Source organism: Vipera ursinii (assembly GCF_947247035.1).
Source record: "Vipera ursinii genome assembly, chromosome: 1".
Taxonomy (NCBI): Eukaryota; Metazoa; Chordata; class Lepidosauria; order Squamata; family Viperidae; genus Vipera; species Vipera ursinii.
Window position 1 is genome coordinate 186,051,199 of NC_139512.1, and position 144,179 is coordinate 186,195,377.

Here is a 144,179-nt window from a genome sequence, read left to right on the forward strand (position 1 = left end):
ATCGTGGAAAACAGCCTTTATATCGTTGATTCCAAAGGAAGATCAAGATGCTACTCAAGCCAAAAGCTATAGGCCAATATCACTTTTAAACACTGATTACAAGATATTTGCAAAAATTTTAGCAAATAGATTAATGAAGGTAATGCAGCAAATGATTCATAGTGACCAAACTGGATTTATAAGTGGTAGACAAATGAAGAATAATGTGGGACATATTGTAGACATTGGAATTTTTGAACAGAAATAACCAGGTTCCTGCAGCGCTGATCTTTTTGGATGCTGAAAAAGCCTTTGATCAATTGGATTGGCAATTTTTGTTTAAGGCATTGGAGAAAATGGAGTTTGGTGAAAAATTTTTACAATCTATTAGAGCAATATACCAGAAGCAAACAGCTCAAATAATAGTTAATGATAGTTTGACAGAAATATGTAATATTGAAAAGGGTACAAGACAGGGGTGTCTGTTGTCACCTTTGCTGTTTGTTTTAACATTGGAAATATTATTGATTAAAATACGAGATTCAAATAAAATTAAGGGAATTAAAATAAGAGATCAAGATTATAGATTGAGAGCGTTTGCGGATGACCTCGTTATTACAGTAAGTCAACCAACTTATTCAGTTGTAGAGTTGATGGAGATAATAACCTCATATGGGAAAGTCTCTGGATTTAAGATAAATACGCAAAAAACTAAAATATTGTCTAAAAATATGACTATAGAACAAAAGGCTGTCTTAGAAAAGTTAACGGGATTTGGAATAGTTAAAAAGATTAAATATTTGGGGGTATATCTTTCAGCTTCAAATGTGAAATTATATAAAAATAATTATGAATTCTTATGGTCAAAATACAAAAATTTGATTATTAGATTTAAAATAGTTGGAAAATAGTAAAAAAATAAGGGATTAATCTGTCTAATATTGAGGTTTTAGATTTACAAGAGAAATGTAAACTAACTATTAGGAAATAGGTTTCAATTATTGATTAGCCCAGATAATATAGATGATGGATTTGAACTAATAAATGATACTGTATTATTAAGGTGGTGATGTGTTAGGATGAGAAATAGAAAATGTTTATGAAATAGAATAAGAATATATTTAAGTAATATGTGTATTTTAGACATAACTTTTATGAAGTGAGATAAAGGAAATTTGGGTTACCTGAAAGTTAAATACTATGGATATTAAAGGTCAAATTGGAATACTGTAATTAAAAATTAGGTAAAACTTAATAATAGGACATGGATTGTTTATTGAGATTTATTAAGATATGTATAAGCAAAAATGTATTTATAAATGAGATAATGAAGTTTTTACTGAGTTTGATACAATTAGAAATTTACTAGCTTAAATATGAAATAGCAAATGTTAAGGGAAACAGAAGGGACGCGGTGGCTCAGTGGGTTAGGACGCTGAGCTTGTCGATCAGATGGTCGGCTGTTTAGCGGGTGAAATCCCGAGTGCTATATAACAGAGTGAGCTTCTGCCAACCTAGCAGTTCGAAAGCACGTAAAAATGCAAGTAGAAAAATAGGGACCACTAAAGTGGGAAGGTAACAGTGTTCCGTGCACCTTTGGAGTCTAGTCATGCTGGCCACATGATGACAGAGACATCCTCGGACAAATGCTGGCTCTTCGGCTTTGAAACAGAGATGAGCACCGGCCCCTAGAGTCGGAAACGACTAGCACGCATGTGCGGGGGAACATTTACCTTTACCTTTACTTTAAGGGAAACAGAGAAGAAATATTTGATGATGTAACCTGAGATACCTACTAAAGATTTTGTTATTGAACTATTGATTAACCTAATCACCACATTGTTTTCTAAATACTCAAATGTAAAACTGGAAAACTAATAAAATATTATATTATAAAAAAAGACCAATACCAGCAGTAAGAAAGAAACCTGCCCAGCAACTGGGGTTTTTATTTTAGGGATAATTTAATCTTTTTAAATTGTTTTTAACTTTTGTATTGGTTTGGTTTTAAATACCCTGTAAACCGCCCTGAGTCCTTCGGGAAAGGGCGGTATATAAATCTAATAAAAATAAAAAATAAAATAAAATAAAACTGATGAGAGGGAAATCCAACTGGATCACACAGGGACTCATTGCTCAAGTCATATCCCCCACACAGGGGGACGTCAGGACTTAGGCTGGCTCTGCCCCCACTCTACCCTCTTTCGACAGTGACCATGAAGGAGAGAACAACCCAATGGTGAGTTGACACATCCCACCTTTTTCACTACCTGCCAAACTCATAACCCCTAAGTTGGGGGCACAGGTAGATTTATTATTTATTTATTTATTTATTTATTTATTTATTTATTTATTTATTTATTTATTTATTTATTTGATTTGATTTGATTTGATTTGATTTGATTTGTATACCGCCCTTCTCCCTAAGGACTCAGGGCGGTGAACAGTGACATAAATAACAGAATGCACAAATAGTTATCTTAAGACAATAATTAAAACAGAACCCGTCAGACCAGACTGGATTGCTTAAACAGATATGTTTTTAGGTCGCGTCGGAAGGAGCGAAGGTCGGGAGCCATCCGGAGCTCAACCGGTAAACGGTTCCATAGGTCACAGAGAACGCCCTCCCTCTGGGAGCTACCAGACGGCATTCTCCGAACGGCGGCACCCTTAGGAGGCCCTCTCTGTCGGAGCGCACTTGATGGAGGGACGTTGACCCTGGCAGCAGGTGATTCCTAAGGTACTCTGGACCCATGCCATGTAGGGCTTTGAAAACCATTACCAGCACCTTGAATCTTACCCGGAGGACAACTGGGAGCCAATGCAGTTCACGGAGTAGAGGTGTAACATGGGAGTATCGGGAGACTCCCAACACAACTCTCGCGGCTGCATTCTGTACCAGTTGGAGCCTCCGAGTGGTCCTCAAGGGCAGCCCCATGTAAAGAGCATTGTAGTAGTCTAAACGAGAGGTCATGAGTGCATGAGTGACCGTACATAGGGCATCTCGGTCTAGATAGGGCCGTAATTGGCGAACCAGGCGAACCTGGGCAAAGGCTCCCCTAGTCACAGCTGTTATGTGGTCTTCCAAGGAAAGCTGTGAATCTAAGAGGACTCCCAAGTTGCGAGACCTATCTGTGGGGGGTAATAACTTACCCCCTATAGAAAGAGATGGAATGTTCTGAATATCTCGAGATGCCGGTACATAAAGCCACTCAGTCTTGTCGGGGTTGAGTTGAAGCCTGTTCTTCCCCATCCAGACCCGAACTGCTTCTAGGCAACGGGACATCACATCAAGGGCATCACTGAGGTGGTTTGGGGTCGAAATAAAAAGCTGGGTATCATCAGCATACTGGTGATACCCGACTCCAAAACCACGAATGATCTCACCCAGCGGCTTCATGTAGATGTTGAACAGGAGAGGCGAGAGGACCGACCCCTGAGGGACTCCACAAGTGAGAGGCCTCGATCTCAATCTCTGCCCTCCTGTTAATACCGACTGCGAGCGTCCCATGAGATAGGAGGAGAACCACTGGAGAACTGTGCCTCCCATTCCCAATCCCCTGAGACGCTGCAGTAAGATACCATGGTCGATGGTATCAAAAGCCGCTGAGAGGTCTAGGAGAACTAGGACAGAGGAACAGCCTCTGTCCCGAGCTCTCCAGAGATCATTTATTAGTGCGACCAATGCCGTCTCTGTGCTGTGTCCGGGCCTGAAACCCGATTGGTATGGGTCCAGATAGTCAGTTTCCTCCAGAACTGAAGGGAGCTGATATGCCACCACACTCTCAACAACCTTAGCAAGAAAGCGAAGGTTGGAGACCGGACGAAAGTTGTTTAATATAGTTTAAAGATACTAGTTGATTCTGGACGCTCCTGATGTGTTATTAGCTTGCATTTTGCCATGAAGTTGGTCATATGAGCAAAACTGCTCTCCAAACCTGTGATGTTTGAGCAAGCCAATGGCTCCCTGATGGGAGGGACTTTAGTCACGCAATTAATGGAGTCCCTACGCCTAGAAATAGGTGAGCACTGGGAGTTTATTCGCTTCCTGGTGGTTCTAAAAATAACTGAGGCTGTGATCCTAGGATTAGCCTGGTTGGACAAATGGAAGCCATTTATCTGGTGGGAGAAAGGAATGAGAACTGTGAAGCTACCTATAGGCCCCAAGCCACCCACTGATTTAACAAACATTACAAGAAACTTTAGCTCACCCAATGAGTGAGCGCACATGGTGGCCTCACCAGCACCAGGCAAGATGCTCATCCCCAGAGAGTACCGGGACCTAGCAGAGGCATTTAGCGAGAAAGAATGTAGTACCCTACCTCCTCACTGACTCAATGATTGCTCTATCTAACTGTTGCTGGGAGCCAAATTCCCACGACCAAGATTGGAGGAGATGGAGGAGATGCAGTGATATGTGGATAAAAATATAGCAAGGGGATTCAATGAATGGGCCAATTCTGCGGTGGGGGCCCCTGTGTTGTTTAAAGAAAAAAAAGATGGGTCTATTCGTCTCTGCATAGACTATAAGGGTTTCAATGCTGTGAGTGTGGAAAATAAATACCCCCTCCCCCTCCTGAAGGACTGGCTAAGGGGAGTCTCTTCACTAAATTAGACCTGAGAGAGGCATATTGCTGGGTGAGAATAAAGGAGGGAGACAAGTGGAAAACTGCCTTCAACTGCCCCATGGGGAGCTATCAGTTAAAAGTCATGCCATTTAGACTACAGGGGGGCCCAGCCCTATTCATGCAGTTGATTAATGAGGTCCTACATAATCATTTATATAAAGAGGTTCTGGTGTATCTTGATGACATCCTGATATACAGCAAAAATATGACTGATCATATAAAGCTGGTGAGAGAAGTATTAAAGAAACTATTGAATGCCAAGCTTTATGTCAAACTGTCAAAATGAGAATTTCACCATTGGCTATAGAATTTCCAATGAGGGCATTGAAATGGACCCAGCCAAAGTGAAAGCTATAATTGAATGGCAGCCCCTAAAGACTTGTAAACAGCTCCAGAGCTTTCTAGGTTTTTCCAACTTCTGTTGTCAATTCATCCCCTCATTTGCTGAGATTGCCCTACCTCTTACAAAACTGCACAAAACAGGCAAAGGAGGAGGGGAACCATGACTGGGCCAACCACTAGCATGGTCTAGGAGCTGTCAAACAGCTTTTGAGAATTTAAAATGACTATTTGCTGCTGAAACAGTCCTAAAGCACCTATGCCCTTTGTAATTCAAGCTGACACCAGCAATGTGGCAGTCGGAGCTGTATTACTACAAAAGAATAAAAGTGGGATCCTGCAACCCTGCTCCTACACATCTAAAAAAATACTGAAAGTGAAAGGAGATGGGCAATCTGTGAGAAGGAGGCTTTCACAATTAGGTGGGGGCTTTTAAACTGGTAACACTATGTAGAAGGGAGTAAGGTGCCTTTTGAAGTATGGACAGGTCACAAAAATCTAGAGGCAGTGAAAACTCCCTGCAAATTGTCCCCAAAGCAAGTGCGGTGGGCACAGTACTTTAACCATTTCAACTTCACTCTAAAGTACACACTGGGAGGAAAAGACCTCCTAGCTGATTCACTATCGTGATTGCCCCAGTACAAAAGTGAACATGAAGGTTAACGAGGCAATTATCTCCAGTCCACAAACTGCTGCTCAATTCATGCCAAGGGCCCCTAATCCTGATGACCCTGGGGCCAAGAAAATAAAACAAGAGCTTCTCACCAATCAATGGTTCAAAGACAATCAAACCTCCCTAACATGTAGGGATGGTTTGGCTTACAAGGGGGGAAATTGTATTTGCCTGAAGCCCTCCATTTCAAGGCTCTCAAACACAGCCATGACATAAAACAGGCTGGACACTTTGGATATCTAAAAACTCTACATCTCATCTGCCAGCAATTTTGGTGGCCGGGGCTAAAACGGGGTGTGGAAAACTATGTCAGGAGTTGTGCCGTATGTGCCACCATGAAAAGAATCCCAGAGTAATCCCCTGGGTTACTGTAGCTGGTGGCAGACCCGTCTCAACCATGGGAAGAAATAGCTATGGACTTTAGCTATGAAAGTAGAGGAAATATTGTCATCTGGACTGTAATAGAACTGTTCTTGAAGCAGGCTCATTTCATCACCTGCTGTTCTGTTCCAGCCTACTACGTCCTTGTTTCTTCACAAAGCAACCCCTAATTTAGCAATAGACTGGATAAATAAACCCCTTTTATTGAAGTTACAGATCTTGTCCACAAACAAAACAGAGCACGAGCCAACAGGAAATAACTCATTGGTAACATAAATAGACATCATCTCTGGACACAGATGTTCTTTGCAAACAGTTGCCCCCAGCAACCAGCCTTGCCCACACATTCCCTTTTTGTTATGCAGCCCCGAAGGCATGGCTTCTCACTGCTTTCTCCTTCTCCCCTGGAGTCGCCCTATTACTTCCCTCTGATTTACTCATGTGACCTGTCTACATTTCTGAGTGTCTCCTCCTCCTCTGATTCCCCAGGCTCAGCTGCTGGGATCACAGGCTGGCACGGAATCACAACACCTGCAAAGGACTCTAATCAGCCCAACAACTGACTAAATTGTTTCTGAAACATATCTGTTGGCTGCATGGCATCCCTAAGTGAATAATTTCAGATAGAGGGGTGCAGTTCACAGCAAAGTTTTGGAGAAGCTTTCTTAAATTAATTGGATCATCTCAAGACCTATCATCTGCTTTCTATCCAGCTACCAATGGGGCCATGGAATCTGCTAACAAGATGGTGGAGCAATATCTAAGATGTTATGTTTCATACCAACAAACAAACTGGACCAACCTCCTCCCTATTGCAGAGGTGGCTTACAGTAATTCTGTTGACAGCAGCACTGGCTACATGCCTTTCAGAGTAGCCACAGGAAAAGAGTTCAGCCCAACACCTGAATACCCTCAGGTGCTTCCCAGACACTTGATCAATGGGTGAGGAGGTGGGAAGAAGTTTGGAGAAACACAAAAACTGCTTTAAAAAAGACTTCCGAGACCTATAAAAAGCAAGCTGATAAGAAGAGGGCTCCCCAAAGAACATTCCAAGTTGGGGAAAAGAAAACAGTGAGGGTCGGGTCTGCTTTGTCCACCTCCCTGAAGCTTTGCATCGGCACGCCACAGGGCTGTGTGCTTAGCCCCTACCTGTACTCTTTTTCTTTTATTAAAGAGTTTTACAAAAACAAAATTTTACAATATATCCCCAAATCCCTCCCACCCCAAACCCGCCCACTTCCCCCCCACTTCCCAAAGCTAAATACAGGATTATAGTTACAATAATCATATTCTAAATAAAAATTATGCATAATATACAATTAACCAAATTCACAATGTGCTTTAACTCCCCTTTAACATAACTACAAACAACGTACCAATAACAATATCCCACTAAAATCTACTCATAAGCTAAATGGAACTTTTTAGTCCCATATTTGTTCTGAATATAATTTATCCATCTCCTCCAAACTGAAATATATCTTTCCTGTGAATGATCTTTCAAATAAGCAGAAATCTTAGACATTTCTGCAAGATTCGAAACTTTAAACACCCATTCTTCTATAGTGGCAAACTATCCTTCTTCCAATATTGTCCCACCAGTAACCATGCTGCTGTTATCATGTTCAACATCAAGTTAGTTTCTTTAACATCACAATCTACAACAATACCCAATAAAAACAATTGCGTAGAAAACTTTATCTTTCTCTTAAAAATCTTTTGAATGTTCCACTAAATTTTGATCCAAAAAGCTTTTATATTTCTACAAGTCCACCACATGTGAAAATAGGTAGTTTCTAAACTACCACATCTCCAACATTTAGACTGTAAATTAGGATACATGTTGGACAACTTCTTGGGATCCAGATGCCATCTATAAAACATTTTATAAAAATTTTCTCTTAAATTTTGAGCCTGAGTAAATTTAACATTTCTGACCCAAATTATCTCCCAGGTGTCCAACGAAATTGATTCCTGAATATTTTGTGCCCACTTTATCATACAGTCTTTAACCAGTTCCGTTTCTGAATCCAATTCAATTAAAGCATTATATATCCTCTTTATATGTACAGAATTTAAATCTCTAATTTGTTTTACTAAATTTTGATCTGTAATTGTGATGCCCCTACCTGTACTCTTTATACACATATGATTGTGTATCATCTGACCCATCCACTGCGATAATCAAGTTCGCAGATGATACAACTGTGGTGGGTCTTATTACAGGTGGGGATGAGACAGCATACAGGGTGGAGGTACAAAAACTATCCATATGGTGTAGTAACAACTTGCACCTAAACATCAGCAAGATGAAAGAGATGGTGTTAGACTTCCGGAGAAAAAAGGAGGAACCTGCCCCACTTTACATCGGGGAGGACTGTGTGGAGAGAGTTTCCTCCTTTAAAATTCTGGGAGTCTACCTCTGTGAAGATCTGACCTGGAAAGTTAACACAACCCAGGTGGCTAGAAAGGCCCAACAGAGGCTTCACTTTCTTAAGGTTTTGTGGAAGAACAGGGTAGAACAATGGCTTATGACCCTCTTTTACCGGTCTACTATAGAGAACGTCCTCTCGTATGGTATTGTGGTTTGGTATGCTGGTCTGACAGCCGCGGACAGGAAAGTATTACAGAGGGTAGTGAGCACAGCACAAGACATTGTGGGCTGTCCCCTGACACCACTGGATGACATCACCAGGGCTCGTTGCCTTGGAAGAGTGAGGAAAATTCTCAGGGTTGACTCACCCTGGACGGTATCTCTTTACTCTCCTACCATCGGGTAGATGTAGGAGTATAGCCAGCCGTACCAACAGGCTGAAAAACAGCTTTTATCCGTGGGCTGTTAGGCTTTTGAATGGGATATAATCTCTGTGAACTTATGCAGAATTGACTTGGGAGGCCGGTGTGTGGTGTAGTTGGTTCACATGGTGTGGTAGGATGGAGGGTTTGTTGTCACTGTGTGTTGGGGGGAGGGAGCACGGGGGGAGGCTCAGCTAATCTCAATGTACATGTGTTGTACTTTGACAATAAAGGTTTATTATTATCTGTCAATTAAATATTTACGCCTCAAATTACCCAGTAAAAAACTAGGACCGAAATTCTTGGGCCCTTTCCCAAGTAGAATTGAAACTCCCTAGGCTTTTAGGGAGAGTTCACCCTGTCTTCCGTTGCAGCTTGCTGAAACCTTTTTGGGGCTCCACTGTAAGACCTCCCCCTAAGAAGGTGCCCAGGGCCCTTGTAGTGGCAGGTCAGACTCACTATGAAGTGAAATGCATTCTTGACTCTAGAAGTTTTAAAGTGAAATTGCAGTACCTAGTACAATGGAAAGGGTACTCATTGTCTGAAGCCACTTGGGTGAAATCTAGCGATGTGAAAGCCAACAGACTCATCAAAAAGTTTTATAAGAAACACCCTAACAAACTGATATCCCCTAACATATGCTTTGGTTTACACTACAGGGTCTGTCTTTTTTGTAAGGATGTCAGTGCTGCTAACATCAGATGTTCTTGCTTTAACAACATAGGGAGATGTAGCCTTTTTCTTTCTATGCTCTACTCTTAGAATTAGATGATATTCAAAGAAGAGGAAGAATGTGATGGGAGTTAATTAGACATAACAATTCTGAAGCTTTTGAAATAAGAGGTGATAAGAAATGGAGGGTTGGAAAGCTTGCATTTCAAACTAATTGGAGAATGTGATTTATGACTGCAAATTAGAGGTGGAAATTGTGTTTAGTGGAGGGGAATTCAGGATCCGGCTTTCCCCACCCAGGGTGGCCTTTTGCCTGCTGGCCCTAGGTGTGCTCTACCACCTCTGTTCGGGGCTTTCTAGCTGATTGCTTTGCCTCCTTCATGCTAGGCGGGCCTGCAGCCTTGGGCGACTGCTTAATGGACCAGGATGAGTAGCTGGCGACTGTGGCTGTAGCAGGTACCGAGGTGCATGAAGGGAATGCACTCCAGCCATGGACCATGGACAAGACCCACAAGGAGGTTGAAGAGATGACCAGTGGTGACCTGCTCTCCAACCAAAAAGAGATGAGACGGAGAAGGCATGTCTGGCAGTCTGCATCACGTGCAGCCAACCCCGACTCCATGTGCTGCCGGTTCCACTGCAGTGCTGCTGCTGGAGGGCCAGCCCAATATTCACAACAGGCTATGTAGCCCTTGCTGCTGGATGCCATTGGCCCCCACACACTCATCACCTGTGCACGTGTCTTGGGGGCTGGCGAGCTGGCCAGGGCCAGGGCGATGAGGGCCAGTCTCTCGCCATCTCTGGGGCATCCCTGGGGCCAAATATTGGTCAATTGTGGGCCAGATCCGGCCCATGGGCCTTGTGTTCGACATGTCTGGTGTATATAGTACCTCTCTGTTTCTCCAACAATTTTAAAGCTTGATTTAATGCATGCAATTCACAAGTCTGTGCAGACCAACTTAAAGGCAACTTTCCTGCTTCTACCAAAACTTCTTCTCTTCCTTTTACTATTGCATATCCATTCCTTCGCTTCCTTTCTACCACTCTGGAGGCCCCATCTATACACAAATTAGCTCCATTTCCCAAAAAAAATCTGTTAAGTCAACACTTCAGCATAATAATGTTTAAAATCCAATCGTCCTTCTAAGTGTCCTCTTAGAAATTGAACTGGATTTAAGCTAACATCAATAGTCAATACTAACCAGCAAAAGAGAAGACAGGAAAAATGTTTAAAAGACTATACAGAAACCTCACCCTTTTCCAGCATTCTTTTAACAAAATAAACTTCTTTCCCACATCCTCCATGAGACCTTTCTCATTTCTTTTTCTCATTTCCTTGCAAACACTTGTTTGTTTTTTTATAAATATTTTATTAATTTTCTATTTTTATAATTAAGTGCCTAATAGGCAATGTGATGGCTGAGTCCGTTAGTAATTCCATGGTACATGTAAGCTTCTTCAAACTAAATCCAATATTACACCCTCCAGTACATCCTCTCTTCTTCTGGTAATAGACATTTTCCCACACTAAGCAAATACTATTTTATTATTGTTATTAATAAATATACAATTGCCTATCAATATTTGTTACATTTTTCTAATATTATCAATAATATCAGTTTAGAATATCTTTTCTAACCAAAGCATATCTGAATTGCATTTGCACTCAATATCCATTTATTCAATCCATATCCTATTTTTGCTTTTTTTCAATTTTAATTTCCCATTCATGTTCAAATTATCACAATCATTTACAAGTTATATTTGGACAACCAAAAGCGTCCTTTATTCAAAGTTCTTAGCATAATTATTTCCCTTTTCACACCAAGATATGATATTCTTATTACAAATCCTATCCATCTATTTATAATAATACTTCTATTTGTAGCAATCTATTCTTAATCATATTCAAACATCTAATTGGTATTGTAACTTCCCCTCTAATAGGTCAAAGCTTCTGTTTCCTTCATTCTTACTTTAGCTTTCTTTCTATGCCAACTAACTTTCCAAGTCAATACATTTGGATCATCAAATAATTCTTCTATTTTTATGTATATTATTTGAAACAAGAGAAACAATTTAGTTAAAGTAGTTTTTAGAAGAACTAGCCCATTGATCATTAAACAGCCTGCCTCTAGTTCCCCACAGTTCTGTTAATGGCTTTATCTTCCATTCCATCAGATCTCCTTCCTTATCCTCCAGGTTTTACAAACCTTGGTTTGTAAAATATCTTTTCCATTTCCAATATTATCATTGTATCTTTTAAGTCTTCATTTATTTGTGTCTGGTCATTAGTTTCTTCCTTTAGTTCCTCAATGTTTGTATCAGCATTCTTTGGTTTCCCTGCTGTTTTTTGGGTTGCTGGTTCCTTCTCTGTAGTTATTTTCTGAGTTTGTAGATTTAAATTAGAAAATTGTTCTTTTATCTCCTTTGTGTTATTTTTAATCTCATCATGAGCTAAAGCAATTATTAATTTCAACATGGAGAGAATTTCTTTCTGTGATTCATCAGTATTTTCTTGGTAATATGGCAAACTGAGGCTTCTGGAGACAAATGGTAAGGATGGTTTTTTACCATTTAGAGCTAAGTATGGAACCTCCATGCTGGGAAAGGTTGAGGGCAAGAGAAGAAGGGAACAACAGAGAATGAGGTGGCTGGATGGAGTCACTGAAGCAGTAGGTGTGAGCTTAAATGGACTCCAGAAGATGGTAGAGGACAGGAAGGCCTGGAGGAACATTGTCCATGGGGTTACGATGCATCAGACATGACTTCGCAACTAACAACAATAAAATGGAACCTCCATTTTTTTTGTAAGTAGCTTTTATAAATTTATCCAACCAACTAGCCACTCTTAAACCTCCCCTAGGCAAATATAAGTAAAATTCAATTTTTTTCTGTCCAATGAGAAATAAATAAATAAATATTCCAAATTAGTCATGTAGATTTCTCCTTTCTCCCCAAGTAATTAATTTGCCACTTTTCTTTTCCTGAGGGGGGAGTGCTTTGGGCAGATTTTCAGGAAGAGGTCTTAAAGTCATAAAGAGGGGCTCAGGTCTCACCCAGTTTTATTCATGTTGCTGAAAGATTGCTTGATAGTGCTTGTCTTCCGTTGACAGCAGCTTTTGACTGGCAATGCAAATTATTTATTATGTAGCCAGTCTTTCCCCTGCCAGTTTGGAGGGCTTCCTCAGATCAAATGGGAAGGCTGCCACCCTCCCTCCCATGATCAAGCGAGGGTCCCTTCTTGCTTGCTGCCTCTATGGGGTGACTTTTGACCCTTTCCAGGGTCCCCAGTAGGATGAAATCAAATGCGAAAGACGGAGCCCCAACTTCCTGTGTCTGTTTTGCTGCGATATCAAAACTGGAAGCCTCCTTGCAAATATTATTGCCCTTCCACTTACTTCACAACAAAAAGAAATCTGCAGCTTAAACATCAGCATACTCACATATTTATCCTCCAATCAAACTGTTTGTATAAACAATTTCACATACAAAAATTCATTTCATGCTTTCTCCAGGCAAACCAATCATCTTTGTTGTTATTTCCGGGAACTTTTCACAAACCAATGAGCTCCATTTTCCAAATCTTTTTGAATAACCTTTGTATATTGTTATTAGAAAGTCTCAGCCTCCCTCCCAGTCTTGAAAATGACATTCATACCATTAAAGTAACATTTCAAGATCAAGGAAGGTTCTTTTTCTTTCCTTGGGCAACCTGTGCTTGCTCTCCAAGAAGTGGGAAAACTCAAGGAGTGATTCCAATAAAAAATGTGATTGGGGGCCCTAACCACTGCCTACTGTTTCCCACTGCTTTAAGCCCAGGTTGAGAAGCCTACTTAATTTTCTGGCTGGCCAAACATGTTCTACTTTATTTTAAGCTGCAGCAGCCCAATATGCACAGGTAGAGGATCTGCAAATCTGGATATAATTCCTCCCTTATTTCTCTACTAGGTCCATCCACTGGGGCTCCCTGGGCATCATAGACTGTCTAAGGGGTCACACTGGACTTTCATACAATCCTCCTCCTCTTTCTTTTCTTTAACTACAAATATCCTGCATGACATGCAAAAGGCATGTGACTTCTTGGCCACTCAAAATAACAATACCAAATCATCCTGGTTTTATATTATAGTCCCAAACAACAATACTTAATCATGGTACCTTTACTCTTTTCCCAGGTGTATTTTCCCCAAATAGGTCCATCCCATCCTGCTAGCATTTTTCGCAATGGGCTTTCCAGGGGAATCTGAATACTCCCCTTACTCACAGGTTTACTTTTCCTGTTTCCCATGACTGTTTTTTCCCTGTATATGAGGCCTCCATTCACTCTAAGTTAACCAAACCGTTTTGCTTCACCCATCTCTGACCAGTCTCCTCATGGATGAAATTTTTATTTTATTTTTTATTTTAATTCCATTTATATCCCGCCCTTCTCCGAAGACTCAGGGCGGCTTACAAGCTTAGCAGTAGCCTTCATTCTATGTATATGCCTGCTTATTAGGGCTTTCACACACCCCCAAGCGGCATTATTACAAAGTCAGCTTAATTGCCCCCAACAATCTGGGTCCTCATTTTACCTACCTCAGAAGGATGGAAGGCTGAGTCAACCTTGAGCCTGGTGGGATGCGAACCTGCACTAAGTGCAGGCAGCTGGTGTTACTTAAGGAGGCATTAGCCCACTGCTCCACCAAGGCAGATCAGGACTCCAGCACTCACTATGAATTTCCAGGGTACTAATGACCCCTAATTTGTCTACACATCCCATCAACCAGGTCCCATATACATACAAGTCCTACCTGATCTCCCAAGTAATACTTCCCCAATTATTTGTTGGGTTTTCTTACCTGGGTCCATGCACAAAGTTACCTGATTGTGATTGATAGCTTATTTTCCTATTCCTTTTCTCCTGATTTTGTTACCTTTCCAACGTATTTCGTTTGAATAGATGTCAGGCCCCCAGGTTGCTCAGATCTCCTGGCTGCTGAAATCAGTAGGCATGCCCCCTGAACCATAGCCAACTAGGGGATTCCTATGAGTTACTCAAGCCCCATGTTGGGTGCCAATTGTGAGAAACAAGGCTCACACTCAAATTGTTGGAAATAAGTGATTTATTAGAGCTTTTGGAAAAGCTGGTGGATCTCTAAGCATACAAACAAAAGAGAGAGGCCATACCCGGTTACAGATCTCAGCATATTTTATACATTTCTATCACCAGCTGCTTGTCCATCCTTCCGAGGCCCAATGGATAGGCCCAGGTCAGTCACACGCTAACAGTCCACCTATAATTTGCCAGTTAAGCCCTTATTGTCATCCAAACTTGCTAAGCATTCAGCCCCTTCAGCTCTTAGCTCTTTGGTACTCCCTTATCAGTTCTCTTGTTTATCTGTACAGTGCAGTACCTGGTACATATCTCAAGCCAGAAGCTGTGTATGTCATCGCTCAGCAGAGTTCATGCATCGGGTAAACATGGTTGTGCTTTGGATATGTAGCAGTGTGTGTCTATACCTCAGAATACTAATTCTAGGTAGTTTGAACAAAGAATAAACCTACAAAGAATAAACCTACATTATGGAAAATTACAACTTATTATATTTCAAATATTCAATGCTTGTATGGAGTGGGACACTTGCTGGTTAAAGGGTGCTCAACATTCACTTTAATGGACCTGCTTTCAACTCTTAGCTATGCCTTGGACTAAGTCCAGAGACAAGGACCAGATCCTGAAATCATGTGGTTTTCCGGATTCCCCAAAGGCCATGTTGAATATGTGCCTCTTTTTCCAATTTGACAATTGTCTGGAGTGGGATACTTACTGGCTAAAGGGAGTTTAGTGAAGCTTAATTGCACAACTGGAGTTTAGTATTTGCTTTTAATTGGTCTTTAGCAATTGTAACATGTCTTGGATTAACTCCTCAGAGAAAGGCCAGACAGGTAAAATGATTGGTTTTCCTGCTTCTCCAAGCCAGGGATAACATAGTTATGTCCGTTTTTATCACTTCATGTCTGTTTCAAAATGAAGCATAGTTGGTGAATTAGAGATTGGCATTCACTTATGATGGCCCCCACCATCATAAGATTGGTGTTCACTTATGATGGCCCCTACCATATCTATGTCTTGGACTTAATCTTCAGAGAAAACCTGGACTTGGAAAATGTTTGGATTTCTTGAGTCTCTAAGCCAGGGAGAACATGAATAAGGATTCGTTTTTAAAATTCAATGTCTTTTGGAAAAGCGAAGCTTACTTGCACAATTGGAGTTTGGTATTTGCTTATAATTGGCCTTTAGCAGTATAATATGCCTTGGATTAATCTCATTGAAAAGCCAGACAAATAAAACAATTGCTTTTCCTGCTTCTCCAGGCAAGGGAGAATATGATTATGTCTGTCTTTAACATTTCACGTGTGTCTAAAGTGAAGCGTACTTCTTGAAGTTTGGCATTCACTGTCATAGGCCACGTAGCAAATAAAAGTTATCCCTTGGATTAATTTCTCAAAGAAAAGCCAGACAGGTACACTAAAACTATTGATTTTCCTGCTTCTCCAAGCTCGGGATAACTTGTACGTTTTTAAAATTCCATGTCTATTTCAAAAGTGATTTGTTGAATTCAGCTTTGGCATTTGCTATAATAGGCCTCCTAACAAGGTGAAGTTCTTCCTTCTTACAGAAAGATCAGACCTGGAAAAATATTGCTTTTCCTGATTCTCCAAAGCCAATTATGTTCATTTTTAACATTTCACGTCTGTCTAAAGTGAAGCGTATTTGTTGAATTGAGGTTCAGCATTTGCTATCATGGGCCTCAGAGGAAGTAGGCAATGTCCTCAACTAACTCCACCAAACCCGACTCAGAAAACAATTAGTTTTCTTGGTTCTCCAAGCCAGGGACAACACAATTATGTCCCTTTTAAACATTTAATGTCTGTCTCAAAATTGAAGCATACTTGCTGAACTGGATATAGACATTCACTTATAATGCTCCCACCTAGCAAGTGAAAGATATGTCTTGGACTAAATCTTCAAGAAAAGCCAGACAGATAAAATGATTGGTTTTCCAGTTTCCAAGTTAAGGAGAACAGGATTATGTGTCTGTTTTTTAAAATTCCATGTCTGTCTCAAAAGTGATGTGTATTTGCTGAATTGAGGATTGGCATTCGCTATCATTGACCTTCTAGCAAGTAGAAATTGTGCATTGGACTCATTTCTCAGAGAAAGTCTAGGACTGGAAAAATATTGTTTTTCCTGCTTCCTATCTCCTCAGAGAAAGGTCAGATGGATAAAACAATTGGTTTTCCTTCATCAAAGCTAGGGAGAACATAATTATGTCCTTTTTCACATTTCATATCTGTCCAAAGTGAAACATTCTTGTTCAACTGACATTCAGCATTCACTATCATGGGTCTCCTAGCAACATAACATCCTTGACTAATTCCACAAAGAACTGACCTGAAAAACAATTGGTTTTCCTGTTTTCTCAAAGACAGGGAGAACACAATTATGTGTCCATTTCTAAAATTCCATGTGTGTCTGAAAAGTGAAGATTACTTGCACAATTGGAGTTTGGCATTTGCTTTTAATTGTTCCCAAAGCAGTTATAAAGTGCCTTGGACTAGCTTTCCAAAGGGCAGACAGGAAAAACAATTGGTTTTCCTGCTTGTCCCAGTCAGGGAGAACATGATTATGTGTCCGTTTTAAAAATTCTATTTCTGCTCAAAAGTGAAGCTTTCTTGCTGAACTGGAGTTCTGCATTTATGTATGATAGGCCTTTTAGCAGTTATAAAATGCCTCCAAGAAAGGCCAGAAAGGTAAAACAATTGGTTTTCCTGTTCCTCCAAGCCAGGGACAACATGATTACATCTCCTTTTAACATTTCAAGCTTCCATAAAATAAGGTGAAACAAAGTTGTGTTAAAATATATTTTAATTGTATAGTTTTTGACATATTTAAAAATACAGTGAAATATTTGTAGAGTGCATACTTATTTGATTGAACAAATACATCAACTCTGTTCTAAGTGTACTTTAATGAAAATCAGAAAAAATATCAACAGATCAGTCTTTTGTAGTTTCAAAAGGTCTCAGAGTGCAATTCACTAGGGAAACTGTATTATAACATTATTGTACAAGATCTGAAGTAATTTCACAAAAATTGCAAAAAATGCATTCATAAAAACCACTTATGCATTAATTTAAAATTCTATTAATTGCTTTGACTCTGTTTTTACAAATGCCACTACTCCATATTTTGGTAGGAAAGAGATACAGAAAACTTTCCTGGTTGCTGTCTAGCATTTGTATGGATTTCTGCAGCTCAGATCTGAGAACACAGTTCTTGCAAATTCCATGTCTGCCAATCAACAGAGCCATGATGATCCAGAGGAAAAATAGGGCTGCTCCTTTAAGTACACAGGAACACCAGTTTGATATTTGTCAATGCCACCAGAACATTCATACCCATGTATGAGCCTGGATTATCATCTATTTATAAGCCTAGAGTATCATACATCACTGTGTATAAGATGTTTCTTTTAAGTGCATATAGAGATACAAAACATTCCTTGCCTTATCTTCAGTCGAAGTAACAGTGTAAAACAAAGCTCTTACTGAATCTGAATGAGATTGTGTTTATTCTGTTCCTATAGCACGTCTAGTTCTCGCTCTTTTTATGCCACACAATATGCAAAGTTGTCCATTAGTATCACAAATGTATTTACTATCTCATGTGAATCAATTTTGACTAGAACAAATGTTCCACTGCATGAACTTTCACAGGTCACAATCCAATTCAGCACATGCATGAAAGAGTTTTTCCTTATTGAAATAATGGATTTAAAGATGTGTAAGACAGCATTGACAGATGATCAATAAAAGACAGTATGTAGTTGGATGTAATTCATTTTTTACACAGTTCAGCTTGTTATAAAGGAAGATTGTTAAATAGCATTTAATTTTATTGCTGAAATCCAGCTCACCAGCTTATAACAAATCTATGAAGCTTTTTTGTGATAAACCTGCCACACGATAGTTGTTGGTTTTAAAATAGGAACTCTGCAAAATAATTAAAACACATAATATGGAAGTTTGAAAAGACATATTTCTGTTCCTTATGAATTTCGCGCATGCCCAAGATGGCGGACGTGCTCGGCTGAGCTCCGCGAGCTCCAGCTGTTAGGCGTCCCTTGGGAGCCCCTCACAAGCCCTGAGGCTTTCTGAGATGGGGATTGGGGGTTTGTGGTAAGTGGCAGAGAGGCAACTTGGAGGCTGACGAAGCCGGCAGTGACCTGTTTGGACTCTGTTTTTCGAACTACCGGCTGCTGGCTACTGGCTGCTGGCCCTGCTGCCGTCCGGCTGTTTTTTCTCGCCGTTTTACCTCTTCCGGATTGTCCGTGGCTGCTCGTGTCCGGCGTCGGCGTTCCCTGCTGTTTCGGGCCGTCTGGGCCGCTTTGGCATTCTCGGGCTGGCTCGGGTTGACGAGGAGGACGCCCGTCGGCGAGGAGGATGCCCATGAGGCTGTCCGGGTGGCGGCGATGATGGCGGCGACGCCGTGGGCGTCGGCTTCAGCGCGGGTTGTGGCCCGCGCGATGGTCTTTTGGGCCGCGCTTGGCGGCGGCGGCGGCGGACCGAGTCTGGCGGCGACGGTGATGGCGGCATGCTCTGGATGCTCCTGGAATTTAACAGCTGACGGGTCGTTTCTGGGGCCTGCTTTTGGGCCATTCCATCTGCACCGGCGTTTCTGGGACTGTTGCCCCGTCTGCGGGGGCCGGCTGCTGGCTTTGGTGCTTTTTGGGCTTTTGGCCCCTTTCGCCGGCGGTGGGACTCCCATGTTGCCCCAGGCTGCCTTGGGCCGCTTTCGGCGGTGGTGTCGCCCTCGGGCCGTTTTGGCGGCGGAGAGGGTGACTATTATTCATCTCGGCGGCGATGGTGGTCTCTATCCTTGCTTCGGGCCGCCTTCTGCGGCGACGGTGTCTTCGGGCCGCTTTGGTGGTGAAGAAGACGACCGTGGGTCATCTTACTGGAGCAAGGACGACATGGGGCTCCTGCATCGCCTTTGGACTGCTTCTGCAGCGACGACGGCGACTTTAGACCATCCCTACTATCCTGGCCTGCCTACCATTTTTGCCTTGGACATATATACTTATCATCTGCCTGCCTACCCTCCCCCCTCTCCCCTTGGATTTTGGACACACCTGGGTACCGGCCACTGTGGGAGAGTGGCTTGACTTTTCCATTTGCAGCCCCATAGAGGTGGGAGCTCTATGGGGTTTGCCTACCCAGAGGATATCTGGTCCACCCCCAGGAACAGAGTCGCAACCCGTCGTGAGAGGGCGGGGGGCGGCCCGTCTCTGGGGGCACCCAACTGAGTGGCAGTGAAGTTGGGTGGGGACCCAGATATCTGTCTCCATGTTCAATCCTCCCATGGACAACTAATGGGATGCCTATCCTGGACTTCCTAGACTCATGCGACAATACACCAGCACGGACTTGTACGCCCTCAGGGGTGCCCCCCTCTCCTGGGTGCGACCCGCCTCCTTAAACACTCTTAACCTCGATGACGGGCCCGAGTTTTGGGACCCTGAGAGATGGCTGGGCAGGGGCAGGGGCCGTCAATACAAATTTAATAGATGGCCTCTGATTACTTTTTTATCGAAATTTTTTATGGGGTTAGGGAGAGGGGTGGGAGATAGGGGTTGTCTGGCTATGGGGGGTGGCCAATCAACCATGGCTCAGGCCAGACTTGGGTCCGACCGCTCGGGGGGAGAGCAGGGTGTGGTTGTCTCCAGGGCTCATGAGCGGGTCGTGGGATTACCGATTCCCACGACGGGGAATGGCAGCAGGTGGATAGACAGAGGGCCATATCGTTACCGGGAGGGTCATCTCTGCTATTTGCCAGCGGTGAGGCGCTCCGACCCTCTGCTTCTTCCCCAAGGATGTGCAGCCTCCTGAGCTCCGGCTGGTGTACCTGAATGCCAGGTCCGTGGTTAACAAAGCTCCCCTCGTTAGGGATTTAGTTGAGAGTGAGCACACGGACCTGGCTTGCATCACGGAGACTTGGTTGGGCCCAGAGGGTGGGGTCCCTTTGGTTGACCTCTGCCCACCAGGCTTCCGGGTGCTACATCGGCCATGAGCTCATGGTAGGGGTGGGGGTGTGGCAGTGACTATTAGGGAGACCTTATGTCCGCAGGAGACCACCGTTCCTTAGATAGTCGGGTGTGAGTCTCTCTTTGTGAGATTTGGTTCTGGGGCGCAGTTGGGCTTGCTGCTGGTGTACATTTCGCCTAGTCGCGCAGCGGCAGCCCTGCCCGAGCTGCTCGATATCCTCTCGGGGTTGGTGGTTGAGTTTCCCAAACTTATAGTTTTGGGAGACTTCAATCTACCACCCCTGGGAGGTTCATCTGAGCTAGCTCGGGAGTTCATGGCTTCCATGACGGCCATGGACCTGACGCAAGTAATTTCTGAACCAACTCATGAGGGAGGCCACACCCTTGACCTGATTTTTTTATCTGGACGGTGGTTGGATGATCTTGGTGGGGGCTCTCCATTTATTATGCCCCTGTCATGGACCGATCATCACCTCCTGCGGATCGTCTTCCGTTTTGCCACCCCCCGCCGTGGGGGTACGGAGCCAATCAGATGGTTCCGCCCCAGACGCTTAATGGATCCTGATAGATTCCAAGCAGCGCTGGGGTCCCCACCTGCCTCCATTGCTCACAACTCGGCGGATGCCTTAGTGGAAGCCTGGGAAAGGGCAGCCACTGAGGCACTTGACCGGGTTGTACCCTTGCGGCCCCTGACCCGGTGCAGATCCCAGCGAGCTCCATGGTTCTCTGCGGAGCTCCGGGAGATGAAGCGTCGGAAACGGGGCCTAGAGAGCTGCTGGAGGTCTAGCCGATCTGAATCCGACCGGTTGCGGTTAAGAACCCATATTAGGTCTTATCTCGCAGCGATGAGGGTGGCAAGGTGTAATTACTTCTCCACCCTCATCGCGTCCACAGATAATCGCCCGGCCGCCCTGTTTAGGGTGACTCGCTCCCTTCTTAATCAGGAGGTGAGGGAGGATCCCTTGCAGGGTCGTGCCGAGGAATTTAGTCAACATCTGTCGGATAAAATTGCTCGGATTCGGACCGGTTTGGACTCCAGCTGGGCAGAGTCTGGTGATCAGGACACGGGCGGTCTTGTCAATGTTATCTGGGAGGAGTTTGATTCTGTGACCCCTGATGAAGTGGACAGGATTATGGGGAGGCTGAGCTCCACCACATGTTTATTGGATCCGTGCCCTTCCTGGCTGGTTTATGCAGCTAGGGAGAGGACACGAGGCTGGCTCCAGGCGGTCATATCTGCTTCTTTGAGTGAGGGTTATTTCCCCACCGTCTTGAAGGAGGCGGTGGTGAGACCTCTCCTCAAGAAGCCTGCCTTGGACCCAGCTGTATTGAACAACTTTCGTCCAGTCTCCAACCTTCGCTTTCCTGCGAAGGTTGTTGAGAGTGTGGTGGCGCATCAGCTCCCTCTGGTCCTGGAGGAAGCGGATTATCTGGACCCTTACCAATCGGGTTTCAGGCCCGGGTACAGCACGCAGACGGCATTGGTCGCTCTGGTGAATGATCTCTGGAGGGCTCGGGATAGGGGATATTCCTCTGTCCTAGTCCTATTAGACCTCTCGGCGGCTTTCGATACCATCGACCATGGTATCTTGCTGTGGCGTCTCAGGGGATTGGGAGTGGGAGGCACAGTTCTTCAGTGGTTCTCCTCCTATCTCCTGGGACGCTCGCAGTCGGTGTTGGCAGGGGGGCAGAGATCGGCCCCTAGGTCTCTCGTTTGTGGAGTTCCTCAGGGGTCGGTTCTCTCGCCTCTCCTGTTCAACATCTACATGAAACCGCTGGGTGAGATCATTCGTGGTTTTGGAGTTGGGTATCATCAATATGCTGATGATACCCAACTTTTTATTTCGACCCCAAACCACCCCAGTGATGCCCTCGCTGTGATGTCCCGTTGCCTGGAGGCGGTTCGGGTCTGGATGGGGAGGAACAGTCTTCAACTCAACCCTGACAAGACTGAGTGGCTGTACATTCCGGCATCCCGGGACATTCAAAATGTTCCATCCCTTTCTATGGGGGGTGAGCTCTTACCCCCCGTGGATAGGGCTCGCAACTTGGGAGTCCTCCTAGATTCACGACTTACCCTGGAAGATCATGTAGTAGCCGTGACTAGGGGGGCTTTTGCCCAGGTACACCTGGTGCGCCAGTTGCGGCCCTATCTGGACCGGGATGCCCTGTGTACTCATGTGCTCGTGACCTCTCGCCTAGACTACTGTAATGCTCTCTACATGGGGCTTCCCTTGAAGACCACTTGGAGGCTCCAACGCAGCCGCGAGAGTTGTCTTGGGAGTTTCCCGGTACTCCCATGTTACACCTTTGCTCCACGAGCTGCATTGGTTACCAGTTGTCTTCTGGGTGAGGTTCAAGGTCTTGGTTATGATCTTTAAGTCCTTACATGGCATGGGTCCGGGATACCTCGAGGACCACCTGCTGCCGGCGTCAACTCCCCTCCGCCCTGTGCGTGCCCACAGAGAGGGCCTCCTCAGGGTGCCTCCAGTCAGGGAATGTCGACTGGTGGCCCCCAGGGGGAGGGCCTTCTCTGTGGGTGCCCCGGCACTATGGAACCAACTGCCGGTTGAGCTCCGGATGGCATCGGACTTCCGATCCTTCCGTCGCGGGTTGAAGACCCACTTGTTCGAGTTAGCTGGTCTGGCCTGAAGGGGTATTTGGGTTTTTAAATTGGTTTTATTATTTCACTATTGTTATATTTTAATTTGGGCATGGTTTAATTTTCTTTTAATTTTTGTATACCTATTTATATATGCCCTGTGAACCGCCCTGAGTCCCTAGGGAGAAGGGCAGTATAGAAATCCAATAATAAAATAAATAAATAAATAAAATAAATTTAGTTTTCATTAGAGAGAGCTTAAACAGAATGAATAGAAAATTGGATTTTTAAAAGTATTCTTCTATTAAACTTGAATAAAAACCTCTTTTCTAGCAAACTACTTTTTGATTTAATGAAACTTTGAACTTCCAAAGAGAAAAAGCTGTTTTAAATAATCAGAGTTGGTTGAAAGGCAAAATATTTCAAGCAGTAAAATAGTTGGCCAATTGTTCTTCCAATTTTAATTAGGTCTAATACTTAGTAAATCTATGTTTTAGCTTACACTACTTCAAAAACTGCATGTGGAATACACATAAATGACCTTTTTTCTTTTAAAAGAGACCCCATCTAGCTATCTAGATAACAAAAACAGTTCAAATTTAGAATTTTCTCAAGCCTGCTAATTTTTATATTTATTTTTTACAGCAACATTTAATAAGGTGATATGTCTTCAGATTTTCAATTGATGCAGTCCCAAAACAGGGAAAAACAATATTCCATATTTTAAATATAGCTGGATATTGTAAATTTCTAAGATCTAATCTGCTATTAGAGATGACAAGTATACATAATTGTTAGATAACCTGTGTGATAATGTAGGAAGGCAGTACTTCCATCCATAAATGGCATCAAGATTTATTTATTTTTAATAAAAGTTGTTTAGGGCTTTTGCTTTCTTTCGCTTTTTTGCCCTTAGATCTAAAGCATACAAAAGTGAAATAAATCTTTTACATGAACACTAATTTGCAGTGCTAAATTGTGGTGTAAGAAACATCAGCTAAGTTGAAAAAAGTATGCCCATCTTTTCTTACAAAAATGGTTTACATAAAATGAAATCATACAGAACTGTTTCATTATTGACAAGATCACAGAAATGCTGGAGTAAGAACTGAAAGGCAATTCTCACAAGAACACATTAAAATCCAAATCCTACAAGGAAACATATTTGTGCTTCTCTATATCAATAATTCAAAGTGTTAATATAAAAAGAAGGAAACTGTTTTCCATGTTATGTAAAAATGACAAAGTCTTTATCAAAATGATTTGAGCTTTCAGTCTAGTACTGCCAAATGTTTTTTAAAAAGTTGAAAGTTGTCCAGTACAGAATATATAGAAGACTAAGATTTTGGAATCTTCTGCAAAGAGGAAAAGAAAATTAATTTTTTTAGCTCAGGAATCATGCTCCAAACTTTGGCTATTCAAAAGCTCTTTTTCTTAAACTAATAACAAATACGAGACTACATGAGACTAAACTCTCCATCAGAGGGCATAATCATCATATTCTTCTTGTGGGCTAAAAGCAGCTGCTCGTAATATTTCCAAAGAATTTACTAAAATTAGGGTTCCAGTCAGATGTTTCCAACGTTTTGTAATAGGATTCTTCATTTTATCAAGACCAATGTGCAGCTCTTGGGTAACATCACGGTAACTGTCTCCCATCTGATTACTCCATGTTAGCATGAAATCGTAGGCTGGTTTCCACATTGCCTGTCAGACAGAAACCAACATTAACAAAGACTGTTTATTACTAATTCTTATATAGTGGTAAAAAATCAGAAAGCATCTGGTAGCAATTCTCAATTAACAAATGTTATTAAAAGGTGCTACCAGACTCCTATTCACTAACACAGCTCTCTTTAACAGCAATTTTATATAAAGATATTTTTTATATTTTATCTATTTTTATTGTGGAATATGGAAGTCTAAGTGGCATAGCCTAGTCTCAGGTTTCCTTCAGTGAAAATTGGAAGAAAAATATTCTAGAAATAATATAATTTCTAAGTACCATTATAATAAGTTAGCTAAATTTATTTGTACTGGGATGTTTCTCATGATATCTGCATTCGGAAAGGATAAAAAATAATGAAAATATCTCAGTTATGGTGCATATACTAATACCATCTCAGACAGGTGATTGTCTAATCTCTTCTTAAAAATCTCCAGTGATGATTTCTGGGGGCAACTTCTGTTCCACTGGTTGATTGTCCTCACTGTCAGGAAGTTTCTTCTTAATTCCAGGTTGCTTCTCTCTTGCATCAGTTTCTAACCATTGTTTCTTATCCTGCCCTCTGGTGCTTTGGTAAACAACCTGTCCCTCTCTGCCTTGTGGCAGCCCCTCAAATATTGGAATACTGCTATCATGTCTCCCCTATTTCTTTTTTTCATTAGACTAGCCAAACCCTAGTCCCGCAGCCATTCTTCGTATGTTTTAGTCTCCAGGCCTTTGATCAACTTAGTTGCTCTTCTCTGAATTTTTTCCAAACTCTCAACATCTTTTTTGTGATATGGTGACCAAAATTAGCTGCAGTATTCCAGTTGTGTTCTTACTAGGGCTTTGTAAAGCGGTAAAATTATTCGTGTGATCTTGATTCTATCCCTCTGTTTATACAACCCAGGATTGTATTACCGTATATACTTGAGTATAAGCCGACTCGAGCATAAGCCGAGACCCCCCATTTTCACCCCCAAAAACTGGAAAAAGTTCGTGACTCGAGTATAAGCCGATCCGCCGTTCTGCAAGCCTCCGCCGCCAGCAGAGGCTCGATCCGCCATTTTGCAAGCCTGAATACACAGGAACACCCTGTGTGGCCGTGGCTCTCGGGGAAGCCCTGGCTGTCCGCTTCCTCGCTCCACGCTGCCATTCGGGCCCGCGCGTTCCCCGGGCAAATTGCGGCGCCCAGCAGGCGAGGAAACACGCCCGCTCCAGTCGCCCCCCCTTCCCTCAGGAGACGCGAAGCAAGTGACCGCCCGGAGCTTACCGAGGACTTGCGCGCGGCCGAGGCTTCGGTGCTTCCAGGATCACGCGCACCTCTCCCAAGCCGCCGCCGTCCGGAGACCTGCCGAAGTTTGGGGAGATTTGGGGAGGTGCACGTGCACCTCCCCAAACCTCCCCAAACCTCAGCAGGTCTCCGGATCTCCGTGCCCTGCCTGCCTGCTTCTTTCCGCAGCGGAAAGAAGCAGGCAGGCAAGGCACGGAGATCCGGAGACCTGCCGACGTTTGGGGAGGTTTGGGGAGGTGCCCAAACCTCCCCAAACGTCAGCAGGTCTCCGGATCTCCTCCCCAAACCTCCCCAAACGTCAGCAGGTCTCCGGATCTCCGTGACCTGCCTGCCTGCTTCTTTCCGCAGCGGAAAGAAGCAGGCAGGCAAGGCACGGAGATCCGGAGACCTGCCAACGTTTGGGGAGGTGCCCAAACCTCCCCAAACGTCAGCAGGTCTCCGGATCTCCTCCCCAAACCTCCCCAAACGTCAGCAGGTCTCCGGATCTCCGTGACCTGCCTGCCTGCTTCTTTCCGCTGCGGAAAGAAGCAGGCAGGCAGGTCACGGAGATCCGGAGACCTGCTGACGTTTGGGGAGGTTTGGGGAGGTGCCCAAACCTCCCCAAACGTCAGCAGGTCTCCGGATCTCCGTGACCTGCCTGCCTGCTTCTTTCCGCAGCGGAAAGAAGCAGGCAGGCAAGGCACGGAGATCCGGAGACCTGCCGACGTTTGGGGAGGTTTGGGGAGGTGCCCAAACCTCCCCAAACGTCAGCAGGTCTCCGGATCTCCTCCCCAAACCTCCCCAAATGTCAGCAGGTCTCCGGATCTCCGTGACCTGCCTGCCTGCTTCTTTCCGCAGCGGAAAGAAGCAGGCAGGCAAGGCACGGAGATCCGGAGACCTGCCGAGGTTTGGGGAGGTGCGCGCGCACCTCCCCAAACCTCCCCAAACTTTGGCAGGTCTCCGGATGGCGGTGGCTTGGGAGAGGTGCGCGCAATCCCGGAAGCACCAAAGCCTCGGCCGCGCACAAGTCCTCGGTAAGTTTTTTTTGTTGACTGGAGTATAAGCCGAAGTGGAATTTTTCAGCCCAAAAAGTGGGCTGAAAAATTCGGCTTATACTCAAGTATATACGGTAGCTTTTCTGGTTGGGAAGAATTAGACTGGTGAAAGGAAATCAGGTCGCCAAAGAAGACAGTGGCTGGACACCCTTGAAGCTGACACCGGCCAGAGCAGAGAAAAGCTTAAAGAAGCCGTGAAAGACTGGAAGAGGTGGAGAGATCCCCTGGCCCAGGGAATCACCAAGAGTGAGACACAACTGAATGGATAACACCGTCATCATCATCACGGTCATACAGGACGTTACATGTTGTCTCCATGACTGCTTTCCTTTGTTACCTATTCTTACCTATTGTTAACTATTCTCCAAAGCACCTGATGGAAAATAACCAAAGAGAGAAGCAACCTGGAACTAAGGAGAAATTTCCTGATTGTTGGAACAATTAATCAATGGAACAGCTTGCCACCAGAAGTTGTGAATGCTCCAACACTGTAAGTTTTTAAGAGGAGACTGGACAGCCATTTGTCTGAAATGGTATAGCGTTTCCTGCCTGAGCAGGAGGTGGGATTAGATGACCTCCAAAGTCTGTTCCAATTATTATTATTATTATTATTATTATTATTATTATTATTATTATTATTATTATTATTATTATTATTATTATTATTATTCCTTCTGGGATGAGGCTTGTGTGGTATCTGAAGCAGAATGACTAGATTCTGTAATAGCTTTGTACCATATAGGATCAACCTGCTTTAACTCTCAGGACTCTGTTTTCTGCTGTGTATTCTAGATGGACTGTGATTAATATATATATAAAAATCAGTGGTGGGTTTCAAATATGTGAACAACTGATTCTCTGTGTGGATGCCACTTCTGGCTTCGGGTGTGGGTGTGTCAAGTGAGGGGCTTGTGATGGGTCAGGTGTGAGTCTTGTGATGGGGAGGTTATACCAGGTGAGGGTCATCGGGAGGTGAACTGCTGGTGTCCCGCCTTCAGGGTCTTTGGAGAACAGGTTGACCCCCTCCTCTTCTTTGTGGCAACCCCTCAAATATTAGAAGATGCCATCATGTCACCCCTCGTCCTTCTCTTCATTATAAAAAAATAGCTGAAAAATAGCTTTTATCCATGGGCTCTTAGGCTTTTAAATGGGACATAATCTTATGCAGAATTGACTTGGGAGGCCGGTGTGTGGTATAGTTGGTTCACATGGTGTGGTAGGATTGAGGGTTTGTTGTCACTGTGTGTTGAGGGGAGAGAGCACGGGGGGGGGGGAGGTTCAGCTAATCTCAATGTACACATGTTGTACTTTGACAATAAAGGTTTATTATTATTAAACATATAAGGAATGGTTGTTGGAATTGGGTAAGTTCATGTCCTTGGCTGCGCTGCTCTGTGCGGGCCATGCCTCGGGGCAACTCTCCTCTGTGGGGGCTGCTGGCAAGGAGGGGGCCATGGGGGCATGTGCCAGCAGAAAGGGCTCTAAGTGCCCCTCTGGCATGTGGGACATAGGTTCGCCACCACTGTACTAAATCAAGACATAGCCAGTTTACTTTATATCTTGCAAATTATATTTAAATTCAAGCATTTAGGATTGGACTGGATGCATTTCCTTCTTGGCTAGTTAACACAACTAAACATGTAAATGGGAAAGATCACATCTTTGAGAGAGGCGTCTTTTGCTCTGACAATTAAGAAGCCTTAAGAAATCATTCTGATTATTTGGATAAGAACTTTCCAATGTCAAACCTTTCTTATTCAGGAAAACATGTGGAGAGGATAAAAAGAACACAATTAAAGAGGCTTGTGGAGGAAATGGATGATGTATTCTAGATCCCTATCAGAATTCACCCTGACTATGGGAGTGAAACTGCAGTTTGCCTTGTTTGATAACTTTTTGCAAGACTAGGGTGGGGGAGTGTAACCTTCCCAGTATTATTAGATATATCTCCACCTTCAATACCGGCTTTCTAAGATGGCGGACGTGTTGAGCTGAGCTGAGCTCCGTGAGCTCCGTGAGTTTGGCGTGGATTGGTGGTCTTGGGGGGCGCCCTTGGGAGTGCATAATGCCTCCATGTTAGGGCTGGGTGATCAGACTGCCTTGCCATCCCTGCTTCTTGGGGCGTTGGTGCCCTCCATATCAGTGAGAGGCGACTGGAGGTCTTGCTGGGAGATCATGGCTCTGGCTCCATTTGAAATGCCGCGGCTTGAAACGCCTGATCAGCTGTTTTTCGGGGCGGATAGAGCCGCGGCTTGAAATGATCAGAAACGGCTTGTAATGACTGTAGGAACTGCAACAGGAGTGAATGCTCCAGCCTGGAACGCTTGGAATGGCTGGAGAAGCTGGAGGAGAAGCCGGAGGAACTGCGGCAAGAGTGATTGCTGCTGGAGGAGCCGGAGGAGCTGTGGCTTGAAACGTCCCAGTCAGCTGGTTTTCGGGGCAGATAGAGCCATGGCTCCGAATGGCCAGAACAACCAGAGGAACTACTCCTCGCTTGCTCCTATTTGCTACCTGCCGCTATTTACTCCCCGCTTGTTAAAGCAGCCATTGGAGACCATCGAGGAGAAGAGTAGGACGCCTCTGGTCTCCTATGTTAATGGGTGGGTAATGCTGCGGGTTGCCCAGCGCAGAATCCTGCATGGCGGCCCTTCCACAACGGTTCTTGCTGCGGACTACCAGGCGACAGAGACCAGTTTTGGGGCAGATAGAGACACGGCTCCGAATGGCTGGATTATCCGGAGAAACTTCGGCATGGGTGAATGCTGCTGGAGGAGCTGGGATATTTTTATTGATTCCTCACTTGCTCCTATCTGCTACCTGCTGCTATCTACCCCCCACTGGTTTAAGAGCTACTGCCTTAAGAGATCTGAGGCAGCTTTTAATCATGGCCTGGAGTTACAACTTCCAAGTTGGGCTGGGCTTGGCTATCACCCATATGGAGTTGGACTCTTGTATGCTGTTTCTCCTGTCCCCCATAGACTCAGGAGGACCCGGGGTGAAGAGTCGCTGTGAGAGGGCGGCTCAGTTTCTTTTCATCTACAACCCTCCGGATGTGAGAGATCCGTGAGGGTATGTTCTTTCTCCCTGGATGGGGTCTCCATCTACCTCCCAGATCAGCCTCGAGGTCGGGGTGAGAGATCGACTGCTGTCTGTTTCTGGGGTACCCAGCACAAGTGAGAGTTGTGCTGGTCTGGTGGTTTTGGACTCATATACTCCTCCTGATATGACATCATCTTTCAACATCTGACTGCCACTTCCCGAACTCACATGGCCAGTCATGGCATGCTTACGTTATTCTGACACGGACTTATACGCCCTCAGGGGTATTCCCCCCTCCTGGGTGCGTCCCACCTTCTTTGTTACCTTTCCTCTTGATGACGGGCCCAATTGTTGGGACCCTGAGAGATGGTCAGGTATGGATTGGTGAGGCGCTCCGACCCTCTGTTTTTGCCCCGAGGTCCCGGGAGCGAGGATGTGCAGCCACCTGAGCTCCGGCTGGTGTACTTGAACGCCAGGTCCGTTGTTAATAAGGCTCCTCTTGTCCGGGAACTGGTTGAGGGTGAGCATGCGGACCTGGCTTGCATCACAGAGACTTGGTTGGGCCCAGAGGGTGGTATTCCTCTGGTTGATCTTTGCCCACCAGGTTTCCGGGTGCTACACCGGCCTCGGGCTCAGGGTAGGGGCGGGGGAGTGGCGGTAGTTACGAGGGAGACCTTGTGTCCGTGGGAGGCCACCGTTCCCCAGATAGTCGGGTGTGAGTCTCTCTTTTTGAGATGTGGTCCTGGGGCGCAGTTGGGCTTGCTACTGGTGTACCTTTCGCCTAGTCACGCAGCAGCAGCCCTGCCTGAGCTTCTCGACATCCTCTCAGGGTTGGTGACTGAGTTCCCCAAACTTTTGGGTGACTTCAATCTACCATCCCTGGGAGGATCATCTGAGTTAGCTCGGAAGTTCATGGCGTCCATGATGGTCATGGACCTGACGCAAGTAATTGATGGACCGACTCATGTGAGAGGCCACACCCTTGACTTGGTTTTCTTATCTGGACGGTGGTTAGATGATCTTGGTGGGGGCTCCCCAATTGTTATACCCCTGTCATGGACCGATCATCATCTCCTGCGGCTGGTCTTCCATTTTGCCACTCCCCGCCGTGGGTGTGTGGAGCCAATTAGATGGTACCGCCCCAGGTGCTTAATAGACCCTGATAGGTTCCAGGCAGCGCTGGGGTCCCCACCTGCCTCTGTTGCTCACAACTCAGCAAATGCCTTAGTGGAAGCCTGGGAAAGGGCAGCCACGGAGGCACTTGACCGAGTTGCACCCTTGCGGCCCCTGACTCGGTGCAGATCCCAGCAAGCTCCATGGTTCTCCGTGCAGCTTCGGGAGATGAAGCGTCGGAGATGGGGCCTAGAGAGCTGTTGGAGGTCCAGCCGATCCGAATCTGACCGATTGCGACTAAGAACCTATATGAGGTCTTATCTCGCAACGATAAGGGCGGCGAGGTCTAACCACTTCGCTACCCTTATCGCGTCCGCAGATAACTGCCCGGCCGCCCTGTTTAGGGTGACCTGCTCCCTCCTTAATCAGGAGGTGAGGGAGGAACCCTTGCAGGGTTGTGCCGAGTTTAGTCAACATCTGTCGGACAAAATCGCTCAGATTCGGACCGGTTTGGGCAGAGTCTGACGATCAGGACACAGGTGGTCTTGTCGATATTATCTGGGAGGAGTTTGATTCTGTGACTCCGGAGGAAGTGGACAGGATCATGGGGAGGTTGAGCTCCACCACATATTTATTGGACCCGTGCCCTTCCTGGCTGGTTTATGTGGCTTGGGAGGGGACACGAGGCTGGTTCCAGGCGGTTATATCTGCCTCTTTGAGTGAGGGCAGTTTCCCCGCCATCTTGAAGGAGGTGGTGGTGACACCTCTCCTCAAGAAGCCTGCCTTGGACCCAGCTGTGTTAAATAACTTTCGTCCGGTCTCCAACCTTCACTTTCTTGCGAAGGTTGTTGAGAGTGTGGTGGCGCATCAGCTCCCTCTGTTCCTGGATGAAGTGGATTATCTAACCCGTACCAATCGGGTTTCAGGCCCGGGTACAGCACGCAGACGGCATTGGTCGCTCTGGTGAATGATCTCTGGAGGGCTCGGGACAGGGGACATTCCTCTGTCCTAGTCCTATTAGACCTCTCAGCGGCGTTCGATACCATCGACCATGGTATCCTGCTGCGGCGTCTCAGGGGATTGGGAGGCACGGTTTTGCAGTGGTTCTCCTCCTATCTCCTGGGACGTTTGCAGTCGGTGTTGGCAGGGGCGCAGAGGTCGACCTCGAGGCCTCTCGCTTGTGGAGTTCCTCAGGGGTTGGTCCTCTTGCCTCTCCTGTTCAACATCTACATGAAACCGCTGGGTGAGATCATTTGTGGTTTTGGAGTTGGGTATCATCAGTACGCTGATGATACCCAGCTTTTTATTTTGACCCCAAACCACCCCAGTGATGCCCTTGATGTGATGTCCCGTTGCCTGGAAGCGGTTCGGGTCTGGATGGGGAGGAACAGATTTCAACTCAACCCCGACAAGACTGAGTGGCTGTGCATACCGGCATACCGGGATATTCAGAATATCCCATCTCTTTCTATGGGGGGTGAGCTATTACCCCCCGTAGATAGGGCTCGCAACTTGGGAGTCCTCCTAGATTCACGGCTTACTTTGGAAGATCACATAGTGGCTATGACTAGGGGGGCCTTCGCCCAGGTTCACCTGGTGCGCCAGTTGCGGCCCTATCTAGACCGGGATGCCCTGCGTACGGTCACTCATGCGCTCGTGACCTCTCGTTTACACTACTGCAACGCTCTCTACATGGGGCTGCCCTTGAAGACCACTCGGAGGCTCCAACTTGTACAGAATGCAGCCGCGAGAGTTGTGTTGGGAGTCTCCCGATACTACCATGTTACACCTCTGCTCCGTGAGCTGCATTGGCTCCCAGTTGTCTTCCGGGTGAGGTTCAAGGTGCTGGTATTGACCTACAAAGCCCTACATGGCATGGGTCCGGAATACCTTGGGGAGCACCTGCGGCCGGCATCAACTCCCCTCCGCCCAATACGCTCCCAGAGAGGGTCTCCTCAGGGTGCCACCGGTCAAAGAATGCCGACTGGTGGCCCCCAGGGGGAGGGCGTTCTCTGTGGGCGCGCCGGATTTATGGAATCGTCTTCCGGTTGAGCTCCGGATGGCGCCCGACCTTTGCTCCTTCCGGCACGATCTAAAGACGTATCTCTTTGAACAAGCTGGCCTGGCCTGATGGGATGGGCTTGGGTTTTTATTACTTTTAAATGTGTTTTAACTTATTTAAGAATTCTGGGCACTTTGTTTAATCTTTTTTAATTTTTGTATTCTGTCTTTTTAATCATGTATTGCCCTGTTCACCGCCCTGAGTCCTTCGGGAGAAGGGCGGTATACAAATAAAATTAATAATAATAATCAACCTACTGGACCAGCTGGAAGAGCTGAAAATGTGGGATGCTATTATACTGTGGTTTTTCTCCTTCCCAAGCATTCTCAAATTGGTAGTAGTGATTGAGAGCTTGGGGCTGGGTGTTGTTATGTGATGCTACAGATTTAATCCTTTCCTCCTTATAGTTAATATCTATATCAGGGGTGTCAAACTCGCAATGTCACGTGATGTGTTGTGACATATTGTGACTTTTTTTCCATTGCCGGCAATGGGATGGACACGGTTTCGGCATCACACATCTGGCCCATGGGCCGGCAGTTTTAGTTTCAGTTTTCAAGAAGGGAAAAAAATAGATCCAGGAAACTACAGACCAGTTAGATTGACATCAATACCTGGGAAAAATCTGGAAAAGATAATCAAGCTCATTTGTGAGCACCTAGAAATAAACAAAGCAATTGCTAGAAACTAGCATGGATTTGTTAAAAACAGATCCTTCCAGACAAACCATTTTTGATAAACTCACTAAATTAGTGGATCAGGGAAATGCTCAGTATATAGTTTACTTGGACTTCAGTAAGACATTTGACAAAGTTAACCACAACCTACTTCTTGGGTAGTGCGTTGGATACTAGAAGAGCTCCAAGGTCTGTTCCAGGCCTATGATTCTAAGATTCAAGAAATCAACATGTTGAACCAATATATTACACTTAGGTCTGAATGGGGAAGAACAGAATTAGGCTGAACTCTAAGACCAAGTGGCTGTGGATAAGAAGTTTAACAGAGATAGTTGATTTATAATTCTGAATGATAGTCCCCCATATTGAGCTAGTTTGCAGTCTGGGAGGTCTCCTGGACTTGTGGCTCCTGCTTGAGCATAAAACAGTGGTCAGGACAGCCTTTGCACAATTATATCTTATATATCATCTGTGTTCCAGTAATTAAGGGGTGCCACAAAGAAGAGGGGATCAAATTATTCTCCAAAGCACCCGAGGGCAGGACAAGAAACAGTGGTTGGAAACTGATCAAAAAGAGAAGCAACCTGGAATTAAGGAGAAACTTCCTAACAGTGAGGACAATTAATCAGTGGAACAGCTTGCCTTCAGAAATCGTGGGCACTCCATCACTGGAGGTTTTTAAGAAGAGATTGAACAGTCACTTGTCTGAGATGGTATAGGTTCTCCTGCTTGAGCAGGGGGCTAGACTAGAATACCTCCAAGGTCCCTTCGAACTCTATTCTATTTCCTGGAGTAGCAGTGGTTGTGCACACACATTCCTGTCATGCAATTGGATTATTATTACCTGTGCTAAATGGGATTGTCATTTAAGACTATCCAGAAACCTAAGCAGCAATCTGGTAGTGATTGTGACACCTACATTTGCACCCAGCTGCTGCTCAGCTTCCAAGTGCACTGCAAGGTGCTGGTTATTGGCTTTTAAAGCCCTATGTGGTCTGGCTATCTCCAAGATTTTCTGCTCTGAAATGCATCTGCCCCTCCTATATGATTAAGAGAGTGAAGACTTGAGGATTTTGTCACAAGGGAATTCCACCTGCAATAGTCTTGCTTTCTCATTTATGGATCTCCTCTTGTGGAATAGCTGGCTTTCAACTATACAGACCAGTAGCTCCCCAATGCAGGAATGCAAAAAATTTAGCTCTTGGAAAGAGCATTTGGGAGATATTAAATATGGGCCTGCTCCTATAAGTTTGTTTTTGATCTTTGTTTATGTTATATGTGGAGCCACAGGAAAGAAGCATGTAAAAAAATAAACCCTAGTCTTGCAAATAGACTTTTTCAGGTCACATTGTTGTTCTTTTAGTATTATGTGTTGTAATCATAGTCTAATGATGAATTATTCCTGCTAAATATGAATGTGTTAAATTGATCCATTCTATGTGCATGCCATATATATGATCAAAAAAGGATCTCACAATTATTATTATATCTGTGCTGATCTTGGAAAAATGACAATTTTTTCACTGCAGTGGCTGTACAACACAGATTGCTTCCTTTTCTTAGTGGGCTGTCTTTATTTAAGAGGAGAAAAAATATGTTGAACATAGTTACCGAGTTAATTCAGTCTTCCAGGATGACATGAACATAATGTACTTTTTACCTCACTATCAACTGTACCATTCTTATCCTGATGGGGCGCTTCATAGGCATCCATCTGTTGCTTAGAAACTTTAACCAATTTCTCAGCAAGTTCTCTCCAGCGCTGAGACACTTCTACAGCTGTAGTCAGAAGAACAAAATCCTGAATTAGCTTGACAACCAACCCTTGACAGTCCATTTTCAATAATGCCTGAGAAAAGAGAAAAAAACAACTAGATTAGTCATTGAAGTTTTGGAGAATTAACTGTGATTTGGTAATTGGCAAGATACACCCATACACACCTGTTTTGTTTATATACCTTCCTACACAAATGTACTTTTCTTAAATTTATGATTACATGAATAGCAGAAATATGCACAGTTCTAGGAATGGAAGTCATGCATTATTGAAAAATAATTTACCAGCAATACTTTAGAAAAGACAGCTGACTGATGCAAACATTAGTAAACCAAGCCTACATAATGTAGTTTGAAAAAGCCAAAGTTGGGTAGAATTGTTTGTAGTTGTTCCAGACGAGAAAACAGGAAACAGTGGATTTAAAGCACAAGGAAGTAGAATTTGGATAGATGTCAGAGAATATTTTCTAATGGTAGTAGTTGTTGAACTATCTCAGGAAGTGGTGCATTTTTACTGGAAGTCTTGAAACAGCAGCTAGTCAGCCAAGTGTTGGCCTAATAGTGGAATCATACCCTGGTCCTTAGAATCAGGTGAGGTCCATGCAACATGTATAAACTCTGGTACAATTCTTGCTGCCATTAACTTTGAATCTATGTTTTTAATGGACCTGGATACTTTTATTTAAAATATTTCTTCCCATTAAAGAAAACTTTATAATTAAATATAGCTCACAGTACTGGATGCACAATCAAAATTTCACTTCAGAACTTTCAAATAATTTTATTCTTTAAAAATACTGGTACAAGTTATTTGGTGATTCCACATATGTAAATAAAAAACAGCCTGCATGTAGGATGGATCTAATGTTCTAAATCTGACAAAATGTGATTTGCTGTTTCTCAAAAGAAAAAATACATTTATGACCTAAATTTATTATGAGAAACTATTGTATAATAACATTGTAAAAAAGTGATTAGCTGAGCAAGTCTTTGTTTTACTGATAGTAGTCTGGTATATTCATGTGCTCTGGCTTCTGTTTCTATTCCCCAGCCCTATGAAATGACTAATTTAAATTCTTATTAATTCTTTTGGATGGAATCTTGTTTTACAATCTGACCAATTCTCTGTATTTAGGTAGTGGTGGTGGATCTCTCTGAGCAAAGGATGGCAGGGAATTGGAAGGAGAAAAGTGGAACATTTAAAATGGCCTTGTAAATGTTCCATTTTTTCTCCAATTCTATCATTGGTCTATACATCAAGCAAACTTTTCAGCAGTACAACTGTACTGTAAAAATGTATAATTCCCATTCTTTCTGAATTCCATTTCCAATGAAGGTTTCTTACTAATTTCACTAATTTTATTTAGATGTGCTTTTGTCCAAGATGTACTTGATTAAAACTTAATGCAATAGTTTCTGCATTACATCTTCATTTTCCTTAGCTATGTTTTTCTATTAGTTAGAATCAAGACAAGGATAGCTGTTTCTCTTGTTTTTAGTTTCATCTTCTGAGTAGAAAAGACAAGTCAGAATTGTCTGAAAGGAGCATGCTTAACAGAGTTTTGTCTCTCAAAAGATAGCAGGGTCATTTAAAGTCCCATTGTAATATTACAGTATGCCTTTTTGAAAGATTTGCAAGTTGCACTTACAGAGCACTATCTGTATTTCCTTAGTAAAGTGGGCAATTATAGAAACTAATATTGGTTTGCTTAACCCATATGCTCTCTACAGTGCTACCAAATTCATTCCTTTGTATGTTAGCATAGAATGCAATTCTCCCTCCCTTTCAATTGTATATATTTCTTCCAAATAAAATATATTCTTCTGTTGCTGTGCTTCAGTCATGACACTCATCCCACATCTGTTAATCATGTTTGTCTTTCTGTACTAACAATTTAAAGGCTGGATAGTATTTTGGAGATCACCTAATCCAACTTTCTTCTCAATCCAAGAATTCTCTATTAAAGCACCCCTAGCAGAAGTCCATCCAGCTCTGGCTGAATACAGCCAAGCAAAAGAAATTCCACCATCTCCTGATAAAAACTGTTCCATCATTGAATTGCTGTTACAGTTAGGAATTTTTCCTTGATTGCCATAAAAAAATCTACTTTCTTGTAATTTAATCCCATGTCTTACTGTCATGTCTTCTAAGCACTCTGAATAATTCTGCTCAGTCTTTGCTTTCTAAAATTATAGTATATTTTGTTAAAATTATAGTATATTTCTTTTTCCTATGTAGAGTTAATATTATTATTCATTTTCAATAGTGCATGACTGCAACTCTTGATATTAGAGCCCCTAATTCCTTTGGAGCACTTCCAATTGGCAGAACATAACCTAAAAATGGCCTTATAAAATCTTCCTGCTTCTAATGTGCAAATTGCATGTTTTGCTTGCCCAGAGAAGCCATGAACACTACTTCGTCAGAGGTCATTCTGCATGTGATAAAACAGCTAATTTATTTAATAATATTTATAACCTGCTCCTGTTCTGACAATAAAGTCAAAACAAAAATGGAAACTAAATATAAACAATTAAAATAATGTCACTAAGCCTTACAGGTACCCTACTCTTAAATTAATCTAGACCAGACATGTCAAACTTGCTGCGTTGCGTGATGTATCAGAGCTTTTCCCCCATTGCCGGCAATGGGGTGGGCACGGTTTTCTTGTGAGGTGTCCGGCCCATGGGCCGGCAGTTTGACACCCCTGATCTAGACACATGCTGGAACAAAACAGTTTTGATATATCCATGAAACACCAAGCAAAGTCAAAGCTACTTGTATCTGTACTGTGGTAGCTGCCAGCAGTTTGATTCTCACCTGCTGAAAATTGACTCAAACTTCCATCCTTTGGAGATAAGTAAAATGAGGACCCAGATTATTCAGAGGAATATACTGACTCTATAGACCATTTAGAGAGGGCTGTAAAACAGTATAAAGTAGTATATAAGTCTAAACTACAGTACTGCTATCTGAGGGTGGGGAGAAATTCCATAAAGCAGGTGTTGTAAGTGAGAAGTTCTGTCAATTGGTTTATATCCTATGAACTTGTAAAGAGGAAAGCTCTGCAATAGGCCTCTCTTGATCCTCTATTCAAAGAGGCAGGTTCGATTAGAGTAAAGTTACTATTAATCGATTTCATTTAAGTTCTTTTGTAGATAATTTATCACAACCTTCTCAAGGTCACTTTGAAAGATTAGGAAAGTTGGAAATGAATATTATGTTCTCAAAACAGCTGGTTCAAAGGAAGAATTTTTCAAAAGAGGATATACTACTGCCCATTTTAGAATAGACATTATAATCTTCCATAAGAAAAGGCTGGTAATATATTGGAACCTGGGGAGGCACAGTAATTAGATTGCAGTATTTCAGGCTAACTCTGCCCACATCCAGGAGTTTGAGCCTGACCGGCTCAAGGTTAACTCAGTCTTCCATCCTTCCAAGGTCAGTAAAATGAGGACCCAGATTGTTGGGGGAATATGCTGACTTTGTAAACTGCCCAGAGTGTGCTGTAAAGCACTATGGAGCAGTATATAAGTTATTTGTTATACTGTACATACAACATAGTGCACATATAGAGATTGGTTTCAGTGATGAAAGTGCTTTTTGGAAAAAAAAGTGCCAGGTTTTTTTTGTGTGCAGATCAGCAACCTGGAGCCCTTCAAGGAATTGATATAGCCATTAGATAAGTGGTAAACACAAATCTGTCATGTCACAAACTATTTTCTATATTCTTCATAAGTAACATTATTATCCAGCAATAGGACAAGTCGTCCTCTTCATTACTTCATTTTGTTCACAGTTACTCGTCCAGGTTATTTGCCAGGAATCAACCTTGACTAGAAGACACAAAAAATGACATATAGCAGAGTTCCCCAACCTTTCAGGTTTGAAAGTCCAGAGCAGGGGGAGGGGAAAAAGAAGGGATGGTTTGTGTTCATGAGCATGCATGAACACCCATTATTCATGTAAGTGGGGCTGCAAGTGCCTTTGACACTTGAGGTGATGTGAGCACTTGCACGTGCAGCCACAAAGGCTCACAATGCTCACATGAATTGGGTTGCAAAGACCGATGACTCGCAATGACACTTGCACAAATGGCAACATTCATGAGTGTGGCCGCAAATGCCCACAATGCTAGTGGTGACATTCATGTGAGTGAGGCTGTATGCGCTCACCAACTGCCATTCACAGAGTCCAGTGGCCAATAGGCTGCAGCCTGGTAGTGGACCATGACCCACAAGTTGGGGGACCCCTGACATATAGTACTTTTTGACTTGTCAGTCAAATTCTTGTTGATGATATTTTTCAAAAGGTTACTGGTATATTTTAGGAAAAGTATCAGGAATAGTACAACCAAATGCTTAATATGTTCTTTTTAAAAAAAAACAAACTGTTCTTTTTAGCTGAATTATTTTAGAAGCAAGCAGTAAAGTGCCACCTTAGTTGCTAGAACTTATATTCATGGTTACACATTACATAAAGGTAAAGGTAAAGGTTCCCCTGCACATGCGTGCTAGTCGTTTCCAACTCTAGGGGCCAGTGCTCATCTCTGATTCAAAGCCGAAGAGCCAGCACTTGTCCGAGGACGTCTCCATGGTCATGTGGCCGACATGACTAGACGCCAAAGATGCATGGAACGCTGTTACCTTCCCACCATAGTGGTCCCTATTTTTCTATTTGCATTTTTACGTGCTTTCGAACTGCTAGGTTGGCAGAAGCTGGGATGAGTAACAGGTACTCACTCTGTTATGCGGCACTCGGGATTTGACCCACCAAACTGCCGACCTTCTGATCGACAAGCTCAGCATTCTATCCCACTGAGCCACCGCGTCCCTTCTACACATTACATAGACACTGTTATAACCCAGTTATTATTTCCACATTCATTTAACTGCACTATTAAACCAACAAGAAGCTAAAACAATGGACAATGAAAATACTTACTGACATCAGTTCTTTCTGGAAAGATTTCTTATCTTTACTTTCTGAATTATTACAGTCCTCTTTCAATTTCTCCAACACAGAAGCAACACATTCTGGTTCACTGTCCAATTCTGCTCGACAGAAAAAAGCAAGTGGCAAGTTCCCATATCCCAGAGCATCTGCAAAGGCACGCCAGCTGCTAATGTTTTCCATCAGCAAAGTCCTTACTGAAGCATAGATATAGGTAAGAAATTTGCAAGGTCTTAGGATTTGCTCCAGCAACATACTTGTGGTAAGCTCAGGTCCAAAGAAATAATTTGGTTTGATTTTTCCAATAATTAAAACATTTTTAGTATGGACTAGGCCAATTTTACCATGATAGTATCCAATGTACCATTCCTTGGTCCAGAGCTGACCTTTCAATCTGATTTTCTCCTCACTTAGCAAAGCTATAGTGTCTCCTTTCTTATACTCCAAGAGATAATGGTTCTTATTTTGCCTCACTACTGTTTTCAGCATTTTCCCATATTTTAAACCAGCTACAGTCCGATCTTGGAAAACAGGATATTTGCTGGTGGTCGCAAGAGGAGACAAAATTATTTTCCCAATTTCATTTTTTTTCAGGAACCTTCGCTGTCCAGCGGACCTAGCAGCATTTTTAAGAAGTGGCTGAGGTGTCTGTACACAGAACTGAGCAAGCATAATATCTTTGTCATCTTTGACTTGTATTCTTAAAGTAAAATCAGACAGCTCATTAGGATCATGTGATATGATAGGGAAAATGAGGCGACTGACTTTGCCAAGTTTCATTTGGAATCCTCTCACCATTTTTCCCTGATCACTGGCTTTCACCTCATAATTAGGCATATTTGAAAACATACAAAGTTTTAGGTCTTGTGGCCTTACTAAAAAGAACTGGTGCTTTCCCCACAAGTGCAGCATTACAGGTGCTGCACTATGTACTTGACATGTAACTTCATTCACTAGAAGACTCTTTGGGGCACAGTCATGTCCAAATACAGCAACTACAGTTTTAAATGAAGGATGTATGTGTTTTGGACCATAGACCCCAATTGTAATTTTTTTACTCATATAATCCCAAACTGTGTAAGGATATGAAATGTTCTGTCCTTGGGCTACAACAGCTATATACATGCAGGGTTCCAGGTTCTCCAACTGAACCTTGATTGTGCCTCCATAACAGTAACTTAGCGCCATTGGAGTATACGGGCCTTCCTTCATATCACTCCTCAGGCACCTTATTGTTACTAAATTCTTGCTCACAATGTCATTGTTAACTTCTGCTGAAATTTTCATTTCCAGTATAATGGGTGTTCTGATTTCCATGTTGCTCAGCTTAATTTCTAGCAGAGGACTTATGGCACTGCATTTGTCACTGTTGAGCTCCAGTGGTGGATCCAATAGAGCTTTCATAGAGATCTGTTGGGCATCTCCATCAGCCACATGTCCTTCAGGTACATGAATATTAATATTTGTATCTGGAAGCTGAACTGCACCACCTGAACTATCCAGTTTGCAAACTATGTTGGTCTCCACAGGTTGTGTCTGACCCCAACCAGGGTTCTGACCCAGCAGATCCAAATCATGGCATGATCTTGCTAGTTTCCGATGACTTAGCCAAGCAACCCTGAAATCTTCTCTAGTTTGGAATTGCTCTGGAGTAGGAGATTTCAATCCAGTAAAGAAACCTGATGAAGATGGACTTTCTGATTTTGCCTGAAGTATAGAAAGCTCTGATAAACTGTATGAGCGTTTGCTTCTAAAAAAAGGATTGTCTCGTCTGTTTGGTTGCTCAAAATCAAATCCATTCACCGATGGCACTTTATCAAGATTATTACCTGCACTGCTATGTGCTGCAGAATTTGACCCTGTAAATGTAGGCACTGTATCAAACAGTAACAAATCCATTGTGATTTGGGGGGAACCCTCTTTGCTTTTTTCTGATATTTCTTTCATATTTCCATTCAGAAAATGGTTAGTCGTTTGAGTACTGTTCAAAAAAGGGTTGTTTTTAGCTAAGTTCCACTTTGCATCTGACCAGTCTCCAAGCAGATCTAGCTCTTTTGCTCCTTCATCAGAATTCTCAAGGAGATAGTCTATCATTCCACTGTCAGTTAATGAAGAGTTCCAATAGTTTATGGGCTGCACGTAGGAGGATGGGATATAGCCCATTTCTGTGGTATTGTGTGCATACCACCATTCACCTCCTGAGGTATCTAAGATATAGAGATGATCTCCCTTGGAAAACTTCAATGTAGTAAAGTTGTTAGGACAATAGTCTTTAATAGCTACAACTTCCTTTGCAGTTCCCAATGATGTAGGACTATCTGTCATCAAGGCACCAGGAGAAGGCACTACAAAGAAAATAGTGGATGGCAAATGACATAATCAATACTTACTGCACAAGTTATATCAACAATGAAGTACTCCTATTAAATCAGGATGCAGAACTGAAGCCTCAAAGGCTTTATGAGAACCTTGAAAAACGTGGACGAACCTCCCAAAATCCCTCTCAAGACTATCATTAAATTGTACTTGATATAATATGATAAAAGATATTTACAGGGATAATCACATTAATTTTCATGTAATTTAAATTAACTAACAATATAACTGTCACTATTGCATCTAGTTTTTTCCTTTTTCCCCAAATGCACTCATTCACAAAATAAAATGCAAATTTGCCCCCAAAGCTTGGGATTTTATAACCACACGATTATTATCTACAAATTTCTACAATGGGATTTAGAAGCATGCAGCCCCCAAAGATATTTTAAACCACAGAATCATTTTTATTAATCTGTGAAGAAATTCTTATTGTACAAGAAATTGTAGAAGTTTATCTAGCATTAGATTATATTGAACTATTCGCTGAATTCAGTTGGAGTGTCTGTGACTTTTGAATAGGAATATACAAGATTTTTCCCTTGGAAAATTATCAAATGGGATTTTGATAAGAAAGAAAGACATGAATGGAAAAATAAGACCGCCATAGCCAGAAAATGATTTGGTTTATAATACTGATAGAATAGTTGCAAAATTCTAAGCTATACTAGCTATATATGCATTTGTAAATACCAAGTAACAGTGACTTTGATAGACATGAAGTCATGTGGGTCACTTTGGGCCAGTTATACTCTCTCAGCCCTAGGAATAGCAAACTACATAGATTTCTCCAAGTAGTCATCAGGAGTCAAGAATGACTAAGGCACACACACACACACACACACACACATACACACACAAACACACCAAATTGTCATTATGTAACTATTATGTAACTATGATAATGCTTCAATATAATTTAGATAAGGGAAAATCTACTCTTATGGAATTCTTTGCATCCATTACTATCAAGGAAAATAACACTGAGAATTGCAAGGCAAAATAAAAAAGAGATTTAGTTAGTAATATTGAAATTGAAAACTTTACAGAACTCCTAATGTACTCAAAGTTAAAGTATTGAAAAGTCATCATTTATAGATATTCCTCAGTTAAGGATGGCAACTGGGATCGAGATTCCTATTGCTAAGTGACGTTGTAAATGTTGACAACACATGAGATACATTGTTAAATGAGAAGTGGAAGGAGTCTCAGATAAAGAGTGTGGGAGTACTGAAGGGGAGAGCCTCTGGGAGTTTTGTTTCAGGCTGCAGTTGGGGGGTCATGCAGTGTTGCTAATGCTCAGGGAGGCTGGAGGAATAGCAATAGCAGTAACATTTAGACATATATTGATTCATGGTGCTTTACAGCCCTCTCTAAGCAGTTTACAGAGTTAGCATATTGCCCCTGACTATCTTAGTCTTTATTTACCAACCTCGGAAGGATGGAAGGCTGAGACAACCTTGAACCAGTCAGGATTGAACTCCTGGTAGTGGGCAGCGTTAGCCTGAAATACTGCAATCTAAGCACTGTGCCACCACAGTCTAGAAAAGAGGGCACAGGATGTATGTGTGTGGGTATGTGAGAGCGCAGGGAGGCCAGGGACAGATGAGCATAGGGAGGCTATGATGCTCCCTATGATGTGCATAGGGAGGCTGAGTAAAGAGGGCACTGGTGGGTGGACGTAAACATAGGGAGATCAGGGAAGAAGGATGTTGGTGGGTACATGCAAGCATAGGAAGGCCCAGGGAAGTAGGATGCTGGTGTGCATGTGCCTGTGTGTGAGCACAGGGAACCTGTTAAAGAAGAATGCTGAGTGTGTGCATGCTGGGTATGTGCATGTGAGCACATGAAGGTCCAGAAAAGGAGGGCAATGGTAGATGTATGCCTGTATGCAAGTGCAGAGAAGATGAGGAAGAAGAGTGCTAGTGGGTGCAAACAAGTGAGGAAATGTATGTGGTGTGTGTGAGCAAAGAAAGGCTGTTTGGGGGGGGGGACTTACTGCAATGATTTATGACCTTCCTTGCTGGTTTCCCCATTGACTTTGCTTGTAGGAGGTTGGCAGACAAGGTCAGCGATCACATGATTGCGGGATGCTGCATCCATTGTAATGTGAGCTGGTTGCCAAGCACCTGAATTTTGTTCAAATGACCACAGGGACTCTGCAATGGCTGGAACATCAAGGACCAATCATATGTCCCTTTGTTCAGTGCCATCATCATTTCAGTCACTGAAGGAATGGTTGTGACCTGAAGACTACCTGTAATTAAAGAAGATACAGGAAATCCTCAGGATATGAATGTAATTGAGTCTGTTTGAAGCTCGTGAGGATGTTAAGTGAATAACATTAAATGAATGAGCTCCCATCCCTGCTTTCCCTGATGCATTTGTAAAATGAATGCATGGGTTGTTAGGTGAAATATGGGGTGCCTCAGGGGGGTTGCCTTTGTTTCCAACCTCCCAAGCCCTCCCCTCACCCCAAGATACCCCATATTTTGTTCCCACCACTTGGGGCCTCCACAGCCACTTAGGCCTTCTCCCCATTCCTTCTTTGGTTTGCTGCTTCTAAAGCTGCAGGATTAGGGAATAGGTAAGCTGTGTGCTTTAGGCTTTGTCAGTGAGCTGGCTTCACAGGGTGAGGTGTCCTGGGTTGGAGAAATTTAGGTTCCAAGGAAGGTCAAGTCTTCAGCATGAAAACACATTTCTTGGCTTTACCACTCCTTTCTTCTGAGTTGGCATTTGAAGACTTAAAAGGAATATGCGTTTCTCTCTTCCTGAAACACAGCAAGTGCCTACCTTTCTTGAGGTAAAGAACTTGCTTGCAAGACTTGAACTTGCTGACAGCATAAATTTCTCCGAAGCAGCCCATTTTACCTCATAAAGGCAGCCCAGCTCCTGTTGCTAGATCATGCTGGGAATTTTTCACAACTGGTGGGGAATTTTTGAAATACAGGTAATCCCCGAGTTATGAGTGTTCCCTTAGTGAACGTTCAGTTATGCGATAAGCATCCCCCCGTGTTTGCAAAGACAGTCCCAAAATTACGAATGTTGCCGCATCATGGCAGTTGTTTGCTCCTATGAACGACCGCAGTGGCACTGCAACATTCTTTTTTTAGAGAGATTTTATTAGGTTTTTTTCCTTACATACATGTTAGTTTTTCAACACGTGTGCAGTCTGGGTTCAAAAGCGCTAATACATAGTCAGGTCCTAATCTTTGGTTCTTTTCTCTAGCCATTTGTAGAATGACTCCCAGGTTTCGTAGTATTCTATTTCTTCTATATCTTTCAATCTCATAGTTAATCTGTCCATCTCTGTGCATTCCAATATTGTTTTAATTACTTCTTCCTCTGGTGGTATTCCTTCATTTTTCCAGTATTGCATGAAGGTTATCCTTGCTGCTGTTGTAATGTGTAGAACCAAATATAAACTTTGTTTATTAATCTTTTCTGGTATTATACCTAACAGAAAAAGTTTAGGATTAAATACTACATGTTCACCCAACATTTTTTCTAACCAAGCATGTATTTTTTTCCAATAAGCCTTTGCTTTACCACATGTCCACCGCATATGATAATACGTGCCTGAATTATGTTTACATTTACAACATATTTTTAAACATTTTTGCTAATCTTGCTGATGGCAAGTGCCATCTATAAAACATTTTATATAGATTTTCTTTATTCGAAGTTGACTTTGTCAATTTATAATTTCTCTCCCATAATCTTTGCCATTTTTCTAGTTCTATATTGTAACCAAAGTTTTTTGCTCACCTTGTCATTGTTTCTTTAGTTTGTTCACTTTCCATCTCCAAAATAAACAAAAATTTATACATTTTCCAGTTCTTGTTTTGATTTTAATGTCCCATCAGTATTTAGAATATCTCTATATGTCCAAATTTTTTCAAAGTCTACCAAATTTGGATGTAATAAAGCTTCTGGCGTTGATAGCCACGCTGGATTTTTTACATATATTTTAGTTTTAATTTTTTCCTATACTGTTATCAAAGCATTTCTAATATAGTGATTTTGGAAATACTTATGAATTTTATTTTTGCCGTACCACAAAAAGCGTGCCACCCCAATTGTAAGTCACGTCCCTGTCCATCTCATTTTATTCCTGAGAGTTATCCATTCTTTCACCCATGTTAATACAGATGCTTGATAGTACAAAGCCCACTCAGGTAGCCCAAAACCTCCATTTTCCTTAGCATCTTGCAACGTTTTCATCTTTATTCTAGCTTTCTTTCCTTGCCAAACAAACTTCAAAATTAATGAATTTAAATCTTGGAAGAATTTTTTCTCAAGTTTTATCGGAATTGTTTGGAATAAAAATAAAATCTTCAGCAATATATTCATTTTGACTGTAGCATTTCTTCCTAGTACTGACAATTGCAAATTCTTCCACTTTTCCAAGTTTAATTTTATTTGTTTCAATAGCCTTATATAGTTGTCTTCTTTTATTGTTGAGCATTTGGCTGATAAATATATACCCAAATATTTAACCTTTTTCACTATCTGTACCTCTATTGATTCTGATAATCGTTTTTTTTGCTTCTTTACTATTATCTTAATTTTTCTTTATTTATTTTTAATCCCACTATTTCTCCAAACTGTTCTATCTTTCCACACAATTTAGGAATCATCTCCAGGGATTCTTCCAAAATAACTACTAAATCGTTAGCAAATGTTTGTAATTTGTATGTTTTCCCCTTTATCCCCAACTCTTTAATTTCTGTATCTTGTCTAATATTTCTATTTAAAACTTCTAAGGTGAAGATGAGTAACAGACGGGATAATGGGCATCCTTGCCTTGTGCCTTTTCTTATGTCAAAGCTCTCAGTGCAATCTCCATTCAGAATCACTGTAGCTGTCTGTTTGTTATATATTGTTTTCATCATATTTATAAAATTCTGTCCAAAGTCCATTATTTGTAGTTGGTGAATCATAAATTGCCAACTTCCGGTGGCGACGTGACGCCGAAGACAGCCGTTTTTGGGCTGCCCGCTCCGCAGCTGTGTTTTTCCATCGTAAACAGCGCCGATCAGCTGTTTAGATGGATTTGAAGCCCCCTCCTCAGGAGAAGAGGAGGGGGTGAGGCCCCAGGTAGGGGTTGAGCTCTCCGGGGCCGCCTGAGCTGAGAGCTTGGGCGGTTGAAGGATGAGCCCCCCCGAAGCCTGGGTTGCTCCGAGCTGCGCAGCGCCTCTGCTCCGGGATTTTTGGAGCAGAGCCAGGCGTTAGCAACCACCCCTGCCAAAAGGAAATACTTTTGATTATCAAGATGCAGGCAGAGCGGTACAGGAGGTCAAGGTGAAGTGGACTCTTTATTTTTACTCTCTAGCTCAATGGATTTTATAGCTTTAAAGTGAAAGTGCGCAATAAGTGAAAGTGGGGGAAGATGGCGGCTAAAACTTCTAAAGCTCTTCGGAATACGGGGTCTTCCCTGGTGCAAGAGACCTCATTGCAAGCTTTGCTTCCTCCTGCATCTCCCCCGGTATTGACGCTTAATGATTTACAAGATGCTCTTGGAAAGCATGCACAATTGATGTCTGATATGATGGATGAAAAGTTGAAAAAGCTGGAGGAGAAAATGGAGGAGAAAATGGAGAAATTGGAGAAGAAGATGGAAGAGAAGTTGAGAGCAATGAGGGTGGACATCTTGTCTATGGTTGAATCCGTAGCTGAATGTGTGCAACAGCTGGATGTAAAAGTGGAGGATCTCAGTCAAAAGAACTCTATATTAGAAGCAAAGGTATCAGAAAATGAAAATATAAGGGATAAAATGGACGGAGAATTGAGCCTTGTTCAGTATCATCAGATGCAGTATGCTATTAGAATCAGGGGTTTAAAGGAGAATGGTAAAGAAGATTTAAAGCAGCTGATTTCTGAGGCTCTGGAAGGGGTACTGGGCCAGCCAGCATCTGAAATTGAGGGAAATATGGACAAAGTTTTTCGTGTAAATTCATGGATTGCAAGACAGAGGAAGTTACCCAGAGATGTGGTGGTTTACTTTACAAAGAGAGTAATTAGAGATGAAGTCATTCAAGCTGCTTATGATACTAAATTGGTAGTGGCTGAGCAAGAAGTGTTGGTTTTAAAAGAGATCCCTCCGAAGATCCTAAGGAGAAGGAAAGATTTCGCATTTCTAGTACAGGAACTTAAGAAACGTGATATTAAGTTTAGATGGGAGATTCCAGTTGGATTGGTGGCGACACACGAAGGTAAAAGACATCGTTTGGTTACTGTGGCTCAGGCACGTGATTTTTATAGTAATGTGTTAAAAGCAACCCCCCTATCATTTTTGGAGGCTGCAAAAGGATACGGTGTGGGAAAGCTTCAAGATGTTGCAGATAGACAGACAGAGGACAATGGTGTTGGAGGGGATCAAGTCACAGTCTCATCGGTTGCTGCAGGAGGCCAGAAGATGACGCGTGCCGCCTTAAGAAGAGCGAGACGAGAGCAAGAGCAAGACCAGCAGAAAGTTATGGAATCTCCAAAGTGTGTTTACAGTGAAGATGTGGGAGGGGAGCAGTCTAAAGAAGTTTTGGGGTCATGACAGATGTGCTCCAAAAGTTTTGGGGCGTTAAGATTGCTGATTAAATTTTTAAATTAGAATGTCAATGGAGTAAAATTATTATAGAGGAGAAAGAAAAGTTTTTTTTAAATATTTTACACAATTTAAGATTGATGTTATTTGCTTGCTAGAAAAGTATATTAGGGTTATGGACTTAAAGTATGTGTTGAACTAAGAATGGGTACGCAAGCTCCTAATTAACAACAAGTTGTCTTAGAGACTGCCTAAACCTTCTTTTTATACTCTTTTTATTTGAACTCAAGGATGATTTGGAACTGCGAGACATTTGGCGTGATACATGCAAGAACTATTTTTGATCATAGTTTAGTTTGGTCGGAGATTATTAAGATTAACAGAGATAGGCGCTTTTGGCACGTAACTGAGAATTTGTTTGGAAATTAGAGAAAGGTGGGAGAATGTAAATAGCAGGTGAAAGTTTTTTTTTTCTTTTTTCTTTTTTGAAATTAATATGAATAAGGACTGGGATCAAGAAAATTTATTCTGAGTAAAGCTCTTTTTCTGTTTTCCTCTTTTTCTTTTTTACTTTATTTGTAATATTAATATTGTTTGTATTCATTTTATATGAGCTAGAGGGAGATAGAGTTTATAGTTTATTGTTGATAACATAGGGGTGTTTACGTTTGTTTTTCGATTTTATACCCTGTATTTAGCTCTGGGAAGTCGGGGGGAGAGGAGGGAATGGGGGAGAGGGATAGGGAGGGTTGGATAGGGGTGGGGGAGGGGGGGATTAAAGTCAAAATGTATTGTAAAACTTTTTAAATAAAAAAAAATTGCCAGGAGAGATTATCAAATGCCTTTTGGGCATCTAAGAATGCCATTTGTTTCCCTGGGTGTAGCTAATAATATTCTAATACGTCTATTATCACTCTTAAATTATTTTTAATTTGTCTCTTTGGTAAAAAGCCATTTTGATCTGGATGTATAAATTTGACTAAATATTTTTTCAGTCTCTCAGCCATTATTGAAGTAAAGTTTTTATACTTTTAATATTATTTTGAGGAGTGAAATCAGTCTATAGTTCTTAATCTGAGTCAAATCGGAATCTTCTTTTGATATTAGAGTAATATTTGCTTCTATCCATGCAGATGGACCCCTTCAAGGATTACTGCCTTGTCATGGCGAAGGGGCTTGCATAATTCAGTGAAGCTATGAGCTATGCTGTGCAGGGCCACTGAAGACGGACAGGTCATAGCAGAGAGTTCTGACAAAACGTGATCCACTGGAGAAGGAAATGGGAACCCACTCCAGTATCGTTTCTTTGAAGAAAAATTCAATTTCTTTTTTCGCTAACTCTATGAATTCTTTTTCTTTTAATATGGATTGATTTAAAGTCCATCTTGGTCTTTTTTGTATTCCTTTCCAGGTGACTCTCAGAGGATTATGATCTGCCCATGTGCCTATCTCTATCTCAATATCCTGTATGTGCATTCTCACGTCAGCAGTCATCCAAATCATATCAATCCCTGACCAAGATTTTTGGCTATTTGAATAAAAGGTGTATTGCAATTTTTGTGGATTAATCTCCCTCCAGATATCTTGGATTTCAATTTCCTCCACCATAGCAAAAAATATCTTAGTAATCTTCTTCCAGTTTTTCCTGTTTTTTTATTTTTATAATCAATTTTTCCATCTATTATTGTACTGAAATCTTCTAGTAAGCAAAAATATTTTGGTACTCCATTTCTATTATTTTTCTGTGTAGTTTTTTATAAATTTTTTCTTGATTGTTGTTTGGTGCGTAAATTGCCACTAACAATATTTGCTTTTGGTGCAGATATATTTCTACCATTAAGATTTTTCCTTCTTTATCTGAATATAACAATTTAGAATCTATTGTCTCTTTAATATATACAGCAACCCCTTTTTTCCTGATGTGCTGCTGCATAGTAAAGTTTTTCAATTTTGGGGCATTCCAATAATTTATGATGTTGTTCTTTTATATGTGTTTCTTGTAGACAGATTATATCTAGATTCAGTTTCTGTAACTTCCTAAAAACCTTATTTCTTTTTATTGTGAAATTTAGTCCATTTATATTTACTGAAAAGATTCCATTTTTTTTCTCCACTTCCATTTCCATTTATTTATATTTAGGTCTAGTGGATCTAGCAGACCTCTGTTCTCTGGCAAATCCTTCACCTTCACCCTCTTGATCATCTTTCTCTTTCTGATCTCCTGTTTGTGCAGTCGCTCCTTGAGTCATCTCTTCTGTTTGCTTCTGCTCCTTACTCTCCCCTTTGTTTCACTTCCTTCATCTAAAATTGCTCTATTCCTTATTTCAAAATCTTCTGCTTTCCAGACTGAATCCAATCGATATCTTCTTTGTTCCAGTTTATTAAAATGCCTTCTGGCATCAGCCATCTAGTTTATACCATTGGCAATCAGCTTTGTAGTCAGTGTTAGGCATATGGTGATAGCCTACAATGTTGGGTTGAAAATATATTAACCATGATGTTATGTCTTTAAGATGTTAATTGGCCAATGGGTGTGTATGTGTTCTCATGGCCATAAGAGGGAGCTAGGAATGTAGCTTCTCTGTTTCTGAATTCACTGCTCTCTACTATTACTGTTTTTGCTCTGTTTTGCTGTACTGTTGGTTTACTACTGTGATAAACCTGACCTGTGTATTGACCTCTGGACCGGTAAGAAGACTTTGTATTAGGATTTGTACTTGGACTGTTGCTATTGTGTATGACCTGGACTGTTTATTTTTGACCATGCATTTTTGTTTTTTACACCACCTCAAATGTTAAGTACTTTTTGCTTTCACAACTCAGTGTACTCTTGTGGTTACTGTGTGACTCTTACTGCTCTCAGTACCCTTCCTTGTCTGTGTAACTCTTTGGTAGCACAAGGAGATCTCTGCACAACAAATCCTTAACACTGGTTATGGGCCCAGGCCTGTACTGAGAGTAAGTACACACAGTATTCCTAGCTGAGTTTGTGTTAGTTATTTGGTGTAAAATGGCACAAGAACAGTTGTCAGGCATCTCCTGGATAACCCGGTTGGATGGGACAAACTATGTTTCCTGGTCCACGAAATGCTGCTTGCTTTTGCGCAAGGAAGGACTATGGACTGTAGTAAACAGTGGCATAGTGTGGGGGGTGCAGGGGGGGCCGGCCGCACTGGGCGCAACATCTGGGGGGGCGCGCTCACACTCGCAGCTCTCTGCCCCTGTCTGGCTCACTCACTCTCACTGCAGTGCTGGCTGTGCGAATCTGATCCGAGCCGCCGTGTCGCCGCCCACTGTGGAGGGGTGGTGCCAGGCGTGTGGTGCGGTCCGGAGAGAGAGCGAGGGACTATCTGGGGGAGGGACAGTGCAGCAGCCTGCTGAAAATGTGGAGAATGTGTAATGCATGTTCACACTCAATAAAGTGTTTGAAAATAAACTTGTATTTAGATGCATTTTACTTTAATTACATCAGTATTTTCATGACAAACAATACATGTGCTTAGGGGGTAAGGGTTTCTTTAACTAATCTAGTGGAAGAGACTCAAGTGCTAAAATCCATGGGTTAGGGGGCGCAAATTACTTGCCTTGCCCCGGGTGCTGACAACCCACGCTACGCCACTGGTAGTAAATAACCCACCTGATACTACTGCTTGGGATCCAGATGACGAAGAGGATGCAAAGAAGATAGACGACTTTAAACATAACAATGAGAAAGCTCTTTGCATTATTGGACTAACACTGAATGACCAGCAGCTTGTCCATATTCGTGGTGAGGAGTCTGCTGCTAAGTGTTGGGACATTTTGCGAAGGCTTTATGTTCGAGACAGTGTGGGTGCACATATACACCTTACACGTAAACTGTTTAGGGCTCGTCTGCAGAAGAATGGAGATATGCTGACCCATTTAAACTACATGAAGGCAACTTTTCAAGAGCTTCATGAAAAGGAGCTGATTTTTTCAGAGTTGCATCAGGTCTACATTATTCTGTCCTCTTTGGATGAGAGTTATGACGAGTATGTTTCTTCTTTGGAAGTCCTGACCAGAGAGGAACTGACATTGACTAACATTACTGGGAGACTGCTGGAAGAGTCCAGAAGGTGTGACAGAGACCAGCTGAGAGAGACACAGCCACAAGAGGAGCAGCAATTTACCACTGCTTACAACGTCAAGAAATGTTATTCTTGTGGGGCTAGAGGGCATATAGCCAAATTTTGTAGGAAGGGTAGAAAACAGAATGTAAATAGCAGTGGGAAGGCTAAGAAGGGCACTGTTTTGGCTGTTTCTGGTGAACCAACATCCAGAAATGATGAATTGTGGGTTGTTGATAGTGGGGCTTCACAATGCATTACTAAAGTGAAAAAGAGGTTTGTTAATATGAAAAACAGCAACCAACATGTTTCACTGGCCAATGGTTGGAAGATGAAGGCCTCTGGTGAAGGTAATTCCTATTGTCCATGCACTGATGAACAGTTACCTATGTTATATATACCTAAACTAAGATTCAACCTGTTATCTGTAAGGGAATTGGTTAAAGTTGGGTTTGTGGTAACATTCAGAGGGGAGCAATGCATTATTGAAAGGAATGGAACCTGTGTAACTGCTAATTTGAAAAACGGTTTATTCGTTCTCACAAGTAACCAGGTTAGTACAGTTAAAGCTAATTTGATATGTGAGAACAAGAAGCCACATGATGAATGTATACATTTTTGCATAGGCGGTTAGGGCATGTGAACTTTAACTCACTACGTAAAACAGTTGAGTTAGTACAAGGAATTAAACTGAAGCCATGTAGTAAATACCTGAATTGCAATGCCTGTAATCAGGAAAAGAGTAAGACAACTCCTGCAAACAGGTTAAACGGCTCCAAAACAACTGTACCTTTGGAAGTTGTGTTTGCAGATTTAATTGGACCCATGAAGCCTAGTTTAGGAGGATCGTGTTATATTTTAAGTATCCTTGACCACTACTCCCGTTATGGTTTTTGCTATCTGCTTAAGTCAAAGGCAGACACTTTCCAACAATTTTTAAACTGGCTGAAGTTTGTCGAGAGGAAAACAAAGAGAAAGGTTCAGTGCATAATTACTGATAATGGCACTGAATTTACAAACAAACGCTTTGTTGATATGCTTGAATCAACTGGCATTGAGCATAAACGTTCAGCCCCTTATAGGCCTCAACATAATGCATTTGTTGAGAGACGTGGGCAAACTTTACAAGCCATGATGAGAACCATGTTAAAAGATTCTGGCTTAACAGATAGACTGTGGGGGGAGGCAGCAAAATGTGCAAACCATGTTCTGAATATAGTGGTTAATACTTCTACTGGTAAAATACCATATACAATATGGCATGGTAGAAAACCAAACCTTGATTATCTGCACATGTTTGGCACCCCAGCATGGGTCCACATTCCTGCGCAACTCAGGAGTAAAGGCCAACATAGGGCTAGACAATTATACTTCGTAGGTTATGAATCTAATCATAAGGTAAAGGTAAAGGTTCCCCTGCACATGCGTGCTAGTCGTTTCCGACTCTAGGGGCCGGTGCTCATCTCCGTTTCAAAGCCGAAGAGCCAGCGCTTGTCCGAGGACATCTCCGTGGTCATGTGGCTGGCATGACTAGACGCCAAAGGCGCACGGAACGCTGTTACCTTCCCACCGGAGCGGTCCCTATTTTTCTACTAGCATTTTTACGTGCTTTCGAACTGCTAGGTTGGCAGAAGCTGGGACGAGTAACAGGCGCTCACTCTGCTACGCGGCACTCGGGATTCGACCCGCCAAACTGCCGACCTTCTGATCGACAAGCTCAGCGTCCTAACCCACTGAGCCACCACGTCCCTGAATCTAATCATAGATCCTATCATTTCTGGGAACAAGGCACAACTAATGTGAAGGCACCGTTTTACAGTGGTTCTCCTCCTACCTCCTGGGCCGCTCGCAATCGGTGTTGACAGGAGGACAAAGGTCCACCCCGAGATCTCTCGTTTGTGGAGTCCCTCAGGGATCGGTCCTCTCTCCCCTCCTGTTCAACATCTACATGAAGCCACTGGGTGAGCTCATTCGTGGTTTCGGGGTGGGGTATCACCAGTACGCTGATGATACCCAACTTTTTCTTTCCACCCCAACCCAACCCAGTGATGCCCTCACTGTGATGTCCCGTTGCCTGGAGGCGGTCTGGGTTTGGATGGGGAGAAACAGGCTTCGTCTCAATCCTGTCAAGACTGAGTGGCTGTTCATACCGGCATCTCGGGCTGACCAGCCTTCTCCATCATTAACAATAGGGGATGAGGTATTACTCCCCGTTGATAGGGCTCGCAACTTGGGAGTCCTCCTGGATTCATGGCTCAGTTTGGAAGATCATATAGGAGCCGTGACCAGGGGGGCTTTTGCCCAGATTTGCCTGGTGCGCCAGTTGCATCCCTATCTGGACCGAGATGCTCTACGTACAGTCACTCATGTGCTCGTGACCTCCCGGTTAGACTACTGCAATGCCCTCTACATGGGGCTGCCCTTGAGGACCACCCGAAGGCTTCAACTGGTGCAGAATTCAGCCACGTGAGTTTTGATGGGAGCTTCCTGATACTCCCGTGTAACACCTCTTCTCCGTGAGCTGCATTGGCTTCCGGTTGCCCTCCGGGTGAGATTCAAGGTGCTGGTAATGACCTATAAAGCCGTAAATGGCTTGGGTCCGGACTATCTAAGGGAACACCTGCTGCTGGCATCATCTTCCCATCGTCCTGTGCGCCCCCACAGGGAGGGCCTTCTCAGGGTTCTGCCGGTTAATGAATCCTGGCGGGTTATTCCCAGGAGAAGGGCGTTCTCTGTGGGTGTGCCTGCCCTATGGAACCAACTACCCACAGAACTTTGGAATGCCTCCGACCTTCGCTCATTTCGCCGGGACCTGAAAACTTGGCTCTTCAACTGTTTGGTCCAGACTGTGGGGTTGTTAATTTAACTGGGTTTTAGATTTATTCTTGGGGCTTGAATTTAAGTTGTTTTATTTGTTTTAAATTTTTTATATTCATGGCTTTAACTGCCCTGTAAATCGCCCTGAGTCCTACGGGAAAAGGGCGGTATGCAAATCCAATAAAATAAATAAATAAATAATGTATATAATAGTGCAAGTGCCAAATTCCTTGAGCACGTTGGTTGGGATAGATTAGAACAAGATCCAAACATACAGATCTTCGTTATCTAAATGTAAGACAATGTGTAAAAGATAAATTAATACAGCTAGAGTATTGCCCATCTGATGTAAATATTGCAGACCATTTTACGAAGGTACAAAGTGCTGTGAAACACAATGCTAATTGTGAAAGAATGTGCATAAGATTGTAAGGGTTATATATTATTCTACCCAAAGGGGAGAATGTTAGGCATATGGTGATAGCCTACAATGTTGGGTTGAAAATATATTAACCATGATGTTATGTCTTTAAGATGTTAATTGGCCAATGGGTGTGTAAGTGTTCTCATGGCCATAAGAGGGAGCTAGGAACGTAGCTTCTCTCTCTCTAAATTCACTGCTCTCTACTATTACTGTTTTTGCTCTGTTTTGCTGTACTGTTGCTTTACTACTATGATAAACCTGAACTGTGTATTGACCTCTGGACCGGTAAGAAGACTTTGTATTAGGATTTGTACTTGGACTGTTGCTATTGTGTATGACCTGGACTGTTTATTTTTGACCATGCATTTTTGTTTTTTACACCACCTCAAAAGTTAAGTAGTTTTTGCTTTCACAACTCAGTGTACTCTTGTGGTTACTGTGTGACTCTTACTGCTTTCAGTACCCTTCCTTGTCTGTGTAACTCTTTGGTAGCACAAGGAGATCTCTGCACAACAAATCCTTAACAGTCAGGAAATGATAATGGGTATCTGCTTTAAAACCAAATTTCTTTATTTTTATATTGTATTGACTTTCCGTAGCACTTCATCTCTTGTTGTATTCTTTATAAACCGTACATGTACTTCTCTTGGCAGTTTATTTCTTCATGCATAGCTTGAGTTCATGTGGAATATTTCATCAACCTCTACTTGAATTTCTCCTCTATCTGCCTTTAAAACCTACTCCAGTATGTCAATATTTTTATTTATTTATTTATATTTAAATTTATAATCACCTCTGCTATAATTTCTTCTCTATCCTCAGGAATATTTTGAAATCTTAAATAGTGTTCCGCTTTTTCCATCTCTAAAATCTTAATTGCATTGTCTAATTTTTCATTTTCTTGTAATAACATTTCTATTTTTTATCGTTATCGTGTGACTTTTCTCCAATTTTCTGTATTCTCTGTTGGTTTTTAGTTATCATTTGATTTTCAGCTTCAAATTTTTCCTTTATATCCAGGATTTCTTCACTTACTTTCTCAAGTTTACTTTGTGTCTCTTTATGGTTCTTTTGTGTCTCTGCATGATTCCTTTGCATCATGTCTTGAGTATTTTGCATCATCTCTTGAAGCAGTTTTAATGAAGTCTGTGTTTTGCTTTGAGCAGTGCTTATTTTTTCACATTGCAACATTGTTTCAATAGATCCCTGTGTTGTTGGACTAGATTGTCCTACTGAGGGTGCAGAAGAGGTTTTTTTCATAAGTCTGGTAATGTTTGATGAACTCATTTTACAGCTTACAGTCTAAAGCCAAAACAGTATCTATTTAAATTTAGCCAAAATCAACAAAAGTAATTTTTAAAAGTCTTTTTCCCTTGCAATCTCACAACAGGACACTTTAGTTAATTGCAGCTCTGTCCTCCAAGGTCACTGTTGTAAAAGCATTTTTTCCATTTCTCACTATTTATTTGTACTGTATTTCTTCTTTCGCCAGCTTATTTATCAAGGTCCAATATTCTTAACAAAGAGCACTTCCCCTTCTTTGTAAGTACTCACCACTTTTAACTTTAATCCTTTTGGGGTCTTTACTTTTCAGCCCTTTCCCATCAGGGGCTCAACATTTATAATCCTCAAGGAGAAGGAAAGAAAATTCTGACTCACCCAGCCTCTGCACGCAGTTGAGAATCAGCTGTTTTGTGGTGATTCCCTTCCTGCTGGAGATGACTAGGGCTGCCTTGGCTCACCTGGCAACCTTTCCCCCACTTTTTCAGAGGGGTCTGCAATCCGCTCTGATCAGTTGCCACCTGATCTGAGCTCCTGAAGTATCCCTCCTTCTTCGTTGCCCCTCCAGGGCAACTTTCCAACCCTTTAAGGGTCGCTAGGCAAAGAGAAACCAGACTGGAAGGCTGAGGCACTGGCTTTTCCCAGTTGTGCCATTGGCTGCCAAACAGGAAGTTTGGCAGCCAATGGCACAACTTTCCTCCCCAGGACCAAGCGTCTTTTAATTTCTTGGCTACAGTCCCCATCTGCAGTTATCTTGGAGCCCAGGAAAATAAAATCTGTCACTACCTCAATTTCTTCCCCATCTATTTGCCAGGAATTCAGAGGGCCAGATGCCATGAACTTGGTTTTTTTAATGTTAAGTTTCAACCCAAGTTTTGCACTCTCCTTCTTCACCCGCAACAAGAGGCTCTTTAGTTCTTCTTCACTTTCTGCCATTAGAGTGGTAGAAAGTGAAGAAGAACTAAAGAATCTGCATATCTTAGGTTGTTGATATTTCTTCTGGCAATCTTAATTCCAACTTTTGATTCCTCTAACCCTGCCTTTCTCATGATGTGCTCTGCATATAAGTTAAATAGGCAGGGCGACAGTATACAGCCTTGCCGGACTCCTTTCCCAATTTTGAACCAATCAGTGGTTCCGTGTCCAGTTCTCACTGTTGCTTCTTGGCCCACATATAGGTTTCTCAAGAGACAAATAAGATGGTCTGGTATGTGCATCTCTTTAAGAACTTGCCAAGTTTGTTATGATCCACACAATCAAAGGCTTTAGCATAGTCAATGAAGCAGAAGTAGATGTTTAGCTTTCTCCATGATCCAAAGTATGTTGGCAATTTGATCTCTAGTTCCTCTGCCTCTTCGAAATCCTGCCTGTACTTCTGGTAGTTCTCGGTCCACATACTGCTGGAGTCTAGCTTGTAGGATTTTAAGCATAACTTTACTAGCATGAGAAATGAGTGCAATGGTGCGGTAGTTTGAACATTCTTTGGCACTGCCTTTCTTTGGAATTGGAATGTAAACTGATCTTTTCCAATCCTGTGGCCACTGTTGAGTTTTCCAAATTTACTGGCAAATTGAGTGTAGCACTTTTACTGCATCGTCTTTTAAGATTTTGAATAGCTCAGCTGGAATACTGTCACCTCCACTAGCTTTGTTGTTGCCCAGCTTTTCTAAGGCCCACTTCACTTCACATTCTAGGATGTCTGGCTCGAGGTCAGTGACCACCTCATTGTGACTATCAGGGATGTTAAGCTCATTCTTATATAGTTCTTCTGTGTAATTTTGCCACCTCTTCTTAATCTCTTCTGCCTCTGTTAGGTACCTGCCAGTTTGGTCCTTTATCATGCCCATGTTTGCATGAAACATTCCCTTCATCTCTCCAATTTTCTTGAAAAGATCTCTGGTCCTCCCTATTCTATTGTTTTCTTCTATTTCTTTGCACTGTTCATTTAAGAAGGCATTCTTATCTCTTCTAGCTATTCTCTGGAATTCTGCATTCAATTGGGCGTATCTTTCTTTTTCTCCCTTGCCTTTCGCTTCCCTCCTTTCCTCAGCTATTTGCAAAGCTTCCTCAGACAGCCATTTTGCTTTCTTGCATTTCTTTTTCTTTGGGATGGTTTTGGTTGCTACCTGTTGTACAATGTTGCGAACCTCTGTCCATAGTTCTTCAGGCACTCTGTCTATCAGATCTAATTCCTTAAATCTATTTGTCACCTCTACTGTATATTCAACAGGGATATGATTTAATTCATACCTGAGTGGCCTAGTGCTTTTTCCTACTTTCTTCAGTTTAAGCCTAAACTTTGCAATGAGAAGCTCATGGTCTGAGCCACAGTCAGCTCCTGGTCTTGTTTTTACTGACTGTATAGAGCTCCTCCATCTTTGGCTGCTGAGCATATAGTCAATCTGATTTCTGTGTTGACCGTCTGGTGATGTCCATGTGTAGAGCCGTCTCTTGGGTTGTTGGAAAAGAGTGTTTGCTATCACCATCATATTCTCTTGACAAAATTCTATCAGCCTGTGCCCTGCTTCATTTTGTACTCCAAGGCCAAACTTGCCTGTTATTCCGCTTATGTTTTGGCTTCCTACTTTAGCATTCTAATCCCCCATGATGATAAGAACATCATTTTTTGGTGTTAGCTCTATAAGGTGCTGTAGGGCTTCATAGAACTGGTCAATTTCATCCTCTTCAGCACTGGTGGTTGGGGAATAGACTTGATCTACTGTGATATTGAATGGTTTGCCTTGGATTCAAACTGAGATCATTCTGTCATTTTGAGGATTGTACCCCAGTATTGCTTTTCCTACTCTTTTTTGACTATGAAGGCTACTCCTTTTCTTTTGAGGGATTCTTGCCCGCAGTATACTTGATGGTCATCTGAATTAAATTCACCCATTCCTGTCCATTTTAGTTTGCTGATACCTAGGTTGTTGATGTTCAGTCTTGTCATCTCTTTTTTGACCACATCCAGCTTTCCTTGATTCATGGATCTTACATTCCAGGTTCCTATGGAGAAAAAATCTTTACAGCATCGGAATTTCCTTTCACCACCAGACACATCCACAGCTGAGCATCCTTTTGGCTTTGGCCCAGTTGCTTCATTCTTTCTGGCGCTACTAGTACTAGCACTCTGCTCTTCCCCAGTAGCATATTGGACGCCTTCCGACCTGAGGGGCTCATCTTCCAGCATCATATCGTTTTGCCTTTTGGTACTGTCCATAGGGTTTTCATGGCAAAGATGGGTGGGTTGAGTGGGTTGCCATTTCCTTCTCCAGTGGATCACATTTTGTCAGAACTCTCTGCTATGACCTTTCTGTCTTGGGTGGCCCTGCACGGCATAGCTCAAAGCTTCACTGAATTATGCAAGCCCCTTCGCCACGACAAGGCAGTAATCCATGAAGGGGTATATGTGATTACTCTTCCTAAATTTATGAATTTGGGGTGCATGAATATCTCTAATATGGATAGCCAATTGGGGATTTCTATATAATTAATTTTTTAATTTTTCTCCACATGTCTAATAGTGCCCATCTAATATGATGATTCTGGATGAGCCTTATATTTCCTGTCCCAATTATAGCATGCCACCCTATTTGCATGTCATGGCCTTCTAATGCTAGTAGTCTTCTGTTCCTTTAGTGCTTAGTAAACAGCGTGTTGTCTGGGTTCATATGTTAAAAAAACAATCAATAATAATTAATTTCTATAGTTCCGTAATCAACATGTTAACTAATGATATATTTCCTTGATCTTCTCTTCATCCAATATTCTTCTTTTGTCAACATTTACCAAATATCATTCTTAAAATTCAATACATATAAATATAAACTTTTTCTTTTATAGAAATAACAGTAACATCAGCATATAGCATCTTTTTTATCAGTTTATATTTCAATTGTATAGTAATCATCATTAAATCGCTATAGGTCCTGTTTTCAAATTTCTTATTTAACCTTAGTTTCCCTTCTGTATTCAAACCATTCTTATCAGTCATAGTTTTCTCAAAGTTAGTAACCTTTAATATCCAACCTTTTCATTCATGTACATCAATCCAATATTTTTACATTTCATATATTATAAAAATTACTATACTACTTATATGTCTTATCTCTCTTACTATAAGACCCCTTTATATCCATAATTTATCTATTCTTTTAACCATATTCAAACAGGTGTTTGATCATACAGTACTCCCTCAGGTAGATTGCATCAAATCTCTCAGATCTGATTCTAGCCTTCTTTTGCCAACTAGTTTTCCAAGTTAATGTGTTCGCCTTGCACAGAGCTTTTTCCTGTATTTTTGTAAATGCTGCTGGGAATAGAAAAAACAAGTTAGATAACACATGCATTTTTTGTCTCCCAAACTTTAATGATTGTCCTGGTTGTTCTATAGTCCATTTTGTTAGTTTTTCTTTCAAATTTTTAAGTTGATTTTGAGGTCGTGAAATATAGGATATTTTTTCCATTTCCATTGTTATGGTAAAACCTTGCAAGTTTTCATTTGTTTGTATTAATTTGTAGTTCTCTTCATCTGTAATTTCCCTTTTTTTGGCCACTGACCTCTGATTTGTATTCTGTTACCTGGTCTGTTTGTTCATTCTTTATCATCATTTTCTGAGAATATTTACTTGTAAGTTTAAGTTGGAAATGTGCTCATTTATACCATCAAAGTTGCTTTTAATCTCATCATGATTTGAAATCATTGTCATTTGAAACTGTCACATCATTGCATATATTTCCTCCTGGAAGGTATTTGCCTTCTCTTGAAGTGTTGCTCCTGCAGATCTCTGATGTTCCAGACTGGCACCTTCAGAAAAGGATATTAGATAGTTTCCTGCCATGTTTTGATAGGTGTGCAGCATCCATTTTATCTCCCTCTTCCAGATGTTCTTTCACTGGTACCATAATTTTTGTGTTTAGCCTTTTAAACCAGCCAGTCTTAAAATTGTCCAACTTTTTAAACAAAGAATTGGTTTTTAATAATTTCATCAAAACCCTTTCAGATGTAAAATCTTAATGGTTTTCTTAATTTTCAGATTCATCCTGACTATAACGTTAATTTCATGTTAATATATTTCTTTCCCCCGTGAAGTTAATTCGCCACTCCCGTCTATGAAAGGGTGGGGGTGTAATCACCTCCTTTCTCACATTCAGAGGATTTCTTGCTTTGGGGATCTTTTCTATGGAATCAATTACAAAATAGAAGAGAGAAGATCGATATTCTCACCCAGTTCCAAGCATGCAGTTCACCGTTGTTCTGGTTTGTGCTCTTGGACTTTGGCTGCTGGTAGCTGATGTGCAGCTAACCTTTCTCCTGTTGGGTTGGAGGACTTCCCCCAGATCGAATGGATTGACTGCTGTCATTTTGTGATCATCGGGGTGCCCCTCCTTCTTCATTGCCTCTCCATTTAGGGTCCCTTGGCAGGGCAAAACTAGCCGTGGAGTGTGGAGCTCAGCAATCCCTTGGTTGCGTTGCTATGGGGCAGAACCAGAAGTCCTTCCCAAAGCATTTCTATACTAACCTTGTTTCCAGCTCTGACGTGTTCCTCCATTGCATTCCTCTGCCACTCTGTGCAGTCCCACAAACAAAAGAAGTTTGTGGGACTAAAAAAAAAGTTCAATCAATCAATTCCAACTTTGGGAGATCTCTTCTTTTTTGTGAGAAATTGGAATTGATTGATTGAACTTTTTTTTAGTCTCACAAACAAAAGAATTTTATGGGACTGCATAAGGCGGTGGAGGAACATGATGGAGAAATCCGTCAGAGCTGGAAAGGTTAACATAGAAATGCTTTGGGAAGGGAGGGCATGTGGGTGGTGGTGAGTTGGGCAAGCTCTCCAGTCTGTGGCAGCAGAAAAATGCAATGGAGCTGGAAAGCAGGTACTTTCCGGTTCTGGCGCTCTACCTGCTATTTTGGTGGCTGTGTGGGTAGAGCTGTGAAGGGGAATGAAAGGGAAGAGGGTGGGTGGACAAGTGAGGGGGATCTGTCTCATACCGCCCGACTTGTGCAGTGGCTTTCGATCGAGCCACGTCTTGCCCACTAAGATGGTCCCCCGATGCATTCCTCTGTCATGTTCCTCCACCACCATATGCAGTCCCACAAATGTAGTTTGCCAAAGGGGATTCCAGGCTGCAATATGTGCTGCAATGGATAGACAGGAAGTGGAGCAGCAAGAGCGAGGGAAGGAGGAGTGGGGAGAAGAAAGAGGAAAAGCGGCCAAGTGAAAAGTGGGGCTGTCCCGGCCAGCCAGGCACTGAAGCGCTGCCAAAAACAGTAGACTCTGTGTGTGCACCTGCTACACGCTCGCCCCATGTCAGTCATGTTCTCCATGCATTAGATCAACTGCAGTGCGGCATGGAAAATGCGGCTAACGCGGGGTGAGCATCTGGCAGGCAGGCACACAGACTCCACTTTGCCGCTTTTCCTCTTTCTTCTCCATGCTCCTCCTTCCCTCACGCTGGCTGCTCCACTTCCTATCTCTCCATTGCAGCACACATTGCAGCCTGGGATCCACTTTGGCAGTGTCAGGGTTTGGGAAATGGTGAATCCCCATTCATGGCACGTCCACTGACTAATCACCTTACCTCTTGGGTGGGCACTGGAAAAAAGCAGAATTCATGTGCGTGCCTGCCTCACACTCACCCTGCGTCCGCTATACTCTCCATGACATGCTGCAGCTGATCTGAGGAGGCTGGCCAGACACTGAAGCGCTGCTGAAATCAGCAGAGTCTGTGTGCATGCCTGCTATGCACTCACCCATCAGCCATGCTCTCCATGCCTCATATCAGCTGCAGCTTCTTATTCATAATTAATATACCCTGAGGACCCATCTTCTAAAGGGTAGGAATAACCACTTGGGCACAAGCCTGAAAATGGGTAGCTTATAGTGCGAAAGTTATAATTTGGTTTCTAAGTGATAATAAACAACTTATAGTATGATCTGTAAAATCTGCAATATGTAATAATCCATTCTCTTCCCAGCATTTTCATCCTGATTGAATGTCATAGGATCTATTTTTAACAGAAAAAACTCACCTGTGATAGAATTCAAACTGGTTTCTGAAAATTCCTCATTCAGGTCTATCAGCATCCCCTCAGATTTGCATCGTGAGAGGCAACTGGCATTAGCAGCACGAATCCTCTGGGCTGCCATCTTAAGATATGTGCTGTTTTTTAAGAATCAGAAAATCTAATGGGTCAACTTCTCTAGAAGAGATGTGACAAATTCTGTGCCATTTATTTTAAATGGTTGCAATTATCAATTCATTCAATATTTTCTTCCACAATATATACCTGAAGAGAAAAAAGACCATGATATGGTAATTTAAAATAAGCATCTTTGTATGACTAAATTGCAGAAATCTTATTTATTTGACTTATATGACTGCCCATCTTAAAAGATATAACTCTGGGAGGTCACAGTAGTAAACAATAAAACAATAGTAAACAAAAAGAACAATAAAACAAAAAGGTAGCACTTTTCTGATGCAACCAACATAATCAACTTCATATTTCAGACTCATCCTACCCCAGTGCTTAGGGGACGAGTCATTTCTTTATAGTTTTCCAGGCTAAGTGGGTTGCAACTTGCCAGATGTCTTGGGGAAGGGTGTTTCACAGGGCAAGGGCTACTACAGAAAAGGTCTACTTCCTGTGAAATATAAAGTATTGCTTTCTGAGCTGTAGCTAGACAGAATTTGCCCTGTAGCTAGGGGAACTTTAGACTTTGCTCTATAACTAGGGTATGTTTGTTAATAGGCACTCTTGAACTTGTTAGTATCCAATCAATGGAAAATCAGAACAATGTTGAGCAGGGGGTGGGGGAGGAAGGAGTATAAAAGCCTTTTGCAAGCTTTAATATGGGACCACCTCAGATTTACCCGTGTTTGCAAATATGTAACAAACCTTTTGCTATTTTTTGGTACTGGATTGCCTTTTATTGCTTTATTGCTTATCTATTTCTAACATTCCTAAATAGCTACATTTAAGGAAAGGCAGTATTCAAAACCACACTCCCTCTGATCCGCAGAAAAATCTTTCTCCATGGCACAGGTCCCTGGTGCCCAAAAAGTTAGGGACCTCTGCCATAGATGCAACTACAAACTTTATAAACACTGCCATCTACTGGTTCAAGAATATATACAGTATATCTCTACTGAATACAGCTATAATTGTAGAAAATACATGAACGCTGTGTTCCAACAGTATTCAACACTGTTGGGTCCAAGGGTGGCCTCCTGTAGTTAAGAGGTATTAACTACAACTTGAATTCAACAACCACATACCACCTCCTGGAAGCCCTTGACCAACCAGGCAGGGCATGTTTTTCATTATAAACTAGCAAATCTATGAATTATGGGAAATTAATTTAATTAACAGACAAGTTTTTCCCACCTTAAAAACTATCACAGGTGATACATGACAAGCCCAGAACACATTTTCTTTATTAAAAAAAACCCTTTCATGTAATGAACTCATACAGTTATAGAAATTTTGGGTAGATACTGTATGGCATACAGTGTATGCTGACATGCAAATTTAATGTTTGGATGTCTTGTTCAGTTTTTGATCACACAGATCTAGATTGAAGTTGCTACTCAGAAATTCCTATCTCTTAAGTCAGGGGTGTCAAACTCAATTTCACTGAGGGCCGCATCAGCATTGCGGTTGCCCTCAAGGGGCCGGGTGGGTATGGCCAGGGTGGGCGTGGCTAGAGTGCGTATGGCCTACTGGGTGGGCGTGGCCGCTCTACATAGTTCGCATCAAGGGTGCCTATGGGGGTCTGGGCAGGAGTGGGACAGATCTGAGGGTCTCTGGCAGAAGGAGGGTCTCTGGGCCAGGGCCAAGGCAGTGGGGGCCATTCCCTCACTGTTTCCAGGATGGCTTCGCGGGCCACATGAAACCACTTCGCGGGCCGGATCCGGCCCCCGGGCCTTGTGTTTGACATGTCTGTCTTAAGTATAATCCCAGCCCATCCCAAACGCCCCCCTCTCCCTCCCCCACTTCCCAAAGCTGAATACAGGGTTACAAATATAATAATCATAATCTAACTAACATTAACCAACTATATAAATAACCAAATTCATAATGCGCTTTAACTCCCTTTAACATAAATACAAACAAAAGTAAACATAATAATAATAAAAACATAAACAAATTAATATCCAAGTTATTAAACAATACTATTACTAAAATAATAATAATAATACCATATAATTAAAACTAATAAAAATTCCACTATAAAAAAATATTAATAATAACAATCCAAAATTTACTCATAAGCTAAATAGAACTTTATAGTCCCATATTTATTCTTAATATAATCTATCCATCTTCTCCAGACTGAAATGTATCTTTCTTGTGAATGATCCTTCAAATAAGCAGAAATCTTAGCCATCTCTGCTAAATTTGACACTTTACATGTCCATTCTTCTATAGTAGGCAAACTATCCTTCTTCCAATACTGCCCTACCAATAACCTTGCAGCTGTTATCAAGTTCAACATCAAGTTAGTTTCTTTAGTATCACAGTTTGTTATAACACCCAATAAGAATAGTTGTGGAGTAAACTTTATCTTTCTCTTAAAAATCTTTCTAATATTCCACCAGATTTTAATCCAAAAAGCTTTTATATTTCTACAAGTCCACCAAATATGAAAATAAGTAGCATCCATACTGCCACATCTCCAACATTTGGGCTGTAAATTAGGATACATACAAGACAACTTTTTAGGGTCCAAATGCCATCTATAAAACATTTTATAAACATTTTCTCTTAAATTTTGGGCCTGGGTCTTTTATTTGTTAAATTAAGCCAATCACTAACCAATGTTAAAACCACCGCATCATAATATAATTTCAAATTAGGCACCTTAAGTCCTCCTCTTTCCCGTGCGTCTTGTAGAATCTTAAGTTTAACTCTTGGTTTTTTCCCCGCCCAGATAAATTTATTAATACCCTTCTGCCATTCATCCAGATTAACATCTTTTTCAATATAGGTATCATTTGAAACAAAAAGAGAAACTTTGGTAAAACATTCATTTTAACAGCTGCAATTTTCCCCAGCAAAGATAATTGTAGTTTTTTCCAATTATTTAGATCCTTTTGTACTTTTAGCCATAATGTCTCATAATTATTCTTATATAATTTCACATTAGAGGCTGTAATATATACTCCCAAATATTTAACCTTTTTCACTATTTCATAACCTGTCAATTTTACCCTTTTCATTCATGGTCATATTTTTAGACAACATTTTAGTCTTATTATTATATACCTTAAAACCAGAAACTTTCCCATAAAAGATCCCTTCTTGTCTTTACTTGAGTCCAAAACACCATTCCAATCACCCATCATAATAACAGATTTGTAATCCAATTGAGTTAGTTTATGATGTAAAAACTTATAAAACTTTTTTTTTGCTGTTGATTAGGGGCATATAACCCAATAATAAGGACTTTCTTGCCTTGTAACACTAGTTCAATAATATATCTTCCTTGTGTATCAGATTCAATTAATCTAGCCGATAAATCTCTTCTTAATAACCACTCCCCCCTTTTTTATCAGGGGCAGAAGCTATAAAATGTGCTCCCAACTGAGAACAAATCAAATACTTTTGATCTTTTGCAGCAACATGTCTCCTGTAAGCAGACAATGTCATTTTTATGTTGTTTCAGGTAGTGAAATACTTTCTTTCTTTTTTGTGGTGAATTCAGGCCATTAACATTCCATGTCAAAAGCTTTGCCATCCTTAGTGGCCTGAAGCCTCTGGAACACTGCCTGGAGATCTGCCGTTGATCTCTTTGGTCGTGCCCCTCCCACAGGCTCTGTAGTAACCGGGCCTTGTGTTGTTGGTCCAGAATCAGCCTTCTGTTTTTGCTTCTTTTATGTTTTCAAATCTTCTCGTGGATCCTCCTTTAATCCTCTTATACGCAAGGCAAATTCCATATCTCTATATTGTGAAATGGTCACATCGTCCTCTGTTGTAATCAATATTATTTTCTACTTTGACAACTCTGCTTTCCAATTTTTCAGTATTTTCCACAACTTCATCCACCCGATCATCCAAGCGTTCAGTATGTGTAGCTAACCCTTGAAGTGCAAGCAGTATGTCTTCCCTCATCTATTTTTGTTCTCCAGGAGGTCAGCCATCTCCTCCTTCATTTTACTGTCAAGAAGTTCAGCCATCTCCTCCTTTATTTCTTGTGTTGCTTGCTTTAAAGCATCTTGAATAACTTTAAGCGTAAATGCCGGTGGTGGGGCAGAGGGTGGAGGGGATTTAGGCTTAGCTGTAGAATGCACCACAGACTGTACCACAGGAGAAGAGATTGTACTTTTAGGAACAGCAGAAATTCCCAAACACTTTGAAGCCATTTTTCTGCTTCTAAAAGTCCTAAAAGTTTTTAAATCAGCAATTAAAAAACAAAGTACCAGAAAGAAAGAAAGAAAAATTCTGTAAGAATTCTTTTAAAAAGAAAGAAGAGCTCTGAATACACAAAGTCTGATAAGTTGTTTAAACTTTGTTGCCAAATGTATCTCTTTCTTGACACTGTCCTTTCACACAAAGAAACAGCATTCTGGTGCCATTTTTCCTCTTTAAGTCAAATTGAAATGTGGAGAAGATTAATTCTGCCCGAGTTAAAGTTTCCAGCATTTGCAATTTTAACTTCTCCTGGTCAGCTCTGTCTGCTCTTATATACTCACAAGTCACTTTAAATAGCAGATGTGGATTCAGTGTCTTGCTTCACTCCTGAAGTTCGGAGCAAAGGAGTCCTGGGTGCGGAGAAAGCCCCGGGCTCTGAGAGAGCTCTCACCCTCCGACCCCTAAATAGTTAAAGGGGTCTAGGGGAGCTCTACCTCTACCCGAGGAGGACTCTCCTCCCCCTCTTCTCCCAAGGGGGAGGTTTTAAAGCCGTGGGACAGCTGATTTTCGCTGTCTCCATGTGCTTTTCACGAAATCCCAGGACAGGCGGCCAGAAGAAAGCCGCCATCGGCGCGGCATCGCCACAGGAAGTTCAGGTTTTCATTGTTGTGAGCACTTCTGTTGAGGATTTGCAGTGGGGGGTGGGGTGGGGGCGTTTGGTTTTTATTCGCCCCATCCGCTGAGTGGTTGCAGAAGGTCACTTCACCCTGAGACCCTGGATATGAATCAGTTGCCAAGCATCTGAATGTAAATCACAAGGCCCTGGGGATGATGCAACATTCCGCTGATCGGCGCTTCTTCTAGGCTCAGAAGCACTAGGATTAGCGCCGAGCTCCAGCTGGAGCCTGGCGCTGATCCTGGCACTTCCAGTGAGCCCTAACAGCCCCAAATAAGCGCTGATCCTGGCGCTTCCACTGAGCCCTGACAGCCCTGCAGCTCCAGCCATCTCTCACTCAGACTTGTGCGGTGCTGCCACTGGTTCAGCTCATTCCCTTCCCCCACTACCACTTTTCTAGGATGGTCGCGTATCACTGCCAGGTGCCAATGTACCACAGGTGGTACCTGTACCACTGGTTGAAAAGCCCTGCTCTATATGATCCAATCAAGAAACTCAGATGGAGGCTTCTATAAACAAAACTGAGTAAGCATCTGGGTGTATTTCTTCCACATGCAGGCAACAGTGTGAAAAAGGAAAGCCACACTCCTTGTTTTCACAAAACTTTCTTTTATAGTGTTATTTTAACCAATCAATTTTCAAGCCATAGCACTTATGTCACTTTCTCTTATCTCTCTGTATGTGTTCTTCTTGCCTTGGGCTTATGGAGGTTTCTGTGCAAGCATGGTATACAAAAGCAAAACAGCATTGCTTTGATTTCTCTAAATTCCCTTAATTCCTCCCTTTTAATTTGTAAAATAGAATAGTTTCTGTTCCTGAAATTGTGGATGTTACAATTCATTGAATAAGAGGAATCAAACACGGCAACAACAGTAAACCTCCAAAAGCTAATGGAATCAAACATAAGACTCTTTTCCAATCCCCAAATATTCCTGAAAACCATCCAGTGTCCACAATTCCAGACCAAGTTTGAACTGGAACAGGAGCTATCTTTCTCATACATTCTGTAATCTCTTCAATTTCCTGCATATCTAATTTATGTAAGGGAGGTTTCATTAGTGATAATTTCTAAAACAGTTTGAAGTCTAATCATTCTATTAAGCATCACACCCTTGATTCTGAATAGGGGATTAATCACGAGGATCAAACATATTGAGGCACCTAGTAGATCCAAACCATAAATCGGGGCCATCTTTAGCTCTATTGAAGAAAGTTCTGGGGGAAAAATAACAACAGAATACAAAAACTCCAACAACAATCAAGTTCGGAACAATGGTCTCCTCAAGAAGAGGCCAATTCATGTTCCACAGGTCCAAACAAGTCGGCGGGTGAAGGCTGCTTCCCAGTGAGCCTCACCTTAAGTTGGGCTTGCCAATAATCACTTGGAGGTTCCACCTATTTAATCCTAGATCCATGGATCCATGCCTTCATGCCTTCAACTTTAACTGCAATTGGAGTTCCAAGCAATACCTGGCATGGCCTGGACCACTTTGGATCAACAGACAATGGTGAGAGTTCTTTCACCCGTACCCACTCTCCAGGCAAGGCAAATGGTGGAGCAGCAGAGATGGGTGGAAGTGCAATTTGGACTTGTTTGGAAATAGACAATAATACCTATGCCAGATTATGCAAATACTGGGTAATATTTTTCTCCCCCACATTATTAACTTGCAATCAGGCTACAAAAGGCCACCCATAAACTATTTCAAAAGGAGATAAGGAAAATTTCCCAGAGTGCAAAGCACAAATGCGGGTGAGGGCCAAGGGGAGATCACTTTAGGTCATGTCAAACTAGTCCCTTGGCAAAACTTGACCATGTGGGTTTTCAATGTTCTGTTCACGCGATCAACTTTAGCAGAGGCTTGAATCCTGTAACTAGAATGAAGACTCTAAGAAATGTTCAAAAATGTACTAACATCTTGAGTCACTTGTGCTGTAAAATAGCAGCCATTGTCAGATTCTAGTCCTTTTGGTGTTCCAAAGCGTGGAGTGATTATTTCTATTAAGGCCTTAGCAACCTCTTTGGGCCTTTTGGGTTGTGGTAGGAATACCTTCAAGCCAGCCAGAGAAAAGGTTGACAAAAATGAGTAAGTTGGATTTAGCACTTCATTTAGGCATCTCAGTGAAGTCCACTTGCCATACTTCCCCTGGGTAGCAGGTAGTTGTAAAGTGACCAGGGGGAACAGTCTTTCCTCCCCTGGGGTTATTTTTTGGCACACTTTACATTGGGCAACCATGGAATGACAGGCCTGTCGAAAATTGGGGTTGTAATAATGGTCCTGTAGTCATTTAGTCAGTGGGTGGGGACCTGAATGAGAAGCTTGATGGCTTCGCTGGACAATTTTCCACAAAAGGGATTTTGGAAGTTGTACTTTGTTGTGCATGATCCACCATACATCCTCCCACCTTCCTTCAGGAAACAAAACATCTCTTTGGTCATAAAGGGAGGCAGTTCATAGACTGGTTCTATGGGAATGAGTGACATCATGTTCTTTTGATGTGTTTGGTCCAATAGTCAGCTGAACGATTTCCTTGGGTAATATAGCCAGCATCAGATTTATGGCCCGTACAACGGACTATAGCTAATTCTTTTGGCTTTTGAACTACTATAAATAATTCTTTGAGGTAGGGCTTCATTTTTATAGTTTTCCATCTGCCCCTGAGTAGCCTCGAGCCTTCCAAAGAGCAGTGTGTGTGTGCATGCAGCAAGGAAAGCATAATGGCTGTCAGTATAAATTGTGTCCCATTATCCTTATGCAAGACAGGCTTCTATGAGGGCCATCAACTTAGCTGCATGTGCTGACAAGTGAGCTGGGAGTTGTTGCATATAAATTGAACCTTCATCCATGACCACAGCCAATCCTGTGTACCACTTGCCATCTTTCATAAAGGAAGAACCATCTGTCCAGAGTTGTCATTCAGAATTCTCCAAGGGTATCAGAACCCATTCTATTTCTATCCATTTCTTTCTGTGGGTTCTGCCATTCTCCTGAAGGGGAGGGTGGAAGGCTCTCTGGCATATTTTTCTGCTTTGCTATCCCTCCCACTGTTTTCTTCATGCCTACTCTCTTGATGTCAATCTAGAGTGAGAAAGGAATGTGCCTCCAGCCAGCTGGCTTATCTCTTGCTGCAGAAGGGAAGGTGCGAAGACCTAACAATATCATCACAAGCATGGGAACAAACCCCGTTATCAGCTCCATTCCCACAATGGACTTAACACCTGGGGATTGGCTCATATAAGCTGACCAATGAATATTGGGGTGGGGTTTGTTTGGGACTCTTTTAACCTATTGATCTGGGTGGGAAACCCTTAGATCCTGCCTTCTATGCCTGACATCAGCTTCTCCTAACAAAAGTTCCTCTTGGAATGAAACAGTTCCAAGTCCTGCTTTTTTGGGATGAGATTTTGAAGTGGGCCCTGAAATTAGGTAGGATCTGCAGTAATAGTCAACCTGGAAGGAAGACCCTTATCAGGGGGCTAAGCAAATGATGTCTGATATCAGAATGGAAAGGGAAGAATCTGCCATGGGAGGGAAGAATCTGCCATGGGAGGGAAGTTCTCCCACCAAGGAGAGCCCAGCTGATACAGTTCTCAATCTATGACCACCACCATTGGATGAGGTGGTGGTCATGGAATGTCACCATAAACCAAGGTGGTCGATGGGTGTCGTGAAGGAGAAGGACTGGGAGAAGAGATCCAGGAAGGTGATGCTCAGATGCGGCAGGCACCAGCTGGGTTTGAAAATCGAGATGGAGAAGTCGCTTCCCCTTAGTGAAGACAAGGACTGACCAGCTGACTCCTGGAGCAAGCCATCGACATGTTGAGAGTCATCTTTGATGGAGGAGAAAGCTGACCCATGCCAAGCCACCGCTAACCCAGGCTCAGCTAAGGGGGCAGATGAAGGTGTGTGTGAACCAGCACTCCCAGGCCCTTCCACTGGCACCACGGAAGCAGCAGCTGTTGCTACAGCCACAACCACCCCTGGGCGAGCTGCACCAGCTGATGGTGATGGTCATCGACACAGGAGATTGAGGGGTCATCAATCCATCCAAAGTTCCCACCATTAGGAGTAAGGTACTGTGGAGAGCCATGCCAATTGGGGTTTTTCCTGACTCAAGTGTTGAACTACATGAAAGAATATGGCCATGATACCCAATGACCGCGGTCAGATAAGGATTGTGTAAACAGCTCTAGATGGCAATGCAGCAGAAAGGGTGGTACCGATGCTGATGCCCCAGAACTGCAAAACTTCAATCAGTTCATGGTAGCTCTCAGAAGCCAATTTGAAGATCTCCTGGTTGATTGGAAAGTACAGAGCGCATCAAAACTGTCAGGCAGGGGCAATGACCCATAGTGGAATACACACAAGAATTCCAAGCCCTGGCCAGCAAGCTGAACTGGATGGAAGATATATTGGTCGGGCATTTCAAAGACAGCCTGAATGATAACCTGTATTAAGCTTGCATCCCTCGGGTGGATCCAGAGGGATGGTACATCCTAGCTGAGGAAGCAGAGATTGATCACGCCAGAAGACAACAACCCAGAGGGAGATCCCGGGGAAAGTTGCCAGCGAAGCCATCCGAAGAGCCAAGAAAGCAAGCTCTGGCCACCCCAAGAGCAACTGGATGTTTTAAATACGGGAAGGGGGACACTGTGCTGCCAAGTGCTGCTTGAAGACCCCCATCCGGAAGCCTGACCTAGTCCCGGGGGGAAGCCTGGAAAAGACTCCAATGAAACCAAAGGAGATGGCTATGAAAAGTATGGAGGTCATAGAATTCCGAACTCCATTGAGGCAGGTGAATGGAACTCCGACATCACTGGGGGAGTCACCGGATTCATCAGATGACAACTCAGAGGACGAACCCCTGGTAAGTGGACCCATCACACCCCTAACCAGAACCATAGAACTAGCCCCAGAATGCCCAAGAGGATTGCACTCAGAGCCCTAATAGATTCCAGCTGCACTCACTGCCTCATAAGCCCAACCTTAGTGGGAAATTTAGGAATTCCGGTGAGGAGGCTGACGAAACCTATTTCATTCGGTCAATTAAATTGGTCCATTGCAGGGGGGGGCACTGGCTACACTTGCCACATTACCTGTCCAGCTTACCATAGGGGATCATGTAGAGACTCTAATATTTGTAGTGATCCATGGCATGAAATGCCCCCTTATCCTGGGCATAGTGTAGCTGATCAAGTGAAACCCCTGGATGGACTGGAGGACGGGGGAACTGAGATTCCCAGATGGAGAGGCAATAAGACTCAACCCCAAAATGGGGAAAGCCCCTCCGAAAGTGCAGTGGTGGTAGGGGAAAAGGAGTTACAGGACATACCAGAGGAATACCAGGATCTAGCTGAAGTGTTCAGCAAGGAGGAGAACACTTTATGAGCCCAAGGGAGTTAGAGGAAAAATTTATAGACAAAAATCTGAAAAGGGGGTTTATCCAACCAGCAAAGCCCGAGACTGCAGCCCCCATGCTATTTCGTGAAAAGAAAGACTGGACTCTTCACCTCTGTGTAGACTATAGATCTTTGAACACAGTGAGCAAGAGTAACCTCTACCCCCTCCCTCTGATGAAAGTCATGCTAGCACACCTGTAAAAAGGAAAAATCTTTTTGAAACTGGATTTAAGGGAGGCATATTCAAAATCTTAAAAGAAGATGCAGTAAAAGTGCTACACTCAATTTGCCAGCAAATTTGGAAAACTCAACAGTGGCCACAGGATTGGAAAAGATCAGTTTACATTCCGATTCCAAAGAAAGGCAGTGCCAAAGAATGTTCAAACTGCCGCACCATTGCACTCATTTCTCATGCTAGTAAAGTTATGCTTAAAATCCTACAAGCTATAAAGGGGAGTTAAGCACATTTTGAATTTGGTTAATTTTATAATGGATAATTTTAGTTAGAATATGATTATTATATTTATGACCCTGTATTCAGCTCTGGGAAGTGGGGGGAGGGGATGGTTTGGGGTGAGTGGGTTTTGGGGATATGTTTTGTAAAAAAATTTTGTAAAACTCTTTAATAAAATAATAATAATAAAAAATCCTACAAGCTAGACTTCAGCAGTATGTGGATCGAGAACTACCAGAAGTACAGGCAGGATTTCGAAGAGGCAAAGGAACTAGAGATCAAATTGCCAACATACGCTGGATCATGGAGAAAGCTAGAGAGTTCCAGAAAAACATCTACTTCTGCTTCATTGACTATGCTAAAGTCTTTGATTGTGTGGATCATAACAAACTGTAGCAAGTCCTTAAAGAGATGGGTGTAACAGACCATCTAATTTGTCTCTGGAGAAACCTATATGCGGGCCAAGAAGCAACAGTGAGAACTGGACACGGAACCACTGATTAGTTCAAAATTGGGAAAGGAGTCCGGCAAGGCTGTATACTGTCGCCTTGCCTATTTAACTTATATGCAGAGCACATCATGAGAAAGGCAGGGCTAGATGAATCAAAAGTTGGAATTAAGATTGCCGGAAGAAACATCAACAACCTAAGATATGCAGATGATACCACTCTAATGGCAGAAAGAGAAGAGGAACTAAAGAGCCTCTTGTTGCAAGTGAAGAAGGAGAGTGCAAAACTTGGGTTGAAACTAAACATTAAGAAAACCAAGATCATGGCATCCGGCCCTCTCAATTCCTGGCAAATAGATGGGGAAGAAATGGAGGTAGTGACAGACTTTATTTTCCTGGGCTCCAAGATCACTGCAGATGGGGACTGTAGCCAAGAAATTAAAAGACGCTTGGTCCTGGGGAGGAAAGCCATGGCAAATCTAGACAGCACACTAAAAAGCAGAGACATCACCCTGTCAACAAAAGTGCGTATAGTCAAGGCTATGGTCTTCCCAGTTGCAATGTATGGCAGTGAAAGCTGGACCATAAAAAAGGCTGAGCGCCAAAGAATTGAGGCCTTTGAACTAAGGTGCTGGAGAAGACTCCTGCGAGTCCCTTGGACTCCAAGGCGATCAAACCAGTCAGTCCTAGAGGAGATCAACCCTGACTGCTCTTTAGAAGGTCAGATCCTAAAGCTAAAACTCAAATACTTTGGCCACCTAATGAGAAGGAAGGACTCACTGGAGAAGAGCCTAATGCTGGGAAAGATGGAGGGCAAGAAAAGAAGGGGATGACAGAGAATGAGGTGGCTGGATGGAGTCACTGAAGCAGTAGGCATGAGCTTAAATGGACTCCAGAAGATGGTAGAGAACAGGAAGGCCTGGAGGAACATTGTCCATAGGGTTGCGATGGGTCGGACATGACTTCGCAACTAACAACAACATTACAGAATTAAAATTAAAGACGGAGACAAATGGAAAACAGCTTTCAATTGCCCCTTAGGATCTTACCAGTTTAGAGTTCTACCCTTCAGCCTTCAAGGGGCAGCTGCAGTGTTCATGCAATTAATAAATGACATGCTCTGAGAGCACCTATATAAAAGGGTGCTTGTTTACCTGGACAATATCCTGATATTCACTGAAACAAAGGAGGAGCACGTGAAACTACTCAGAGCTGTATTGAAAAAACACCGAGCAGCTCACCTGTATGCCAAACTGTCTAAATGTGAATTTCATAAGGAAAAAATTGACTACCTGGGGTATTGCATCTCACCAAATGGCATAGAGATGGACCCTGAAAAAGTCTGGACTGTACTAGAATGGGCAAGTTGAAGAGTTTCCTTGGATTTGCTAATTTTTACTGGCAATTCATCCCTTCCGTTGTGTAGATCGTGCTACCAATTACTAACTTACAAAAAACCAAAAGGGAGAGAAAGCTGAAGCCAAGTCAGCTTTTGAAATGGACGGTAGAATGTCAAACCGCATTTGAAAGACTGAAAAGACTATTCTCTGCTGAGCCAGTTCTATGACACCCTGACACTGATAAACCGTTTGTGATTCAGGTTGATGCCAGCAACGTAGCTGTGGGGGCAATACTGATGCAGGAGAATGATAAAGGGAAATTACAGCCTTGCACATACACATCAAGGAAACTCACAGAGACCGAGCAAAGGTAGGCAGTCTGGGAGAAGAAGGCTTATGTGGTCTAATGGGCTCTCTTAACCTGGCGCTATTTCCTGGAAGGAAACAAAATCCCCTTCCAGGTATAGACTGACCACAAGAACCTTGAAGTCCTAAAGATGGCCAGAAAACTAACCCCTAAACAAGCAAGGTGGCCACAACATTTCCACTGATTTAACTTCACATTAAAACACTTACCCAGAGGGAAGAATTTCTTAGCTGACACATTGTCCAGACTGCCCCAATACAACAGCAACAGAACAGAGATAACAGACCCACTCATGCCAACAAAACAATTGCTAGCTCAAGTTACCACCCGAGCACAAGCCAAACTCCAGAAGCCCCTAGCAAGCCAAACAAGGGTTGAATTTAAAAAAGTGCTAGAAACTGACGAGTGGTATAACCACAAGAATCTATGCACCATGACCGGTGGTTTGCCATGGGTGGGAGGGAAGCTGTACATCCGAAAGAGTCAGAGACTGACATTATGCAGTTATGCCATGATTCAAAATCAGCTGGTCATTTGGATTCATAAAAAATCTACACCTAGTGAAAGGGCAGTTTTGGTGGCCGTTGATAAAAGAAGACATTGAAAGCTACATGGCTAGTTGCCCAATTTGTGCTGCAGCTAAGAGAAGACAAGGGAAGACCCCAGTCTTGTTGCAACCAGTAGTGAGACCATCAGCACCTTGGAAGGAAATTTCTATGAACTTTATTGTGGAGTTACCAGAAAGTGGGGGAAACATAGTCATCTATATGAAGCCGCTGGGTGAGATCATTCATAGTTTCGGGGTGGGGTATCATCAGTACGCTGATGATACCCAACTTTTTCTTTCCACCCCAAACCAACCCAGCGATGCCCTCGCCGTGATGTCCTGTTGCCTGGAGGTGGTCCAGGTCTGGATGGGGAGAAACAGGCTTCGTCTCAATCCTGCCAAGACTGAGTGGCTGTGCATATTGGCATCTCGGGTTAACCAGACCATTCCATCTTTAACGATGGGGGGTGAGGTGTTATCCCCCGTTGATAGGGCTCGCAACTTGGGCGTCCTCCTTGACTCCCGGCTCAATTTTGAAGACCATATAGGAGCCGTGACCAGGGGGGCTTTTGCCCAGGTTCGCCTGCTGCTCTACGCACAGTCACTCATGCGCTCGTGACCTCCGGTTTAGACTACTGCAACGCTCTCTGCATGGGGCTGCCCTTGAGGACCACTTGGAGGTTTCAGCTGGTGCAGAATGCAGCCGCGCAAGTTGTGATGGGGGTTTCCCGATACTCCCATGTAACACCTGTACTCCGCGAGCTGCATTGGCTTCCGGTTGCCCTCTGGGTGAGATTCAAGGTGCTGGTAATGACCTATAAAGCCCTAAATGGCTTGGGTCCGGGATATCTGAGGGAACACCTGCTGCCAGCATCAAGTTCCCTTCGTCCAGTGCACTCCCACAGGGAGGGTCTTCTCAGGGTGCCGCTGGAAAAAGATTGCCGGCGGGTAACACCCAGGGGGAGGGCCTTCTCAGTGGGTGCGCCTGCCCTCTGGAACCAGCTGCCCGTGGAGCTGAGGACTGCCCCCGACCTCCGTTCATTTCGCCGGGACCTGAAGACCTGGCTCTTCGAGCTCTCTGGCCCAGGCTGAGAATTTTAATTCTAATTTTAATTGGGGTTTTTTACTTTTTCAGGGACAGTTATAATCTATTTAATTGTTTTTAATTTTTGTATTTCTTGTTTTAATTACCCTGTTAACCGCCCTGAGTTCTTCGAGAAAGGGCGGTATACAAATCCAATTAAATAAATAAATAAATTTGGGCTGTGACGGATCTGTTCAGAGAATAGATACAAGTACATTTTATCCAATGCCAAAAAATCCTCAATACAAAGAGACTTGCAAAGCTGTTCATCCAACACATCTATCGACTTCATGGGGCCCCACAACAAATCATATCAGATGGGGGAGTACAATTCACATCAAAATTTTGGAAGGCATTCCTGGGACTTTTTGGGACCACTCAGGGGTTTTCATCTAATCATTATCCGCAGACGAATGATGGGACTGAACAGTCAAACTCAGTACTGGAGCAGTACCTAAGGTGCTTCAAATTACCAGCAAGACAGTTGGACTGAACTGCTCCCCTTTGCAGAAATTGCTTATAACAACACAGTACATTCCAGCACAGGCCACACCCCTTTCCAGGTGGTAATGGGACAAAACCTCAATCCAATGTCTGAACTTCCATCGAGCGAACCGACCATCCCTTCCCTGAAGGAATGGATTGCACAATTACAAAATACATGGTCGGTTGTAAGAAAGGCTTTAGATGAGACTAGGGAAGCATATAAATTCCAAGCAGATAAGAAACGAAGTGAATCCAAACCATTTCAAGTAGGAGACAAAATTTATCTCCTCTACTGTAGCCCTCAAAGAAGCTAGGACCCAAATTTGTGGGACCTTTTACTATTAAAAGAATAATCAATCCTGTCATGGTAGAATTGGAGCTCCCTAAGACTCTCCAAAAGTTTCATCCAATTTTTCACTGCAGCATTCTGAAACGTAAACTGCAATAGCCCTTAAGGCCCGTTGCAGCTCCCTCCCCTCCTCCAAACGATGTCAACACTGCTAACATTGGATGTTCTTGCTTTGACAATATATGAAGCTACAATCATTTTCTCTTTAACCTGTAATGTTACTTCTGGGGGGAGGGGAAGAATGTGTATGGGGATTAGTTAGACATAACAACATCACAGTAGAGTATTCTTTAAGGTTGTTTGAAATAAGAGATGACAAGGGATGGTGGGTTAGACAACTGAAAGGAAGGTTTGCATTTTAAAATAATTGGAGAATGTGATATATGACTGTCAATAGGAGAAGGGAATTGTACTTTGATACTATGTGTTCAGGGGAGGGGAATTCAGATTTTGGCTTTCACATGTATGTGCCAATGCCATGTTATTTGAATAAAAGACCTTTAAGGTAAAAAAAGAGATAGGTCTCTTCACTTATGTGTTGATTATAAAGATCTGAATGCAGTATGGAAAATAAATACCCCCTCCCCCTCCTGAAGGGCTTACTAACCCACCTGGCCAAGGGGAGTCTCTTCACTAAATTAGACCTGAGAGAAGCATATTACCAGGTGAGAATAAAGGAGCGAGATGAGTGGAAAATGGCCTTCAACTGCCCCATGGGGAGCTATCAATTCAAGGTCATGCCATTTGGACTACAGGGGGCCTCAGCCGTATTCATGCAGTTGATTAATGAGGTTCTACATGATTACTTATACAAAGAGGTTCTGGTGTATCTTGATGACATCATGATATACAGCACCAATATGACTGATCACATAAAGCTGGTGAGAGAAGTAATAAACTATTGAATGCCAAGATTTATGCCAAATTGTCAAAATGTGATTTTCACCAGACCCGATTAGATTATCTTGGCTACAGAATTTCCAATGAGGGCACTGAAATGGACCCAACCAAAGTGAAAGCTATAATTGAATAGCACCCAAAGACTTGCAAACAGCTCCAGAGCTTCCTAGGTTTTGCCAATGTCTACCGTCAATTCATCCCCTCCTTTGCTGAGATTGCCCTGCCCCTTACATAACTACTTAAACAAGCAAAGGAGGAGGGAAACTGCGACCGGGCCAACCACTAGCATGGTCTATGAGCTGTCAAACAGCTTTTGAGAATTTAAAAAGACTATTTGCTGCTGAACTGGTCCTAAAGCACCCCTGTAGATTTGTTGTTAGAAGGCAAAAAAACGCTTTTGGTTGGACTGTATGCTCCTAATCAACAACAAGCTGATTTTTATAGTTCATTACACAGCAAGATTACTCAGTTGGATTATAAATCTTTTATTTTTATGGGAGATTGGAACGGTGTCTTGGATGTACAACTGGACAAGTGTGGTTCTTTTAGGCATAGTCCAAGCCACGCTAGATTGCCTAAATCTTTTTTCGAGATGAAGGATGATTTGGAGTTGCGAGACATTTGGAGAGAAAGACATTTACAAGAAAAGGATTATACTTTTTTTTCTGATAGACATCAATCTTTTTCCAGGATTGACTTTATATTAACGACTAATGATTATTTTTCCAGGATCAAGAAGATAAAGATTTGTCCAAGAACTATGTCTGACCATAGTCCAGTCTGGTTAGAGATTGACAAGGATAATAGAGATAGGCACTCTTGGCGCTTAAATGAGAACTTGTTTAGAAACCAGGGAAACGTGGAAGAATGTAAAAAACAGATGAAGGACTTTTTTGAAACTAACATGAACAAGGGTACTTCTATGGACATGGTTTGGGATGCTAGCAAAGCTTATATGAGATGGGTGTTAATATATATGAACAAAAAATATAGACGTAACTTGGAATTTAGGAGGAAAGAATTAGAGAATGAAATTAGGGAAAAAGAAAAGGCCCTAATTTTGAATCCATCGGATGTGAAGATCAAAGAGGTTATTAATTTGTTAAGAGGACAGTTTGACAAGTTGATGGCTGATCAGGTGGCAACTAACTTACGGTTTGCTAGGCATAATACTTTTTGCAATGCCAATAAACCAGGCAGATGGTTAGCTTACATGTTAAGGAAGAAGCAAAGGGCTTCTAACATAGATAAAATAGAACATAAGGGTAAGGTTGTGTATCAACAGGATCTTATTAAGGAAGCTTTTGTGGACTTTCATTCTAAATTATATGCTAAAGATAAGATTAATGAAGCAGATATTGATGTATATTTGAGGAATGCCAACATCCCGGTTCTTACACAAGAACAAAAGGAAGAGATTAATCAATTGATAACAGAAGAAGAAATTATTTTAGCAATTAAACAATTGAAGGTGGATAAAGCACCACGCACGGATGGACTGACTGCGGTGTATTACAAAAACCTACAATTGGAGATGATAAAGCCATTAAGGAAATTGTTTCAGACAATTTAAAGGGGAGGAAGGGTGCCTCCGTCTTGGAGAACTGCTTTTATTTCTCTGATTCCGAAGGAAGATCAGGATGTCACTCAAGTAAGAAATTACAGACCAATATCACTTTTGAATACGGACTACAAGATATTTGCTAAGGTTTTAGCTAACAGATTGATGAGGGTTTTGCAACAGATAATTCATGGGGACCAAACTGGGTTCATTAGTGGCAGACAAATGAAAAATAATGTGAGGCATATAGTAGACTTGTTGGAATTTTTGGAAAGGAACAACCAGATCCCTGCAGCGCTGATTTTTCTAGATGCCGAAAAAGCCTTTGATCAACTGGATTGGCAATTTTTGATGAAAGTATTAGATAAAATGAATTTTGGGGATAAATTCTTACAACCAATTAGGGCATTATATCAAAAACAAACAGCCCGAATAATAGTAAATAATAGTTTGACTGAAGTATGTAATATTGAAAAGGGCACAAGACAAGGGTGTCCGTTATCACCTTTATTATTTATTTTAACATTGGAGATATTATTGATTAAAATACGGAATTCGGAAAAAATTAAGGGAATTCAAATTAGAGATCAGGATTATAGACTGAGGGCGTTTGCAGACGATCTGGTTGTTACGGTGACCCAGCCAAAAAATTATGTTGTGGACCTGATGGAGATAATAATGCAATATGGGAAGGTTTCTGGATTTAAGGTTAATGTACAAAAAACTAAAATATTGGCCAAAAATATGACAGTATTGCAAAAGGCCCTTTTAGAAGGGTTAACTGGATTTGAGATTGTTAAAAGGGTTAAATATTTGGGGGTGTACTTGTCACCCTCAAATGCAAAGTTATATAAAAATAATTATGAAAAATTATGGGGGAAAATTCAAAAAGAATTGGAAAGTTGGAAAAAATTACAATTGTCTTTATTGGGAAGAATTGCAGCAGTGAAAATGAATGTTTTGCCTAAATTTCTATTCTTATTTCAAATGATACCTATTCTTAAAAAAGACTCAAATTTGGAGGAATGGCAAAAGGGTATCAATAAATTTGTATGGGCAGGGAAAAGGCCACGAGTTAAATTTAAGATTATGCAGGACACGCGTGAAAGAGGTGGTCTTAAAATGCCCAACTTTAAATTATATTATGAAGCTGCTGCGTTGTCAGCGATAAGTGACTGGATTAATTTAACACAAGGGAGATTATTAAATCATCTTCAACATCTTCACAAGCATGGGAACAAACCCCGTTATCAGCTCCATTACCACAGCGGATTTAACACCTGGGGATTGGCTCATTTAAACTGATTGGATGAATTACTGGGGTGGGGTTTGCTTAGGACTCTTTTAACCTATTGATCTGAGTGGGAAACCCTCATATCCTGCCTTCTATGCCTGCCATCAGCTTGTCCTAAAGTTTCTTTTGGAATGAAACAGTTCCAAGAATCCTGCTTTCTTGGGAGGTTTTGAAGTGGGCCCTGACTTTCTGTTTTAAATTGGCCTGAATTCCAACAACCTTTTTCAGAACGTCCAAACAATTATGGGAAGTGTATTCTGAGTTGGATGGCAAAGGCAAGAAGGTGGCTGTGTTCAGTTTTTCACATTGATGGGGGGGGTGTCATTTTCTTGTTTCAAGATTAAACTCATGTAACAGAACACTTGATTGGAGGTGGCCCAGGCAGGCATTTTTTTTCTAACAGGATTTGTGCAGCATGGGGTATATAAATTTTGAGAGGAGCCCCAAGGATTATTTTCTGGGATTCCTAGATGAGGGATGCTGTGGCTGCAATTACTCATAAATAGGCTGGCCATCCTTTTACTACATTGTCCAAGGTTTTGGATAGGTAAGCAACTGGGAGAGTTTCAGGATCAAGCCTTTGAAGGACACCTAGAGTGCATCCTCTTTGGTTCCATTAGAAAAAGTTCAAATTGGAGGCAGTGGCTAAGGCTGTCTTAAGAGTTTTCCAAGCCAGAAGAAGTTTTTTTTTAAGCGAATGCTAAATATGCAAAAAGCTAGTGTCTAAGAAGTGGTGGCAGACTTTATTGACCTTTTTAAATGGCTAGTTCTTCCACAGTGAACCTGCTTCTTGATTGCCCTGCCCCCAGCCATAGACTCATCTGATTACTTTTTTTTCTTCAAAAAGTGAAGAAAAGCCATCCAGCTATCTGGGGGAGCAAAAGGGTTAATTTCCAGAGCTTCCCCTTTCCCAGAGAAGTTTCTTCTGACTTAGAAAACATTCTAAGTATAAAACTGTGGAGAATCTGAAGCAAACAAAAAAAAATGCTACAAGACACCATCTTTTCGTGAACCCCTGAATCCCCAAGAAGCATGGAACTTACGAAAGGTCTTTAGTGAGAAGAGGTTGGATGTGCTCCTCCCTCACTGCTCCATTGACTGGTCCAGGGGGCCAAACTGCCCAAGCCTAAACTGTATTCTATGACCCCAAGAGAGCTTGAGGAGCTTTGGGCATTTATTGACCAAAACCTGCAGTGGGGGTTAATCCAGCCAGCCAAACCGCAAGTGGCTGCTCTGATGTTATTCTGGGAAAATAAAGATGGGTCCCTTTGCCTATTCATAGATGACTGTGGGCTAAATGTGATCTGTGTTGAGAAAGTTTACTTACTACCTTTCATGAAAGACATGTTAGTTCACTTAGCAAAGGGGAAAAACTTTACTAAACTGGATTTGTGGGAAGCATACTACCATGTGAGGATCAAAGAGAGGGATGAATGGAAAATTACATTTAATTGTCCTTTTAATTCTGAATACTCTCCTTTGGATTGTAGGGTGCCCTCACCATCTTCATATAGCTGATTAATGAGGTCCTACATGAGCACCCATACAAAGGAGTCTGTCTATCTTGATGACATTCTGAAACTAGGGTGGATATGTGAAACTAGTTAGATTGGTGCTTAAAAAACATTTGTACAGCTTGAAGCATGCTGGTGTGACAATTATTTCTTCTCAGCTTGCCAATGAACTTGGGCAAGGGAGGGGGGAATGGAATGCAGGCTACAAAGATAAAGAAGGCAGACTATGAGAACCAAGGACAATTCACCAGGTGTCTGGCCAGACTCAGAGACACTCTCATAACAATATAATTGCACCTAATTAGGCAATGTGATCTGTTCAAGAGTGGGGAGGGGGAATTCTATACTTTTACTATAGGGGTTGGATTGGGGTTAATCAGAGCTGGTTTTGCTTTCATATATGCCAAAATGATGTATCCAATAAAGTTTTACATTAAGAAATCAGAACATCTCAAAGGTGCTTGGTTGGGTTTTAGTCGGAACCTTGACATTAAACCAGCTGTCAATTAAAAAGTTTTTTTTATAGGAGTCCTGAGCTCCTACAGCCTGTCTAGTAGGCTCTGGAAGAGCTGTGAAGACTTGGCCAGAATGGGTCTGGCAAAAGGAAACCCAGCTATGGGTCAAATGGACTTCAGGAGGGGAGCCACCACAAAGAATGGAACTGCTTCCTAGAGCAGGAGCCAGCCAACCTGTGGCAACTGCTTTGGGGATGTTGCCTCAGCCCCAACAGAGGGCAGGACCCACGGCATCCATAGGAGCAGCCAGCCCCCAGAGGACCACCATTCCTCAGTCCCATCCAATTCCTAATCAAGGACCTGCCAGATTTCAGCAGGTAGCAACCCAATGTTGTGGTCTGTTGGCTACCAGCAGAGTTGGAAGCAGAGCCAGAGAAGAAGGAGGTGGACAGGGAGCCTGGGTCAACTTTGGAACCTTTGGAGGGCTCTGATGCAGAATCAGAATCAGATGCATTGCAGGAGGGGTGCCAGCTAGTTTTGCCACCAGACCCTTACGCATAGACCTAGGGAACCACATAGAGACTTTGGCTTTCACTGTGGCTCTGGAATGGAGTGGCCGTTAGTCCTGGGGCTGGCGTGGTTAAAGAAATGGAATCTTATGGTTAATTGGAGGGAGGGGCAACTCAAATTTGCAGATAAGGAAGCCCTTCCCATAGCTGAAGAAACTGGCGAGAGATTTATATATTTATTTATTTTATTGGATTTATATACCACCCTTTCCCAAAGGACTCAGGGCGGTTTACAGGGTAATTAAAACATTGATACAAAAATTAAAAAGAATTAAAAAGAATTAAATTTAATCCCTGAAAAAATATAAAGACCCCAATTAAAAACTCTCAGCCTGGGCCGGAGAGCTCGAAGAGCCAGGTCTTCAGGTCCCGGCGAAATGAACGAAGGTCGGGGGCGGTCCTAAGCTCCACGGGCAGCTGGTTCCAGAGGGCAGGTGCACCCACAGAGAAGGCCCTCCCCCTGGGTGTTACCCGCCGGCAATCTTTAATTGGCGGCACCCTGAGAAGGCCCTCCCTGTGGGAGTGCACTGGATGAAGGGAACTTGATGCTGGCAGCAGGTGTTCCCTCAGATATCCCGGACCCAAGCCATTAAGGGCTTTATAGCACCTTGAATCTCATCCGGAGGGCAACCGGAAGCAAATGCAGCTCACAGAGTAGAGGTGTTACATGGGAGTGTCGGGAAACCCCCATCACAACTCGCGCGGCCGCATTCTGCACCAGCTGAAGCCTCCGAGTGGTCCTCAAGGGCAGCCCCATGTAGAGAGCGTTGCAGTAGTCTAAACGGGAGGTCACGGGTGCATGAGTGACTGTGTGTAGAGCATCTCGGTCCAGGTAGGGTCGCAACTGGCGCACCAGGCAAACCTGGGCAAAAGCCCCCCTGGACACGGCTCCTATGTGATCTTCAAAATTGAGCTGTGAATCCAGGAGGATGCCCAAGTTGCGAGCCCTATCAATGGGGGGTAAAACCTCACCTCCCATCGTTAAAGATGGAATAGTCTGGTTAACCCGAGATGCCGGTATGCACAGCCACTCAGTCTTGGCAAGATTGAGACGAAGCCTGTTTCTCCCCATCCAGAGCTGGACAACGGGACATCACGGCGAGGGCATCACTGGGTTGGTTCGGGGTGGAGAAAGAGTCGGGTATCATCAGCATACTGATGATACCCCACCCTGAAACCACGAATGATCTCACCCAGCAGCTTCATATAGATGTTGAACAGGAGGGGAGAGAGAACTGACCCCTGAGGAACTCCACAAACGAGAGGCCTCGGGGCGGACCTCTGCCCTCCCATCAACACCGACTGCAAGCGGCCCAGGAGATAGGAGAACCACCATAAAACGGTGCCTCCCACTCCCAGCCCCGAGACGCCGCAGTAGGATACCATGGTTGATGGTATCAAAAGCCGCTGAGAGATCTAATAGGTCTAGGACAGAGAAACAAACCCTGTTCCGAGCCTGCCAGAGATCATTCACCAGTGCAACCAATGCCATCTCCATGCTGTGACCGGGCCTGAAGCCCGATTGGTACGGGTCCAGATAATCAGTTTCCTCCAGGAACAGAGGAAGCTGATGCGCCACCACACTCTTAACAACCTTCACCAAAAAGTGAAGGTTGGAGACAGGATGATAGTTATTTAAAACAGCTGGGTCCAGGGCAGGCTTCTTGAGGAGGGGTATCACCACTGCCTCCTTCAAGGCGGCGGGGAAGATACCCTCCTTCAAGGAAGCAGTTATTACTGCCTGGAACCAGCCTCGTGTCTCCTCCTGGGCCGCATAAACCAGCCAGGAGGGGCACGGGTCCAACAAACAGGTGGTGGAGCTCAGCTTCCTCATCATCCTGTCCACATCATCAGGGGAAACAGGATCGAACTCAGTCCAGATAGCATGCTCAAGACCGTCCGATTCCTCCACGTCAGACTCTGCCCAGTCAGAGTCCAAACCGGCCTGAATCTGAGCAATTTTGTCCGTCAGATGATGACTAAATTCCTTGGCCCGCCCCTGCAAGGGCTCCTCTCTCACCTCCTGATTAAGGAGGGAGCGAGTCACCCTAAACAGGGCGGCCGGGCGATTATCTGCGGACGCGATGAGGGCAGCGAAGTAATTAGCCCCTTATAAAGGTTCTTAGCTGCAATCGGTCAGATTCAGAATGGCTGGACCTCCAACCGCTCTTTAGACCCCGTCTCCGATGCTTCATCTCCCGGAGCTCCGCAGAAAACCATGGAGCCCAACGGGATCTGCGCCGGGTCAGAGGTTGCAAGGGTACAACACAGTTGAGTGCCTCAGTGGCCGCCTTTTCCCAGGCACCAACCAAGGCATCAACTGGGCTGTGAGTGAGGGCGATGGGTATAGACCCAAGCGCCATCTGGAACCGTTCAGGGTGCAGTAGGTGCCTGGGGTGGAACTATCTGGTCGGTTCCACAGCCCAGCGGCGGGGGGGGGTGGCATAACGGAAGACCAGCCGCAGGAGATGATGGTCGGACCATGACAGGGGAACAACGACCGGTGAACCCCCTCCCAAATCATCCAACCACTGTCCAGACAGGAACACCAGGTCAAGGGTGTGACCCCCCCACATGAGTAGGGGCTTGAATTACCTGGGTCAGGTCCATGGCCATCATGGAAGCCATGAACTTCCGGGCTAACTCCGATGACCCTCCCAGGGAAGGCAGGTTGAAGTCACCCAGCACTATAAGCCTGGGGAACTCCACCGCCAACCCTGAGAGGGTGTCAAGCAGCTCAGGCAGATCTGTTGCCACACAGCTGGGTGCCAGGTATGTGAGCAACAAGCCCATCTGAACCCGAGGGCCACATCTCAGGAGGAGAGACTCACTCCCGCCAATCTGGACAATGGTGGTCTCCCGCAGACATAGTCTCCCTAATAACCACCGCCACCCCACCACCCCTACCCTGAGCCCGTGGCCGGTGTAGCACACGGAAACCTGGGGGGCATAACTCAATCAGAGGGACCCCTCCCTCCAAGCCCAACCAGATATCCGTAATGCATGCCAGATCCGCGCGTTCCTCTTCAATCAGGTCACAAACGAGGGGAGCCTTATTAACAACAGATCTGGCATTAAGCCTGAGCTCAGGGACCTGATCACCCTCACCCCCGGGCAAAAGGGTGCTAACCGGAGGGTCAGAGCGCGTCACCGCTTGCAGACAGCAGGGGCGCGATCCCAGATGTCGATACGGCCCTCTGTGCACATACCTGCTGCTATTCCCTATCGTCGTGGGGATTTGAAACCCCACCCCAACACATCCAGAACCAGCAGCCTCTACCCCAAACCCTATGCCGCCGGGACCCCTAACCGGTCTGGACTGAATGCCGGTTAATAATTCCCTCCCCACCCTCACCCTCCCTAACCTTTTAAAATAACTGGCTAAAAAGTAAATCAGAGGCCTCTTAATACATCTCCACTCGAGGCCCCTATCTAAGCCCAACCACCTCTCAGGGTCCCAACAATTGGGCCCATCATTAAGGGGAGTGCGGGAAAGGGCGGCAGGTTGAACCCAGGAGGAAGAAACCCCCCTGAGGGCATACAAATCGGCTCCAGAGTAATGCAGGGGAACCATACAATAGTAAAAATGTCCACATAGGGCTGATGTTAATAATGGGTGGATCGATGATATTGATGATATTAAGTCCAGTAGGTGTACCACAGTCCATTAGTCCAGCTCAGCTCTCACCTGAGGTGGTACTCAGAAAAAGAAACCCCAACCGTCCTCTCACTACGGCTGAGGAGTCCAGCCTGTCATGGACAGAGTAGGGAATCCCGGGGTAAACCTACCCCAACTGGTCTCCCACAACAGTGGGGAGGTTGATGACCAATCCAAGACCGTCCTCCCACCACGGTCCAGTCCCAGGTCCAATCCAGAATATTAATGGGAAGCACTAACCCCCAACCGGGCATTAAAGTGTAACCATGGCCGATCTTCGGGCCATAGTAGTGCCTGCCAACCAGCACAAGGAGAAGGGCCAAGCCCCAGCTGATCTTCAGGCCGCTGGCCATTACCGCCATTCCGGGGGGGCAAAGGCATCCCCACCTACAAACACAGTACAACGGCAAGAAGAAGGCATTTCCATTCCCAAATCCAGGCATCCACCACCAAATCCATGGCGGTAGGACAAAACCACAGCCAATTTCCAGGCCGGGAAGCCACTGCCGCCATTCGGGGGGAGAGGGAGGGCTCCGCGCCGCCGAAAACAGCGCCTGCCAGCTGATGTAAATCCCAAGTTCCAAATCAAATCCCCGGCTCGTCTGATCATCGCCGCTGCCCCTCCGACAAGCGAGGAGTGTCCACGGCGAGAAAACAGCAGAGGGAGCCTGTAGAACAAAGCCATGGCCGATTTCCAGGCCAGGAAGCCACCGCTGCCATTCGGGGGGAGAGGGAGGGCTCTGCGCCACCAAAAATAGCGCCTGCCAGCTGATATGAGTCCCAAGCTGCAAACCAAGTCCCCGGCTCATTCGATCGTTGCCGCCGCCGCCCCTCTGACAGGCGGGGAGTGTCCATGGCAAGAAAAGCAGCAAAGGGAGCCTGTAATAAATGGAGAGAGCCTGCAACAACTTCAGTAACCATCTGGAAATCCCGGATAACAAGGCTTGACCATGAACAATCTCCAAGCCAGTAGGCAGACGCCGCTATCCAAAGGGGGAGGGAAAGCTCAGTGCCATCAAAAGCAGCGCCTGGCAGATTGTCTCTGTGTCCAACTCCCCCTTAAATCGGCCTACCATGTCACGCCCCAGTCGGGCCTCCCCAACAGACCCATGTAAAGCCAGTTGCGGAGTGCACGGAGCTCAGACTGCAGCCGCCGCCATCTTGGGCAAAAAAAAAATATCATGAATTTGCCTCCGGTCTTAATGAGTCAGAGCTGCAAAGCCTTCCAATGGAATATTGAGATTTAGCTGAGGCATTCAGTGAGCAGAAGGCAGATGAACTCCCCCCTCACCACCCCACAGACTGTGCTATCATTCCAGAAGCGAAGCTACCAATACCAAAAATGTACTCAATGGCTCCTGGAGAACTGAATGAACTGGAGGTTTATAAGGAAAAAATTACAAAGGGGTTTTATTGAACCAGCTAAACCATGAGTAGCTGCCCCAATCCTATTTAGGGAAAAGAAAGATGGATCTCTTCCTCTCTGCATAGACTATAGAAATCTCAATGCTGTGTGTGTAGAGAACACGTACCCCCTACCTTTAATGAAGGACATGTTAGCACACCTGTCAAAAGGGAAAATCTTCTCAAAACTGGACCTGAGGGAAGCTTACTACTGCATAAGGATTAGAAAGGGAGATGAATGGAAAATGGCTTTTAAGTGCCGATTAGGATGTTTCCAAATCAAAGTACTCCCATTTGGACTGCAGGGGGCACCTGCCATCTTTATGCAATTGATAAATGATGTGTTGAGGGAGCACCTGTATAAAGGGGTTCTGGTCTACCTGGATGATATCCTCATCTACACTGAAATGAAAGATGAACACATTAAATTGGTCAGAACTGTTTTGAAAAAATTATACTCTGCAAAACTGTTCGTCAAGTTATCTAAGTGTGAGTTCCACAAAGAGCATATTGATTACCTGGGGTATTGCATATCCCATGAGGGGATAGAGATGGATCCAGGAAAGGTGAAGGCAATGCTGGATTGGGCTACCCCAAGAACCAGGAAAAAACTCCAAAGTTTTCTGGGGTTTGCCAATTTCTACAGACCAGTGGTGGTGAACCTATGGCATGCCTGCCACAGGTGGCATGCAGAGCCCTCTCTGTGGGCACACACACCATCCCCCCAGTCCTAGGCCTCTGCCGCCATGTGCAAAAGAAAAAAAAAGTTGGAATTGCTTGCTTGAACTTTTAGTGGTGGAGAAAGTGACGTGTCAGAGATGGAAAGAAGGTGCTGCGTGGGGGTGGGGGGAGCAGCAACATCAGGGCGCTCCATGCGAGGGGTGGGGTGGGGCCTGTGCATGGGGTGGAGAAGCAATGCAGCACCACTAGCATGGTGGTACACCCGTTGCTTCCCTCCCCGCCAGACACCTGCTGATGCCGCACAGGGTAGGTTGCCAATCCCACCAAGATTCCCCCGCCTCCCCCAAGTATTTTTTTTTACTAGCTTGGCTTTCAGCTGCATTCCATTTGTCCCATGTTTGTGGGACAAAAAAAAAGTTCCATGACACTTTTTAACTTCTTGTGAGATCTCAAGAAGTTAGTCTGATGGAACTTTTTTTTTACTGATAATCCCAAAAACATGCGGCGAAAGCTGAGAAGCGAATGGAGAAACGGAATGCAGCTGAAAGACAGGTTAGTAAAAAAAACACTTGGGGGAGGTGAGGGCATCTGGGTGGGGGTGGGCCCAGCAATCTTACCGTGCATGGTGGGGGATGGTGGGGCACGTGCCCTTCCCATGCCAGGCCATCCCTTGAAGCACCAGGGTGGCCATGCTAGGTGATGGTGGGCAGGGCGTTGGGGTGGGGGCCAGCAGCCCAACCAAAGCAGCAGGTGGATCTTGGAGGCTTGGGGACGGAGGGCGCTGAAGTGGGCAGTCAGGCCACTGGCAAAAGAGCAATGCGTCTGAGCAGAAAGCGGCCTCAAAATAAGTGGGGCAAGTAAGGAAAGAAATCCTTGCTCCCCCCAGAAATTGCCTTTCTTTCCTTACCTGACTTCCAGCCCCATGCCATTGCTCCTTTGTGATCCACTGCCGCTGCCGTGAATCTCAAAGAAGCACCCGTCCCAGATGCACGTATGTGTAGAAAGGAGAGCAACAGAAGGCAATAAGCCGGCTCTCAGGAAAAAGAAGACGTAGACGCTAGTCAGCCCCTCCCTGGTTTAGCATCCAAAACCTTTTTCAGCACCTGCCATACTAGCTTCATGTGCTTATCCATCGTCTCAGAATAGATGAGGATGTCATCAAGATACACTAGTACCGCTTGTATAGGTGCTCATGCAGCACTTCATTAATTAATTGCATGAACAGAGCAGTGGCTCCTTGTAGTCCGAAAGGCATCACTTTAACTGGTAACAACCTAGCAAACAGTTAAAGGCTGTCTTCCATTTGTCGTGTTCCTTAATTCTCACCCAATAGTATGCCTTCCTCAGGTATAGCTTGGTGAACATCTTCCCTTTAACTAGATGCCCCAACATATCTGTTATGAGGGGTAGGAGGTACATGTTTTGTTGCTTACCTTGCAGAAATCAACACATAGCCTCAGCAACCCATCCTTCTCCTTAAACAGCACTGGGGTGGCCACCTGGGATTTTGCAGCTTGGGTGAACCCCCTGGCTAGATTTTTATCGATGTAGTCTCTCAGCTCTTTCATCTCCTTTGGAGTCATCAAGTACATCTTAGGTTTGAGGAGCTTTGCCCCAGGTAAGATTTTAATTGCACAGTCTGTAGAATGGGTGGGGCAAGGTGTCGCACTCCTTCTCATTGAACACTTCTATTAAGTCCTAGTATTCTTTTGGGACAGGAGGTGCTTCTGATGTTTGTTCTGACACTACCAGGTTTTACGAGGGTCCACCTGTCAAGCTCAAATTGTTTTGCTGGTGCGAGAACTATTGCTTCTCAGCTTGCCAAACAACTTGTGGGAAGGGAGAGGGAATGGAATGCAGGCTACAAAGATAAAGAAGGCAGACCATGAGAAGGAAAATTCGCAGGTGTCTGGCCAGAACTCAAAGACACTTTCTCAGAACAATACAACTGCACCTAATTGGGCAATGTGATCTGTTCAAAGAATGTGGAGGGGGAATTCTATACTTTTACTAAAGGAGTTGGTTGGAGTTAGCCAGAGCTGGTTTTGCTTTCGTAAGTGCCAAAATGATGTCCCGGTACTCAATAAAGTTTTATATTAAAAGTGTCATGGTTCCAACAAATGAAACTCTTCAAAGAACTTCAAGGTATTGTTTACCTTAAAGAACCTTGAATAGAATAGCATAGCTTTGGCACATACATGGTTGAAGCCGAAATCTGAATTCCCCTCCTCTAAACACATAGTATCAAAGCACAGTTCACTCCCCTAATTTACAGTCATAAATCACATTCTCCAATTAGTTTTAAATGCAATTTTTCCCTCCTGTTCTACAACCAGCCATTTCGTTATTATCTCTTATTTCAAAACAGGCTTGAAAAATGCTCTACTGCTATGTTATTATGTCTAACTAATCCCCATACACATTTTTCCTCCCAGCAACCTCATCTAATTCTCACTCTAAAAGTAACACACAGGTTAAAGAGAAAATGGCTGCATCTTCATATATTGTCAAAGCAAGAACATCCAATGTTAGCAGCATTAACAAAGAGATTGGAACGTCTTGAAGATGTTTGCTTGGTTGGTTCGTCAGTCTGAACCTTGACAACTTTGTGCTGCTTAGCTATCTGCTAAGCTTTCTAAGTGTGAATTCTACAAATATAAAATTGACTATTTAGGGTACTGTATCTTCTACAAAGGGACACAGTGGCCCAGTGGGTTAGGACGCTGAGCTTGTCAATCAGAAGGTTAGCAGTTTGGTGGGTCAAATCCCGAGTGTCGCGTAACAGAGTGAGCGCCTGTTACTCATCCCAGCTTCTGCCAACCTAGCAGTTCAAAAGCACATAAAAATGCAAGTAGAAAAACAGGGACCACTATGGTGGGAAGGTAACAGCGTTCCTCTTCGGCTTTGAAATGGAGATGAGCACGCATAGCACGCATGTGCGGGGGAACCTTTACCTTTACCTATCTTCTACAAGGGCATAGAGATGGATCCCCAAAAGGTGCAAGCTGTGTTAGAGTGGACTTTGCCCCACATCAGTAAGCAACTACAAAGCTCCTTGGTGTTTGCAAACTTTTACCACCAATTCATCTCATCATTTGTCCAAATAGTACTGCCCATTACTAATCTGCTGAAAACCAAAGGGGAAGGGAAACCTAAACCTAGCCAAACCCTAGAGTGGACAATGGAGTGCCAAGTGATGTTAGAGAAGCTAAAACCCTTGTTCGCAGTTGAACCCATACTGACGCACCCAGACCCGAACACACCCTTCGTCATCCAGGTGCTGTATTGCTGCAGAAAAACAACCATGTGTTTACAATTCCAGGAAATTAACTGAAACAGAACAGAGATGGGCAGTGTGGGAAAAGGAAGCCTATGCAGTGCACTGCACACTCCTAACCAGGAGACACTTCCTAGAAGGGAATAAGACCTCTTTTGAAGTATGGACAGACCACAAAAATCTGGAGGCTTTGAAAATCCCAGGAGGCTGCCCCCAAAACAAATCTGGTGGGCTCAATTCTTCAATTTTACATTGTGGTATCTCCTGGGGGAAAGCATTTCCTAGCTGACACCCTTTCAAGGCTACCCCAATATAATAGCTCTAAAAGTAAAGAAATCAGACTGGTCGTCCCTTCCCAGAAACTAGAAGCCCTGGCAATCACTAGCGGGCAAGGAAAACTAATTCCGCAGATGCTGGATGAATTGCCTGCAGCACTGAAAACACCATTAGAGGGGGACTGCACTTTATGCGATGGTTTAGCTTGGATGGGGAGCCAAACTATACATCCCAGAAAGCCAACAAACTGTGGTCTTGCAGAGAAGCCACGACTCAAAAAAGGTGGGACACTTTGGCTTTGTGAAAACCCTACACCTCATGAAACATAAATTCTAGTGACCATCCTTAAAGAAGGAAGGATGCAGGATCCATCAGCCAGTGGCAAGATCGCAAATGGCCTGGAAGGAGATCTCCATGGATTTTACACTGGAACTATCTGACAGCTCAGGAAATACAGTAATTTGGGTAGTAATGGGCCTGTTTTCTAAACAAGTACATTTTGTACCATGTCCTAAGATTCAATCTTGTTTTTTGTTTTTTTTCCATTATCTTTCCAGGTATTGATTTTAGGTTGATTGGCAGTTTCCTCGGTCTGTTTCTTTCCTCCTTTTTTTTGAAAATGGGAACCAAATCAGCTCTTTTCCTGTCCTTGGACAGTTCTCTGATGCTCCAGGACTTTTGAAAGATATGGTACAATGGTTCTGAGATCACATCTGCCAGTTCCTTCAGAACTCTGGGATGTAATCTGTTAGGACCTGGTGATTTGAATCTGTCTAGAACTGACAGGTGTTCTCTTACCTTATTTTTGTTTATTGTAATTTGCATTCCTACCCTGTCTTTTACGTTCTGTTTTTGGTAAGTTTGGGCTATAGTTTCTTTTTGCATGAAGTCTAATGCATAGAATGAATTAAGCAGCCCTGCTTTCTCTCTACTGCCTGTTATTTCCTTGCCATATAAATTGCAGGGACCCAAAGGACTACATACTAGAGTTCTGAAGGAGCTGGCAAATGTTATCTCAGAACCATTGCATCATATCTTTCACAAATCCTGGAGCACTGGGGAAGTACCTGAGGATTGGAAAATGGCTAATGTGGTTCCCATTTTCAAGAAAGAGAAAAAAGCAGACCTAAGAAACTACAGACCAATCAGTCTAACGTCAATATCTGGGAAGATCCTAGAAAAGATAATAAAAAACAGATCTGCGAACAACTAGAAGCAAGTCATAACTAGTAGCCAGCACAGGTTTGTTAAAAAAGATCATGCCAAACCAATCTTATTTCATTCTTTGATAAAGTGACTAAACTAGTAGACTAGCGAAATGCTGTGGACATAGAATACTTAGATTTCAGTAAGGCATTTGATAAAGTAGACCACAACCTACTCCTTGACTTCACTAGAAAAAGGTAAAATAGACAACATCACCACCATGGATCTGTAGCTTGCTGGCAAACCGTGCTCAACGGGTAATCCTCAATGACACTATATCCACATGGAGAATGAGCAGGGGGTACCATAAGGTTCCATCTTAGGCCCAGTATTCTTCAATATCTTCATAAATAACTTAGATGAGGGAATTGAAGGGGAACTCATCAAATTTGCAGATGACACCAAACTGGCAGAAGTATCCAACACCTCAGAAGACAAACTAAGGATCCAAAAAGATCTTGACAAACTTGAACAATGGGCCTTATCCAACAAAAAGTGTTTCAATGTGGAGAAAAGCAAAGTCTTACATTTAGGCAGGAAAAATCAAAGGTACAAGTACAGATTAGGCAAGATCTGGCTTAAAAACAGTAACTGTGAGAGGGACCTTGGAGTCCTAGTGGATGATCACTTGACTATGAGCCAGCAGTGTGCAGCAGCAGCCAAAAAAGCTAATACAATCCTGGGTTGTATAAACAGAGGGATAGAATCAAGAACACGTGAAATATTAGTATCACTTTATAAAAACCTAGAAACACCTGGAATACTGCAGCCAATTTTGGTCACCATATCACAAAAAAGATGTTGAGTTTGGAAAAAATTCAGAAAAGAGCAACTAAAATGATCAAAGGGCTGGAGAAAAATAGCCTTTCATACCTCACATAGTCCTAATATTTTTTCCATCAGTGCCCCTATTATGCCGGTGCAAGAAACAGGCCAATGTTTTCATGCTGGAATATAATGAAGCTGTTGCCCTTTTAGGCTCAACTAATCACATATCTGATGAGGATGTATAACTGATGAAGATGTCTGACTCCAAAAACTGCCTCTGAGGAATTTCTTTTCAACCCAAAGACATGGTTTGTGAGGTTCCTACATACAACGTAAGCATCTCTACAAAACTGCCCAATGACTTTTCAATCACTGATACTTAATAATACATATTATGGCTAAGAATGTTGGCTGTACCCAGTTAAAGCAAAAAAGCCAAAGGAGTCTATTTTCTTCAAAACTATGAAGATCACCTCTTTGCATTAAGATCTATAACTTTCTTCTTTAAGAGAAATGAGAATCAAACAAAGGAAATAACAGCACCAAGGCAATGTTGTGATTTTTGTTACTGTAGAAGTCAGTACATGCATCTTGGTAACCATAAACCTGTCTAAAGCTAAATCAATTTCAAAGATGTTTTCCAGTTCCCTAACACGGTGGCTCAGTGGGTTAGGGCACTGAGCATGTCGATCAGAAGATTGGCAGTTTGGCGGGTCGAATCCCGAGTGCTGCGTAGCAGAGTGAGCGCCTGTTACTCGTCCCAGCTTCTGCCAACCTAGCAGTTCGAAAGCACGTAAAAATGCAAGTAGAAAAATAGGGACCAGTACAGTGGGAAGGTAACAGCGTTCCGTGCGCCTTTGGCGTCTAGTCATGCCAGCCACATGACCATGGAGATGTCCTCAGATAAGCGCTGGCTCTTCAGCTTTGAAACAGAGATGAGCACTGGCCCCTAGAGTTGGAAACGACTAGCATGCATGTGCGGGGGAACCTTTACCTTTTTAACATCCCTAGCCCCCTAAAATTCACTCCTTTTGCATGTCTTTCAGGTTTTTTGCTGTGTCTCTAAGTGCATTGATTTGTGCTGAATCAGGAAAGGTTCTTCTTGAGAAAGGTCTCAGCTTTGTCAGATCTCTTACTGGCTAAAACTTCACCAACAGTTTGCTACCTTTATTAATTCTTCACAATGCAAGACAAAGGTCTGTAGTCTCTTTTCCCAGTTTCTATTGTGTGCATGTCTAGAGATAACCAGAGTAGAAATCTACCGGCAATTTTTTACAGATGGATCTGGGGCATTCTCATTGGCAAGTTCTTAACTGGAACTCACGTGTGTCTGCCTCACATCATTTTAATCTTACCTGTGCAAAATACTACAGAACTTTGTGCCTGGTCAGGCTCAACTTCTTCTTTACAGTGATACTGGAGAATGGAAGAATTCCTTTTGTACCGAGAATCTTTCCTTGCAATTTGAATTCTTGCCCACATTTCTTTCTATTGTTCCTGAGACGGTAACATGCACTCTATTCTTTTAATATCCCTCATTAATAAAATTCAATTTCACCTTGAGGTAGATCCCTCCTGTCACTGCACATTTTTTTTAGTTCGTCAGAAAAGTTCATTTCTAACTGTACATTTCCCCTGCTTTCTACACCTGTGGTGATAGCTTATCTGGTAACCATAGTGAATCCCATATGACCAGTTATGTTATGGTTTCAGACTGTTTTGTGCGCATGTCTAGAAAAAGTTTCTCAGTTATTCTTGTATTGTCTTTCACTTTTGCTGTTACTGTCTGTTACGTTAGGATGTAGTCAGCTAGCTCTCTTTATAATATATATTTAGTTTTTATATTTTTGTAATTAAAAGGTATTTAGTAAGGTTATGCGTCGTGTTTTATTTCCTTCCTTCATGCACATCATGCATCCTCTGAAGCACGGTCCTTCACCCTCTACTAAGGTGATTTATACCTTGACTCTTCCTTCATGGTCAGAATTTAACTGTCATGAATTGAACTGTCATTAATTTAACTGTCATTAAGTTTTTACCAGCCACTACCAAAAGAGAAGGAAAATACTGGCTTTACCACAATGCTCTTAATAGTAATAGGTACCAGTTTGTTACCAGCTCTCTTTATTCTATAGTTTTATCTTTAGTTTTACCTTTTCTTTTTAGGCTTTTATTTCTTTTTGTATGATATTTGTGTACTTTATTACTTTTTCTTTTTTGTTTTTAACTTGCTGGTCATAAACCATATTTATTATTATTAAATAAATGAAAGTTGTCTTCACTGTGAAATAAAGTTTTATCTGTTCCAATCCTTATTTTAAAGATGATTTCAAGGAATTGCATTAATTCTTCATTATACAACAAAAATCCTACATGTCAAATACATCTTTGTACATGGGTTTCAGTTCAGTAAATTGCTTCTTTCTAGCAATTTCCCCATACACATATACTGTACATCTCAAATAATTGCCATAGCTCACAATTCTAATTTAGAAGAATTCAAAAACATTTGGGAGATTTTGTTTTAAAAGCCATTTTACTACAGTGGTTAAGGTGCATGTCTACAAACCAGATGATAGTTTCTAGTCCAGCCTTAAGCATGAAGGCCGACTGGTTGATTTTGGACCAGTCGCTCGCTCTCAGCATGATCACAGAGATGTTGTTGTGGGACAAATGGGAGGACAAAGGAGTATTAGATATGTTTTAAACTTGGATTATTTCTAAAATTAATAAAGGATATAAACCAAATAGGCCTGGGAGAGATTCAGCTGGAGCTGCAGTATTGCCAGGGCTCTGCTGAGGGCCCAGGATTGGTGTGCAGATCCAGCTGATTGGTGCTTCTGGCGGCTTGGGAGTGGCTGGCAGCTGCATGCAGTCTTCAGGTGGAGATTCAGCTGGAGCTGCAGTGTTGCTGGGGCTCTGCTGAGAGGCCTGGATTGGCGCGTGCAGCTCCAGCTGATTGGTGCTTTGGGCAGACTCTGCAATCACCGGGAGCAGCAGACAGATCTTGGGGTGAGTCAGCTGGAGTTGTCGGGGTGAGGCAGAGGCCCCAGGATTGGAGCACCAATCAGTGCTTCTAGCACACCTGGAAGAGGAGGAGGAGGAGGGGAAGATAGGAGAGGGTATAAAAGAAGGTGGTTTTGGTGAGAGAGGGAGAGGGGAAAAAAGATGGGGCAGAGAAGGGGATGGAGAGAGAGAGAGGGGGGGGGGAGAGAAGAGGCTGTGGATGGAGAACCCAACAGGCAGTAAGGAGAAAGAGAGAGGAAGAAGGGCCGACCAGCCAGCTGACCACCAAGGTAGTGGTACATATTAATAAACATGGATAAATTTGTCATACGTTCAACAGTGCAAAAGGAAAATGATTCAGCAAAGGAACTGCCACCAAAGAAATTAAAACCAGTATTTACCTTTTTTAACGGTTTGTAATGTTTTACTATAGAATAAAATACAAAAGCAAATAGTAAGACACAGTGGGGAGGAAAAAGGGAAAGAAAAATGAGGGGGAAAAGGGAAAAAGAAAAGAAAAGGCATTGACTTCCAACTGTTGCAGTAGAATGAATCATTAACATAGAATCTCAGCTTTTCCATAATAGTATAAATTAGCCATTTCCATAACAAGAAATCAATCTAATCAGTAAAACACAAAATCCCCCCCCTTTTTTTAGTAATCAAGTTTTTGACACTTTGCTAAGCACTGGTGACACTTGAATGTTGTCATGACCTAAAAGTGGTACAATTTGTGAAAAGGTTGAAAAGCTCTGTTCTAGTGGACAATTAAACATGAGACAGCCGTGTGCTAAAAGAAACCAAAAAAGCTAATACAATCCTTGGTTGTATAAACAGAGGCACAGAATCAAAATCACATGAAGTATTAGTACCGCTTTATAAATCCTTAATAAGAACACACCTGGAATACTGCAACCAATTTTGGTCACTATACAACAAATAAATGTTGAGATTTTGGTAAAAGTTCAGAAAAGAACAACTAAAATTGTCAAAGGCCTGGAGACTAAAACATATGAAGAATGGATGCAGGACTTGGATTTGGCTAAAAAAAGGAAAAGGGGAGACATGATAGCAGTATTACAGTATTTGAGGGGCTGCCAAAGCATCAGAGTGCAGAACAAGAAACAATGGTTGGAAACTGACCAAAGAGAGAAGTAACCTGGAATTAAGGAGAAACTTCTTAACAGTGAGGTCAATTAACCAGTGGAACAGCTTGTCTTCAGAAATTGTGGGTGCTTCATCACTGGAGGTTTTTAAGAAGAGACTGGATAGTCACTTGTCTGGAAAGGTAGGGCCTCCTGCTTGAGTAGGGGATTGGACTAGAAGACCTCCAAGGTCCCTTCCAGCTCTATTTTGATTGATTGATATATAGAAAATGAAGTCTGATTCAAGTCTGATTCACTTACAGGACACTAATTTATACAAGCGGATATTGGTAATTGCTTTCTGGGCCTTTCAAAATGCTGTAAAATTGAAATCAAATGCAATAATGGCACATTTAGAAATATATACAATTATTTGAATAAATATAAGAATTGGTATAGAACATTTTAATCAGGAATGCAGTATTATGTATTACTCTTAAATGAAAAGCTAATATTTCCAATAGCTGAAATTAGAAACTTATAACAGTTTATAATCTTTTATTTTGATGTAAATATTTTCCTCATTAAAATTGGGAATGTATTTATTATGTAGTTTGATGTTTACCTTTCCCTCCATTTTCTCAAGAAAGCAGTTCCAGAAAAACAAATATTTAAATCTTATTTTAAAATATGATAAACAAGAGGTTCATAGCTTGATGTTTGGTCCCATCTGCTTCAACTGGACTTAATTTGAAGTATGATTGCTGCCTCAGCATAATGAAAAGACTATAGACTAATTTAAAATTCATTCCTATGATAATAAATGTGTACATTCCACAAGGATTTCCCGTTTCTAATTTAAGGATAACATCCTTTTCACATAGCAATACCAGATATTTTGAGTTGCAATCAGGCTTCCACAATGCTGGTCTTTCTTGTTTAACAAGACAGAAAAATACCAGGTTTCCTTTGGGAAGAACTGACCACAGTAGAAAGCAAAGCACGAAAGTCATTGCTCTCGTTTCTTCCTTGAAAAGAAACAAAATGCAACAATACAACAGCTAACCACCGGAAACGCATTAATAAGGGGTGGGGGGGAGAGAGAGTTTAAAGCAAGCAGTTGGAGCTCTCTTGAGGGGATACAAAAGTTTCGCTTCTAAATCTATCTTCCTTTTTTATAGGTAATTATTCCCTTATCCGAACTCTACGGATAATTTGAGAGCATTCACAGTAAACAGATAATAGGGATTCTAAATGTGCCCCAATCACACTTGTAGATGCTTCACATTAAATGGATGCTTCTACTTCAAGTCAGAAAACATCGGAAAAGGAGTCTTTTCCTAATCCTCAACCAGCTTTCTTGTCCTCCTTGTCCTTGCAGGCTTCTTAATCCCACACTCATGAGAATTAGGCGTAGCTCCTGAAAGGACTGGAATGCGTAAGTCACTGCCGCGGGGTACGATAGCATTTATACTCATACGCATTTCCTCCATCACACTTAAAACGTTGCGTCTACCTTCAACCTGCCCGCCCCGAACTGATCTTTTCCTCATTCCAGGGAGTTTTACATTGCCCTTATATTATGGGACCAACGCGGAAGAAGTGTATTATTAAAGCACAGAAATTCGAAGCTTTCTTACCTTTCTCCCTATAGTTCTTTTCCCTCTGTCCACGCCAGGACAACTTTAACAAGGTAGCAGCCCCAATTACCTCCGTGACCGCAAACAGCGGGTTTCGCGGCCTCTCCCTTTCGTCGGTTACAGTGGAAGCGAATCCAGCTACATTAGGAGGCAAGGCCCTCTTGGAAACTGGCGAGCGGTCGGCGTCTGCCCAGCGACTTCACTGATGTCATTGGGGGAAAGCGCGGGAGGGAGGGCCGTCAAAGTGGTTACAGAAAAGGAAGGGGCGGAGGGAAGCCGAGAAGGGGCTGTGAGGGTTCATTTGAATGAGTACAGACTATAAACGAAGCTTTGATTAGTTCCCCTATCAGGCATGTTTTACAGTACTTTCCAGAATATGAGAACGGGAAATTATTTCCTATTTTTATCCTGATTTACATCATCCTATCTCTATATTGCTTATCTCCTTGCTTTAGACCAGGGGTAGGCAACCTCGGCTCTTTTATGACTCATGGACTTCAACTCCCAGAATTCCTGAGTCACCTATGCTTTAGACCCTGGATGGGACCTGGGAAAACATAGTTATGAGGGCTTGCAAAGTTTGCGTTATCTGAATCAAATACCCCTACATAGCCTCTTTCTTCCTTTTCTTTCTCTCTTATGGAGAGGAAAGTTTCCTTTGTATCTACCTCTGGTTAAACAAATAGGTTTACATAAAAGTGAGATTTCTGCTTTCTCTGAAAAATATGTTTTTTAAATGTAAGTAGGAGAACAGATTTGGCTCAATTGAATTTTATAATCTTGGTCTGCTGAGGAGATCCAGTTAATTTCTCCCCTTTTAGCCTAGTGTTTACAGCCACAGCTTTTGAGGGGTTCAAAGCAGGTATCAGCTACCTTCTTCTGGTTGAGCTCCTGTTACCAGTCTTAGGAATGAGGCTTGTGTGTAGTATTGCTTTCCCTCTGACCAAACCATACTCCCATCTGTCTGGCAGCTGGTTTTTATCTGCTGTTGGCCAAAGCTCGCTCTGTTTTGCTGATTACAAATTGCTTCTCTCCTTACTAACTTTTGCCTCCTGTTTTGGTGGGGTTTTGATGTGTGTGTGTGTGTGTGTATAGCCTTAGTGTTACCCAACCTAGTGTGAAAAATTCTGGATTTCATAAACATAATCATAATGGTAAAGTTGGAAGGGACCTTGGAGGTCATCTAGTCCAACCCCTATCCTAGGTCCTTGGTAAGGACTCGATAGGTAGACAAAAATGCCAAATCCAGTCTGAACATCTGGCTGACTATGTGATTAATAACAACAACAACAACAACAACAACAACAACAACAACAATAATAATAATAATAATAATAATAATAATGATAATGTTTGGAACAGACATTGGAGGTCATCTAGTCCAATCCCCTGCTCAGGCAGAAAATGCTATACCATTTCAGACAAATGGCTGTCCAGTCTCTTCTTAAAAACTCCCAGTGCTGGAGCATTTACAGCTTCTGGAGGCAGGTTGTTCCACTGATTAATTGTTCTGTCAGGAAGTTTCTCCTTATTTCTAGGTTGCTCTCTCCTTGATTAGTTTCCATCCGTTGCTTCTTGTCCTGCCTTTGGGCACTTTGGAGAATAGCTTGACTCCCTCCTCTTTGTGGCAGCCCCTGAGATATTGGAACACTGCTATCATGTCACCCCTAGTTCTTCTCTTCATTAAATACCCAATTCCAGCAACCATTCCTTATACGCTTTAGCCTCCAGTCCCCTAATCATCTTTTTTTGCTCTTCTCTGTACTCTTTCCAGAGTCTCAACATATTTTTTTTACATCGTGGTGACCAAAACCGGATGCAGTATTCCAAGTGTGGCCTTACCAAGGCATTGTAAAGTGGTATTAATATTTCATGTGATCTTCATTCTATCCCTCTGTTAATGCAGCCTACCACTGTATTGGCTTTTTTGGCAACTGCAGCACACTGCTGGCTCGTATCTAAGTGATTATTCACTAAGACTCCGAAATCCCTCTCATAGTTGCTACTATTGAGGAAGGAACCACGTGTACTATGCCTATACATTTGGTTTTTCTTGCCTAAATGTAGAACTTTACTTTTTTCACCATTGAATTTCATTTTGTTAGATAGCGCCCAGTGTTCCAGTTTGTTCAGATCCTTCTGTATCTTAAGCCTGTCTTCTGGAGTATTGGCTATTCCTGCCAACTTGGTGTTGTCTGCAAATTTGATGAGTTCCCCATCTATCCCCTCATCCAAATCATTGATGAAGATGTTGAAGAGCACTGGGCCCAGAACAGAGCCCTGGGGCACCTCACTACACACTCCATGTAGTGGACCACACGCTGAGTATGGCCAGTCAGCCAGCTACGAATCCATCTGGTAGTGATGCTGTCTAACCCACATTTTTCTATCTTTTCAAGTAGTAGTTTGGGATCTACTTTATCAAATGCCTTACTCAGTGCTTTTTTTCTAAAAGAAAAAGGTGCCGGAACTCTCATATGTCATACAACCCATCTTGCCTATATAAAGGTTCCATCCAAAAAAGGTGCCAGAACTCCGTTCTGAGCGTTCTATGAGAAAAAAAGCCCTGGCCTTACTGAAGTCCAAGTAAATTATATTCACAGCATTCCTCTGATCCACTAATTTTGTCACTTGGTCAAAGAATGCAATAAGATTTGTCTGGCATGATCTGTTTTTGACAAACCCATGTTGGCTTTTAGTGATAACTTTGTTCGCATCAGGGTGTTCGCTGATTTGTTGTTTGATTATCTTTTCCAGAATCTTCCCAGGTATTGAGGTCAGGGTGATAGGTCTGTAATTTCCTGGATCCATTTCTTTTTCCTTTTTTGAAGATGGGAACTACATCAGCTCTTTTCCAGTCTTCTGGTAGTTCCCCAGTGCTCCAGGATCTTTGAAAGATATAGTTCAGTGATTCTGAGATCACATCTGCCAGTTCCTTGAGAACCTTGGGGTGTAATTCATCTGGTCCTGGTGATTTGAACTTGTCTAGGCTGGACAGGTGGCACTTACCATTTTCTTGCCTATTGTAAGGTTTTACACTTAGCCTCACAATTGCCCCAGCATTACTCAGGAATTTAAAAGAGCCAAAAGTAACTCCTGAGCTGAGGTTTCAGCAAGCAAACAACTTTTATTTTGATCAAAATAGAGTTGGGTGGCCACATCTCTCTTTGTGGCTGGTAGAGAGATGTAGGCAACAACCAGGAAAGATGTCTTCCACCTTTTATACCTTTCCAGAACAAAGATCTGGTCTTGGTACTAGCAACCAAAAGGTAGAGAAAAATAATTCCTAGATGATGACTCATACACAACAACCCAGGCTCCACCATAACTCCTTTCCCCCTCCCCTCACCATGCTCTTTTCATGTAAGCAATCCCTTGTACCTAAAGCATGAATCATTTTCTTTTATATAACTATTTTCCCAATATAAAGCAGCTACAAAGCTGCTTGCACATAAACAAAGATGATTACAAAGTATCACTACTAATATCAATATTACTAACATCAACCTTAAGCATAATAAAATCCCCTCATCCCTCCCGAATAGGCTTAGGGACACTTGAAGGTAAAGGTTTCAAAATCATTGCTTTAGCTGGTTTATCATTATAGATAGGAGTGGCAGCAAAAGTTGGTCCAGATAGAGTAGATCTAACAATTCTCTAAAAGGCTCAGTGGGTTAGGATGCTGAGCTTGTCGATCAGAAGGTTGGCAGTTTGGCGGGTCGAATCCCGAGTGCCGCGTAGCAGAGTGAGCACCTGTTACTCGTCCCAGCTTCTGCCAACCTAGCAGTTCGAAAGCACGTAAAAATGCAAGTAGAAAAATAGGGACCACTACGGTGGGAAGGTAACAGCGTTCCATGCGCCTTTGGCGTCTAGTCATGCTGGCCACATGACCATGGAGATGTCCTTGGACAAGCGCTGGCTCTTCGGCTTTGAAACGGAGATGAGCACCGGCCCCTAGAGTCGGAAACAACTAGCACGCATGTGCGGGGGAAACTTTACCTTTAACAATTCTCTAAATAAATGGGATAAGGCATGATAAACACAACAACCCTCCTAAGGCCAAAACCACAATGAACAATATCCTTTTCCAATTATCCAAGATTCCCAAAAACCATCCTCCAATGTCCAGTGCTCCTGTCCATGTCTGGACAGGGACATGAGTCAACTTTCGCATTTTGTCAGTGACTTCTTTGACATATTCCTTATATGTAATGTTGGACTGGGGTCTAATAATACAGTTTAGGGCCACAATGATGAAATAGAGGGCCCATTTGGTTGGACAGTCCTTTTCTTTCCAAGTCAAATGAAAATAAGAAGTGATGTTCTCTCAAGCTTCACATTTAAAAATGAAACAATTCTTTGGGGCCAGATCAATAAAAAATGTCTTTGATACTGAGGGAATCTCAGTATTCGGGAGAAGGGCGGTATATAAATAAAATTATTATTATTATTATTATTATTATTATTATTATTATTATTATTATTATTGTTGTTGTTGTTGTTGTTGTTATTGTTATTATTGTTATTATTGTTATTATTATTATTATTAAGTGTGGTTTCCAGTTCAGGAAGATCAACTTGTATCCATATTTGTATTTGGTTCAATTGATAGCAAGTTCAAATGATGCTGAAAAATCCATTGGTCTGGTTATCTTGAAGCACATCCTCTGATTATGCCAGGTTGGGTAGGATGTGCAAACATAGTTGGCATGTAATGAGTAGTCCTGTCTTCACACTTAGTCCATTTAGCTTGATTATAGTCAATAGCTTTACATGCATTAAAAAAAACATTCTGGCACTTGTCCTAAGTCTGGTGTTATTCTTCCCCAAAAGGTAATGTCTGTATGTTCCTCCATATGTCCAGATTTAAAATTGTTGGTAAAGCTGCACTGTATTGACCAGAGCATAACAAATGACCCTGTTGCCCCTTTGCAAGTGGAATAGTAGTCTTGTTATAAACATAACTCCCTTTTCTTCCATAAAATATTGGGACCATGGTCCTTCCTTCTGCCACAGAAGGTATGAGGGAAACAACAGTAGCAGAAAAATATTGCAATACATAGTCCAGGTTCCAGGAACACGATTTCCAGGGTAGTCCAGTCCATTGATGTTTTTCTCGTACTTGAATGGAAACAGTTCAACAGGCGAGGCAGGTTGAAATTTCATTTGCAGGCCATCCAGCTGCAGAGCTTGTCACTGGAGAGGGAATGATGGGACTTCCAATGGACTCACGCCTTGATTCCTTAAATCAGGAGGACTTGGCATGGTTGAGGCCACTCAGGACTGGTATTTCTAGGTGACAGTTCTTTTCAACTGAACCCACTCTCCAGGAACAATAATGGGCAGAGACAGGTAGTAGGGCAGCCTGGGCCTATACTGAAGATAGAAGACAAAACCTGTGCCAGATTAAATATTGAGTAACTTTATACTCTTCCTCATTGACATTCTTGAACCTTCATGTAACAAAAACCTCCCATACATCATTTGAAAGGGACAAAGACAGCTTTCCAATTGAGGCCTATATTGAAATGGCCTCACCGCCAAATTTTGTAAAGCTTTTTATTTACTTGTATTTATCACAAATTTGTTTAAGTAAAATATAAATACAACCATACTTTTTTCATAGTTGCGTCACAGTTTCTATTGTAGGAATGAGAGAAACGATGAACGAAGAATGGAATGACAAATACCATACAGATATTTCCACTTATTCAACACAATTTGAAATTGACAGTCTTCATGGAAAAAATCCCAGAAGTTTCTGATAAAGCAAACCAGTCTTTCATTTATTACACATCCTATGAGGTGTTGAGTGTTCATTGCTTAATATCATTAGCATTTATCCTTTGCTACCTGCTGTTAGTGGCTGCTTCTGTGTTCTAGCTATTGGTTTTTTTTTCCTTTCTGTCTTTCAACATCCGTCTCCCATCATGCAACATTCACCTCTCACCTTCTTCTACTTCCCATGTTTCTCTCTCTCCATATTTCTATAGTACGTTCTTGTTCCTTCAACATTCTAAGGCTTGTATTAAGGCATACAATTCACACATTGGAGCTGACCCCATTAGTGACAGTCTCCCTACTTCCAACAATTTTAATGCATGCAATTCACAAGTCTGTGCAAACCAACTTAAAAACAATTTTCCTGTTTCTCCCTTCTATTATCCATTAATTCACTGCTCTTCTGCCACTCTGGCCTAACCTCTGTCTTTTCATCTTCCACAAGTACATCTTCTATCAACCTAACATAAGCCAACTGTGTCCCTTTATTATTAATCCTCTCCATTTCTCTTCTCCAAAGTATTCAGGACTCCATAAGCATACTTGGAGTCAGTGTATATTCTCCTTCTCCCTTATTAACAACCTCAGAGCCTGCAGTAAGGCACAAAATCCACAGGTTAGTGCTGACTAAGGGAGGGAAATTCTCCCAGCTTCCACTCACATTTTTTTTCTTCCCATCTACTATCGCACCTTCATTATATCCCTCTTTTTTTTCTCTTTCCCAACTACTTTGCTATGAACAAGTGGTTACCTCCTTTTGTCTTTCTGATTTGAAATTACCCACACTGAACACCAAGACTTCTCAAATGTCATCTTTAGACAAAAATGCCACTGGCTGTCTCTTTTCCTAACAGTTTTGCATACAAATCATTAGTCAAAACTGTTCCAGATAGAGCACAGCAGCAATCAACTCAGGTGGGTTTAGTTGTTATCAGATAATTTGGGCTTTCAGGGTCCTCAGACATGGATCCACTGGCAAAGATGAAGCATAGGAGTCTTCTAGGTCAAATGCCCAGGAGCGCTCTAAGACTCACGCTTCAGTTGCTGTCGGTTTCCTCCCACTGAGAAATGAAGGCTCTTTGGGACTATAACAGGGGTCTCCAGATGTGGTGGTGGTGAGCCTTTGAAGCTTGCCCCCACATTTGGGTGCCAGGATGTAAGGTTTTAGCTTCACAATTGCCTCAGCATTACTCAGGAATTTAAAAGAGCCAAAAGTAACTCCTGAGCTGAGGTTTCAGCAAGCAAACAACTTTTATTTTGATCAAAATAGAGTTGGGTGGCCACATCTCTCTTTGTGGCTGGTAGAGAGATGTAGGCAACAACCAGGAAAGATGTCTTCCACCTTTTATACCTTTCCAGAACAAAGAGATCTGGTCTTGGTACTAGGAACCAAAAGGTAGAGAAAAATAATTCCTAGATGATGACTCATACACAACAACCCAGGCTCTACCATAACTCCTTTCCCCCCTCCCCTCACCATGCTCTTTTCATGTAAGCAATCCCTTGTACCTAAAGCATGAAACATTTGCTTTTATATAACTATTTTCCCAATATAAAGCAGCTACAAAGCTGCTTGCACATAAACAAAGATGATTACAAAGTATCACTACTAATATCAATATTACTAACATCAACCTTAAGCAAAATAAAATCCCTTCACTATCTTATCTTGTGTTTCTATTCTGTTTTTTATGGCACTATTTTTGATAGGTTGGTCTGTTTTTTTCCTTTGTGTAAGAACAGATGCAAAAAATGAGTTAAATAGTTCTGCTTTCTCCCTGTTGCTTGTCACCTTCTTGCCACTTTCACCCACTAATGGACCAATCATTTCCTTTACTGTTGTTTTGTTGTTTACATGTTGAAAGAAGCTTTTTTTTGTTATTTTTGACTTTGGTCGCAAGCCTTAGTTCATTTTGACCCTTAGCTTTCCTCACTACATCTTTGCAGGCTCGGGCTATTTGCTGATATTCTGACTTAGTTATGTGCCCCCTACTTCCACTTTCTATACCTGTCCTTTTTATCTTTCAATTTATCAGAGAGTTCTTTAAGCAGCCATGCTGGTTTCTTTTGAGAACTGTTATTTTTCCTCTTTGTTGGTATTATGCTAGACTGGGCTTTTATTATCTCATTTTTCAAATTTTCCAAAGCTTCTTGAGTTCTTTTCCCCTTGAGGATTCTCATCCATGGAATCCTACCCAAGCTCTCTCTAAGTTTATTGAAATTAGCTTTGTTAAAGTCCAAGACTCTAGTTTGACTGTATTCTATTGCTTGTGCATCCATAATGTTGAATTCCAATATTGCATGATCACTTCCTCCCAAGGTTCCTGTGGCTTCAACACCTTCTATCATTTCATCTCTGTTAGTGAGTAGATCCAAACTGGCTAATCTCCTAGTTCCCTTCTCTACTCTTTGGGTGACAAAGTTGTCTGCTAGGTTTTTCTGGAATCTGTTTGATCTTCCACTTGATGCAGATTTTATCTCCCAGTTGATGTCAGGGTAGTTAAAGTCCCCCATTACTATTGTGATGTGCTTCCTACATACCTTGGTTAGCTGACTAGCAAAAAGTTCATCTATTTCCTCTGGTTGGATGGCCTATACACCTATGGCAATGACATTTTTTCTCCCTTTTATATTGACCCAAATGCATTCAAGTTTATAGTTTTCATCATTGATGTGCTCTATTTCTGTAGAGATGTAGTTATTTCTTATATAGAGAGCAACTCCACCTCCTCTTCTATTTGGTCTGTTTCTTTTGAATAATTTAAATCCCTCTAGCTGTGTATTCCATTTGTGGATTTCATCCCACTATGTTTCCGTGATGGTGACAATATCATATCTGCCCTCATTAACCTGAATTTAGTTCACCCTGTTTATTGCTCATAATCTGTGCATTGGTGTATAGACATTTGAGTCCTTTATGACTGACCCTGTGTTTACTTTCTACATGACCTGTGTGGTGCCTGAGTTCCCCTAGTGTCTTACCTGTTTGGTTAATGCACTTTGTGTGGCACTTGCTATTAGAAGCTTGATTTTGCTTGACAGCAAGGTTGATATTCTTGTCCACACACACATCTATGTTACATGCACTGATAGCCCTACAGTTTTTAGATTGCCGGGGACAGGGATGTTCTGTATCAATTAACTCACTGTCCCCACTGTTTAGTTTAAATATTCCTCCAGAAAGTCTATGAATTTATAACCAAGCAACTCCGTCCCTTTCTTTGATGGATGCAAACCATCTCTTTTGTACATTTTTTCATTGGACCAGCTATAGACATCATGACTAATATATCCAAAGCCTTGCCCTTTACACCACTCCTTTAGCCATATATTGAATTGTACTATATGCTGGCCTTTTCCATTTTGCTCCTTATACACTGGTAAAACCTCTGAAAAAGTAAGCCTACAGTCTATTCTACTAAGTTCCTGCCCCAAGCTCTGGAAATCATTCTGCACAGAGAGTACATCTTTTGGGGACAGGTTGTTGGTGCCCAGATGTACAATAGCCTCCACATCACAGTCCTTGCTGGCATTCTTGATTATTTTAGAATTACGCTTCTTGTCCCTACCGGCAGTAGCACCTGGAAGACACCTGACCTCTTTCAAAACCTCTCTGTCCTTCCCTAAACTTACATCCCTTACATCTCAGAAGGTGGCTTCTCTTTTTGGATGCCTTTCTCTTCTTGCATGACTGATGTGTAATACCTGATTTGCACTTCTCCCTGTAGAAAACAAGTTCTTCATCTTGGACCACAATCCCCTGCTTATTTGAGTTATCATCACAAATACTTTTACCAGTCTCCTTAATGTACCTATTAAGGTCAGCAAGGGCACTGTATCTGCTGTACAGGGACACAGAAAAAGCTTTATGTTTATGGTTCACAGCTCTCACCCTGCCAGATCCCATGGTTGTCCACACTGCTCTTGTCCTGCAGGATCTTTGTGGTAGAGGGGGCAGATAGCATGGAGACTCAATAGAGTAGAAGGGCTGAACTGGACACCTAATTTCTGCCTAAAGAGCATGGATTACAGACCCTAGATAAATAATCTGTCCTTGTAGACTAGTGATTTGTTTACAGATAGGACAGTTTCCAAGTTTGAAAAGGGTACTGCGAAAGACAGCTGCAAAACAAGTATTGCACTTAACTAAGCCTGACATCGTTAGATAGAAGGATGTACCACTGCTGTTTATGATTATTAGTTACAGTATATAATTCACACGCCTAACGGTGCCCAGGCTGCTACTTTGGTGAGTGCCATGCTGCTCCTCACTGTTGAACTAGTTTTGTGTCCTCTTCCTTCTGCCACATCTCTGGCCTATCCCTTGCCTAGAATATGATTCCCCTTTTCAGCTTCCACACACAATCTTATACTAGGTGTGGTTATAAAAAGGGAGCTGCTGAATCACTTTTCAATCACTATATGACAACATATCAGGGAGATGTGGGAGAAGTAGAGGATGCAGCATATTGAGCTATCCTGTTTGGCAACAGTAATGTGACAGAAATTAGATGAATTTTCACTTGGGGGAAAGGTGTGAACAGCAGTTAAAGTGTTTAATTCATAGAATCAGAATCATAAGGTTGAAAGGGACCTTGGAAGTTGCTTTAGCTAAGAAGCAGGCGAGACAGCGAGTTAAACGGCTTAACTTTTTATTCCGAACCAGGCAAACAACAGAAGAACATGACATCTATTTATACTGGCAGCTGTCAACAGTTTAACCAATCAGGGGTGAGCCAGTTCCCGCGCCGTTCGTTTCCGCCAATCGGAGCCGGCAGGTTTTGACAGCTCGGAGCTGTCAGCGGTAGCGCGTGTCGAGCTGTCAGTCGGTTGGCGCCTGCGTAGTTCTGCCCGGCAGCTTTTGACAGCTGTCAAAAGCTGCCGCGGCTTTTACCTCAGCCCTGTTAATCTCTATTATAACACAATGTGTGAATATATAACAATAATAAGTAAATACACAACACCCCTTACCCCTCCCTCTGATTGAGTTGATGTTTCCCCAACTGTTTCTTTTTTGGGCTTCCCCATTCGAAGTCTTTTAAGTAGGCGGGAGGTCTTTTTATTCTTTCGGAGCGCCGGGGGGTTGTCTCGGTCGGTTGTTCCCTTTCCCCAGGCGATTCTAGGTCTGGCTCAGGGGGCAGGGGGCATGGCTCCGAGGGTTCAGCGTCGTTTGGAGCAGGGTGTTGAAGTGTTACATTAAGATCGGGGGGGATTTTGGCGTGCAAGTATTTGCGGCGGTGCTTCTGTCAGCATTTCGTCGTTCCCCCTCTCCCCTATGTTTTGAGGACTGCGACGCCGAAGTTGGTCGATGTGTCTGCGGATATGGGTATTATGTCCAATGTCTATGATGTATGATAGGGGGCCCATTTGTTCAATGACCACCCCTTGTGTCCATTTGTTGCCCCCCCCCGTAGTTCCTTGCCCAGACAGCTTGCCCTGTGCTGAGAGTTCTATGTTGGAGGGGTAGTTCTGGGTCTGGAGGGGATCTGTCAGGATGTAGACGGTCTAGTCTGGTAGTTAATCTTTTGCCCCAGCGGAGCTCTGCTGGAGACTTTCCAGTAGTTGTGCATGGGGTGGTGTGTTGTGATAAAAGGAATTGAGCCAGTCTTCGGTGCCAGTTGCCGGAGATGATTTTCCACACTGCCTCTTTGGTTGATTTCACCATCACCTCTGCCAAGCCGTTCGTGGATGGGTGAAATGGAGCCGTGGTGGTGTGCCTAATAGAGTTCGCCGTTGTGAAACTCTGGAATTCGTAGGAAGTAAATTGGGGGCCGTTATCGGAAACTATAACATCTGGAAGCCCATGTGTTGCGAACAACCCCCTTAAAACTTGTATTGTGGCTGGGGGGCGGAGCCAACTGTCAGAGCGGGCGGCTGTGTGAACGGAGCTCTCTCCTCGCACAACCTCTCACCCAGTGTTCGCGGGGGCTTTTCGGAGCTTCAGGAGGTCCTGTAGGGACATCCGAAGTTGCAGGCAGCCCGGAGAACCTTCATGAGCGGCAGTTCGTGTTGAAGATCCGGAGAAAGTCTGATGCGAGCGAACCGGGGAGAAGGAGGCCAGTAATGGCCGACATGAAGATCTGACAGAGGGACGGAGCTAGCACGTAAGCAGCGGGACAACGGTAGAGTGGAGCTGACGGAGAGTGTATCCGAATATTAAATAGGAAGCGCTTGTGAAAGAGGTACTGGTTCGAAGTGGGAGCCTCACGGAGAGGGAATAAGCGGCGATAGAAGTCTTGAGGGAGGCGTTTGGCAAAAAACAGCAAGGGAAAGAAAGCCGAAGACTATATGACTGTATTCTAGCTGGAGAAAAGCTACAACAGGTCAAAGTCTGAGTTTTGGAGCCTTAGAGACTGAACTCTGGATTGTCGGGCGTGGAAAGCGATCAGCTTGGTCTAGTCTGGTCTATCCTGGTAAATTTTGAATTTGTGAACTTTTGAAACTTTTGAAATTCTACTCTACTTGTCACGGGCGGCCATTTGATATAGCAATTTAGTAACTGGAGGTTTGTTTAGTGGGACACCTACTGGTCTTTGACAGCAGAGGAAGACGGAAAAGGTGCCAATTTCTGCGCCGGAAACGGGGGGGGGGGAAAAAAAAAGAAGAAGAACGTGACTTTGATTATATTCATACTATAGAATTCTATTATATAAATTGCTTAGTTGGTAATAAGTATCTGGTGGTAACTGTTTTATATATCTTTTGTCATAGAGTTAAAAGGTTTATATAAGACTCAGGGTATTATACATTGATAAAACGCTGTTATAATTGGGGAAACATGACAAGTATCTCGGGAGCAACTAAGCCTAGCGCTGGCAAAAAGGCAGCAGCACAGGGACAGGGGATGGCCTCAAGTCCCTCCAATCAGAAATCTATAGAGGATATGCTGCAAAGGGAAAGATCTAACTCGAATTCCTTTAAAGATTTACATGCCCTTTTGCAAAACCTACACGAGGCAATGGCCAAAAACCACGAGGAGATGAAGAGAGAAATAGGCCAAATAAGAAACGACACTGGTGAATTAAAGGGGAAAATCCAAGCGATAGATGATAAATTTGAAGGGATTCAACAGCAATTAGTCAAAAATGAACAAAGACTTCAAGATATGGAAGCTAGAATGGAAAAAGAGGAAAAGAGAGTAGATGATTTAAATGAAACACTCCTTCAGGCTAATAAGGAATTAGAAACAACAGTCATTTTTCTGGAAGCAGAAAAGGCTGCTCATTATCTACGCTTCCAGAACGTTCAAGAAAAAAGAGGGGAAGATCTGTTGGTCATGATGGCAGAACTGATGGCAAAGGCACTCGGTGTAGGGAAGGAGGAAATGCTGGCAGAAATTGATGAAACATACAGGGTCCAAACTAATTATGCGAGAAGGCACAACCTCCCAAAAGAAGTACATGTAAGGTTAGTTAAAAAATCAATTCGGGATGAGCTTCTGCATAGATCTAGAGAGGAACCATTAGAATTTCGGGGCCAACCAATCACCATCCTTAAACAGATACCTAAAAGGATGAGGGATCTGAGACGCGGCTATCAATTCTTAACATCCAAACTAATAAGAGAAAATGTAAACTTTAGATGGCTAACTCCAGAGGGTATTCTTGTTACGTGGCAGGATAGAAGGCATAGACTGGACACGATAGAGAAGGCAGAAGATTTTTACAAACGCCACTTCCATAGCCAAGAGGAAGTAGATTTAGAAGATCAAGATGGAAGGGAGGTAAGAGAAAGAGATACAATACGTGTGGCAATGGATGGGAAGATCTTAGCTACAGAGGATAGAAGGAACAAATCCGGTGAGTTAACAGAGAAACATGGAACTAGAGACAAGGAAGAGAGAGAGCCCCGAATCACGAGATCCACAAAAACCAGAAATAAGTAAGATGAAGGGAGGTGAGTGTAGTATTATGTCTGTGAATATTAATGGATTGAATTCGCCAGTGAAAAGGCGGAAATTTTTTAATAGGCTTATTCACCAACAATTGGATATCGTGGCAATACAAGAAGTCCATATAAAGGAACAACAAAAATATTTGTTAGTACAACCAAGAATAGGGAACCTATTCGTTTCCTTAGACCGACACAAGAAAAAGAGAGGAGTGGCACTATATGTAAACCCAAAATTGACTGCAAAACAAATTTATAACGATAAAGAGGGTAGAATACTGATAGTCGAGGTTATAATAAATCACAGGAAGGTCATGATGGTAGAGATATATGCCCCAAACCATAACCAAGAACAATTTTTCAAAACACTTCACAATAAGATATGTAGCATTGATTATGAGGAGATTTGTTTAATAGGAGATTTTAATGCTATCCTAGATATAAATTTGGATTATATGGGAAAGACGCTTAGGAAAAAGAAGAGAAGAACTCTACCGAGATCTTTTCTTAACTTGGCTGAGGAACTAAATATCCAAGATGTCTGGAGGGAAAGAAATCGTAAGGCTAGACAATATACATATTACTCCAACCGACATAACTCATGGTCTAGAATAGACATGGTATGGATGACGAAAGAAATTAGTTCAGAAATAGACGAGGTACATATAGAGACAGGTACTTGGGCAGATCACAATCCTATTAAACTTATCTGGAAAGGTTCCAAAAAAATACCCAGATGGACGCTTCAAAGAGCAATTTTAAAAGAAGACGAACTCAAATCTAAGATGGAGAGAGAACTAAGTTTTTTCTTTAAGGAAAATAAAGCTATAGACACCTCAGTACAAAACAATTGGGATACAGCTAAGGCAATGATGAGAGGGGTAGCGAGGGCATATATGGTATATAAAAATAAGGGGAAAAGACAACAACGGGAAAGATTAGAAGAGGAATATAAGAGCTTAGAAGTTATACTCCAACAAGATCCACAAAAAGAGAATATCAAGCAATCTATGGATCTGATTAAACACAAACTTAACATTCTAGACAAAGAGAAATTGGCACAACAATTGAGAAACACGAAACAAAATTTTTTTGAAAATGCAAATAAACCGGGCCGGTGGCTCGCATACAAATTGGGAAAACAAAAGGGGAAAAACTGGATTCACGAACTACGAGATGAGGAAGGGAGAATATTCCACCAGGAGGAAAAAAAAAAATTATAGCCCAGGAATTTTATGAACGTTTATACAAAGAAGATAGCCAGGCAAGTGTGGAGAAAATGGAGGAATATTTTCAAAGAGCCAAACTACCTAAGGTCACAGAAGATACCAGAAATATGTTAAACGAGGAAATTCAACTATCTGAGGTGATAAAAGCTATTAATGCACAAAAGAATAATAAAGCATCGGGACCCGACGGTCTTCCATCAGAGATTTATAAAGAATTACAAAATATCCTAGCTCAACCCCTAGTGGAGGTATTTAACGCAGTATTAGAAGGCGCAAGGACGCCTAAATCTTGGCTAGAGGCAAACATAACCCTTATTCCGAAAGATAACACAGACCATACATTAATCCAAAATTACAGACCCATATCACTTCTTAACTCGGACTACAAGATATTTACATCAATTATAGCGGAACGATTGAAACGATTTCTGAATGATTTCATACACGCAGATCAAAATGGTTTTCTCGCTAAGAGACACACTAAGCACAACATTAGAATAATATTAGATACATTGGAGTACTATGAATTACATAGCGAACAACAGATGGCATTACTTTTCTTAGACGCCCAAAAGGCATTTGACAATGTTAAATGGTCTTTTTTGTGCCAACAGCTTAGCTTTATGAATATGGGAGAAAAGTTTATAAATATAATTAGGGCAATTTATGACAATCAGGAAGCAAAAATAATTATTAATGGGGAAGCATCTAGCAAGTTTCAAATTCAAAAGGGAACACGGCAAGGCTGCCCCTTATCACCGTTGCTGTTTATATTGACTCTTGAAGTATTAACGAGAACTATAAGAAACGACCCAAAGATAAAAGGATTAACCATTAAAAAGGAAACCTTTAAATTGCAAGCTTTCGCGGACGATCTAGTTTTTATTATGGAGGATCCATGTCAGACGGGACCAAAGCTATTGGAAGAATTATCTAAATATGGTGAGGTTGCCGGACTGCGAATAAATAGAAATAAGACCAAGATGATTGTTAAAAATATGACCAATAAACAAAAAGGTAATCTGGCCGAAATCACGGATATAGAAATAGTCAAGAAAATAAAATATTTAGGGATTAACATTACGGCTAGATGCACTTCACTCAAAAAGGATAATTATGATAGTGTAGTGAATCAAATAAAAGGTGACCTGGAAAGATGGGGAAACCTAAAACTCTCATTATTGGGAAGAATCGCTGTCATTAAGATGAATATTCTGCCTAAAATCCTGTTTTTGTTTCAGAATATCCCAATTCAACTCGACTCTAAATTTTTTCGAAATTTGGATAAATTATCACTAAATTTTATTTGGCAGGGGAAAAAACCAAGAATTAAATTGAAATATTTACAAGACACGAAGGAAAATGGGGGTTTTGGATTGCCAGACTGGGAATTATATTACCACGCCGCGGCCCTGAGCTGGATTAGAGAATGGGTAATCTTGAGAAATAGAAGACTATTAACTTTAGAGGGTCACGATTTGCAATATGGCTGGCATGCTTTCCTATGGACGGAGAAACAAGGTCTTTTCTCGCATTTTCAAAGACACCGGATCAGGCAAGCGCTATTCAATACTTGGAAAAAAATTAGATTTCACAATTACACCAAAATACCGGTCTGGCTATCCACCCTTGAAGCGATAGTTTACCCAAATCTGTTTGATTTGGGTAACATAATCTCATACAAGGATATTCTGAATGAGGAGGGGGAATTGAAACTTAGGAATGAACTAGAATTACAAGGTATAAAACTCGATTGGTGGGCCTACTTACAAATCCAATCGAGATTTAGGAAGGATAAAAATGAATGGGGGATATATACCTCTGAAACAGCATTGGACAAAATATTATTGGGACCGGACTCTAAACAAATAAGGAATTTTTATAAATTACTTTTGGGATATAAGCTGTTTGAAGAGCAAGTGAAAGACCCCATGTTGATCTGGGCTAACAATTTAGGACATAACATCGACCTAGATACTTGGCAAACAATTTGGGATAGGAATAAAAGGATAACACTGGCCTCATCGTATAAAGAAAATTTATTTAAAATGTTTTACCGATGGCATCTTCCCCCAGCCCGCTTAGCAAAAATGTACACAACAGCATCTCCCAAATGTTGGAAGTGTTCTGAAGAGATAGGCACATACTTCCACACGTGGTGGTCTTGCAGTAAAACACAAAAATTTTGGAGAATGATTTGGATTTGGCTGAAAGAAATATTGAAACAAGATCTGGAGTTTAGTCCAGAACTTTTCTTGTTGGGAATCACGAAAGAGAAATATCCTAAAGATGTGCTATACTTAACGATCCATATTATCACAGCAGCTAGAATATCATTTGCGCAAAAATGGAAAAAGAATGAGATCCCAGGACAAAAAGAGGTTATTAGGAAAATTTGGGATTGCGCTGAAATGGACAAATTAACTTTGGAATTAAAGAATAAAGATCAATCAGACTATTATAGAATTTGGAACAAATTGTATCTTTGGATGGATAAAAAGAAAGGTCTCTATTAGGTTTTACAGACTAGCTCACTGTTTTAAATATTGTGGTATTTCACCGATTTGTAATCTAAGTGTATTTAAGTGTATTTTTGATGTACATATATACATGTATATATATATATTTAAACATTGTAGACAAAAAGGTTTGTCAGCTCGCTGGTACTGTGTCCAATGTTTTTAAATAATAAATTTAATAAAAAAAATTTAAAAAAAAAAACTTGTATTGTGGCTGTTGAAGTTGTGCTAGTCACTGGTGCCACCTCTAGCCATTTCGAATAGCTATCCACGACTATTAAGAACGATTGTCCCTGGAATGGACCTGCATAATCTATGTGGATACGAGACCAGGGTGTCTTTGTAGTTTCCCATCTGTGTATGGGAGCCTGTGGCTGGGCGGCTCTAACAAGTTGGCAGGAATAGCAGCCGGCTACATGTGTTTCAATTTGCTTGTCTAATCCTGGCCACCAGACATAGCTTCTGGCCAGAGCCTTCATTTTGACGGTCCCAGGGTGACCTTCGTGGAGGCTCTCTAACACCTTGAGTCTGTGTTTGTCGGGTATGATTACCCTGCTGCCCCATAATAGACACCCCTGATGGGTGGATAATTCCTTTTCCTTTAAAATATAAGGTTGGAATTCTGGGTCTGGGGGTGTGCATTGCCAGCCAGACGTGACATAGCCTAAGACTCTGCCTAAAATTTTGTCTGCAGCAGTAGCTGCAGAGATGTCTTTAACAGATAATGGGCATTCTGGCAGGTCTGAGATAGCCAGTATCCTTCCAGCTGGTGCTGGGTCTGGGTCGACTATCGGTTGGGGCAGTCTGCTAAGGCCATCAGCATGGCCCATGGATTTCCCTGGCTTGTATTCTAAGTTGTATGAATAGGCTGACAGAAAGGTAGACCATCTCAGGATGCGGGGAGATAATATTTGTGGGGTTAGTTTGTTTACTGTAAAAAGTCCTAACAGGGGCTTATGGTCCGTAAAAATGGTAAAGGGTCGGCCGTATAGGTAGTCATGAAACTTTTTTACGCTAGCCACTATAGCTAAAGCCTCTTTGTCAATCTGAGCGTAATTACGCTCAGGTTTTGACAGCGTTCTGGAATAGAACGCTACAGGGGTCTGCGTTCCTTCTTTAGTTAAGTGGCTTAGGACCGCTCCGATGCCGTAGGGGGAGGCATCACAAGCCAGACATAAGGGCAGCTGTTCGTTAAACAGGGCTACTGTTGCATTGCTGGAGAGTAAGTTTTTTAATAGATTAAAACTTTTATCATGCTCAGATGACCAGTTCCAGGGTTTGCCTTTATCTAATAGCCTGTGTAAGGGTTCAGCAATGGAGGCTTTATGAGGCAGGAAGGTATGATAAAAGTTAACTAACCCTAGGAAGGCTTGAAGTTCTTGTTTATTTTTAGGGGTTGGTGCTGTTTTAATGGCTTTAATTTTTGTTTCCGTGGGGTGAATTCCCTTAGCATCAATTTTAAATCCTAAAAACTCTGTTGAAGGCACCCCGATGGAGCATTTGTCTCGTTTTAATTTGAGACCAGCCTCCCTGAATCTAAGGAGCACCTTTGTTAATTTGTCAGCTAGGTCTTTTTCTGATTCCCCTGCAATTAGGATGTCGTCAAAATATGGACAGACCCCGGGGATCCCTTTAAGTGTTTTTTCCATGATTTCTTGAAAGATCCCCGGGGCTGCAGAGATGCCGAATTGAAGGCGGTTAATTTTAAATGCTCCCTTGTGGGTGACGATTGTCTGAGCTAAAGCGGTGTCAGGGGTGACAGGCAGCTGTAAATACGCCTGCGCCAAGTCTAACTTGGCAAAAATGGCGCCTGACTTAATGGCCGCGGAGGATGTCTTTGACAGCCGGGACCAGGTAGGCATGTGCATTTAATGCGAGGTTGAGGGTCGCTTTATAATCGGCACATAATCTTATTTGGCCATTTGGCTTAATTGGGGTCACTATGGGTGTCTCCCACTCTGCCCCTTCTACTGGTTCTAGGACTCCTAAGTTAGTTAATCGGTGTAGCTCAGTTTCTATTTTTTCTCTCAAGGCGAAGGGAACTCTTCTTGCCTTGATTCTGACAGGCATTACATTAGGGTTTAGTTTAAGCGATACGGGCGGTCCAGTGTACTTCCCTAGTGAGCTGTCAAAGACGTCCGCGAATTGAAGGCAGACGGATTCTAAGTTTGACAGCTGAATGGCGTTGACGCCTGTCAACGCTATCCCTAGTGCCTCGAACCAGTCTAGTCCTAGCAGGCTGATTCTGTTTTCCTGGGTCACTAGTATAGGGAGGGATCCTTTAAATTGTTTGAACTCCACGGGGACGGAAGCCTTTCCCCGGAGTTTAATGGGCGTTTTCTGAAAGTCAGCTAGGCGGAGTTTGGTGGGTCGAAGGGCGGGCCGTTTTCTACTTTGGTTACAAATGTCCCTGTAGGTTTGCCACGAAATGAGTGAGACGGAGGACCCAGAGTCCACTTCCATCTCACAGGGGATTCCATGAATCAGAACGTCCACCTTGACTTTGGGCTTAAGAGTGCTGTGGACTGTGTATTCCCCCGTCCTTCCCCTCACATTAAGCACTAGGGTTTTGGGACTTTGCCTGGCTCTGGGTGTGTGTTGGCTCATACCTGCGGGTGTCACCTCCAGTTCATGCAGATTTTCTCGGCTCCAGCTGCGGCACACGGCTTTGAGGTGACCTGTCTTCCTGCACCCATGGCATTTGGCACTGCGGAACCGGCACGTTGCTCTTGGGTGGCTTCCGCCGCAGCTGGCACACTTAGCCCTGTTTGGCTGGAAGTTAGCGCCCCTCTGATTGTTGGCAGGCCCCCCTCGGTAGTTGCGTTGCAGCCTGAGCTTTTCGAACCGCCGCTGTACCGCATCGATGTCCATGGAGACGTCGTCATCTTCGGGACCGCTGAACCCGCCGTCCTCCTGGTGCACGGACCCACTGGGCCCGCTGTCAGGTGAACGTCGGTTGTCACCGTGGCAGTCCTCGTATGCAATGACTTCCCTCGCCACATCGGTCATTGTCATTTCTGGCTTGGCGATCAGCTTCTTCCTCAGCCGTTCGTCTTTGAGCCCTATGACGATCTGGTCCCGGATTCGGTCTTCTAAGTCCGGGAACCGACACCGTCGTGCGGCGTGTCTGACCCGGGTTATGAAGTCATTTGCTGGCTCGTCAGGAAGCTGTAGTTTTCGGGCGAAACTTACTCTCCAGAAGAGTTCTGACTTGATGGGCATGAAGTATTTGCTCAGCCCCTCGGTAAGATCGGCGTAGGAGATAGTGGCGATCGGTTCAGGAGTGAAGATTCCCACAGCGGCATCATAGACAGCGGGCCCGCTGAGCCAGAGGAGGGCGGCTGCCTTGGCCCGGTTGTCCGTAATCTTCTTTACCACCAGGTATCCTTCTACCTGGCCCAGATGAGATTCCCAGCCTTCTGGGTGGCGGGTTTTGAACTCTCGAATGTGGCCATGGTTCGTCATGCTGTCTGTAAACTGTGGGTGCAGCTGTTTGCGTTGAATGGAAGTTCGGCTTCCGAGTGACTTCAGCGAGTGACTAGCTCGGGCTAAGGGAAAAAATCTCTTCTCCCCTTAGGTAGTGACTTCAGCTTAGGCAAGCAGGCATCCCATCCTCGTCGCCAGTGCTTTAGCTAAGAAGCAGGCAAGACAGCGAGTTAAACGGCTTAACGTTTTATTCCGAACCAGGCAAACAACAGAAGAACATGACATCTATTTACACTGGCAGCTGTCAACAGTTTAACCAATCAGGGGTGAGCCAGTTCCCGCGCCGTTCGTTTCCGCCAATCGGAGCCGGCAGGTTTTGACAGCTCGGAGCTGTCAGCGGTAGCGCGTGTCGAGCTGTCAGTCGGTTGGCGCCTGCGTAGTTCTGCCCGGCAGCTTTTGACAGCTGTCAAAAGCTGCCGCGGCTTTTACCTCAGCCCTGTTAATCTCTATTATAACACAATGTGTGAATATATAACAATAATAAGTAAATACACAACAGAAGTCTTGTCATTCATCCCGCTACCCAAGGCAGGAGTCCTCATACATCTTAGATAAATTGTCCAATCTTTTCTTTAAACCTTCAGCAATGAAGCACACACAATTCTGGGAGGCAAGCTGTTTCACTGTTTAATATTTCTCCCTGTCAGGAAATTGCTTATTTCCAGATTGGATTGCCTTCTTATAAGTTTCCACTCCTTGCTTCTTGTCTTATTGTCAGGTACTATAGAGCAGGGCTTTTCAACCAGTGGTACAGGTACCACCTGTGGTACATTGGCACCTGGCAGGTGGTACACGACCATCCTAGAAAAGTGATAGTGGAGGAGGGGAATGAGCTGAACCGGTGGCAGCACTGCACAAGTCTGAGAGAGAGATGGCTGGAGCTGCAGGGTTGTCATGGCTCAGCAGAAGCGCCAGGATTGGCATCAGGCTCCAGCTGGAGCTCGGCACTGATCCTTGTGCTACTGAGCCCAGAACAAGCGCCGATCAGCTGGAATGTTGCAGCATCTCCAGGGTCTTGTGATTTACATTCAGATGCTTGGCAACTGATTCATATCCAGGGTTGCAGGGTCATGTGAAGTGACCAAAACCTTCTGCAACCACCCAGCAGATGGGGGGGGGGAATAAAAACCAAACACCCCCCACCCCACCCCCCACTGCCAATGCTTTATCTCCTACAAAACCTGATATTTCTTTCTGTATTAAATAGGTATTATTTAACAAAATAACAGAGTTGGAAGGGACCTTAGAAGTCTTCTAGTCCAACCCCCTGCACAAGAAGAGACTTATACAATTCTGGAAAAATGACTGTCCAATCTCTTCTTAAAAACTTCCAGGGATGGAGCATCTACAACTTCAGAAGACAAGGCAAACCATTCCATTGGTTAATTGTTCTCATTGTCAGGAAATTTCTCCTTAGTTCTAGGTTGCTTCCCTCCTTGATTAATTTTCAGCCATCGCTTCTTGTCCTGCCCTCTGGTGTTTTGGAAAATAAGTTGACCCCTCAAATATTGGAACATTGCTATCATGTTACCCCTAGACATACCCAATTCCTGCAACCATTCTTCATGTGTCTTGGCCTCCAACCCCCTAATAATCATTGTTACTCTTCTCTGTGTTCTTTCCAGAGTCTCAACATCTTTTTTATTTTGGGGCAATCAAAACTAGATGCAATATTCCAAGTGTGGTCTTACCAATGCATTATAAAGCAGTAGTAGAACTTCACATGTTCTTGATTCTATCCCTCTGTTAATGCAGCCTAGGATTGCATTGGCCTTTTTGGCAGCTGCAGCATACATTCTAGTATTGCATTTGTGCTACAATGATCCATATTAAATGAAATAGCTCCCCACTATAAGTATAACTCCTGCAAGTTGTTTCTTCATATATAACTGGTGACACTTGCAATTTGTTCTTCCACCAAGACAGAGTGGAATGAGAGAAGAAAGGAGCTGACATTTAGCAGGACTTTATTTTTTATTTATGCAGCATATTTCTGCCCTCATTTACTATTATTAGTGACTATTTTGTCAGCATTTTTGTAGCACCTCAGGATGTACTTGTTAAAGTCTGAAATAAGGTCTTAAGAAGTGATTCCAGTGCAGTTTATGTGAAATGTGTTGCACTGTTATATTGCTGGCTTCTGGTTTGACATTGTGGCAGGACAGGCTCAGGAAGATGGGGAAGATGTTCGATTTTGCCCCACTGGGAACACTGCAAAGGGTTGAATGTTGCCCAATAGAGGTGACAAGCAAGGAGGGGACCTTTGTTGATTGTGGGAGGGTGGCAGCCCTTTGTTTGATCTGAGGAAGCCATCCAAACCAGCGGGGGAAAGACTGGCTACATTCATGTAGCCAGTCAGAAGCTGCTGACAATGGAAGACAATAAACACCAACAAGCAACTTTTCAGCAACGTGGATGATACTGGGTAAGACCCTATCCTCTCTTTATGATTCTAAAACTTTTTCCTGGAAAAAAATTGCCCAAAGACCCTCCCTGATGAAAGAGGGATGGGGAATTTCCACCCCATTCCCTCAGGAAAAGAAAAGTAGCAAATTAATTGCTTGTGGGAAAACAGAGAAAATTACAAGATTAATATATTAATATACTAATATACATACATGGCTTTGAAATTTGGGTACTAAAAGTGCTTTTGAGACTTTTTTCTAAAAAAAAGATACTTGAAAAGCTTGTAATATAAGTTTGGATTTAAAAAGCTGGAAAACGGCGTTAATGACATCTAGTGGTGAAATACGGCACTACAATTTGTTATGCTCAAAACAAATTTGGCTTGAAGCCCAGATTCAGATAAGATTCTTGCTGTCCTTGGAAACTTTCTCTTTTGAAGACTGTAGCTGGGAAAAGCAGGGGGAGAACTCTTGGCCTGCTTATCGGTATGGCAGAGACGATGAACTACTTTGAAACTGGCCTGCCTGAACTACAAATATAAATATTAACTGACTTTCAGAGCTGTGTTGTGGAACTATTTCCCTGCAGGAGAATCATGCATCATTGCTTGAGATGATGAAACATTTTGGATTATAAATCTTTGATTGATGAACAATTTTTACTATAAAGACTGCCTACAAAAACAAAATGGATGTCCCATATTCAGCTTTAAATGGTAAAAAGCCATCCCTAACACCTGTCTCCAAAGTCTTCAGTTTGCTATACCACTAAGAAAATATGGATGAAGATTAGAAAGAAATTCTCTCCATATTGAAATCAATACAAGAGACAATTGCTTTAGCTCGCGATGAGACTAAACATAACACAAGGAGATAAAAGAACAATTTTCTAATCAATCAATCAATCAATTTATTATTACAGCCAAAGGCCACACATAAATCAAACATCCAAATAAAACAAAACTAAACAGAACCATCACAAGATGACATAGCAATATATCATAATCAATGATGCAGTCAATGGGCGACCAAGATCTGCCTAGTTTTATAGACAGTATATCAAAATCAAGCTAGCTTCAGAAAACTGAATCATACTGACCTGACAATAAAAAATATATTGAATATAGTCTAAAACTGGATAAAACACACAATAAAATCAATTATAAAAGATTATTGAAAAGATCTAAAATGGTTATTTATATTTCTGGCAAATCCCCAATGCTGCTGCACAGAATCTAGCCACCTGCACTGTGATCACTGCCTGCTCATCCTTAAGCAGCTACTGGAGAAAAAAACTTTCACAACAACCAGGATACCTATCAATTATGGAGAGGATATGGTTTTTCCAAATGTCTCTGTAGAAGGAACATCAAATGAATATGTTTCCAATGGTCTCCACCTCTCCTGAGCCACAGGAGCAGAGTCTTTCAGAAAGTGGTGTCTTTTTATACTTTCCGTACAGGATGGCTGATGGAAACACATGACACCGTGCAAGCGAGAATGCTTTCTGGTGGTTTACTGACTCCAACTGACTAAGATACCTGGCAGGTGTAACCACGTAGTCTGGAGTCAGAAACAGTAGAGCTATACCTAAATCCGCTTGTCCCTCGATGTCCTCTACCCTTTGATGCAAGGTTTGCTTTGCTTGGTCGTAGTCCAATTTGAGAATTGAGGCTGACAAAAAGCCTAGTTTGGCAAGCTTGGACTCGACTGCCTTGATCCATGAAGAGGAAAATTTATCTTGTAGAATTAATGGAACAAGGCCTTGCAGAAAGCAATTAGACCCTAGCCAGATGTTTAAGGAAGCTATACCGATTCTTGCTTTGACTTTTATCAATCCTGTCTCCAGGTGCAGAAGTACATTAGGGACACAGTGCGGCATCTGGAGAATTTTTCTGATAAATTTGGATTGAACTTTTCCCAGTGGTGTAAAACACGAAGCTGAGGGTCCGAGCACCATCCTGTAGAGAAGCTGTGCTAGCGGCTTGGCCAGAAAGAGCTTAATTGCAGCTGTCCTCCCTTTGTGCAAAAAAATTTAAGAATGGCATTTATTGAACGTTGGCCAGAGGCAGCCGCATATTCTCCATGGGCTTTTTGTGAGCCAGTGGCATGGATGACCACCCCTAGATACTTAAAGGTGGTTACCTGCTCTATTTTGTGGCTATTTAAATACTATGTGCTGTTTTGGCCTTTTCGCAAAAGCCATAACCTTTGTTTTCTCATAATTTATGTCCAGTTTATTATATTTGCAATACTGGACAAGGGCTTGCAAGGCTGTTTTAAGACCAACTGGAGTCCTGGAGAGGATTTCAGCAGCATCTTCCAAGAGCAGCAGAGCAATGCTTCAGTCACTTATTTTTTGGGGGTGGTAATTTGGATTATTTAACCATTTTACCATACCATTTATATAAAAATTGAAGAGCAGGGAGACCAAAACACACCCCTGTTTAACCCCTTTTGAGTTTCAATTGACCTCAAGAGAGATCCTTGCATATTATACCTCACCTTGAGGGATGTTTTGGTATGAAAGGGATGTAACAGATGGAGGAGTCTGTGATCAATTAAGGCAGTTTCCAGCTTCTCCCATAGCTTTGTTGTTGTTAGCTGCGGTATCGTGTCTGACTCATCGCGACCCTATGGATAACGTTCCTCCATGCCTTCCTGTCCTTTACCATCTTCTGGAGTCCATTTAAGCTCACGCCTACTGCTTCAGTGACTCCATCCAGCCACCTCATTCTCTGTCATCCCCTTCTTCTCTTGCCCTCAATCTTGGGAAAGCATTAGGCTCTTCTCCAGTGAGTCCTTCTCATTAGGTGGCCAAAGTATTTGAGTTTTAGCTTCAGGATCTGGCCTTCTAAAGAGCAGTCAGGGTTGATCTCCTCTAGGACTGACTAGTTTGATCGCTTTGTAGTCCAAGGGACTTGCAGGAGTCTTCTCCAGCACCATAGTTCAAAGACCTCAATTCTTTGGCGCTCAGCCTTTTTTATGGTCCAGCTTTCACTGCCATACATTACAACTGGGAAGACCATAGCCTTGACTATACGCACTTTTGTTGACAGGGTGATGTCTCTGCTTTTTAGTGTGCTGTCTAGATTTGCCATTGCTTTCCTTTCCCAGGAGCAAGTGTCTTTTAATTTCTTGGCTACAGTCCCCATCTGCAGTGATCTTGGAGCCCAGGAAAATAAAATCTGTCACTACCTCCATTTCTTCCCCATCTTTTTACCAGGAATTGAGAGGGCCGGATGGCATGATCTTGGTTTTCTTAAGTTTCAACCCAAGTTTTGCACTCTCCTTCTTCACCCGCAACAAGAGGCTCTTTAAGTTCTTCTTCACTTTCTGCCATTAGAGTGGTATCATCTGCATATCTTAGGTTGTTGATATTTCTTCCGGCAATCTTAATTCCAACTTTTGATTCCTCTAACCCTGCCTTTTTCATGATGTGCTCTGCATATAAGTTAAATAGGCAGGGCAACAGTATACAGCCTTGCCGGACTCCTTTCCCAATTTTGAACCAATCAGTGGTTCCGTGTCCAGTTCTCACTGTTGCTTCTTGGCCCACATATAGGTTTCACAAGAGACAAATAAGATGGTCTGGTACACCCATCTCTTTAAGAACTTGCCACAGTTTGTTATGATCCACACAATCAAAGGCTTTAGCATAATGAAGCAGAAGTAGATGTTTTTCTGGAACTCCCTAGCTTTCTCCATGATCCAACGTATGTTGGCAATTTGATCTCTAGTTCCTCTGCCTCTTCAAAATCCTGCCTGTATTTCTGGTAGTTCTCGATCCACATACTGCTAGAGTCTAGCTTGTAGGATTTTAAGCATAACCTTACTAGCATGAGAAATGAGTGCAATGGTGCAGTAGTTTGAACATTCTTTGGCACTGCCTTTGGCACTGCCTTTCTTTGGAATGTAAACTGATCTTTTCCAATCCTGTGGCCACTGTTGAGTTTTCCAAATTTGCTGGCAAATTGAGTGTAGCACTTCTACTGCATCGTCTTTTAAGATTTTGAATAGCTCAGCTGGACTACTGTCACCTCCACTAGCTTTGTTGATGCCCAGCTTTTCTAAGGCCCACTTCACTTCACATTCTAGGGTGTCTGGCTCGAGGTCAGTGAGCACCTCATTGTGATTATCAGGGACATTAAGCTCATTCTTGTATAGTTCTTCTGTGTAATTTTGCCACCTCTTCTTAATCTCTTCTGCCTCTGTTAGGTCCCTGCCAGTTTGGTCCTTTATCATGCCCATTTTTGCATGAAACGTTCCCTTCATCTCTCCAATTTTCTTGAAAAGATCTCTGGTCCTCCTATTCTATTGTTTTCTTCTATTTCTTTGCACTGTTCATTTAAGAAGGCATTCTTATCTCTTCTAGCTATTCTCTGGAATTCTGCATTCAATTGGGCATATCTTTCTTTTTCTCCCTTGCCTTTCACTTCCCTCCTTTCCTCAGCTATTTGTAAAGCTTCCTCAGACAGCCATTTTGCTTTCTTGCATTTCTTTTTCTTTGGGATGGTTTTGGTTGCTACCTGTTCTACAATGTTGCGAACCTCTGTCCATAGTTCTTCAGGCACTCTGTCTATCAGATCTAATTCCTTAAATCTATTTGTCACCTCTACTGTATATTCAACAGGGATATGAGTGGCCTAGTGCTTTTTCCTACTTTCTTCAGTTTAAGCCTAAACTTTGCAATGAGAAGCTCATGGTCTGAGCCACAGTCAGCTCCTGGTCTTGTTTTTACTGACTGTATAGAGCTCCTCCATCTTTGGCTGCAGAGCATATAGTCAATCTGATTTCTGTGTTGACCGTCTGGTGATGTCCATGTGTAGAGCCGTCTCTTGGGTTGTTGGAAAAGAGTGTTTGCTATGACCATCGTATTTTCTTGACAAAATTCTATCAGCCTGTGCCCTGCTTCATTTTGTACTCCAAGGCCAAACTTGCCTGTTATTCTGGTTATCTTTTGGCTTCCTACTTTAGCATTCCAATCCCCCATGATGATAAGGACATCATTTTTTGGTGTTAGTTCTATAAGGTGCCATAGGGCTTCATAGAACTGGTCAATTTCATCCTCTTCAGCACTGGTGGTTGGGGCATAGACTTGGACTACTGTGATATTGAATGGTTTGCCTTGTATTCGAACTGAGATCATTCTGTCATTTTGAGGATTGTATCCCAGTATTGCTTTTCCTACTCTTTTAATGACTATGAAGGCTACTCCATTTCTTCTGAGGGATTCTTGCCCGCAGTAGTATACCTGATGGTCATCTGAATTAAATTCACCCATTTCTGTCCATTTTACTTCATTGATACCTAAGATGTCGATGTTCAGTCTTGTCATCTCTTTTTTGACCATGTCCAGCTTTCCTTGATTCATGGATCTTACATTCCAGGTTCCTATGGAGAAAAAAAATCTTTACAGCATCGGAATTTCCTTTCAGCACCAGACACATCCACAGCTGAGTGTCCTTTTGGCTTTGGCCCAGTTGCTTCATTCTTTCTGGCGCTACTAGTACTTTCCCTCTGCTCTTCCCCAGTAGCATATTGGATGCCTTCCGACCTGAGGGGCTCATCTTCCAGCGTCATATCATTTTGCCTTTTGGTACTGTTCATAGGGTTTTCATGGCAAAGATACTGGAGTGGGTTGCCATTTCCTTCTCCAGTGGATCACGTTTTGTCAGAACTCTCTGCTATGACCTTTCCATCTTGGGTGGCCCTGCACGGCATAGCTCATAGCTTCATTGAATTACGCAAGCCCCTTCGCCATGACAAGGCAGTAATCCATGAAGGGGCTCCCATAGCTTAGTCCTTGTAATTGTGTCAAAAGCTGCCTTAAGATCTGTAAAGGGAGTGTATAATGATACAGGTCTATCTGATGCATATTTTTCAATCAAATGATGAAGAACTAAGCACTGATCTATGGTGCCATTCCCCTCTCTAAACCCAGCTTGATTGCTTGGTTGATTGGTTGATTGCTTGAAGCAAACCTTCTGAATCAATAAGACACTCCCCCATGGCTAGGACAGATTCAGAAAACTTCCTAGCTAATTTTGACTAATTCGGTAAACTTTGCTCTTTGACCACCTGGAGACACCTTCTGCGTGCTTAGAGACTTCAGGGAAGTTCACCCTTTGGCCACTAGTGGGGCACCCTTTACGTGAGTGGTGACTTCACTGAGGTTCACTCTTTGACCTCTAGGGGGCACTCTACATGTGCCTGGAGACAAGTCTTTTATTTGCAGAGCAGCCACTGGGGTGCTGCTTGCATGAGTGGGTACTTCAGCAAAGTTCACCCTTTGACCACTAGGGGTTGCTGTTTGGAGGCAAGCCTGTTATTTGCAGATCAGCCACTGGGGGGTGCGCTGTTCTGCATGAGCAAATGCAAGCCTGTATTGCCCATTCTCCAATCTAGGTAGCCCGGCTCAAGGGGGCAGCCAGGCGTCCGGATCCAGGGCCCAGCAATCTAGAGGCAGCCCGACTACTACAGCCCTTCCCCTGCATCTTTCCAGCCCTTCAGCCCTCCCCAGTGATTTGCCCAGGTGGAGGACTTGTGGAGGATTTGATCAACATACCCTCCCCAGAGAGATCAGCAGCCCTCCCCCACCTCCTGCTAGCCTGGCAGCCCATCTGGCTATCCAACAAAGGGAACCGGTGACTGTGAGAATATGGTGGTGGCAGAATCTGTGGAAGGGAGATCATAGCAGCAGCCAAGACAGGCAGCACAGCAGCAGCAAAGGTGCATTGAGTTAGAGAGCTCTGATCTCTAAAGCTGAGTGGCCAGCTGAATGGAGCAGACCAGACAATGCTAACCAGAAAGCTGAACAGTGGGCCTGACCAGAGCAGAGACAAAACTGAAAAGATCCAAGCACTGAAAGACAGAATGGAGCTGGCAGAGAAAATGACAAGAGGCCGGAGCAGCGAACAATGGAAGTGAAGGCAACAATTAAGTTTGAGGTCCCAATAGGAAGCGAGGGAAAATCCCAGTAGAGAATAAAAAGAAATACAGGCCAGAAAATAAAAGATAAATAAATAGGCAAGTATTAAGGACAAGAGTGGAACATTAAAAATCAAGGAAGAATAGGATTAAGAAAGAGGGGAATCTTAACAAGGCAAATCTTAAATAACAAGAGAAGAATTGGAGCTCAAAAACTTTAAAAAAATAAAGGGAAGAAAAGGATAAATAAAAGTAACATAATAGTACAAAAGTTAAATAAATAACAAGGTAGAAAAATGAGCACAAACAGGCAGAAAAAAAGGATAGGGAAAAAATAGGCCTAATTACCTAGAACAGAGAAGGTTAACAGCAAAGCACATCCAACAAGCAAAAAAATGGATTTTCAAATGAAATACTTATGGAACAGGTCACTGATACTATTGTGGTATGCAATACATGTTCCATGTATGTGCTTATGCCCAAAGAACACCTAAATTATACATGCATTACATGTAAACTGTGAACTACTAGAGGAAAAAGATCTAGAGGCTACTCTAGTCAAACTCCAACCTAAGCAAGAAAGCTATACCCAAAACAAACCAAATAATGAACAAATAATTTCCAGGGGATTTGACCCTATTGATAAATCATTGGAGGAAGACAAATGGAGGTATGTCACACACAGAAGGAAACACAATAATCAAAGAAAGAAGCAGCATACATCTAACAAACCCCTACTGCCCAATCTAACCCAAACAGAAGCAGCCCCATTAAAACAAAGCAGTCAATTTCTCCCCCTACTGTATAATAATAAACCTTTATTGTCAAAGTACAACATGTGTACATTGAGATTAGCTGAGCCTCCCCCTGTGCTCTCTCCCCCCAACACACAGTGACAACAAACCCTCCATCCTACCACACCATGTGAACCAACTACACCACACACCGGCCTCCCAAGTCAATTCTGCATAAGATTATGTCCCATTTAAAAGCCTAACAGCCCACAGATAAATGCTATTTTTCAGCCTGTTGGTACGGCTGGCTATATTCCTATATCTTCTACCGGATGGTAGGAGAGTAAAGAGTAAAGAGTAAAGAGATACCGTCCAGACTCACAACCTCCCTCCCCAAAAAAAACATGCAGACACCTAGCAAATAAATATCAACAACAACAACTTTATTGATTAGCCCTTGGGCCATATCAAAGTACAAAGTTCTAGCAACAAACCATCACCAAAACTTGATAAAAGCAATCCAAAATGGAATTTGATAAAATACAATTTAAAATGGAATTAAAATACAATTTAAGTTGAAATAGTAATAAAATACAAATTTAAGATATAGATAAAATATGATAACATTATATTTCGGAGTTGCCCTTACAATCTACCCCAATCAGTCCCACATATGCAGATCTTAACCGGATCATTTTGTTTTAATACTGTGCTACGTTGAATGTTATTTTCAAGTTCTGGCCGGACATAAGGTAAGTTATTTTGATATGGGGATCCCAATGGGTCATTCGTTTGGTATATAGACCAAGATACCTGTCTCTCACCCTCTTATACAGACAACAGTCAAATAGGATGTGAGCCAGGTCCTCTACCTCTGCCTCTCCGCAAATGCAGAGACGCTCATTGTACGGTATAGCATGAAATCTCCCATATCTGACCATTGTATCAAGCTGTTCGAATCTCGCTCTCGTAAATATCTCCCTAAGATGTTTTGGGAGTTGTAACTTCAAATAACTGTCCACTTGAAAAGTACATTTGTATTTACTCAGCCATTTCAAGTTACCCACCTTACTAAGGATAGTGTTGTGATTCAGGGTCAGCCTGTGGGTCCGGCAGCCGGGTCGGATGACTCGGATGACTCAGACGAGGGGGAGGAGGAGGGTGTTGAAGACGAACTTGCTGATGATGGCTTGGAGGCTTCGCAGAGCCCCCAGCCAGGCCCCTCTTCTCAGCTGCGCGAGCCCGACAGTGCAGATGAAGAGGACCCACAGCTGGCCCTGTTCAAGGACGCCCGACGCAGGAGGCAGACCAGTAGAAGCAAGCAGAGAAACGCTGTTGGACTCCTCGGAAGGAGGCACAGGGAGGCCACGCCCTGAACTCTAATAAAGGGAGTGTTTGGGGAAGGGCTGGTTGCTGAAAGCAACCGCTCCGTTTGAGGATCAAAGTTCCGGTATCTTGTTTCATGTTTTGTTGCTTGTTTGTGTAATAAATCTTGGCAGACGTTTTCCAGCCTCAGACGCTCTCCAGCCTCTGCCGTTTGTACAGGGGTTGCCTTTCTGCAAGGCCGGTAGCAGGCTGGTACAGAACAGTTTGCTTTCAGCCTCCCACCCCTTACAACTATTATGGAGCAGCTTCGTGCCGAGAATGTTCAGCTCACTCAGCAACTCACTTTGCTGGCAGCTCAGGTGGCTCAACTGCAAGCACAGGTTCATGCTGCACCCCCACCCAGGAGAAAATGCCAGGTAGCAATGCCGGACAAATTTACAGGTATTCCTGAACTGTTTCCTGCTTTCCTGGGACAATGCCAGCTCTTTATCAGCATGAGAGCGGCTGATTTCCCCACTGACCGGGATAAGGTGGGGTTTGTGTTAAGCCTTCTTTCGGGGGATGCAGCTCGTTGGGGCACGCCTCTGCTGGCTCAACCTAGCCCATTGTTGGACAACTTTGTGGGGTTTTGTGACCATATGCGTCTAATGTACGAGGACCCAATTAAGACGCAGACTGCCACCCGACGCCTGAAAGCTCTGAGGCAGGGTCAACGCCCCCTCCAGGCCTATATCAGCGACTTCCGGCTGCTTAGCCAGGATTCCGCCTGGAATGAGGCTGCGCTCGTGGATGCCTTCCAGGATGGATTGTCGGAGGAGATGTTGGATGAGCTGGCCCGTGTGGACATTCCCTCAGACCTGAATGGGCTGATCCATCTTTGCCTGCGGATCGATGCCCGGTTGCAGCAGCGAAAGAGTCGCCATGCCACCCCACAGACCCCTGCCGCCCCTGTTGTGCGTGAGCCCCCAGTCCAAAGGGAGGAGCCAATGGAGCTGGGTGCCGCCAGGTCTCATCTATCGGTGACTGAAATGAACAGACGACGATCGGGGGGGTTGTGTTTTTACTGTGGGGACCCTGGACATTTGGCTGCTTCTTGCCCAAAGAAGCGTCAGCGGGCATCAGTGACCAAGCCTGCCCCGAGAAAGTCCCCTACTTTGCTGTCGGGAAACGCCCCGAGCCCGATCTAGACGGTGTGATAGATCGGGCGTCCCACAACAACAACACCGAGCGACGCCGTTCCGATGGTGCCTGTGAACCTCCACGGCATTTGATTTTGGAGGCACGTCTGATCCTTCCTGGCAAGCCAGAGGGGATTCCAGTCCATGCCTTAATTGACTCTGGGGCTACCACAAACTTTATGGACTCAGCCTTTGTGGCCAAATGGGCTGTTCCCCAGTGTCCAGTGGATCCGCCCATGTTAGTGGAGACTATCGATGGTCGAGTGCTCCTGTCCGGGCCTATTACGGCCGCCACGCAACCAGTATGTATGGCCATCAGTTCCCATGTGGAGGCCATCCAGTTCTACATCACTTCGGATCTGCACTTCCCCGTGGTCTTGGGACTGGCGTGGCTCCGGGCGCATGACCCACAGATCTATTGGTCACAGAACTTGGTCACCTTCCCAAGCTTGCAGTGCGTGGACCACTCCCGCCATATCTGTGCCGGCCAGGTAGAGGGCTCCCCAGGGGTTTCCTTGCCTCCCGAACTGTCCGACTTTGCTGATGTGTTCAGCGAGTCAGAGGCAGATCAATTACCCCCGCACAGGCCCTATGACTGCTCCATTGACTTAGTCCCTGATGCGCCTCTCCCAGTGGGGCGTTTGTACTTCATGTCGGAGCCCGAGTTGGCTGCATTGCGGGACTTCCTGGAGAAGAATTTGGCTCGCGGTTTCATCCGGCCCTCGTCCTCGCCAGTGTCTGCACCCGTGCTCTTCATCAAAAAGAAGTCGGGCAAATTACGGCTTTGCTGCGACTACCGGAAACTCAACGCCATCACGGTGCGCAACCGTTACCCGCTGCCCCTCATCCCCGAGCTCTTGGACCGACTCCGGGAGGCTAAGATCTTCACGAAACTGGACCTGCGTGGAGCTTATAACCTCGTCAGAGTTCGGCCGGGTGATGAGTGGAAGACGGCGTTTGGTACTCGCTATGGACATTTCGAGTACACGGTGATGCCGTTTGGCCTGACTAATGCCCCCGCTGTGTTTCAGCATTTTATGAACGACATCTTCCGGGATTTGTTGGACCAGTTTGTCGTGATCTACCTGGACGACATCCTGATCTACTCCCCGTCGTGTGAAGTGCATCATCAGCATCTCCGTCAGGTCCTGCAGCGACTTCGAGAACATCGGCTGTTTGCCAAGTTGGAGAAGTGCCAGTTCTACCAGGTGACCATCGATTTCCTGGGTCACCGCATTTCTCCTGAGGGCATCACCATGGAGCCGAGTAAGGTGGAGTCGTTGCAGAGTTGGCAACCCCCGCATCGCGTGAAGGATGTTCAGTGACTTCTTGGATTTGCCAACTACTACCGAACATTCATCCCTGGCTTTGCTGCCTTGACAGCCCCCATCACCCGGCTCCTGCAGAAGAAGACTCGGTTCCAGTGGAACGCACCCGAACAACAGGCGTTCCAGGCTTTGAAGGAAGCCTTTATGAAGGAGCCCATCTTGAAGCATCCTGACCCGCAACGGCCGTTTGTCGTGGAGGCGGACGCCTCCGACATTGCCATTGGGGCAGTGTTACTCCAGGCAACGACGCCCAGCGGTACCCTTTTCCCTTGCGCGTATCACTCTCGAAAATTGAACCCCTCGGAGCGCAACTATACCATCTGGGAGAAGGAGCTGCTGGCCATCAAAGCGGCGTTCGAGGCTTGGAGGCATCATCTGGAGGGAGCGCGGCATCAAATCGAGGTCCGGATGGACCATAAGAATCTGGAAAGCCTGCAGACCGCTCGGAATTTGAACCAACGCCAGATCCGGTGGTCTCTTTTCTTTGCGAGGTTTGACTTCCGGGTTCGGTACATACCAAGCGGGCACAATCAGAGAGCAGATGCTCTGTCCAGGAAGCCCGAATATACCCGAGTGGAAGACAAGCTTCTGCCCAGGACAGTGATCCCCGTCGAGTCTTTTGCTGCGGTGCGGGAGCCGGTTGATATACGGGCTCGGATCCGGGAGGCACAGCAGCAGGAGGCGTGGGTGGCTCAGCGGAAGGAGGAGGTGGGGCCAGATTCGCCTTGGACAGTCACGGATGGACTCTTGTATTATCGTGACCGGCTCTATGTTCCGGGAGGGCCACTCAGGGGACTCGTCCTCAGCCAGTGTCATGATAACCCGGCAGTGGGGCATTTTGGCCTGTTCAAGACTCTGAACCTGGTCTCCCGTACCTTCTGGTGGCCCCGAGTCCGACACGACGTCCAGTCTTATGTCACCTCCTGCATCCCATGCAGGCAGGCCAAGTCAGCGACAGGGGCCCCGCCTGGATTACTGCAACCTTTGCCAACACCCAAAAGACCCTGGGGGGCTGTGTCCATGGAGTTTCTGACGGATTTACCCCCATCCTCTGGTTTCACGACAGTGTTTGTGGTGGTGGACATGCTGACCAAGATGGCGCACTTCATCCCCTGTCGCGGCTTACCGTCAGCTCGCGCCACTAGTCGTATGTTTATCCAACAGGTGTTTCGGCTGCACGGCCTCCCCGATAGAGTCGTCTCCGATAGGGGGGCCCAGTTTACAGCCCGCTTCTGGCAGGAGTTGATGCATGCGTTGGATATCAAGATTTGCCTCTCGGCCGCGCATCATCCTCAGACTGACGGGGGAACCGAGAAGGTCATCGGTATCCTGGAACAGTATCTGCGCTGCTACGTCAACCTGCAGCAGAACAATTGGGTGGACTATCTGGCCATAGCTGAGTTTGCCTTTAACAACTCGCAGCACACCTCCACACAGATGACACCGTTCTTGGCCAATGTGGATTATCACCCCCGGTTTTTCCCCCTTTCTCCCGTGGACTCACCGGAGCCGGCAGCGAACGACTTCATGGCAGAGTTACAGTCGATCCATCGATTGGTGCGACGGCAGTTGGAGAAGGCCAAGGCCGATTACAAAAGGTTTGCTGATCGGTCAAGACGGGATACGCCTCCACTATCGGTGGGGGATCGGGTCTGGCTGTCCACCAGGAACTTACCGTCCACACGGCCGGCGAGGAAGTTAGACCACCGATATTTAGGACCGTTCCCAGTCGAGGCTGTCATCAATCCGGTCGCCTACCGCTTAACTCTGCCACGTTCCCTGCGCGTGCACCCCGTCTTCCATCGGTCTCAGTTGGTCCCCGAGCAACCGGCTTGTCCACTCCGCCAAGCGGAACCTCCCCCATCAGGACCTCGTGATGGAGGCAGCACCCCCGAGTACGAGCTCGCCAGCATCAGGGATTCCCGTTGGCTTAAAGGTCGTTTCCAGTACCTGATCGAGTGGAAAGGGTACGGGCCGGAGGACTTCACCTGGGAAGACGCGACCGCCGTTCATGCCCCTGCGTTGGTGACTGCTTTTCACGAACAATTCCCATCCCGACCGCATCCGGATCGGCAGCCCCGGGGGAAGGGCCCTGCGGTGTGGGATAGTGTTGTGATTCAGGGTCAGCCTGTGGGTCCGGCAGCCGGGTCGGATGACTCGGATGACTCAGACGAGGGGGAGGAGGAGGGTGTTGAAGACGAACTTGCTGATGATGGCTTGGAGGCTTCGCAGAGCCCCCAGCCAGGCCCCTCTTCTCAGCTGCGCGAGCCCGACAGTGCAGATGAAGAGGACCCACAGCTGGCCCTGTTCAAGGACGCCCGACGCAGGAGGCAGACCAGTAGAAGCAAGCAGAGAAACGCTGTTGGACTCCTCGGAAGGAGGCACAGGGAGGCCACGCCCTGAACTCTAATAAAGGGAGTGTTTGGGGAAGGGCTGGTTGCTGAAAGCAACCGCTCCGTTTGAGGATCAAAGTTCCGGTATCTTGTTTCATGTTTTGTTGCTTGTTTGTGTAATAAATCTTGGCAGACGTTTTCCAGCCTCAGACGTTCTCCAGCCTCTGCCGTTTGTACAGGGGTTGCCTTTCTGCAAGGCCGGTAGCAGGCTGGTACAGAACAGTTTGCTTTCAGCCTCCCACCCCTTACAACTATTATGGAGCAGCTTCGTGCCGAGAATGTTCAGCTCACTCAGCAACTCACTTTGCTGGCAGCTCAGGTGGCTCAACTGCAAGCACAGGTTCATGCTGCACCCCCACCCAGGAGAAAATGCCAGGTAGCAATGCCGGACAAATTTACAGGTATTCCTGAACTGTTTCCTGCTTTCCTGGGACAATGCCAGCTCTTTATCAGCATGAGAGCGGCTGATTTCCCCACTGACCGGGATAAGGTGGGGTTTGTGTTAAGCCTTCTTTCGGGGGATGCAGCTCGTTGGGGCACGCCTCTGCTGGCTCAACCTAGCCCATTGTTGGACAACTTTGTGGGGTTTTGTGACCATATGCGTCTAATATACGAGGACCCAATTAAGACGCAGACTGCCACCCGACGCCTGAAAGCTCTGAGGCAGGGTCAACGCCCCCTCCAGGCCTATATCAGCGACTTCCGGCTGCTTAGCCAGGATTCTGCCTGGAATGAGGCTGCGCTCGTGGATGCCTTCCAGGATGGATTGTCGGAGGAGATGTTGGATGAGCTGGCCCGTGTGGACATTCCCTCAGACCTGAATGGGCTGATCCATCTTTGCCTGCGGATCGATGCCCGGTTGCAGCAGCGAAAGAGTCACCATGCCACCCCACAGACCCCTGCCGCCCCTGTTGTGCGTGAGCCCCCAGTCCAAAGGGAGGAGCCAATGGAGCTGGGTGCCGCCAGGTCTCATCTATCGGTGACTGAAATGAACAGACAATGATCGGGGGGGTTGTGTTTTTACTGTGGGGACCCTGGACATTTGGCTTCTACCGGATGGTAGGAGAGTAAAGAGTAAAGAGTAAAGAGATACCGTCCAGACTCACAACCTCCCTCCCCAAAAAAAACATGCAGACACCTAGCAAATAAATATCAACAACAACAACTTTATTGATTAGCCCTTGGGCCATATCAAAGTACAAAGTTCTAGCAACAAACCATCACCAAAACTTGATAAAAGCAATCCAAAATGGAATTTGATAAAATACAATTTAAAATGGAATTAAAATACAATTTAAGTTGAAATAGTAATAAAATACAAATTTAAGATATAGATAAAATATGATAACATTATATTTCGGAGTTGCCCTTACAATCTACCCCAATCAGTCCCACATATGCAGATCTTAACCGGATCATTTTGTTTTAATACTGTGCTACGTTGAATGTTATTTTCAAGTTCTGGCCGGACATAAGGTAAGTTATTTTGATATGGGGATCCCAATGGGTCATTCGTTTGGTATATAGACCAAGATACCTGTCTCTCACCCTCTTATACAGACAACAGTCAAATAGGATGTGAGCCAGGTCCTCTACCTCTGCCTCTCCGCAAATGCAGAGACGCTCATTGTACGGTATAGCATGAAATCTCCCATATCTGACCATTGTATCAAGCTGTTCGAATCTCGCTCTCGTAAATATCTCCCTAAGATGTTTTGGGAGTTGTAACTTCAAATAACTGTCCACTTGAAAAGTACATTTGTATTTACTCAGCCATTTCAAGTTACCCACCTTACTAAGGATAGTGTTGTGATTCAGGGTCAGCCTGTGGGTCCGGCAGCCGGGTCGGATGACTCGGATGACTCAGACGAGGGGGAGGAGGAGGGTGTTGAAGACGAACTTGCTGATGATGGCTTGGAGGCTTCGCAGAGCCCCCAGCCAGGCCCCTCTTCTCAGCTGCGCGAGCCCGACAGTGCAGATGAAGAGGACCCACAGCTGGCCCTGTTCAAGGACGCCCGACGCAGGAGGCAGACCAGTAGAAGCAAGCAGAGAAACGCTGTTGGACTCCTCGGAAGGAGGCACAGGGAGGCCACGCCCTGAACTCTAATAAAGGGAGTGTTTGGGGAAGGGCTGGTTGCTGAAAGCAACCGCTCCGTTTGAGGATCAAAGTTCCGGTATCTTGTTTCATGTTTTGTTGCTTGTTTGTGTAATAAATCTTGGCAGACGTTTTCCAGCCTCAGACGCTCTCCAGCCTCTGCCGTTTGTACAGGGGTTGCCTTTCTGCAAGGCCGGTAGCAGGCTGGTACAGAACAGATAGCTATATCAGTTTGTGCTTCTATATCCTTAATTCTTTGGGTAACTCTTTTTTTAGATTGTTCTCCTGTTATGCAAGAAACAGGAAGGCCACAGCTTCTTACAAAATTTGTTAGTTTGGTGATCCAGGAGATTTGTGATTGCAGTTTTATTTGCTCTAGTAGGCATAATTTGGGGAGTCTATCAGTCTCCATTTCATTAACTTTGCACCAGTAGTTATAAGCTCTAATTTTAGATAATGCCTGAATTGTATGAATTCCCAATTCAGCTCTAACTGCTGCAGCAGATGTTCTTGGATCTACACCCAAAATACATCTCAGATGCTGGGACTGTGTTTGTAATAAAGCTGTAGTTAAATAAAGATCCCAAATTTCTGCTCAATACAAGAGCATTGTTGTAACCTTAGCCTTATAAACTTTGAGTAGTGGAGCTAGGGACCCTGGGTAACTATGGTTCTTTAGTTTGAGCAATAAATTCAAACGGGCCTTTGCTCTAAATTACTTTGTTGATGATGG

The 144,179-nt window shown here is 43.3% G+C and overlaps 1 protein-coding gene across 1 annotated transcript; it reads right to left on the reverse strand.

Annotated features, from left to right (window-relative positions):
* Window positions 1-23,609: 23,609 nt before the first annotated feature.
* On the reverse strand, window positions 23,610-104,301 carry SH3BP4 (SH3 domain binding protein 4). The gene is made up of 6 exons (XM_083350774.1): window positions 104,153-104,301; window positions 101,829-101,854; window positions 65,381-65,638; window positions 40,812-43,165; window positions 35,748-35,936; window positions 23,610-24,870 (listed from the first exon to the last, which is right to left on the reverse strand). The coding sequence occupies exons 3-6, from the start codon at window positions 65,496-65,498 to the stop codon at window positions 24,643-24,645; spliced, it is 2,889 nt and encodes a 962-aa protein (XP_083206900.1). The 5' UTR covers window positions 65,499-65,638; window positions 101,829-101,854; window positions 104,153-104,301; the 3' UTR covers window positions 23,610-24,642.
* Window positions 104,302-144,179: the final 39,878 nt, after the last annotated feature.

What these genes read in the sequence shown, in the direction of transcription:
- SH3BP4 (XM_083350774.1), bottom strand. Translation starts at nt 65,498, where the DNA reads ATGGCAGCCCAGAGGATTCGTGCTGCTAATGCCAGTTGCCTCTCACGA. An exon ending in CAGTTTGAATTCTATCACAG is followed by an intron (nt 43,166 to 65,380) that starts GTGAGTTTTTTC and finishes TTTTCTTTGTAG; the next exon opens with TGCCTTCTCCTGGTGCCTTG. An exon ending in TCCAGAAAGAACTGATGTCA is followed by an intron (nt 35,937 to 40,811) that starts GTAAGTATTTTC and finishes CTCTTTTCTCAG; the next exon opens with GCATTATTGAAAATGGACTG.